Raw genomic sequence first — 144,179 nt, forward strand, 5'->3', positions numbered from 1 at the left:
AGACTACACCACGTGCAGTATCTCAAATCTCAAATCTCAAATCTCCCTTCCGGTTTATAGGGCTCAAATCTCAAATCTCATCAACCAAGGCATTTTGCGATTGGAGGAATGTATCTCGTACTTTACAAAACTACCCTAATTAAACTCATGCATTAATTACGTAGTTCTCTTGTTTTCCTCTCCGCCTTGGTCGCGGTGCACAATATTGAGCACTCCTATATGACTAGCCGCTCTATCTACATGCGGGACATCAAAGCATCCGGGCCCGCGTGCCATCCACCAAATCACAATGAGGTGCTACAATCGAAACTCACCGGTCACCCCAGTGTGGCCGTCATGACCCGTCATATCACAAAACCCACACCTTTACCAGCAGTGGTAAAGTGGCCTCGAAGTTGGACTGGACGAAGCAACCATCATTTCACTGGAACGCTGGTTGAAGCCCTTTCTCCCCTTTCTTGAAGAAAACCTCACTCCAGGCTACTCACTTCTGCCATTTTTCTTCTGTACCGAAGAAGGAAAGGTGGGCGAATCAGTGATGCTGCTATATTTTCATTCCAAGAATCTTCTTTTTGCGAAGCACCGACCGATTCTCACAACCTATTCTTTTCCCGTTTTCATTGCGATTGTGGTTTCCTTTCAATTGCTTTTTGTTTGTCAGTTCATTGATGGATCCTGGAGCACTAGGCAAAGAGTTGCCAGCGGACAACCCACTGGAGACAGCGATCTCCAGGAAGCGAGCACCGACCAACGAGTTGACCATGTTGGCGGGCCAACCCATGGAGACGAAGAACTCCATGAAACAAGCACTAGCCAAATAGTTGACGATGTTGGCGGACGAACTCCTCAAAGAAAGTTGGAAGAGCAGCAAGGGCCCCACCGTGCCTACCCCAGATACTCTGATGGCCACCTATGCGAGGCTCAAGGCCGAGTTTGAGGAGATAGTCGCCGTTGAGAAGCAGTATTCCCCTGGAAAGGTGATGGCCCCCATCGAGGACGAGGAGATGGCCCCCGGAGGGATGGGATCCCCCGATGAGCTGCACAAGGTAAAAAATAATGGCTCATTACCGAAAGTTGTGGTTTTTGTTTATTTGCAATGTGCTTGCCAATATGTTAGGGTTGTGCAGGTGCCGGTGGACGTCCTTGATGATTCCGATGTCGCAGCCCGTCCTGTGGACAACGCCCCAGAGATCGTTTTTGATGTCACGGTCCGTCCTGTTGGCGGCCGGGGGGGGGGGGGGGGAGCCGGCGATCTCCTTCGTCTTCTCCTGCGAGATTACATCCAAGAGAGCTTTGGAGCGCGCCCGGAGCAGAGCCACCGATGTCCTTCGTCTGCTCCTGCGACAGTACGTCCAAGAGAGCTTTGGAGTGCCCGGAGGCCATGGTTGGAGTGGTTCCAACAGAAGGAAGGGACCGGAGGAGAATGTGTGTGGGTCTTTGGCTATGGCTGGGAGCTGGGGCTCAAGTTAATATAGCGGGCGAATGGCAATGAGCCGCGGCAGAAGGATGGACGGCTGGCACCGGAGTAGGTTCGTCGGCAGCCGTGGTGTCATTAACGCGGAGCAGTCGCTTGCACCGGGATGCCGCGCGGGTGGTGCTCTCTCGGCCGTCGCGCTGCTGCAATGCCGGCACCAGTGAGAGGTCGCGTCAGGCGTGAATGCGGACGCTGCTTCAGTGACTTAACCGCAGGTGCGTTGTCTCACTAACATGTGGGCCCAACGGGCATCAGGCCCGCATGTCAGTGACACACCAACTGCACCTGCTATTAGATGGAAATAGTAAAGAAATAAAATAATAAAAATAAGAAAATAGAAAAGTCTTTAAAAAAAGGGAAGAAAAGTGAGAGAGGCCCCCTGCCGCTCCTGGGCCACGGCCACCGAACCGGCCCAGCCGGCGCTCCCTTATCCCCTCACCCCGACAGAAACCCTAGCCCCACTCGCCCACTCCCCCCCCCGCACGACGCCCACTCCCCTCGCTCCTCTCCTCCCCACTCGCCTGTTCTGGATTGACGAGAGGGACCCGATCCCGCGCTGCCTCGCGACCTCGACCCCGGCGCCCGTCGCCGGGGCCACCACGCCGCCGCTGCCTCAGCTTCCTCCTGCGCCTCCCCCACTTCCGCGGTCTGGATACGCCGCCGCCCGAGTACCTCGCCGGAGGCCACGACGCCTGAGCCACCATGCCGGCCTGCCTCCTCGCCTACTCATCTCTCTCCTCGATGGAGCGCCGTCCCCGTCTGCCTCCTTGCCTCAACGCCGTGGTGCCGGAGCCGTCGCCGGACGACCCCGACCTCGTCGCCGCCATCCGTCTACCTCAGGCCCTCCCCGAGCACGCGATTGCACAACGACAGGCTCGATGTGAGCCTCTTCCCGTCCCCTCTCGCGCCTTGGTCGCTCTCGCCGCGACCCACGTCCACCTACGCCCGCGCCATCGCCGCTCGCCTCGCCATGCTGCTTCTGCGCGCCCCCTAGCGATGAGTCCTCAGCCCCGACGCGCGGCCCCGACGCCCGGGTCCGACGCCCGTCCGCCACCGCTCCCCGCTGCCCCCGCGCCTGACAGAGCCCCTCTCCCGCCACTACCGCTGCCTCGGCTCGCCGCTGCCGGGCGCAGCTCCGGCAGGCCTCACCGCGGCCGGGCCGGGGTCAGCCTCGCCCGTTAGCCCACGCCCGCAATCGGCCTGAGCCACTGATGAACGGGACCCACACCCCTGTTAAAACGACAATTAGAAATAAAAATAAAAGATTATAAAAGTATATATATATAACCGTTAATTAATTAAGTTTGCTTAATTAACTTAAAATAACTGCTAATTGGCTAACTAAAACTGTTAATTAGTAAATCAGTGAATGACAGGGGCCCCCACCCCCTGTTGACCAGTCAAACGTTGACTGGTCAACTGGGACCCCCTGGACCCACTGTCAGCCCCTTACTGTATTTTTGTGTGCACTATGATGGGTGCACTTAGCTTTTTATCGATTTATTTTCGAATTAAATAAAATGCCGAAATTCTTTAAATATTTGGAAAATCATATAAATTAATTCGTAACTCGGATGAAAATACTTTGTACATGAAAGTTGCTCAGAACGACGAGACGAATCCGAATACGCGGCCCGTTCGTCCGCCACGCGTCCCTAGCATAGTGAACCTGCAACATTTCACCTCTGGTTCATCTGTCCAAAAACGTGAAACACCGGGGATACTTTCCCGGATGTTTCCCCTTTCGCCGGTATCACCTATCCCTACGTTAGGTCACCCCTAGCACAACGTATCGCCGCGTCTTACTTTGTGTTACATGTGATTGCTCTGTTATTTATTGTGTTCCCCCTCCGTTACTTCTCTCCGGTAGACTCCGAGACCGCTGCCGATGTTCGTGTGTTCGACTACGTCGAAGAAGACCCCTCCTACTTGCCAGAACAACCAGGCAAGCCAGATATCGCCTATTCCTTCTCTATACTGCTTGCATTAGAGTAGTGTAGCATGTTACTGCTTTCGGTTAATCCTATACTGATGCATAGCCTGTCATTGTTGCTACAGTTGTTACCCTTACCTGCTATCCTACTGCTTAGTATAGGATGCTAGTGTTCCATCAGTGGCCCTACACTCTTGTCCGTCTGCCATGCTATACTACTGGGCCGTGATCACTTCGGGAGGTGATCACGGTTATATGCTATATACTTTTTATACATGACACATGTGGTGACTAAAGTCGGGTCGGCTCGTTGAGTACTCGCAAGTGATTCTGATGAGGGGGCCGAAAGGACAGGTGGCTCCATCCCGGTAGAGGTGGGCCTGGGTTCCTAACGGCCCCCGACTGTTACTTTGTGGCGGAGCGACAGGGCAGGTTGAGACCACCTAGGAGAGAGGTGGGCCTGGCCCTGGTCGGCGTTCGCGGATACTTAACACGCTTAACGAGATCTTGGTATTTGATCTGAGTCTGGCCATTTGGTCTATACGCACTGACCAACTACGCGGGAACAGTTATGGGCACTCGACGTCGTGGTATCAGCCGAAGCCTTCGTGACGTCAGCGACTGAGTGGCGTGCGCCGGATTGGACTGGAACGCCTGCTAGGCTAGGTCAGCTTCCGGCCGCGTTCGCAACGTGCAGGTGTGCAATGGGCGATGGGCCCAGACCCCTGCGCCATAGGATTTAGACCGGCGTGCTGACCTCTCTGTTGTGCCTAGGTGGGGCTGCGACGTGTTGATCTTCCGAGGCCGGGCATGACCCAGAAAAGTGTGTCCGGCCAAATGGGATCGAGCATGTTGGGTTATGTGGTGCACCCCTGCAGGGAAGTTTATCTATTCGAAGAGCCGTGTCCCTCGGTAAAAGGACGACCCGGAGTTGTACCTTGACCTTATGACAACTAGAACCGGATACTTAATAAAACACACCCTTCCAAGTGCCAGATACAACCAAGTGATCGCTCTCTAACAGGGCGACGAGGAGGGGATCGCCGGGTAGGATTATGCTATGCGATGCTACTTGGAGGACTTCAATCTACTCTCTTCTACATGCTGCAAGATGGAGATGGCCAGAAGCATAGTCTTTGACAGGATTAGCTATCCCACTCTTATTCTGGCATTCTGCAGTTCAGTCCACTGATATGGCCCTTTACACATGTACCCATTCATATGTAGTGTAGCTCCTTGCTTGCAAGTACTTTGGATGAGTACTCACGGTTGCTTTCCTTCCTCTTTTCCCCCTTTCCTTTCTACCTGGTTGTCGCGACCAGATGCTGGAGCCCAGGAGCCAGACGCCACCGTCGACGACGACTCCTACTACACTGGAGGTGCCTACTACTACGTGCAGCCCGCTGACGACGACCAGGAGTAGTTAGGAGGATGCCAGGCAGGAGGCCTGCGCCTCTTTCGATCTGTATCCCAGTTTGTGCTAGCCTTCTTAAGGCAAACTTGTTTAACTTATGTCTGTACTCAGATATTGTTGCTTCCGCTGACTCGTCTATGATCGAGCACTTGTATTCGAGCCCTCGAGGCCCCTGGCTTGTATTATGATGCTTGTATGACTTATTTATGTTGTAGAGTTGTGTTGTGATATCTTCCCGTGAGTCCCTGATCTTGATCGTACACATTTGCGTGCATGATTAGTGTACAATTGAATCGGGGGCGTCACAAGTTGGTATCAGAGCCAACTGCCTGTAGGAATCCCCCTTTCCAACTCCTTGGCCGAAGTCGAGTCTAGTCATTGAAAAACTTTTACTAACATGGCTGTGTGGCTTACGGGCCCACGTCGCCATTGGGTGGTATTAGGATCTTTTACTCCTTGTCTATACTCCGGGACTCTGATCTCTCTTCTATTCGGGTTAAGTGAATTTTGCTAAATCTAACATTAGGATCTCGTTATCACTTTCACTCGGAGAGCCCCCTATTACTGATGATCGTCTGCTGCACGTGAAGACCCTGAAGACACTCCCCGCTGTTAACCCGAGAACTTGTGTTCATCGCGTTTGCAATTCCCCTTCCACCGTCAACCCTTATGGATAACTACATGCAGTTGTCGTTCTTACATTCATCCCTAGTTGGTCTTGTTATTACAAGATACCCCGAAATACTCGTCGTTGTTTCGAGAATCCTTTTTGCCTACTGCCTTGCTGTTCTTTGCCACATGAATACCACTATGGATAATTTCTAGCACTCACCGGATATTTGCTCATCCCCAGTTGATTCATGTATTTCACAAAAGTCTTCAAAATACTATTTGAACTTCCGAAAATCCTGAGTAGCCTATTGCTCTTGAAATTCTTACTTGCTTGCATTATGGTCATTATCATTGGCATCTCTTGTCATTATCATTTTGAGTCCGTTGATTCAATTTGTTGCGAGTGCTCGCAATCCTCAATCAGATCCTAGAATTCATCCTTCCGGCTCAGACGTCATTTTAAACGTGAGCTGGTTCTCGCGAATCAAATTGTCGTCGATTGTGCCCCTAAGTTTATTGAACTTATCCATCCTTGATCAGAGTGTCTGCTTCTGATCCTTCGCATTGTAAATCATAATTCCTTTGCAATTGAGCTCTAAGTTACTCAGTTGTTTCTATAATCGAATGTCTTTGCATTGATTCTTCCTCTGGTTGTGAGCCGATACTCACATCCGATCCTTTATGGACCATCAGAACTTTGTTGGATTTTATCCAACAACGTCTTTCATATTCAATCACTTTGGAAGTTCTTTCCCTGATACATAATGCCTTTGGTAAATCCTATTCCTTGATTTGGCCAACCATGCTCTGCCTTCGAGCTAGTGATATTTACTATTGAAGCTTGTGGTATATGTTTCCACGATGCCCCGATGGGTTGAACCTATGCCTTTCATAGTATGTGTGAACTCGAAAGTTTTCATGAGTCATACTCTTCTGGTATTTTGCTAGATAAAATTTTTCAACACTGCAACTTCATCAAACGCGAGAAGTGAATGAAAGGGTATGCATTGGACAAGTGGGAGTCGACCTTGAACTTTGTGTTCATGCCCATGGACACGATGTAGATCCTATCATAGAAGCTTCTTGTAATAATAACTATTTCCTTGATATGATATCGTCTAGTATCTGTGTATTGATCCTTTTGCAATCGTGGTTCCGACCATGTTCTCCTTTAAATACCATTTCTTGTGCAAGTTTAAGCACTTGTCCTCTGCAGAGCAATACCCCCCGTCCAACGTCTACTTTGGTTTGTCGTCGAGTATTACCCCCTGGTATCTCGAGAATGCCAAGGAACTACTTAACTTCTTATGAGTTCTTCATCAACTAATATTCTTGCCGATTCCATTTTTTTCCAACAGGTTCTGAGTTGTTAGAACCCCTCAAGCACACCGATAAGTGAATCAATTCCACACTCCGATTCAATAACTCTAAGTAATTTTCATTGCTTATGAGTTTAATAATCATTTAAGTCATTCCTAGCCTGATCGGCTATATCATTAGCGTGCTAAATTTTAACTATGCTACCTGGTCCTTAACCGTGGAGCACAACTTTCGATGATGAGCTAAGCTTATGTCGATCTTCCTCATCTTATCGTTTCACCTCCAACAACAAGCTTGGCTTGGAGTTTGTGTCATACCCTTGGTTCCAATAACTTTTCGCTTCACCATTCCTTTGACTTGATGTGATTGCCGATCGATTATATCTTCAAGAAACCTCTCGACAAGTGTGTCGTGATCATCGTCAACATTTTAACTTCTTCCGAGATATCAATTGAATTCATGATGAGAAATTCCATGCTTGTCCCTCGATGATCTGTGTTATCATCAACCACATCCATGCCTTCCTTTCAAACACAGACTTGGTCTTGTTTTGAATGAACTTTAAGTTCCTTGCTATCCAGCAATTGTTCTTCTTTACCTTGGAACATTAACATCTCTTTTGTCCTCAATGTTGTGAGAATTTCACCACTTCTTAAGAAATCTTGGTATGATGATACTTCTCACCATCACCATTCCTTCTTGGGTCCTCGTGTTGATTCCAACCGGGGTACCAATGAGTGAGCGGTGCTGTTTGGATCCTGCCCTTCTAGCAACCCTATTGCTTTGAAGTTAATGGTCGGCCGTTCAGTCTTAGACTATTGATTATTGAATCACCATTCCGACGTTGGTCGTGCAACCCAGCCCATATTTCGGGTGCACCTTTCAACCAATGTTTAATTGTGTATGTTTTCCTCGAGTATACATCATTATACCATTTGATCTGACAAATGTTATCTCCTTGTTCACATGATTATGGAAATCCATCTTTTTGGAAATCTCGAGGAATTGTCGCTGAGTCCATCAGCCACCCCTCATCCTCTCCTTGGTTTACTGATGAACTCTTGTTTTGGAACTCGCTTCCATAGTTCATTTCCCGAGAATCTTACAATGTCATCTCGTGAAATTGTGCCGCACCTTTTCTTCTCAGGCATCCTAAGTCTGAGGTATCGTGACACCAATCAGACCTGAATCTCGGTCAGATGTGATGGTTGGAACATATTTCCAAGAGTTATAATGTTGGTCTTTATATGACCCGGTAAGGTTATGTCATGCATAGCACACCTGGCCGGAGGCCCTATTGTTACAGATTCCTTTTCAGCAAGGTTATCCATTCTTCCATGAGGAAATTGTAAGACTTATTCTACAAGTTATTCTTGATGGATCCTTTGTGTTTCCAAAGTTTGATCTTCACCCGATGACCATGTCAATGCTATCTCAAAGCATGTCTATGGTACTCCGATTTTCAACAGGAACATTTGAAGCCCAATGCTAAATGTTCCTGCTCAATTATCCAAACACCGTTGTATGGGTAATGTCTTGAAAATTCTCTCCTGTACCTACAGGGTTTTCTACATTATATCTTGTCAACAGATATCATGCCTTGCTTGTCCTTGGGAAGGACATACCCCTGAAATATGTGTTCAAACACATTTTTCCTTTCCATTGTTCTGTTTAATTTGATAATCATATTTCCTTTCCATTGTCTTGTTTAACCTTTCTTGTTATCTGACTTAACTGAGCAGTGATAATTCCCTGCTTAGTAAACACCTCGTTGTACAACTCTGTCAGTAAGACCCTGTTACTATTGTTGATGACATTCCGGTAACCACCGATGGACGAGAACTTTACCTACTGGTCTGCCTCATTTCAACGAGCAGGAAAATGGTTCTCTTCGTCCCTCGCCCTTGGTACCAACGATGCTGCCCACATAACTGACCGGTTATTCTCTGTCGTGCCTTGCTTACATGATCGTGTAAGACGTCATCGCCTTCCTACTTTTAACCCACATGCTGGGCTCATAACCCACAGTTCCACAGGATCGAAACCCGACTCTCCTATACACCCTGTTGTCGAAGTTATTCCTCGAGCTTGACTTCGTATGTGATTCACGGGCCACCTGCCTAGTGATCTATTCTGGTACCAGACGCAATACTTTCCCATTTGCTCTGAACCCCTATCACATTTCGTTTCAGGCAACGAACGATTGCATGCCCGCTCGAAACTTCCCATGATACCTCCTTACTTTGCTCTCGATATTTTCTTAAGTTTTAGTTCGAGAGTTACTTCCCGCCACCATCCTCGATGTTATCGACCAGTTAGTCAACTTTCCAGAGGTCTGTTCTTCCGGAATAACCACCCTTATTCTTTCGTAAGTACGATGGAGTGCCCGAAGAAAGGATGCCGACTTCATCATGATGATCTGAAGCAGAGAAATAAGGACATCAACGAAGCGGGTCAACTACTTCAGGGAGAGCAAAAATGAATGAGAAGATCCATTAGGATGTCGTAACCAAATCTTTCCCCCTTGCTCTACCCCTTAAATCTCGGGACGAGATTTTTGTAGTGGAGGAGAATTGTAATGCCCGGATAACTAGGCTACAGTAAACCTCTGTTAAAGATGCCACGTCACCACGGTTACTGTTGATAAACTCGCGTTAATTCAAAACGATTCAAATTCAAATTTAAAATATAGGGAAACAGTAAATGTTTTCAAACATACAAACTAAAATGTTCTTATTATGGCAAATAATTCATAGGATATATTGGCGGAGAGACCAAACTTTGATAAAATGTTTTAGGTCTCTAAAGTAATTAAAACAGCAGCAAAAACAATTAAATTAATGCCTTTTATAAAGTTATAATAATATAACTAATTTAATAATGTGCCAAAATAATTGTGGCAGTGGACTAATTAGTAATACTAATTTAGGTGCTCATTTGGAATTTTATAAAACTAAAATAAAACTAAGTTTAGATGGAAACAGTAAAGAAATAAAATAATAAATATAAGAAAAGAGAAAAGTCTTTAGAAAAGGGAAGAAAAGTGAGAGAGGCCCCCTGCCGCTCCTGGGCCACGGCCACCGAACCGGCCCAGCCGGCGCTCCCTTATCCCCTCACACCGACAGAAACCCTAGCCCCACTCGCCCACTCCCCCCCCCCCGCACGACGCCCACTCCCCTCGCTCCTCTCCTCCCCACTCGCCTGTTCTGGATCGACGGGAGGGACCCGATCCCGCGCCGCCTCGCTACCTCGACCCCGGCGCCCATCGCCGGCGCCACCACGCCGCCGCTGCCTCATCTTCCTCCTGCGCCTCCCCTCTTCCGCGATCTGGATACGCCGCCGCCCGAGTACCTCGCCGGAGGCCACGACGCCGGCCTGCCTCCTCGCCTCCTCATCTCTCTCCTCGACGGAGTGCCGTCCCAGTCTGCCTCCTCGCCTTAACGACGTGGTGCCGAAGCCGTCGCCGGCGCTGCCTCGCCGGACGACCCCGCCCTAGTCGCCGCCGTCCGTCTACCTCAGGCCCTCCCCGAGCACGCGATTGCACAACGATAGGCTTGATGTGAGCCTCTTCCCGTCCCATATCGCGCCTTGGTCGCGCTCGCGCGACCCACGTCCACCTACGCCCGCGCCATCGCCGCTCGCCTCGCCATGCTGCTTCTGCGCGCCCCCCAGCGATGAGTGCTCAGCCTCGACGCGCGGCCCCGCCGCCCGGGTCCGACGCCCGTCCGCCACCGCTCCCCGCTGCCCCCGCGCCTGACAGAGCCCCTCTCCCGCCACTGCCGCTGCATCGGCTCGCCGCTGCCGGGCGCAGCTCCGGCAGGCCTCACCGCGGCCGGGCCCGGGTCAGCCTCGCCCGTTAGCCCACGCCCGCAACCGGCCTGAGCCACTGATGAACGGGACCCACACCCCTGTTAAAACGACAATTAGAAATAAAAATAAAAGATTATAAAAATACATATAACCATTAATTAATCAAGTTTGCTTAATTAACTTAAAATAACTACTAATTAGCTAACTAAAACTGTTAATTAGTAAATCAGTGAATGACAGGGGGCCCCACCCCCCTGTTGACCAGTCAAACGTTGACTGGTCAATTGGGACCCCTGGACCCACTGTCAACCCCTTAGTGTATTTTTGTGTGCACTATTCTGGGTGCACTTAGCTTTTTATCCATTTATTTTTTAATTAAATAAAATGGAGAAATTCTTTAAATATTTGTAAAATCATATAAATTAATTCGTAACTCGGATGAAAATACTTTGTACATGAAAGTTGCTCAGAACGACGAGACGAATCTGAATATGCAGCCCGTTCGTCCGCCACGCGTCCCTAGCATAGTGAACCTGCAACATTTCACCTTCGGTTCATTTGTCCGAAAACGTGAAACACCGGGGATACTTTCCCGGATGTTTCCCCTTTCGCCGGTATCACCTATCCCTACATTAGGTCACCCCTAGCACAACGTATCGCGGCGTCTTGCTTTGTGTTACATTTGATTGCTCTGTTATTTATTGTGTTCCCCCTCCGTTACTTCTTTCCGGTAGACTCCGAGACCGCTGCCGATGTTCGTGTGTTCGACTACATCGAAGACGACCCATCCTACTTGCCAGAACAACCAGGCAAGCCCCCCTTGATCACCAGAAATCGCCTATTCCTTCTCTATACTGCTTGCATTAGAGTAGTGTAGCATGTTACTGCTTTCGGTTAATCCTATACTGATGCATAGCCTGTCATTGTTGCTATAGTTGTTACCCTTACCTGCTATCATACTGCTTAGTATAGGATGCTAGTGTTCCATCAGTGGCCCTACACTCTTGTACATCAGCCATGCTATACTACTGGGCCGTGATCACTTTGGGAGGTGATCACGGGTATATGCTATATACTTTTTATACATGACACATGTGGTGACTTAAGTCGGGTTGGCTCGTTGAGTACCCGCAAGTGATTCTGATGAGGGTGCTGAAAGGACAGGTGGCTCCATCCCGGTAGAGGTGGGCCTGGGTTCCTAACGGCCCCCGACTGTTACTTTGTGGCAGAGCGACAGGGCAGGTTGAGACCACCTAGGAGAGAGGTGGGCCTGGCCCTGGTCGGCGTTCGCGGATACTTAACACGCTTAACGAGATCTTGGTATTTGATCTGAGTCTGGCCATTTGGTCTATACGCACTAACCAACTACGCGGGAACAGTTATGGGCACTCGACGTCGTGGTATCAGCCGAAGCCTTCGTGACGTCAGCGACTGAGTGGCGCGCGCCGGATTGGACTGGAACGCCTACTAGGCTAGGTCAGCTTCCGGCCGCGTTTGCAACGTGCAGGTGTGCAATGGGCGATAGGCCCAGACCCCTGCGCCATAGGATTTAGACCGGCGTGCTGACCTCTCTGTTGTGCCTAGGTGGGGCTGCGACGTGTTCATCTTCCGAGGCCGGGCATGACCCAGAAAAGTGTGTCCGGCCAAATGGGATCGAGCGTGTTGGGTTATGTGGTGCACCCCTGCAGGGAAGTTTATCTATTCGAATAGCCATGTCCCTCGGTAACAGGACGACCCGGAGTTGTACCTTGACCTTATGACAACTAGAACCGGATACTTAAGAAAACACACCCTTCCAAGTGCCAGATACAACCCGGTGATCGCTCTCTAACAGGGCGACGAGGAGGGGATCGCCAGGTAGGATTATGCTATGCGATGCTACTTGGAGGACTTCAATCTACTCTCTTCTACATGCTGCAAGATGGAGATGGCCAGAAGCATAGTCTTCGACAGGATTAGCTATCCCACTCTTATTCTGGCATTCTGCAGTTCAGTCCACTGATATGGCCCTTTACACATATACCCATGCATATCTAGTGTAGCTCCTTGCTTGCGAGTACTTTGGATAAGTACTCACGGTTGCTTTCCTTCCTCTTTTCCCCCTTTCCTTTCTACCTGGTTGTCGCAACCAGATGCTGGAGCCCAGGAGCCACACGCCACCGTCGACGACGACTCCTACTACACTGGAGGTGCCTACTACTACGTGCAGCCCGCTGACGACGACCAGGAGTAGTTAGGAGGATCCCAGGCAGGAGGCCTGCGCCTCTTTCGATCTGTATCCCAGTTTGTGCTAGCCTTCTTAAGGCAAACTTGTTTAACTTATGTCTGTACTCAGATATTGTTGCTTCCGCTGACTCGTCTATGATCGAGCACTTGTATTCGAGCCCTTGAGGCCCCTGGCTTGTATTATGATACTTGTATGACCTATTTATCTTGTAGAGTTGTGTTGTGATATCTTCCCGTGAGTCCCTGATCTTGATCGTACACATTTGCGTGCATGATTAGTGTACGATTGAATCGGGGGCGTCACAGTAGGCCAGGGCAGTCAGACGCTGGCGTGGTGGTAAAATGTGAACTCATGGATGACGAGCCTTTGAAACGTATGCGGCATGTATTGACAACCAGACATCCATGCAACCGCTCTTGTCGCCAGCTAGCATTCGACGACCACCATTAGACACCACACAACCATACATAAGTTACAAATAATGGACAAATCGATCAGACACACACTCGTGTGTGTAGTGGCACTATGATCGGTAGCTCATGATAGTACATACTCCGCACCATAGTACCCTCACTACTAGAAAAAGGGCTATAGATGGGATTGACACTAATGGCGCACCAGACAAGCGGTGCGCCATTAGTATATACTAATGGCGCACCACCTTCTGATACGCCATTAGAGTTGAAACTACTAATGGCGCACCTGGCCCAGGGTGCGCCATTAGTATCAATTTTTTTAACTAGTGCGCCTGTCCAAACATACTAATGGCGCATCCAGACATAGTGCGCCATTACTACTTGTAACTAGTAATCGCGCACCTGCCGGAAAGTGCGCCACTAATGTTGTTTTTTCTATTATATTTTTTATTCCCTGTTTTGCAAAACTACTAATGGCGCACTTTTCCACCGTGCGCCATTACTAGTTTAAACTAGTAATGGCGCACTGTGGAACAGTGCGCCATTAGTATGTTTTTTTTGCAAAACTACTAATGGCGCACCACCAGAAGGTGCGCCATTAGTAACCTGGATTACTAATGGCGCATTTAGAGTTGGTGCGCCATTAGTAAGTGGGCAGCAACAAGATATTTTGGACAGCCTCTCCTACCCACACTCACTTTCTCCCCACTTCATTCTCTCCACCTCCTCCTTGTCTCGGGTGCCTCCTCTTTTTCACCTCATTTCCACCATAGATTCATTCAATTTAAGTGGTTAAATTACCTTGTTTTGATCGGTAAGTAAGGGGGGAAGCTATATTTATGTTGTTCTCCCTACAACAATGTGCACATGCACTTTTTATGGCCTAGCTAGATCTATGTATGTTCGTGGTGTTGCATATGTTTGTGGTGTTGCATATGTGTTTGTGTTTGGAGGTGTACCGGTATTTCAAATGCGATAGTTGCCAATATTTTGCCGGAATGTTGATTCATTTCCGTTTCGGCGAGAATTTTGGCATTAAACATTCTTTTTGGTCCTATTTTTAGGGAAAGTCATGCCAAATTTTTTCTTGGTTCTAAAATATCGTTTTGCTCTACCCTGAAGGCGACCATGGTCCGCATGATGACCGAAGGCATCGTGAATAGGTTTTTGAGGTCCGCGAAGGCCGAGATGCTTCAAAAGAACGAGACGGAGATAAGATGTCCGTGTCGAAGATGCAAGCTGAAGAGCCTTATTGCGGACCCGGAATCCGGGCAGGTGCGGGACCAACTGCTCTTGCGTGGTTTCATGGATGGCTATCGGTGGCAAGGTGATGAAGATGACTACGAAGTCGTCCATGCGGGCCGGGCAAGAAATGAGGAAGGGCAGCAAGACAACCACCGCGGCTCGGGCGGGCGAGAAGACGAAGAATCCCCAGGAGATGATCACGACGGTGATGCTGTACATAGTCATCATGTAGAAGATGCAGGACATGATGATGAGGAAGATGCCGGAGCAGACGACGGGCATGATCATGAAGATGATGATGTCGGCGGAGCAGACGACGCTGGACCATCGATGGGCTGGGTGCAGGACCCTCATATTCAAGAGCTGCTTCTCAAGCAGACGGATAACGCAAGAGCTGCCGCCCGAGAGAAAGCCAAGATGGATCAACTTGAGTTAGACGCGGTTACTCCATTGTATGAAGGATGCAGGCCCGAGGATACCCGCCTGAAAGTAACGCTCATGGCTCTGGAGATGAAGGTAAAACACAAAATGACCGACGCATGCTTCGACGAGAACATGTCATTCTGGCACGAACGCCTTCCCAAGGGGAACAAGTGCCCGACCAGTTTGGAGGAGGCGAAGAAAATCGTGTGTCCTCTGGATTTACCGCACGTGAAATACCATGTGTGCATGAACAATTGCATCATTTATCGGGACGAGCACGCGGAGTCTACCATATGTCCGGTGTGCGGCGTCACTCGATACAAGAAGAGGAAGAAAGCTCCTCGAAAAGTGGTGTGGTACTTTCCGATCACTCCTCGTCTGCAGTGGTATTTCGCGGACCCTAAGGTAGCAAAGCTCCTGCGTTGGCACGCGGATAGGGAGGAGAAGAAGCGAGAAGATGACGCAAATGATCCGGAGATAGATAAAAAAGACAAGATGCTGAGTCACCCTAAGGATGCGAGCCAGTGGCAAGCGTTGAACTTCGAAGAGCTAGAATTTGGGAACGATCCAAGGAACATCGTGCTGGGCGCGAGCACCGATGGAGCCAATCCGTTTGGCAGCCAGAGAAGCACACATAGCACCTGGCCTGTGTTTGTGTGGATGTACAACCTTCCCCCCAGGTTGTGCATGAAGAGGAAGTACATTCACATGAGTATGCTAATTGAAGGACCGAAACAACCAGGGAACAACATCAATCTGTATCTGGGGCTGCTGAAAGAGGAGCTTGACACGCTGTGGAAAACGCCAGCCAATACGTGGGACGCCGCAGAGAAAGAATATTTCCCTATGAGAGCCGCGCTGCTCACGACGGTGCACGACTATCTCGGTTACAGATATGTCACGGGGCAGGTGGTCCACGGATTTTCTGGATGCGTCAGGTGCATGGATGACACAACGTATCGCCAGCTAGATAGAGATCCCGGGTCTTCGAAAACCGTGTTCATGGGACATCGAAGGTGGCTTCGCGACGATGACCCGTGGAGAAAACACAAGGATCTATCGATGGTGAAACTGAACCCCGAGGACGCCCGCGTACGAGGAGCAGTGAGGAAATAGACGAGCTGTTGAAAAATTGGAAAGACTGCCCACTGCCGGGAAAGAAGCAAAAGGCGCCAGAGCCGGGAAAGAAGCGAAAGGCGCCAGAGCCGCTGCTGAAGGTATGGAAAACGAGGTCTGTTTTCTGGGACTTGCCGTACTGGAAGATCCACCGTGCGCCTCACAGCCTTGATGTGATACATATCACGAAGAACGTGTGCGAGAGTCTGCTTGGTACCCTGCTCAACATGCCAGAGAGGACCAAAGATGGGCCGAAAGCAAGGGCAGACTTGAAATCAATGGGCATCAGGCAGGAGCTTCACGCTATATATGATGATGATGATGATGATGATCATGATGAGGCGAAGCAGGACACGGAAAGTCGTCGCAAAGGCAAAAAAGCCAAGAAGACCGGAAATGACTACCCTCCCGCGTGGTTCACTCTAAGTCCGGAGGAGATCGAGCAGTTTTTCACCTGCCTCGTAGGAGTAAAACTTCCTTACGGTTACGCGGGGAAGATAAGCAGATACCTAGACCTAGCGAAGCTGAAGTTCAGCGGGATGAAGTCTCACGACTGTCACGTGCTGATGACGCAGATACTTCCAGTTGCAATCCGTGGGATCATGGACGCGCACGTCCGTGAAACGCTATTTGTCCTGTGCAACTTTTTCGACGTCATCTCTCGGAAGTCTGTTGGCGTGAGGCAACTCAGAAGGCTACAGGAAGAGATCGTGGTGATACTATGCGAGCTTGAGATGTACTTCCCGCCCGCATTCTTCGACGTTATGGTGCATCTGCTGGTCCATATCGTGGACGATATCATCCAACTCGGGCCGACGTTCCTGCACAGCATGATGCCGTTCGAAAGGATGAATGGTGTCATCAAAGGATACGTTCGCAACATGTCACGTCCAGAGGGAAGCATAGCCAGGGGCTTTCTGACCGAAGAGTGCATCTCCTACTGCACGAATTATCTAGGCATCGAGAACCCCGTTGGTCTGCCTGTCAACAGGCACCTCGGCAGGCTCGCTGGATGGGGTCACCGTGAGGGTCGCCGCGAAATGCATGTCGACTTCGAGGGTCGACTCGCCGACTTTGAAAGAGCAAACCTAGTCGCGCAACAACACATAGACGTGGTCGATCCTTGGGTGGTAGAGCACAAAACCTTTATTAAGAAGACGTACAATGACCGAGGCCAACAGAGGACGGACGGAGATATACTCAAAGAGCACAACTCATGTTTCACGCGTTGGTTCAAGAAGAAGCTTCTGTCGTACCCTTTACATGAGGATTCTTCCGCGGAAGAACAACTCATATTCGCCTTGTCATAGGGCGCCGAGCACAACCTGATGACCTATGAGGCGTACGATATCAACGGCTACACATTCTACACCGAGGCCAAGGACATGAAGAGCGATGGTTATCAGAACTCCGGGGTAACGATGGAATCCTACACCGATAACGACAAGGACAGATACTACGGAAGGATCGAGGAGATCTGGGAGCTGAGCTACGCTGGAGAGAAGGTCCCGATGTTCCGTGTCAGATGAGCCAAGAGCGTCCTAAAAGAAGACCGGTATTTCACCACCATGGTTATACCCGAAGCCAAATCCAAGACCGCAGGCGCAAACGTCACCGCGAAAAATGAGCCATGGGTACTGGCTTCCCAAGTGGACCAATGCTTCTTCATTACCGACCCGTCAAAGCCCAGTCATGTTGTCGTGAGGAGAGGCAAAAGGAAGATCATCGGAATGGATGGAGTAGCCAATGAGCAAGACTTCGACAAGTACGGCGACCCGAGAATCGAACATGACGACGATGATGAAGTAGCAGCATACACCACAAGAAGAAGCAGGACCACCCTACCTAAAGGACGTCCGTTCCACAGAAGAACTCCATTTGCGAAAAAGAAGGGCAAGAAGATTGTGAACAGATAGCTAGCTAAGATCGATTGTATTTAAATCGTAGCCTTCATTTCTCGATTGTATTTCATGGGCACTTTTTGAACTATCATGAATATTTTTAAATTTCATGGACACTCGATCTCGATCCCCCTCCATCTCGATCGCTATCCCACCTCGCCAGATCCGGTCCCCCTCGCCGCCGAGCACCCCCCGGTCCACCGGCCCCCCGCAACCCGCGCACCCTCCCCCGCTCCACCGGCATTACTGTTTGATGATATTTTTAAAAAAATTATTACTGTCTTATAAAAAAATATTACTGTTATGATTTAAACAAGTTTGAACATATTTAAACACAAATAAATATCAAACAGCATTTTAAATGCATAAAAAAAATTGTGGAGCCTGGGAATCGAACCCAGGACCTCCTGGTGTGAGAACTGGCTGCTGACCAGTCGAGCTAGTAGAGGGAACTTGGTGTGGATCAGGTCAAGTGGAAGATAACCTGTTGGCTCGAGTAGAAATCAAAAAAAAATACTAATGGCGCACCAGGGTGAGGTGCGCCATTAGTATGGATGTACTTATGGCGCACCGAGGGGTGGTGCGCCATTAGTATTGTGCCCTCGCCCTCGATCCCCTTCCCCTCTCCTATCCCCGGCCCAAACCTATCCCCTCTCTCTCCCTCGCCCTCGCCCTCGATCCCCTTCCCCTCTCCTCTCCCGACGCCGCTGCCCCGCCGCCTCGACGCCGCCCCGTCGTCCTCTTTTCGGCCCGGCGCCCCAACGCCGCGACGCCGCCCTCTCCTCTCCCGACGCCGCCGCCCCGCCGCCCCGTCGTGCTCGTCTCCTCGGCGCCGCTCTCCTCGTCTCCTCGGAGCACCACCACCACCCGGACCTCGTCGCCTCCCGGACCTCGTCGCACCACCACCACCCGGACCTCGTCGCCCCACCTCGTCGCCCCGTCCACACCACCGCCCCCGTGAGCTCCACCACCACCCGGACTTGTCTATTGCTTCATGTTCATTATGACAATTGCTAATTCTTGTTTGATTTAGTAGCGTCTCATTTCTTGTGCTCATGCAATTATTTAAGGCTTTATCTTCTCTCTCTTTTTGCGAGATTTTATTAGTTCATTTTAACTTGGAAGGAATGATTAGATTCCAACAGCCTCTTTGTGCAAGACATGTAAAAAAAATATACCCCCTGTCAAGTCTTACATTATGTATGCACTCCAGTTTTACTTTTAATATGTTCGTGTATGTCAGTTCTTATTAGGTGTGTCATGTGTGTTATTTGCTCTCCCTGGGGCCTATGAGCTGACAAATTTGCAGTTGGCATGTGCCTTATATTTTTTTGGGGGTGGAACAAAAATGTGATTACACAAGGTTTTTGGATTCTTCCCACAAGACCTGCATCCTAAATTTACTTCCATTAAAAATTTACTGGTATACAGCAGCAGTGCTCATTCATTCATTGCCTGCCAAAATGGACAGTTTTTTCATGTCACCCACCCTTCCGCGTGTGTCGGTGTGCAACTGAAAAATCATCAGAAGGAAGTTCTATCTTGTGATTGGGTTGGGATATTCATGCATTTTATTCAGCGCCCCTATCGTTACAAGTGTGTGTGTGTTCTTGGTGGTTTGAGGTTCTTTCAATTGCTTTTTTTCTTCCCTTTTTGCGGAGATTTCGGTTGTTTACTAGCAACATCTTGCCCAGTTGCAATCAGAGGGGGTTTGCATCTTAAAGGCATTGCAACTGGCATCCCAAGCCCGTCTGCATCAGGAAGGGATAAAGCAGCAAATCCTGGCATGAAAAAAGAATTAGCAATTGTCGGTGCGCCCCTATCGTTTACCTTGGATTGTTTTACCTTGAGAAAATGCATTCCACTCAAAGACGGCCCATTTTGTACACTTTTTCGTTTGATAGATCTAAGGAGGCAGAAAAGTTCTCTTTTAGTCATCTTTATTGCAGTCAATGTCTCCACCACTCTGATATCCTCAGTATCATGGTTGTGCTCTGAATCTCCAAGCAAATCATATTGGTTGTGATGATTGACTGAAACATAAGAAGTTTTCAGGTGGTTGCATTGTTTCTTGCTACCAACACCCGTAGTTTCTTTCTTATATGCATTGGCCTGTACAGCAGGTTCACTTTTCCTATATGCATTGGCCTGTACAGCAGGTTCACTTTTCAAAACAAATTAGAGCAGACCTCATACACCCAAGAAAACCTGAAAAAAATGAAGTTCAACCCCTCACTTTTCCTATATGCATTGGCCTGTACAGTTGGATTTGTTTCTGATTTTAGTGTTTTCAGTCTATTTTTCTATTTCTGCTTTAACATAACGGAATAACTAATGGTGGCTGCCTAATGATGACAGACTAAGTTTCTGATTTATTTTGTTATAGAAGTGTAGATTCATTGGTAGCAATTGTTTTCAGTGTCTCATGTTGCTTGTAGTGTTTTGTCCAAAATGTTGAATGATACTGCTTGGAGATGCATATATTGTTTCACCTCTTCACATGCCAATGTATTTTCCATGTTGTGATGGAGGCCTTTTTTGCCTTGTCCACCCGAGAGGCCCTCGAGTTTGCCGGAATGTCGATTAACTTCCGTTCCGGCAAATTCGGGTACTCCATATGTCCTATTTTCAGCAAAGGTCATGCTGAAATTTTCCGTCAATTTTAGCATGACTTTGCTAAGAATAGGACATATGGGGTACTTGTGACTAATGCATGGGCCGGGGTATCTTAGTAGTTAATTAAGTAGGATCAAGTGCCCCGGCGTACTTGTGACTAATGCATGGCTTTTAGGGTGCCTCGGTGTCGATAAAAACCGAAATGATGAAAGCTTAGGCTTTTAGGGTGCCTCGGCGTCGAAAAACCCTCAATGATAAAAGCTTAGCTTTTAGGATGCCTCGGTGTCGACAAACCCTAAATGATGAGACCATGATCTTGTTCCTTGACAATAACCAACTTTTTGACCAAACTTTGTTCCTATTTAGAGAGAAACATGGCCAACAATGATGAGGCCGAGGGTTCGGGCGTCAAGGCATTCTGGAAGCTGTCCCAGGAGATGGAGGAACAACCTCACTTGTATGAGGACGCCGCCTTGCCCACCGATCCTGAGACCACTGATGGTACCGCCGAGGATGACCCCACTGATGCCACCACTGATGGTGCCGCCGAGGATGCCACCACTGATGATGGCGGCGCACGCACAGATGGCAGCCAACCGAAGAGGCAACGGAAGGACCGGCGCCCGACCGTGCTCCGCACCCTCAAGGAGGAAGTTACTGAAGTGGACTCCGAAGGGAATCCAACGGCGCCCGAACGAATAGTCAAGGGGTACTCACTTCAGCTCGGGTGCATTCTCCGGAGCACCGTCTCGATCAACACCGAGAACCTGAGGCATCCTGACCGAGGGAATTTGCGCAACCTCCTCTTCACGAAGCTGCACGAACGATACAAGTTCCCCGCTGAATTTGAAAACACAAGCCTCAAAGGGAATAAAGTGAACAATGCTGCCCTCACGAAGATGAGCAAGGCCCTGTCTACTTGGAAAAGCAATGTGAAGAGAATGATCGAGAAAGGTGAGAGTTATGAGAAGATCAAGGAGAAAAATCCTTCGATCACCGAAGATGACTACAACGACTTCAAGATCAATTGCTCGAGCACCGCAAACTCCGAATCAAGTAAGTGGGAGAAAGAAATGCGGGAGCTGAACTTAGGGGAACACACACTCGGTCCCGGCGGTTACAGAGTGGCGGAGCCTATATGGGACAAGGAGGAGGCGGACCGTGCCGAGCAAGGCCTACCGCCCCTCTTCGATAAATACGGTGACAAGCAGACCAGGAACTTTGTCAGGGCCCGGTAAAAGAAGGACCCGAAAACAAAGGAGCTTACCACGGATCCGAAGACCAGGGCGCTTGAGCTTGTTCTGGTAAGGAATACACCCCGCGTAATTAGCTCCATATGGTTGCATTCTAATTAATGAAGCCAAATTTCTAAATGGTTCACATTCCTTCCGCAGGCGACTGAAAGCAGTAGCGTGCGGTCGACTAAGAGCAACCCTTGGGACACCACTCTAAATAGGGCGTTGAATGTAATGAAGAACAAGGATAAGCTCAGTAAGCCGACGTCAGCTGGTCGTGTGGCCGGCAAAGGCTTGTCGACAAAATGGTCGTCATACTATAACACTGGTGGGCGAAAGGAGAAAAAGACCAGCTCGGAAAGCCAGGCGCGCGAGGTTCAAGAACTCAGGGCACAGGTGGCGCGGATTCCGGAGATTGTCCAAGAGCAAGTGCAACAACAACTCGGAGTGACGAGCACCGCCATTGTGCCTACCTTGATCCAGGGGATTAGTGCGTGGATTGCGGGCGGCCAACAGGGGCCGCCCCCGATTCCTAGCTTCACGGCCAGCAACTCGCAGAACGCGATGGCGGGGCCATTGGTGTCTCTGGCGGAGGCGGCATTGGTGTCTCCGACGCCGGCACGGGAGCTTAATGCACCCGGGTGTACGCCGGCCGGCACCTGTGCAGCAAGCGGCCCCTCCGTCAACTGCACGCCCGCCGTTTTCGGTGCCTCGACATTAGCCGAGCTCGACGCCATCATCACGGTAACTAATTAAGCCTCTCTCGACTGAGGACTTCATCTCCTTGCCTTTGACTGGGCATCCCTAACGCCATACATGTTTTCGCAGGGCGTCGTCGACGTTCCGTGCACTCTCCTGCACTTCGTGAACAACGAGTTGGTCGTTGTCGCCAAGGGCAAAATCGTTCAACCGGGCAACCCCTTGTTCCACGGTACCCAGATGCCACCCAACTTGTTTAGGGTTCAACTGGTTCGGGTGCTGCCAGGCTGCGACGAGTTGTTACCTCCGATTCGACCCATCGGGGCCGACGATGATGACGTGATGACCCTCAGCGCGTGCCTGAGCTGGCCCCTGCTTTGGCCGAAGAGCTAGATTCGTTTGGGGGCGGGGGACACCACCCCAAAGACAACACCGCCAGTCGTGCCGGCGCCAGGTCGGCCCCATGGCAAGACCGCCGCAACGGTGCCGGACATCCCTATGCCACTGGATCCAAACATGCATATGGCACAGGATCAGAACGACGACGACGACGATACATTAGCCAACGTCGATCAGTACTTTGCCGATAATGGGTACGGTGGCGACTTCATGGGGCCTCCTTCTCAAGAACCCAACTCAACAAAAGACGTGCGCGATCTAGCTGGTACCGCGGAGAAGCCATGTTGCAACAGGCGTCGTCTGCAGTTCAGCTCTCAGGAGACGCCTCCAGCTGCCGACTTCACCGAGCCTCAGATAGGCGAGGTGCGAAATATGATCAGCCCCAACACACTCAAGAAGGCGGTCTGTGAGCAGAACTCGGTCCCATTACAGGAGAAGAAGAAGGCACGCAAAAGAAAGACTAACAAGGGTGCGGGCCAGCCGGCACCGAGTACGATCCGTGCTCAGGACGGGCCACCTTCAACTGAGGATATCTCGAGGAGGGTGCATGTGGCGGGTAGGCCGATGCTACCGAGAAATATGCTCGATGCTGCAACTGGTGCTATGCGGAGTCTGCATGACAGTGTTCTTTCTTTGGAGAAGCGGCGTCTCGGAGAGAAGGATGTGGCATACCCAGTTTTCGCGGCCAAGGTGCCAGAGGGCAAGGGCTTTGTGGATAACTCCATCGGGGGTACGATCGTCCTGCGGTTTGATGACATCCACGCTATGTTGAACCTTCATCCGCTGCACTACACCTTCGTTTGGCTATTTTCGCTGAGTATGGAGATGCGGATCATTCGCGACAAGACCCCGGACATCGTGATAGTCGACCCCTTCTACATGCATGCCAAGATCTTGGGCAGCGCTGGGGACCGGCAAGTCACGAGTTCTTACCTCGAAGGCGTCATTCTGGCAAACCAAGATAAGGATAACTTCCTCGTGCCTTACTTTCCCGAGTAAGTCCTCCCCTCAACCGCCCCGTAACATATGAATTCTTAGATTTCGATCATTTTTCTTTTAACATTCCGTGTTTTCTGCAGTGACACACATTGCACGCTCATCCTCCTAAGCCCCAAATATTCCATGGCCACGTATTTCGACCCGGACCGTCAGTCGAACGTAGACTACACAAATGTCAAGAAGGTTCTTGATGATGTTCTCCCCGGCTACGTCAAATCTGGAGGCACCTTCACCAGGCCTATTCGTAAGTACGGCAAGCACGTGTTCTCCCACAATTCGACGTTCTGCTGCGTCAAGCAGCCGCCTGGCGGTCAGAAGGGTGCCTACTATGCCATCCATCACATGCGGGCGATCGTACGGGACCATCATCAACTTCTGCTACCGAGTAGACTCAAAGATTGGGCCGCGAGCGTGTCGGCAATCCAGGACGCGGACATCAGACAAGAATTCTTTCGCATCCAGTCGGAGTTTGCGGAAATCATCCATCAAGATGTCCTTCGTACCTCGGGGTAGTTCTACCTCAGAAATCAACCGTCCAACAGTGACATCGACACAATCCTACAAATGCAAGCTGACAACGCCCGTTGTTTCATGACTCCCACGATAGACGGCGGCTTCATCCACGCTCCGGTCCCTTGAGTCGAGTCGAAAGCAGTGATGCTGTGTCTAGTTCTGAAACATCGATTGGCTCATGTTGTAATTAAACTTTAATGAACTTGTAGTATGTCTCTTTGGTTTCGAGAGTCGTTCAACTTAGATGTAATCGATGCTATTAATGTCTTGCTTTTCTCTTCCGATCGTTCTGTTGCATACTTATATATTGCTTATGTATTGTCTGTGAATTGGTACTAACGTTTCGTTTGGCTACTACATAGCGATGCCGTGGTATGTCGTGTACAAGGGTAAGGTTCCCGGAGTGTACGACGACTGGGAGGAGTGTCGGAGACAGGTTCACCGATTCAGCGGTAACAGTTACAAAGTGTACGCCACTAGGGCCGAGGCCGAATCTAGATACGCCCGCTATCTAGCGGGAGAGGGGAGGGAGCGTTGGAGGAACCGGATGAAGAGGAGTTTCATCGTGATGACCGCAGCTCTCTTCTATGTGATGGTAGTTTAGATGATCGATATCGACTTGTAATGTGAAGACAAACTCGCGGTCTCGAGACTTGTAATATAATGTTCTATCTTTGTTCGGTCTTTTCAATTCGGAGACTAATATGATGAATTGTATTCGGAGACTAAAATGATGAATTGTATTCAGAGACTAATCTTCTATTGTATTCGATGAATCTGTTGTTGATGTGTGCTGTCTATATTTTGTCCAATTATACATTTTGTAACCTGTGCAAAAAACAGAAAATAAAAAAATAAAAAAACCTAATATTCATACTAATGGCGCATCACATCATAGTGCGCCATTAGTATGCCAAAGGATACTAATGGCGCATCACTAAACAGTGCGCCATTAGTATGCGAAGTTACTAATGGCGCATCATGTTGTTGTGCGCCATTAGTATGCCAAAGCACCTGGGTATAGATGGCCCCCTGGGAGGCATACTAATGGCGCACTGTTGTATATACTAATGGCGCATCTGGGGTGCGCCATTAGTATACCAGATACTAATGGCGCACCAGTGGTGCGCCATTAGTAAAATATACTAATGGCGTGGCACTAATGGCGCACCACTAATGCGCCATTAATGGCCAAATTAGGTGCGCCATTAGTAGGCCTTTTCCTAGTAGTGCCTCTCTAGCTAGGTTGTTTTACAGATTGTCGCTGTGATGGACAATATACAAGAGCAAGGCACCGAGTCACGAGTATGACCGTTGGTGTTGAGCCAGGTGAATACATGCTCGGTGTTCGCGGAGGCCTCCAGCAAACGTCTAAACAGTAATGTCACATACACATAATTTTGTTTTTTATTTCTTTCTCCACTGACAGGTAGGCCCGCATAGATAGATAGATAAAGAACACGAGCTGATGAGGCGCACGCGGACTGTTTGACTGGTCAACCAGACAAATACAGAGCTATACGCTGAGCCAGTGACCGTATAATCACCATACTCCCTCCTTTTCGGTTTATAGGGCTCAAATCTGAAATCTCATCTATCAAGGCAGATGATGAGTGGAGGACTATATCTTGTACTTTATAAAACTACCCAAATTAAACTAATGCATGAATGTGGATTAATTACACTGCATGCATGCTTGGCCACTAGATGAGTAGGAACATTGCATGCATTGGTGAGTTCCTTTTGAATTATTGCATGCAAAGATTTAATGCGCCTCGGAATCTCAATAGGAGTTGGAGATGAGCCCTTTAAATCGGGAAAATGAAAATTTTGAGATAAGCCTTATAACCGGAAAGGAGGGAGTATCAAGTATACAATGATCAAAGTGAGCTATCAAGACAAGTTCAATGACCGCCAATGCATTTTACTCGGTAATAAATGACCAAGATTGAAGGGGAATACAAATTTCTGTCGTCTTCTGTCCTTTAGCTCTTGACAAACCAATGCACTTTACGGTTGTCCGGCCACTCCACCCCAGAGCTGTCACCAAGTGTCGTTCATGCCACCGCGCCGCACACTAACCGGTAAGGAAGCGATGGCGTGCCGCCGCGCCGAGTTCTCTGTGACGCCCGGATAATCAAGCTACAGTAAACCTTTGCTAATGATGCCACGTCATCTCGATTACTGTTGCTAATCTCATGTTAGTTCGAAACCGATTATAATTCAAAATTCAAAATCAGGCAAACAATAAAAGTTTTCAAATATTAAAACTAAAATGTTCAATAAATAGTAGATAAATCAGAGGCTATGATAAAATTGTAAACAACATTATTGAAATTTGATAAGTGACTTAAACAACCTCAACCAGTGGATGAAAACATTATTTAATGACCTTTTTATTAATACAAAAGAAATATGAAATGATATTTACCCCAAACTAGTTTTTGGTGGTAGGATATATTGGGTTGTGATTTGTGGGCCAGCTCTCATATTTTACAAAACTCATTTGGTGCCCAAACAATTAGTCGAAACAGAAAAGAATAATAAAAAGGCGAAAAGAAAACAAAACAAAAGAAACCCCCGGCTCCCCATGGGCCTCGGCCAATCCCACCAAATCAGCCTACTTGGCCCAACCGGCCCCCCTCCCTGGCCTATACCTGGTCAACCCCGACCGTAACCCTAACCCCCACGCGCTCCACTCCCTCCCCCGATTCCCCTAGATCGGGATCGATTCCCCCCACTCTGTCTCGCCCCCCCCCCCCCCGCTCGATCTGGACGCTCGCGCCTAGGGGCCGGACCTCGCTGCCCCCCGACCCCGGCGCGCCGACGCCGCTCGTCGTCTCCGGCACCGCCCGCCACCTCGCCTAGAGTCGCCCCGCCGCCCGTCCACGACCACGCTATCGCGGCACCCCGCCCGGAGCTACCTCGCCCCCGCCTCCTCGACGCCGCCCCATCGCTGGACCTCGCCGGAGGCCACCTCGCCGGACACCATCACCGGTCTGCCTCCCTGTCGCCTGGTCTCCTCCGTCCTCCTCCTCGCCGCCCGTTGCCCTGGACCCTACGCGCCCCCCCGTGAGCACCTCTCCTCCTCCTCCTTCCCCTAGTTTCCCGCTCGCCGACCGCGGCCATAGCCGTCGTGCGCACGCGCGCTCGCACTCCCGCCAGGCGCCTCGCCTCACCTCCCCTCCCTGTGAGCCGCTCCGGCCAGCCCCGCCACTACCCCACCACCACGCCGCCCGCGGCCCTCCACTTCCTCTCCTGGCCGGCGTCGTGGGCCCCGGCGGCCTCGTCCATGGCCTCGCCCGAGCAGCCTCTAGGCTCCCCTCGCGCCAGGCGCCCCTGCACCCGTTAGCCCGCACGCCCGCAAGCCCGTGCGCCCGCTTAGGGCCCTGGGACCTATGACATATGGGCCCCGCCCACAGAACGTGAAAAAAACTAGAATTACAAGAATTAAAAAAATATTTATAATAAAAATAAATTTAATTAAGTTAGTTAATTAATTAGCTTAATTAATTAATTAATTAGCTAAATTAATTAAGTTAATTAATCCTATTTAATTAATCTAATTAACCTATTAGTTTAAATAAATAGTAATTAGTTTAACCTAAACCCTAATTAACCTAACAGTGTATGACAGGTGGGTCCCACTAGGCCCACACGTCAGTTTGACCAGTCAATACCTCTGTTGACTGTTGACGTCATGCTGACGTCATGATGACGTCAGCAAACACTGTTCTGGATAATGTTGAATTAAATTAATTAAATAAATCCTAAAATGATTTAAATCTTTTAAAATTAATATAAAATAAACCGTAGCTCGGATGAAAATACTTTCTACATGAATGTTGCTCATAACGACGAGACGAATCCGGATACGCAGCCCGTTCGTCCGCCACACATCCCTAACATATCGAACTCGCAATTTTTCCCCTTCGGTTCATCTATCCGAAAACGCGAAACACCGAGAATACTTTCCCGGATGTTTCCCTCCTTCGCCGGTACCACCTACTACCGCGTTTGGGCACACCTAGCTTCACGCTTTGTCATGTCCTGCATCGTTATGCATCTGTTTGCATTGTATTCATTGTTTCTTCCCCCTCTTCTCTCCGGTAGACTACGAGACCGACGCCGCTGCTGGTGCCCCGACCGACTACGCTGTTGACGACCCTTCCTTCTTGCCAGAGCAATCAGGCAAGCCCCCCCCCTTGATCACCAGATATCGCCTATTCTTCTCTATACTGCTTGCATTAGAGTAGTGTAGCATGTTACTGCTTTCGGTTAATCCTATTCTGATGCATAGCCTGTCATTGTTGCTACAGTTGTTACCCTTACCTGCTACCCTACTGCTTAGTATAGGATGCTAGTGTTCCATCAGTGGCCCTACACTCTTGTCCGTCTGCCATGCTATATTATCGGGCCGTGATCACTTCGGGAGGTGATCACGGGTATGTACTATATACTTTATATGCATGACACATGTGGTGACTAAAGTCGGGTCAGCTCGTTGAGTACCCACAAGTGATTCTGATGAGGGGGCTGAAAGGACAGGTGGCTCCATCCCGGTAGAGGTGGGCCTGGGTTCCTGACGGCCCCCGACTGTTACTTTGTGGCGGAGCGACAGGGCAGGTTGAGACCACCTAGGAGAGAGGTGGGCCTGGCCCTGGTCGGCGTTCGCGGATACTTAACACGCTTAACAAGATCTTGGTATTTGATCTGAGTCTGGCCATTTGGTCTATACGCACTAACCAACTACGCGGGAACAGTTATGGGCACTCGACGTCGTGGTATCAGCCGAAGCCTTCATGACGTCAGCGACGGAGCGGCATGCGCCAGATTGGACTGGAACGCCTGCTAGGCTAGGTCTGCTTCCGGCCGCGTACGCAATGTGCAGTTGTGCAATGGGCGATGGGCCCAGACCCCTGCGCGCATAGGATTTAGACCGGCGTGCTGACCTCTCTGTTGAGCCTAGGTGGGGCTGCGACGTGTTGATCTTCCGCGGCCGGGCATGACCCAGAAAAGTGTGTCCGGCCAAATGGGATCGAGCGTGTTGGGTTATGTGCTGCAACCCTGCAGGGAAATATATCTATTCGAATAGCCGTGTCCCTCGGTAAAAGGACGACCCGGAGTTGTACCTTGACCTTATGACAACTAGAACCGGATACTTAATAAAACACACCCTTCCAAGTGCCAGATATAACCCGGTGATCGCTCTCTAACAGGGCGACAAGGAGGGGATCGCCGGGTAGGATTATACCGATGCTACTTGGTGAACTTACCATCTACTCTCTTCTACATGCTGCAAGGTGGAGGTGGCCGGAAGCGTAGTCTTCGACAGGATTAGCTATCCCCCTCTTATTCTGGCATTCTGCAGATCAGTCCACCGATATGGCCCTTTACACATATACCCATGCATATGTACTGTAGCTCCTTGCTTGCAAGTACTTTGGATGAGTACTCACGGTTGCTTTTCTCCCTCTTTTCCCCCTTTCCTTTCTACCTGGTTGTCGCAACCAGATGCTGGAGCCCAGGAGCCAGACGACGACTCCTACTACACCGGAGGTGCCTACTACTATGTGCAGCCGCTGATGACGACCAGGAGTAGTTAGGAGGATCCCAGGCAGGAGGCCTGCACCTCTTTCGATCTGTATCCCAGTTTGTGATAGCCTTCTTAAGGCAACTTGTTTAACTTATGTCTGTACTCAGATATTGTTGCTTCCGCTGACTCATCTATGATCGAGCACTTGTATTCGAGCCCTCGAGGCCCCTGGCTTGTATTATGATGCTTGTATGACTTATTTATGTTTTAGAGTTGTGTTGTGATATCTTCCCGTGAGTCCCTGATCTTGATCGTACACGTTTGCGTGCATGATTAGTGTACGATTGAATCGGGGGCGTCACAAGTTGGTATCAGAGCCAACTGCGTGTAGGAATCCCCCTTCCACACTCCTTGGCCGAAGTCGAGTCTAGACATTGCAAAACATTTACTAACATGGCTGTGCGGCTTACGGGCCCACGTCGCCATTGGGTGGTATTAGGATCTTTTACTCCTCGATCTTTACTCTGGGACTCTGAGCTGTCTTCTATTCGGGTTAAATGATTTTGCTAAAAACAAAACTAACTTTAGGTTCTCGAAAGTACTTTCTCCTAGAGAGTCCATCACTTCAGATGATCGCCTGCTGCACTAGAAGATTCCGGAGATACCCTGTGATGTTCTCTCAAGCCTTTGTGCCCGTCGTTTTTGCAATTCCCTATCACCGAAATATCCCTATGGATAAATACATACATCTGTCATTCTTACTTTTGTTCCCAGTTGATCTTGTCATTAGAAGATACCCTGAAATTCCCTCTATTGATCCGTGAATACTTTGTGCCTACTGCCTTGCAGTTCTTGCCACATGAATACCCTCTACGGATAATTCCTCGCACTTACCGAGTATCCGCTCTTCCCCCGTTGTTTATATGATTTACAAGACACATTGAAATACTATCTGATCTTTTGATAATCCTCTGCCTGCTATTACTCGGCAAATACTTGTCTGCTTGCACTATGGTTGCGTTCCACATGACTAGCAATATTCATTAGTATCCTTTGTCATTATCATTAGAGTCCCTTGATTCAATATGTTGCGAATTCTCGCAGTCCTCAATCAGATCCTAGAATTCATCCTTCCGGCTCAGACGTCATATTAAACATGATTTGGATCTCAACCAATGAATTTGCCATCGATTGTACCCTTAAGCCTACTCAACCTATCCATCCTTGATCAGAGTGTTTGCTTCCGATCCCTTGATTTGGAGCTCATAATTCCTTTGCATTGGAGCTTTGAATTAGTCGGTTGTTTTGATAATCCGATCTCCTTGCTTTCTTTCTTCTGCTGGTTGAGTACCGATGCTCACATCAGGTCTCTTGTGGACCACCAGAACCTTTATGCGATTTTATCCAACGACGTCCTTCATATTCAATAACTTTGTGAGTCTTTTCTCGGATACATAATGCCTTTGGTAAATTGTATCCTTTGCTTTTTCAACCGTGCTCTACTTTTGAGCTGGTGATAATTACTCTCGAAGCTTGTGGCATATGTTTCTAAGTTGCCCTGATGGGTTGAACCTATGCCTTCCTTAATCTACATGAACCCGAAAGTTTTCCAAGGTTCATACTCCTCTGGTAATTCACCAGGTAGGTCTTCGCACTCAAATTATTTTTAATAGAGCAGTGAATGACAGGTTATGCATTGCAGAAGTGGGAGTCGACCTTGAACTTTGTGTTCATGCCCATGGACACGATGCAGATCTTATCATTAAAAGCTTCTCTTAAATTAATTATTCCCTTGGTATAAGTTCATCTTATATCTGGGATCTGGCCTTTTGCAATCGTGGTTCCGACCATGTTCTCCTTTAAATACCATTTCTCGTACAAGTTAAGCACTTGTCTTCTGCAGAGCAATACCCCAGTCCAACCTCTACTTTGGTTTGTCGTCGAGTATTACCCCCTGGTATCTCGAGATTATCACAGAACTGCATAACTTCTTATGAGTTCTTCATCAAGTACTACATTCTCACTGATTACAGTTTTTCATGGGCTTCGAGTTATTAAACACTCAAGGACATCGATAACTGAATCGAGTCCGCGTCGCGATTAAACAACTTTTAGTAATCTTCTTTACTTGCGAGTTTGTACTCGATCACGTCATTCCTAGCCTGATTGGCTATATCATTATCGTGCTAAATTTTAACTGTGCTACCGGGTCCTTCTTCCCGGAGCACAAATTGCGATGGTGAGCTAATCTTACAATCGATCTTCCTCGTCATATCACTTCTCCTTGAACAGCAAACTTGATTTCGAGTTTGTGTCCTAACCGTGGTTCCAATAACCTTTCGCTTTCATCATTCCTTTGACTTGATGTCATCGTCGATCAATTACATCTTCTTGAAAACCTCTCGCCAAATTTGTCATGATCATTGTCAACAATTTGACTTCTTCCAAGTTGTGTGTTGAAATTCAGGATGACAAATACCATCCTTGCCCCTCGATGAATTGTGTTATCATCGACAACATTCTTGCCTCCCCCCAACACAAACTTGTTCATATTTTGTGTTGTATCTTGATTTCCCTGCTCTCCAACTTATGTTATGTTCTACCGTGGAGTATTACCATCTTTGATGTCAAGAATGTCGTGAGCATTACTCCACCTCTTCAGAATTCTTGGTACAGTGATACTTCTCACCATCACCATTCTTTCTTGGTCCCCGTGTTGTTTCTAAACGAAATACCGACAAATGGTCTGTGATGTGTAAATTCTAAACTTCTAGCAACCCTATTGCTTTGAAGTTATTGGTCTATAATTTCATTCTACGTCTATGGCTTAATGAATCATCATTCGAACATTGATCGTGCTACCCAGCCCATATTTTGGGTGCACATTTCAACCAATGTTTAACTGTGTATGTTTTCCTCGAGCATACATCATTAAGTCATTCGATCTAGCTAATGTTATCTCCTTGTTCACATAGTTGTGGAAATCCATCTTTTGGAAATCTCAATGGATTGTCGCTGAGTCAATCAGTCACCTCCTCACCTCTCCTTGATTTAATGATGAACCCTTGTTCGGAACCCGCTTCCATAGTTCATCTCCCGAGAATCTTCGATGCCGTTTCGACAATTTGTGTTGCACCTTTCTTCTTAGGCATCCTGAGTCTGAGTTATCCTGACACCAATCAGATCTGAATCTCGGTCAGATATGATGGTTGGAACATATTTCCAAGAGTTATAACATTGGTCTATTTATGACCCGGTAAGGTGATGTCATGCCTAACACACCTGGCCGGAGGACCTATTGTTATAAGTTTTCCTTTTTAGCAAGGTTAGCTATTTTTCCATGAGGAAATTGTAAGACTTACTCTATAAGTTGTTCCTGATGGATCCTTTGTGTATCCATAGCCTGATCTTACCTAATGACCATGTCAATGCTATCTCGAAGCATGTCTGTGGTACTCCGATCATCAATAAAAACATTTGAAGCACAATGCTAAATTTTCGTTATCAATTATTCAAACACCGTTGTTTGGGTAATGTCATGAACGTCCTCTTCCCTAACCTAAATGGTTCTCTTATAACCATTGTCCTTGGGAAGGATATACCCCTGAAATATGTGTTTAAACACATTTTCCTTTCCATTGTTCTGTTTAATCTGATAATCATATTTTCCTTTCCATTGGTTGGTTTAACGTTTCTAGTGATCATTATGATCTAAGTAGTATTAATTCCCTGCTTGTGCAAACACCTCGGTGTACAACTCTGTCAGTAAGACCCTATTACTATTGTTGGTGACATTCCGATAACCACCGATGGACGAGAACTTTGCCTATTGGCCCGCCTCGTTTCAACGAGCAGGAAAATGGTTCTCTTCGTCCCTCGCCCTTGGTACCGACGATGTTGCTGACATATAACTGACAGGCTACCCTCTGACATGCCTTGCTATCATGATCGTGCAAGATATCACCGCCCTTTCTACTTTTAACCACATGGTGGGCCCAGAACCCACAGTTCCACAGGATCGAAACCTGACTCTCCTGTACACCCCCTGTTCCCAAGGTCGTTCCTCGCGCGTGGCCACACATGTAATTCACGAGCCACCTTCCGAGAGATCATCAATTCTGGTATAAGACACCATACTTATTCCCGTTGCTTTGAACCCCTTCCACGCCCTGTAACAGGAATCGAACGATTGCCTGCCCGCTCGAAACTTCCCATGATACCTCCTTACTTTACTCTCGATAATTTTTTAAGTTTCAATTCGAGAGATACTTTCTGCCACATTGCCTGAGTTGTCTAATAGATAGTCAACCTTGTAAAGTTCTTCCGAAGCTACCCCTTATCCTTTTCGTAAGTACGAAGGAAATTCCTGAAGAAAGGATGACGACCTCATCTAGATGACCTGAAGTAGGGAAATGGAGACATCAATGTAATGGATCAACCTCTTCGAGAAGAGCAACCAAAAACGAGAAGATCCGTTAGAATTTCGTAACCAGAACTTTCCCCCTACTCCACCTCTTAAATCTCGGGACGAGATTTCTTGTAGTGGAGGAGAATTGTGACGCCCGGATAATCAAGCTACAGTAAACCTTTGCTAATGATGCCACGTCATCTCGATTACTGTTGCTAATCTCGTGTTAGTTCGAAACCGATTATAATTCAAAATTCAAAATCAAGCAAACAATAAAAGTTTTCAAATATTAAAACTAAAATGTTCAATAAATAGTAGATAAATCAGAGGCTATGATAAAATTGTAAACAACATTATTGAAATTTGATAAGTGACTTAAACAACCTCAACCAGTGGATGAAAACATTATTTAATAACCTTTTTATTAATACAAAAGAAATATGAAATGATATTTACCCCAAACTAGTTTTTGGTGATATATTGGGCTGTGATTTGTGGGCCAGCTCTCATATTTTACAAAACTCATTTGGTGCCCAAACAATTAGTTGAAACAGAAAAGAATAATAAAAAAGTGAAAACAAAACAAAACAAAAGAACCCCCCGGCTCCCCATGGGCCTCGGCCAATCCCACCCAATCAGCCTACTTGGCCCAACCGGCCCCCCTCCCTCGCATATACCTGGTCAACCCCGACCGTAACCCTAACCCCCACGCGCTCCACTCCCTCCCCCGATTCCCCTGGATAGGGATCGATTCCCCCCACTCTCTCTCGCCCCCCGCTCGATCTGGACGCCCGCGCCTAGGGGCCAGACCTCGCTGCCCCCCCCAACCCCGGCGCGCCGACGCCGCTCGTCGTCTCTGGCACCGCCCGCCACCTCGCCCCGCCGCCCGTCCACAATTACGCTGTCGCGGGACCCCGCCCGGAGCTACCTCGCCCCCACCACCTCGACGCCGCCCCACCGCTAGACCTCGCTGGAGGCCACCTCGCCAGACGCCATCACCGTCTGCCTCCCCGTCGCCTGGTCTCCTCCGTCCTCCTCCTCGCCCCCCGTTGCCCTGGAACCTACGCGCCCCCCCGTGAGCACCACTCATCCTCCTTCCCCTGGTTTCCCGCTCGCCGACCGCGGCCATAGCCGTCGTGCGCACGCGCGCTCGCACTCCCGCCACGCCACGCGCCTCGCCTCACCTCCCCTCCCTATGAGCCGCTCCGGCCAGCCCCGCCACTACCTCCACCACCGCGCCACCCGCGGCCCTCCGCCGCCTCTCCTGGCCGGCGTCGTGGGCCCCGGCGGCCTCGTCCATGGCCTCGCCCGAGCAGCCTCCGGGCTCGCCTCGCGCCAGGCGCCCCTGCGCCCGTTAACCCGCATGCCGGGAAGCCCATGCGCCCGCTTAGGCCCCTGGGGCCTATGACATATGGGCCCCGCCCACAAAACGTGAAAAAAACTAGAATTAAAAGAATTAAAAAAATATTAATAATAAAAATAAATTTAGTTAATTAATTAATTAATTAACTAAATTAATTAAGTTAATTAATCCTATTTAATTAATCTAATTAACCTGTTAGTTTAAATAAACAGTAATTAGTTTAACCTAAATCCTAATTAACCTAACAGTGTATGACAGGTGGGTCCCACTGGGCCCACACGTCAGTTTGACCAGTCAACACCTCTGTTGACTGCTGATGTCATGCTGACGTCAGCAAACACTGTTCTGGATAATGTTGAATTAAAGTAATTAAATAAATCCTAAAATGATTTAAATCTTTTAAAAGTAATATAAAATAAACCGTAGCTCGGATGAAAATACTTTCTACATGAATGTTGCTCAGAACGACGAGACGAATCCGGATACGCAGCCCATTCGTCCACCACACATCCCTAACATATCGAACTCGCAATTTTTCCCCTCCAGTTCCGAAAACGCGAAACACCGAGAATACTTTCCCGGATGTTTCCCCCCTTCGCCGGTATCACCTACTACCGCATTTGGGCACACCTAGCATCACGCTTTGTCATGTCATACATCGGTATGCATCTGTTTGCATTGTATTTATTGTTTCTTCCACCTCTTCTCTTCGGTAGACTACGAGACAGACGCCGCTGCTGGTGCCTCGACCGACTACACTGTTGACGACCCCTCCTTCGTGCCAGAGCAATCAGGCAAGCCCCCCTCCCTTGATCACCAGATATCACCTATTCTTCTCTATGCTGCTTGCATTAGAGTAGTGCAGCATGTCACTGCTTTCGGTTAATCCTATTCTGATACATAGGCAGTCATTGTTGCTACAGTTGTTACCCTTACCTGGTATCCTACTGCTTAGTATAGCATGCTAGTGTTCCATCAATGGCCCTACACTCTTGTCCGTCTGCCATGCTATACTATCGGGCCGTGATCACTTCGGGAGGTGATCACGGGTATATACTGTATACTTTATATACATGACACATGTGGTGACTAAAGTCGGGTCAGCTCGTTGAGTACCCGCAAGTGATTCTGATGAGGGGGCTGAAAGGACAGGTGGCTCCATCCCGGTAGAGGTGGGCCTGGGTTCCTGACGGCCCCCGACTGTTACTTTGTGGCGGAGCGGCAGGGCAGGTTGAGACCACCTAGGAGAGAGGTGGGCCTGGCCCTGGTCGGCGTTCGCGGATACTTAACACGCTTAACGAGATCTTGGTATTTGATCTGAGTCTGGCCATTTGGTCTATACGCACTAACCAACTACGCGGGAACAGTTATGGGCACTCGACGTCGTGGTATCAGCCGAAGCCTTCGTGACTTCAGCGACGGAGCGGCGCGCGCCGGATTGGACTGGAACGCCTGCTAGGCTAGGTCTGCTTCCGGCCGCGTACGCAACATGCAGGTGTGCAATGGGCGATGGGCCCAGACCCCTGCACGCATAGGATTTAGACCGGTGTCCTAACCTCTCTGTTGAGCCTAGGTTGGTCTGCGATGTGTTGATCTTTCGCGGCCGGGCATGACCCAGAAAAGTGTGTCCGTCCAAATGGGATCGAGCGTGTTGGGTTATGTGGTGCACCACTGCAGGGAAGTTTATCTATTTGAATAGCCGTGTCCCTCGGTAAAAGGACGACCCGGAGTTGTACCTTGACCTTTTGATAACTAGAACCGGATACTTAATAAAACACACCCTTCCAAGTGCCAGATATAACCCGGTGATCGCTCTCTGACAGGGCGACGAGGAGGGGATCGCCGGGTAGGATTATACTACGCGATGCTACTTGGTGAACTTACCATCTACTCTCTTCTACATGCTGCAAGGTGGAGGTGGCCAGAAGCGTAGTCTTCGACAGGATTAGCTATCCCCCTCTTATTCTGGCATTCTGCAGTTCAGTCCACCGATATGGCCCTTTACACATATACCCATGCATATGTACTGTAGCTCCTTGCTTGCAAGTACTTTGGATGAGTACTCACGGTTGCTTTTCTCCCTCTTTTCCCCCTTTCCTTTCTACCTGGTTGTCGCAACCAGATGCTGGAGCCCAGGAGCCAGACGACGACTCCTACTACACCGAAGGTGCCTACTACTATGTGCAGCCGCTGATGACGACCAGGAGTAGTTAGGAGGATCCCAGGCAGGAGGCATGCGCCTCTTTCGATCTATATCCCAGTTTGTGCTAGCCTTCTTAAGGCAACTTGTTTAACTTATGTCTGTACTCAGATATTGTTGCTTCCGTTGACTCATCTATGATCGAGCACTTGTATTCGAGCCCTCGAGGCCCCTGGCTTGTATTATGATGCTTGTATGACTTATTTATGTTTTAGAGTTGTGTTGTGATATCTTCCCGTGAGTCCCTGATCTTGATCGTACACGTTTGCGTGCATGATTAGTGTACGATTGAATCGGGGGCGTCGCATCCTCGCCGCCCACGACCGCACACAGAATGGTAGGCAAGCGGTGGCATCCCGCCGTGCCGAGTTCATCGCCGCTCGCGACCTCACACCTATGTGGGCGGAATTTGAACTGCCAAGGCCGAATGGGCGGTAGAGCAAGAGGTGGCCAAAGCCGCACAGAGGGAGCAGAAAAGTCAGAAAGCACTCAAGAAAAGACAGGCCCGCCGCCGCAAGAAAGAAGAGGACGCATGCGCTGCTGTGGAGAGGTCGACGGAGATCCAAGCACGGTGGGTTGTCGCCGACAAAGCCGGGAAGGAGAACGATGGCGTCTGGCCAGCATGTGAGAAGTAGTAGTACTAGTAGTTAGTGTGTGTGTCTGTGTCGCCCGTACGTTTGTTTAATTAATTACGAGCATGTAACAGTACTACTAGTTACTATTGTAGTTTTTAGAGCAAATTACCAGTACATTAGCCTAGATTCAGTGGAAAAAATCCTATCCTATGCATCAAATGACATCTCTTTCTATATATGAATTGAGATGCATGTCATCTCACTTCCTATGATTTTCATATTCCTATAAAATTCCTATCCTATGAACCAAAGGAGGCCTCTACTGGAGTAACTACTCTAGCTAGCAGTACTGCTGGTACAGTACTTTTCTTCAAGAAGTGGAATTCAACAAAGTCATGATGGTTCCTTCGTCGGAGCAACTTCACAGTGGGTAAAAGGTTGGGCCTGTGATTTGACAGCTCATTAGTAATTAGTGCGGTGCGACGACCGGGGTGACTCTCCCTTGGAGTTCTGCGTGCATGGCAAGTGGACCAGGATGGTCGACGTCCCACATGTCGGCGAGCGCAAGTATTCTTTCCGATATCGAGGAGCAAGGAAACCGCATGGTATAGTATCACTGGTGATTTATATTTATTTTTTATTTCTAATGAATGCTAGCGTTTCAACTCTTACAACGAAGGAGTGCCAAACACACGGCACGTGCTGGATGTCGCACAAGTCAGCGAAAGGAGTGGGACACATGAACACCGTGGTAGAGCGTCTCCACTTCTGGGTCGGAGACCAGACGTAGTAGTACTACTGTACTAGTGGTATGAACGATACAAAGTGCAACCCGGAGAGAAAGACACGTCTAGTTGGAAGGTCTCGGGGCATACACGTAAACAAATATAAACCCTAATATGTGCCTCCAATTAATATAGTAGTAGTAGAGTACTTAGTCACGTACTCCATAACATCAGCGGGCATTGCACGTACAACATTTAGTGGTAGTAAGAGACAAATGCCTATATGCCACGCATGTTCATACTATTTGTGCCTTTCTACTTCACTTACTGCGCTACATTAATCAGGTTCGCACGCCCACTCCTGGGTACATGTTCGTCTTGTTGTTCCAGTCCCACGTGTTCTTCATATAGATGGAACGATCCTTGCATGACACGTGCACCTTGATGCTCGACGTGTCGCGTGTTGGCAAAAGGATGAACAAAGCTCACGTAAAAAAATAAAGTGGAAGAACATAGATTCCGGACGACCGAGAAGGAGCAAGGAACCTAGGGGTGGAGCGTCTGCGCTCATAATATTTTATATTATTCAGCGATATAAAATCAACCAATCATCTCCATAGTGGACTGGAAGAGTACGAAACACGACAGCCCAGTGTAGTTACATCATACTAGTACATGGCTAACCCACGCTATCACCATATTTCTTGGCTTCCGTGCGAGACCTATCTCTATTAATCCAGCAGCCCGTATCGCTTCTCCCTCCTCGTCTCTCTCAAAGTGCGGCGGGCTGGCGTTTTTGCCATCTATTGAGGTTGGTTAACTCATCACATGTTAGCGACATGCCAAGAGCATTCCAAAAAAAATTCCTTTCACATTCTGTTTTCAAAAAGAAAAAAAATCCTTTCACGTACGAATTTGACTGTATGCTTTGAGCAACTTGCATGTCCTATACTGCTCCTGTTTGGATACTCTAACTTAGCTAGAGGTTAGCCTAACTCATGACTAACCCTGAACTAACTGTAGCCAAAGAGGTGTTTGGGTGACAGGGTTAGATTGACCATAAATGCCTTGATGGAGAGAGAGAAGTGATTTTTTAGTGGTCCCAATGAGAACTATCTCCAGTTAGCACCTCTTGGGTGGGATAGTTTTTTTGGTGGGTTCAGTGCAACTTGCTCCAATTTAAACCCTCATGCTTGGATACTTTAGGGCTATTTGAGCTCCAACTAGCTCAAACTAACTCTAACCCATGGATCCAAACAGGGCCTATGGCCAGCCTCGACGCGGAGCAGTCGGAGCACCGGGAAGCGGCGCTCTCTCGGCCGTTGCGCCGCTTCAAAGCCGGCGCCAGCGAGAGGTCGACTCCGCTCTAGCTGGGCATTAATGCGGCACGGACGCTCTAGGGCGACGCTGACCGTTTCACGCGGGAAGCGCGCGCTGGCAAGGGAGTATAGGTTTTGAACCGTTTCAGGTGTAGTACTGGTAGTTTGCAAAACTACTCAACTATTGCACTCAGTTTCCTAAGATATTTTGGTAAAAAACGTTACTCCACAGCCCGCTTCCCTTCTCCTTCGTCTTCCACCACCCACGCACGTCCGCGGGAAGCGACCGGTCAACCCTTATATAGGAGTGCTAACACAAAAAGATGCATGCATGACCACTAAAATTTCCAGATTAAAGAGCCGCTCCGGCGGAAGTATGGCGTATGTTGTTACCTTCGGCCGGGCCATGGCTACCGGGTGGGACATGGATCCTCTGACGTGGCTAGCACTGCCTTACCCTGCCTTTCCTTCGCTGACTGGTGGGACCCACGCTTGGGGTCCCACATGTCAGTGATAGAATGGTAGGATTGTTCACGTCAGGGGATCCTCATCCTACCGGGCGACGGCGACCAGAGAAGAGGCAGCGGGAGGGGAATGAATGCAGCTACTGTTTGGGTTCGCCGTCCGGCTTAAATAAATGCGCAGCATCACGTGTACCCGCGGGTGCAAAAATTGTAACATACTTGTCTGCTTAAGTGGGTGTCACGTAAATGGTGTGTGTGAGAGAGAGATTTTGAGAGACAGAGTGCGTGTGTGCGACTCTACTCTTCGGACATGTACTCAACCTTTTGCATCAGGATATATGTATAATGGTATTTAGTTTAGCTAGTGATTTACATGGCCATGTTAACGTGGTTATGTAAAAAAATGGCACTTCCTGCTCGTGATTTGCGTTATATAATTACAAGCAAGATGCTCGTGCATTGCACGGAACATCAATATGCATTTTTTTACAAAACACCTGTTGTGATTTACCCACGCAGGAGTAATCCCATGTGTAAAAACTAATGATATTTCAAGAATTTTATCGGAAAACTGGTATCTCGAGAATGTCATCGAAAAAATGAAAGATGAGAGATAAGGTGAGGAGGAGTGGAGCGTGGTGGTGATTGGTGGATGGAATGGGCGGAAGCATGGGGATGGACGGCGCCGCTAGATTGTTCCAGAGACTTCCATTTTTAATTGCTCAGCAATGAGGTTTTGGGAGATAAGGATGTGGAGAGAGGTGCGGCTATCTTTTGTAAAATTATCATAGTTTGCTTTCTATTCGTCAGATATAGATCATACGGTCTATATTACAAGATGGCAGGCACACCATCATCGCCAACTCAGTTTTTTATAAGGGTACAGATGATAAGTTTGCTAACTACTAAAGTAAAGTGGAATTTGTCCATGTTATACAAGTAAATTAAGGTGATTGTTTATCATACGGATAAGGGTGGATGAAGGGTGGTAGGAACAAATGCTCCACCTAGAGCATGTGTGTGTGAGATGGAGTCTCAGTGTGTGTGTGTGTGGGTGTGTGTGTGTGTGTGTGAGAGAGAGAGATGGATTCTTAGTGTGTGTGTGTGTGTGCGTGTGTGTGTGATGGAGTCTTAGTGTGTGTGTGTGTTTGTGTGTGTGGGGGGTGGGTGGGTGGGTGTGTGCGTGTGTGTGTGTTTGTTTGTGTGTGTGTGTGTGTTTGTGTCACGGGGTCCTCGGTGGCGGATGTAATTTAAGTGTGCATGGCTTCATCATAGAGAGGTGATGTGTATGGCAGAGGCCACCAACGATGGGGTGCGAGAGAGAAAATGCCCGTAGAGAGGGAAGATCAGACGGTGTGCGCGCGTGAGTGTAGTCGACATCAAGAGAACGTGTTTGTTCGAGAGACACCGAGGAAGACTACTATATATCGATGGTGCATGTAGGCGGGAATTAAACGAAGGGATGGTCTTATTGGTTTCGAGGATATAGGGGAAGAGTGAGAGGGTGTAGCTAGAAGGAGATTGTTAAGTGTGATTGTGTGTTTTACCCATCCAGGCGGAAGTTATGTGCACACAAGAAGAGAACGATTCGATGTGGCATTGGGGTTGAGGGTAATTAACTACGTATGGAGACATAGAGACCTTCAACGTGCATGTCTGAGAGGTATACATGTATACGTGGGATGTGTGTGTGTGTGTGCGCGCGCATGATCGAGATAAAAGAAAGAAGACATAAGTCATAAGCTAAGATCAACGACATGGGAGAGACGGATCGGTATGACAATATGCATGCATGCGAGAATGCAGGGAAGAAGGCCCGACAATTGAGCATGTGTTTTTGTCTTTAAGAGATAGTGGCATGGGCTAGAGCATGCATCTATGGCGAGCAGAGGGAGTGAGGCACAACGATTGTGCAAAAGAGATCAACCTATAAATGAAAGAAGGTTGATGGAGAAACAGATAAATAGAAAGATAAAGATGCTAGCTAGTGTGCGTTAGAGATAGGAGTCGAGTGGATATGAAGGCTGAGTTATGGGTGTGGGTGTGAGAGAGATGAAGAAAGGGTGCATGTGACTCACATACAAACAAATATCAGAGAGAAATGAGATCCCGAGAGACGGAGTTTTGTGTCTGCGAGAGAGAAAGATATTTCAAAACGAGAGTGATAACTAGAGAAACATATGAGGGAACGCAAGATATCCCTAGGGAGAGAGAGTGTGTGTGAGCGACATACAAGAGAACAGTGGAGAAATATGAGACCCTGGGAGACAGAGTTTGTGTTTGTGTGTGAGAAAGAGATATTTAAGAGGAAGAGTCGTAGGTTCTCATACCTAAGGAGCGAAAGACATCTCTGTATGAGGGGTGTGCGAGTGGCACACAGGAGAATAGTAGAGAGAAATGAGACCCCGGGAGACAAAGTTTTGTGTTTGTGTGAGAGAAAGAGATTCCACATGGAGAATCATAGTTAGAGACACATAGCAGGGAGCGAGATATACTTAGAGAGAGATATAGTGATGAAGGCCAAGGGAGAGAGTACCGTCAGTGTGTTACGAAGAAAAAAGATCATTGTCGACATGTAGGTAGCACGAGAGATACCCGAGAGACGATGAACGCGTATAGGTCTAGAGAGATAGTCCTATATAAGCATGAGTGATAGTTATATGAGACGAATATCTGGATTAAATGGGATTCAAATATTTAAACTGGAGATCACGACATCGATAATATCATAATGCAAATTGGTGTATCAAACATGCATATTCATTTGAATTTGGGGACGCGTGTAATGTTATATAGTTTATCAATATTGGTGATCCATAGATTCTTTAATTAGAAACAATGCATGGTTTATATGCAATTAATGTCTAAACGGGATTACACTATATGTTGTGTGTGTGAAACACATTATACATGTTTGAGAAGTAAAAAACCCCGCATGAAACACACATTAATTGGAGACAGTTAGCGAGGAATGCATACATTGGATTTCAACATAAAGTGGTTTCAAATATTTGAAAATCCAAATTGATGCATACAACCTTATGAATCTGAGATCATGCCATTTGTAAACCATATTTATGTATAAAGGGTGTTGTACTTTTGATAGTATATATAAAAAAAATGATGTATATAGAATTTTATTCCAATCGAAAATGGCTCCCGCCCAAAAAAAATAGAATACAAACGGGATTCGAATTGAGTTGGCACGGTAAACGTGCACTCTGCAAAATTTGAACGAAGCGGGGAAAGTCGCAGTAACCGCCCGAAACCAAAATCTGCGAGATGGAAATTACTACTGCCTATCCCTGCCACGCAAAGCCTATCTGCTCGATTTCTATAGGTTTTGATAGGGGTAGGTTTGTAATTTCACTCAAACGTGACATAACCGCCTCTCACCCGGATTCATACACGGTGGGCGCCAAAACACAGTGTGTCCTCGGCCGAAATCGACTCCCTCCCCGATTCATACACGGCGAGCGCCAAAAACAAACTCTCGTCAGCAAATATTCAGTGTATGCGAGATTACCGTCCTATCCCCAACCGACTAATATTGTTGTGATGTAGGAAATTTGAGACGGGGGCTAAGTTTGTAAATTTCCTCGCATTTGAGACAAGCGCGCCCTGAAGACATGGTTCCCCCCTTCCTCTCCACCTCCATTTCCCCATTCATACTCCGTGGGCGCCAAAACACACTCTCCACCCCAGCCTCCTCCGTCCGCCACCCCATCCACCGCCGTCCTCCTCCACCATGCCTGAGCTGATACCCCGACGCCGCCGTCCATTACAAGAGATCAACCTCTCTCATCCACGGCTTCGGACAAGGATCCTTGGATCCCGTCCTCTCGCTTCATCCCCGCCGTCGTCCATCTTGCCGGCGCCGCTCCTACGACCGTCTTGTCCACCGCGCCCTGCCGCCACCGTCTACCCTCCTAGATCTGGTTCCACGCCGCCGATAGCCATCGCTACCGCAGCACCATCAAATTCTCAGCATATGCATACACGGCGCCGCACTAGAGGCGTTACTCTTTTGTATCTGCTCAACTTATTTATCGCAGCAAGAAAATAGATCGCCACTGCTTTACTCTGATTTCTTGTCCATCACTTACTTGCTAGTTGAAAGCAAACATTGGTTGCGAAGTTGCCTTTGTCCGGTTTGCACCTTCAGATCCGCCATGGCACGCTCAACACTATACTCCCAATGCTTATGGTTTTTGCCTTTTATATTCCATACTAATTAAATCACAGTAGACTAAATTTCAAAATTGGGTTAGTCGATTTTTCAAAGCTCGCCGGAGTTCGCTGGTGCGAACGAAGGGGCTCGGGTGGGGACTTTGGTTGTGGGGGGCGGTGGTGGGGCCTCGCCGAACGAAGAAAACTCGACGCGGGTGGGGGCGGGGGTGGGGGGTGGGGGTGGCGGTGGGGGCCGGTGGTCCGGCCGTCGGCCCGTGCAGTGTTCTGTATGGGAAGAATCAGAGACGAGGAAGAAGAAGGGTTAGGAGACGTAGGATCTTCATCCAACCGCCTGAAATGGTTGACTGACCCAAATGACAAAAGTCATGCGACTTGCATGCAGACATGCCCTTATATTCAGTACCATCATCGTACCTGCTTAGCACTGCTCCTGAATCCATCAAGCTGAACAACGTGCCACTCATAATTCCAAACTTGTTGCTCAAGTACGAATCTGATATGATGCTGATATTACTAAAACAGATAACATTTAATTCGTCAACTAATGTTCCTACTTTACTTTCGAAAAAGCACGTGCACCACATCTAGAGACAGCAGGGAGTTGCTTTCTTAATGCGCTCCAGTTCATCATGTGTGGGCACTGCGCAACGAACATTTTATTATCCAAAATCTGCTTGCTCTTCTTAGCATGTTCCTCTTCGGTTCTTTTTTAATAAGTACTCTCTCCGTTCCTAAATACAAGTCTTTGTATAGATTCCACCATGGACTACATATGGAGCAAAATGAGTGAATCTACACTCTAAAATGTATCTGGATACATCTGTATGTGATCCATAGTGGAAATCTCTACCAAGACTTATATTTTGGAACGGAGGGAGTATGATACTAGTACAGTATGTTCCTTGTAGTGAAGATGAGTAGGGACATTTGTAGTGTAGAGGTCTATACGGTCAGTTGGTATGGACACTTTGAACTCTTCGGGCCTCTTTGATTCGTAGGATTTTGTAAACATGGGAATAGGATTTGTAGTGGCCTGCCCACTTGAATCCTATAAGAATAGCAAGGAATGCGCGGAGCTGTGTCGCCTTTGAGAGTTACACTGATATTAACAGTACCGCACCTTCAGTTGAAGAGAGCTGGTATCCGAAGCCTTTCTAGCCATACGGGCAATACTAGCACATATATTCCAGCAAGTTCCACTTTGCTGATTTTACTCTGATGCTTACGGTTTTCCCGTCATATCTACACTATGATATGTGTAGCTGCTTTGTGTCGCACTAGCAGTAGTCCACTCTTGAAGCTAAGCACCGCAAATACTTACAAAATTGGCACCAAGGCATTGAGTGCCATTCTGGATGCAATGGAACTCATACGCTTCCCGCCTGTTGATTCTTGTTCAGAATATGATCCTAATGACTATTCTAACCTCGAGGAGTCAAAGGAAGATGGCCTGTCCTGTTCACCCATCAAGGTGCCTGTTCTAATTTGGAAAGGTTTTATTGATTGCGCGTATCTTGCATATGTTGTCTTGCATTTCTTCTACTTTGTTGCACCGCCATCTGCTTAGTTTACTCATCATATATGTCGAGATGCCATGCCCATCCATTATCAATACATATTCCATCTGTCATCATACCATATTTTTTCACTCAAATGCTGTTCTTGTGCATCAGACATCAAAAAGGAAGAGGGTGATTGCCGAACCTGAAGGAGCACCAGCAAAGTCCTTGAAAAACGTGGTTGTGCCGGAGAAATCAGACAACACCCCACTTATATTGGCTGTACAACCAGTGACACAAAACGTAGGACCGACTCCAGCAGACTGTACCCATACTTCACTGGCCACACCACTAGCCGCACCACACAGGACCTGCACTCCAGCAAAAGGTATGCCGATTTCAGTTGCCATAGCACCAGCCGTACCATAGGAAAATCCCACTCCAGCAAAAAGTACAGCAAGTCCACCGGCCGAAGACCTATCCCAACTGCAGAGACGGCCAATTCTTGCAGATTGGAACCCCATTCCAGTTATTCCCAGTTTAAAAGACAATGATTTCAACATTGTTAGGGACTACGTGCATATATTCCCATCATGGGAAGATTATAGTGAAGACAAACACCATTTTCACATCTTCCTGTCCCACTTACGTGTAAGTGCTATTATTCATGGTGATTATTTTCCTGTTTTCTGCTGATTGAACACATCAATGATTTACATTACATTGTTGTAAGTAGGCGAGGGTCAATCTGGATAGTCATGACGAGCAAAGCTTGCTTGCGCTTTTCAAGGAAGCATTGCAGCAGTATTGGTGTTACCTGAGGAAATCACACTTTGATGGCAAGTCTATAAACGAATTTCTGGTGAAGTCTCCTGTGCTAAGTTTAGAAGACATTGAATGGCAAAACCTTGTTATGCACTAGTCTCGTTCCAAGGATGAGGTATTGTCTATGATATCGCATGACAATTTGAACTTCTACTTTTCCGCATGTGCCTTATGGATCTTTTTTGCAGGAAATCTGCTCAAAAAAGAATTCCGGTTTGAAAAGAACGACATGATATCGCAAATATGCTGCCCGCTGCTTTGCTCTTGTTAGTACCTATTGTCCTGTATCACTGTACTTGCATACATACCTGGTTCATTATGTGACAGCAGTATGCATGATAGCTTGCTTATCAATTGTTCGCTCCAAATTATCTGATATGTATGAATGGTTACATTAGTGTAGAATATATCCAATGCCAATGAATTTTTTTAGCTCTGCATTGTTCTTGTAAGTACCTGCTGTCCTTTATCAGTGTACTTATATTGACAGGTAGTTGTTCATGTACCATCACCCTGCATCTTATTTTCCTTTGCCCTCCATTTTCTACACATAAGATCTATATTTACTCTTACCATAAGGTTGGATAACACCGATGGTACCGAAGAAGTTTAGCTCTGCATTGCTCTTGGCTGTACCTTTTGCCTGTATCGCTGTACTTACATTTATAGCTACTTGGTTATGTAGCATCACTCTTCATCTTATCTTAAATATTCTCCATTTTTTCTTATATTGTCACATCTATATTTACTCTTAACAAAATGTAGAATAAAGGCAATGCTTATGAAGAAGATTCTGTGGTAAAGTTCTCGAATTTCCCCCCCATCAGCATGGACAAGGGCTTTATAGAGCATGCCTTCACCTAATGTAAGTTTGTCCTTCTCAAGGCTTCAAACTTTGTTGTGTATATTTGGTTAGGCATGACTGCAACAGCTGTTTATTTTTGGTGTTTGCATCAAATTGCATGTTTAAAGTTTATTATGTACTCCCTCCGTCCCATAATATAAGAACGTTTTAGACATTAGTGTAGTGTAAAAAACGTTCTTATATTATGGGACGGAGGGAGTAGTTCATAAACAGAAGTTTGTCCTTCTCAATTTAAGTTTTCAGTTGTACAACCAAGTTCCTTCATACCATGTAAATTAAACTATACAGAGCAAGTGATCTTATTTTGCCAATCTAAATTGGGTTAAAAGACAGCACACTAACCATTGATACTTATGAGTTCTTGATCTGTAATCCAGTGGTGTCGTGAAGCTGCCAACTCCTTCACAATGTCATTTCCTGCCATGTCTTGACCTGAACAATACCATATTGTGTTAATGCTGTTTTAAACCGTGTCACTTTATTTGTCCGTAAGAAATGTGATGAATTGTCGGCACTGATACTTAAATGTGCAAAACCTGTCATCTGTCTGCTTGTTTATCTTTCAGAGTGAGGAGGATATAAGTGTCAAACAAGTGCAGTCTCACCAGCTTGCTCAGCTGCTTGCGCTGCAACCCCCGAGCAGGGCTAACCTTTCTTGGACTCTATTGAAGTGCTGTCGGTTTTGTATATTATTTTGTAGGCGTTTTTAATTGCACTGGTGGTGATCTTTGATGCCCAGTGTATGTAATCTGCTGTCTGCTTGTGCTTTATTATCATAGTGGCGAACTTTGATGCCTAGTGGATGTAATATGCCGTAATTTCTTTATTGTATAGTCTAGGTTTTTTTTCTTATTCACGATGCTGCAGTTATTTTTCTTATCCACCATGAGCTCTCCCATGTCATTGGAGTGACGATTAAGCCGCCCTAGCTTTTGTTTAAGGGGGATGAACCAACAATTTTTCTCCAAAATTAGGACAGCAGAACCAGCATTGATGCTATCCGATGAGTGGATAACAGCCGAGACGCGGCGGACCCAGTGGTTGGTTGACTCATCCTCGCGCTGGACACAAGCGTCTAGGTCGATAATAGACAGAGGCTGCTTAGACGTGTCTTTAAAATTCTGAATAAAACATGCCTTCAATTCAGAGCATGAATTGATAGAGTTGGGGGGCTATCCCTTCAACCAGGTGCGAGCAGGCCCATCCAGCATCATGGTGAAGTACTTGGCGCACACATCGTCGTTAACATCCAACATCTCCATAGCCAGCTCATAGCTCTCAATCCAGCCCTCCGGCGGAAGATCCGCTGTGTAGTCAGGCACCTTGCGAGGGCCCTTAAAATCTTTGGGGAGGCGCTCATTCCGTAGAGTCGGCGCTAAACATAGCACACCCACCGTCCTAGAGGTCATCCTAGCTTCTACAGACGCCGAAGGGTTCAACTGAAGCCGTTGATGAGTCGCTAACTGAGTAGCCAGCTCCGCCTCTTGACGTGCCCTAGCTTGATCCTTCAGAGTCTAAGCATTGTTATCATGACGCGGTGGGTCATGCCCATGGGGTGGGTTACGGTGCTGCTAGCTGCTGGAAACCGCCGGCGATTCAACATGTCGGCTGTAACATCGGCTTGGGTGTGGAGTTGAATGAATCCGCTCGTGGCTATATGACTAAGCCGCCTGCTGAGCTACCACCGCCTGAAGAAGCTCACAACCTTCCGTGCCTCGACCGCCGCAGGAGACTCGCCTTCTACTGGAAGAGCCACCAGTTGTGAAGCTGCGGCAATCATATTATCTAGAGGGTTGGAATAATGTCCCGGCGGTGTTAATAACTGTTGGGGCAAGGTTAAGTCTAGATGGGGCGGGTCGACCGCATGAGGCTGAGAAGTCGCCCTGGCCATGGGCGCCGCAGCAGCCCGGGTCACACTGGGCGGGTTACTTGGTCCTGCCCCAGTTGTATTAAAAAGATTCCTTGCCTCGAACTGCGGAGGTAGACGGCTCTGGTGCCTCCTCCGAAGAACATCATTTGACGCATTTTGATCCAAGTTTAACCGAAAAGTTTCTTCTTGAATTCGTTGTGACTCGGCCTCCAACGCGGCTCGCTCTGTTGCCATCCTAGCATTCTCATCGTTTAGCTCCTCCTTAGCCTGAGCTACCTCTCAGCTTCGTGACCTCCACATTATACTATGCTTGAGTCCCCGGGGTTACCTCTACAGCTAACAAAGTTGCCAAAGCATCCAAGAGCTCGGATAACACCTGAGTCGGCGAGCGCACAGGCCCGCTCACCCCGGCTGTCGCAGCAGCTGTTGAACTAGAGGTCATAGCCGCAGCAGTTGATGAATTCAACATCTGTTGTGTACCGGCCATGAAGGTAGCAGCCATGCTCGGCGGCTCATAGGGGTCTGGAATACTATCGCCATCGGAACAGGCCCCAAGCCCGCCATCTTGCAATTGATAGATTGATTCGGTTTCGCCGGTTGAGGACTCATCACCTGAGTAGATGGCTGTCTCTCCACCTGACATTGAACCTTCCTCGATATCCGCCCCATGAATAAAGCCAACAAAAGCAATCTACTGGCTGGGCTGGACCTTGGCGGCATTCTTGCTCTCCGAGCCGTCTCAATGGTGTCGGTGCAGACATCCGGCTCAGGCCCAGACTCGCCAATCTTGCCGATAAAAAGGTGGATTCCGCCGAAGGGGACCAGGTACCCGTATTCGATCGAATCGGCCTCCGGACCCCATCCAGCATCGTTGATGTAGATCTTGCCGCGGCGACACTTGGTCATCCGACCCATGGTGTATCCCTTGATCCCTGAGAAGCTGCCCTTCAAGAACTCGAAACCACCGTGCTCTGGCCCCACGGTGGGCACCAACTGTCGTGGATTTTGTCACAGCAGATGCCCTAGTGAAAGGACTTAGGTGTGGAGCCATCGCAACTAGGTTAGCTTGAAGGGTTGAATGGGAGAAAAGGACACAGAGAGTTTGCCCAGGTTCGGCCCCTCACAACGAGGTAAAAGCTTACGTCCTGCTTCTAGTTGTATTACTTGAGTTACGATTACAAGGGAGCGAATACGCTTGACCTAGTTCTCGGTTGCTTCTTTCTTGAGTTAACCCGCCGCCGGGTCTCACCTTTATATACATAGGTAGAGACCAGGAGGCTTACAGAGTCCCGGCCGTCTCAAACAACGTGACCGGTTTGGTTTCTAATTTAACATGCCTTATAGAGCAAGTCTTTCTTCGGCGGTTCATAGGCTCCGGTCTTGGGCCTTCACCTGGCCTGCCTCCATGAGCCACCATTGAGGGAGTCCTGGATTATGGGGTCCTCGGGTGTCCGAGCTGTGTGATATCGGCCAGACTGATGGGCCGTCAAGATACAAGGTAGGAGGCCTTCTCCCGTGTCCGGATAGGACTCTCCTTTACGTGGATGGCAAGTTTGGCATCCGGATGTATAGTTTCCTTCCTCTGTAAACCGACTCTGTACAACCCTAGGCCCCTCCGGTGTCTATATAAACCGGAGGGTTTAGTCCGTAGAGGCTATCAGAATTCATATAGGCTAGACATATCGAGGTAGATCAACTCTTGTAACCCCTATACTCATTAAAGTCAATCACGCGGGAAGTAGGGTTTCACCTCCATTAAGAGGGCCCGAACCTGGGTAAACATCGTGTCCCATTTGTCTCCTGTTACCTTCGATCCTCAGATGCACAATTTGGGACCCCTACCCGAGATCGGCCGGTTTTGACACCAACATTGGTGCTTTCATGGAGAGTTCCACTATGTCGTCGGCAGAAGATTTGATGGATCGTTCGATCATCAACAACGATGCCGTTTCCGGGGAAACCTTCCTCCCCGGTCAACTTTTTGTGTTCGGCGGCTTCGCTCTTTTTGCCAATTCAATTGGTCACCTTGAACAGATCGACAGCTACACCCCTGGTCATCAGATCAGATTCGGGAGCCTGAATTAGGTTGCCGACATCCGAGGAGATTTGGTCTTCGAAGGGTTCACGACCTCGACCACTATTCCTCATCTCCAAGAAGGAAACCCATCGGATCCGTCATCAGGTACCACTCAAAGACCAACTATCAGCCCTGCCCTAGCCGTATATCTAGAGCAGACTACCTCATCCGAAGATGGGAGTTTAAAACCCACCGGACTCTCTCCTACCACGGAGTTCTTTGCCGAAGACCCAGAGGCAACTATGTCTTCGGCGAGCCTGGAATCAAGCAGGACTCTCCCTGTCATCGGAGAGCCAAACTCGCCTCTGGATACTAACTCCGAACTCTCAAGGTCTGCGTTCATTGAGCACGGTCTGGTAGAAGCTACCATGCCCAGCCCCACAGGTCCCCAATTCCTCGTCCGGCCTTTGCTCCTAAACGAGGCCCTGGACTTAATGCGATCTCTCGCCCAATACGGAAGTGTCACCTCCGAACTACGCCCGGCCCGGACTAGGGGCTGAGAGCGGGGAATTTTACATCCCACCCACCACCCACTTAATCGCCACTGTCGAGGACTTGACCGACATGCTAGACTACGCCTCCGAAGACATGGATGGCATGGACGACGATGCCAGAGACGAACCGGGCTAGAATCCGCCCATCACGGGGCGTTGGACGGCCACCTCCACATACGATGTGTATATGGTGGATACACCTAAAAAGGACGACGACGGCGACGGTGGCAAGGACCCAATTGAGGACAAGCCTGCCGAGGCACCACCAAAACGTCGGCGTCAGCGGCGCCGCTCAAAGTCATGTCGCGGAAAGGAAATTAACAACGGCACCGGAGACAATGACACTTTGGAGAATCCCGAAGACTCTGACCACCCCATCGAGCCCGACATAGAACAGGACGATTGGGAAGATGGACAAGTTAATCCAGACGAACTTGTCGAGAATGAGGATTCATATGATAGTAACTATCTGCCGGCCTTCGAGGAAGAAGTTAGCCTTGGTAACGAAGATTTCATCGTGCCAGAGGAACCCCTTGAGCAAGAATGCTTCAAGCAACAGCTCATCGCAACTACGAGGAGCCTAAAAAAGAAACAGGAACAGCTGCAGGACGAACAGGATACGCTCAATGACAGATGGACCCAGGTCCTAGCCGCCGAGGAATGTGGCCTCGAGCACCCAACAAAGAGTTATCCGAAGCGTCGGCTACTGCCACAATTCAACAACGAGGCCCTTGAGCCAATATCGTCAAGATATGATCGCGCTGATGAACCAGACAGACTACCACGTGGGCGAGACAAAGCGGCAACTTATGCCGAACACCAACCCGCACCACCTCGCCGTAGAGGCAAAGAGGTAGCGGCTCCCGAATACACCTACGACTTACGCCAAGACCTGGACAATAGAGCCGGTCACGCTAGATCAATCTATCGATCAAGGGGGCGTGGCCCAACGCGAGATGACGACCATCAAGCTTGGCGCGATAGGCATAACCTCACCCAGGCCGAAAACCAAACACGGATGTCATCCGAACTCCGTCGTGACGTCACCCGATATAGAGGCGCTGCACACCCCTTATGCTTTACCGATGAGGTAATGTAGCACCAGTTTCAAGAAGGGTTTGAACCCGTAAACATTGAAGCATACGATGGAACGACGGATCCCATGGTATGGGTCGATGATTTCCTTCTCCATATACACATGGCTTGCGGTGACGATCTCCACACCATCAAATACCTCCCCCTAAAACTGAAAGGACCAGCACGGCACTGGTTAAACTGCCTCCTAGAGAACTCCATTGGTAGCTGGGAAGATTTGGAGGACACCTTTCGAGACAGCTTCCAAGGTACCTATGTCCGGCCTCCGGATCCTGATGACCTTAGTCATATAGTCGAGCAACCCGGAGAGTCAGTCCGCAAACTCTGGACTAGGTTCTTAATTAAAAAGAACCAAATCGTCGACTATTCGGACGCCAAAGCCCTCGCGGCCTTTAAACATAGCGTCCGCGATGAGTGGCTCGCCCGACACCTCAGACAGGAATAGCCGAAGTCTATGGCAGCCCTTACCACACTCATGACCCGCTTCGGCGCGCGAGAAGACAGCTGGTTGGCTCGTAGAAGCAACAGTACCAGCGACCATGGCACCTCCGAACCAAGGGATGGCAACGGCAGGCCATGACGCAACAAACATAAGCGTCGAAACAACGATGAAGAAACTGAAGACACGGCGGTTAATGCCGAATTCAGCGGCTCTAAGTCCGGTCAGCGGAAGAAGCCATTCAAAGGAAATAAAGATGGTCCATCTAATTTGGACAAAATAATCGATCGGCCTTGCCTGATCCATGGCACCCCCGACAAGCCTGCCAATCATTCCAACAGAAAATGTTGGGTTTTCAAACAGGTGGGTAAGTTAAATACCGAACATAAGGGGAAAGGTCCGCCAAACGAAGACGATGACGAGCCCCACCCAACAAACACAGGGGGACAGAAGAAATTTCCCCCTGAGGTGAAAACAGTGAACATGATATATGTCACGCATATCCCCAAGAGGGAGCGGAAACGCGCACTAAGGGACGTCTACGCCGTAGAGCCTGTCGCCCCTAAATTCAACCCGTGGTCGGCTTGTCCGATCACCTTCAATCGCAGGGACCACTCAATACTACAAAAGAAAGACACATCCGTGACATTTTGGGCCGAATAAATTTTTTTCTGTCATACTTATGACACTTCTATGACGATAATTGTGACAAAACCCGGTATCATCATAGATGTGGTGGGGTCCAACTTCTATAACAAAAAATCATGACAGAAAATGGGCTTTTCGTCCTGGGCGGGCCGGAGACGCAGCAACATGACATTCTTTGGGCCATCCATGACGGAAAAAACCATGGTAGAAGCGAGGGCGAGGAAAATATCGGGGAGTTCCCGGTTATGGTGGGTGGTCAGGGGTCGAGCGATGCGCGTTCCTCTCGTATGTACGCGCGCGTGCGCGAGGCATTGCGCTCTAACTAAACCCGAGCGAGGAGTTGGGCTCTAACTGAACCCGAGCGATTGCACTGCAGGCTACACGTTACTGAACCCAAGCGATCGATCGATCCCTTGCCGTTAACTGAACCCGAGTGATTCCTTCGCTACTGCTGCCTACTGAAGCCGATCGATGCTGCCTCTGGATGAACAGTGAGTGTTGTTGGGGGGTTTGGATGAATAGTTCCTGGTGGGGGGTTGGATGAACATGACCCCATGGTAGTAGAGGTCGTTGCCGCTGGATGAACAGTACCCCGATCGATCGAGCCGGTGGATGAACAGGACCCTGTGGAGAGCTGGATGAACAGGACCCCGTGGAGGGCTGGTTGAACAGTAGCCGGTGGAGGGCTGGATGAACAGTAGCCCATGGAGGGGTGGTTGAACAGGACCCATGGAGAAGGCAGGTTCAACAGTAGCTGGTGGAGGAGCGTGCGGTGGAGGCTGGATGAATAGGAGCCCGTGGATGAACAGTCGCAGGTGGAGGCTGGAGGAGCTTGACGGTGGATGAACAGTAGCCCATGGAGGCAGTCGATGGTGGAGATGAACAGTATCCCGTGGAGTCCCGTTTTGCGGTACGCCACACCCCTCCCGATGAACAGGAACCCCGTTTCGACCGTAGCGCTCCAACACAAGTCCGTTTCCTCCGTTTTGCGGTACGCCACACCCCTCCCGATCAACAGGACCCCGTTTCGACCGTGGCTGGTCGAACACAAGGCGGTTTCCTCCATTCTGCGGTATGCTAGGCCTTGTTTCCATTGGTTGTTCCGTCCAAGCCGGTTGGCTCCCGATGAACACGACGTATTCCGACCCAGTCGGTTGCCTCCCGGTGAACACGATGCTGTTTCTCCATTCCCGACCCAGCCGGTTCGTTGCCCAATGAACAGGACGCCGTTGCTGCCGTCCGTTGCCTCTCCATGTACACAAGCCCTGGCCGTCCGTATATATATGCGCGAGTAGGGTTCGAGACCCCGCCCGTATGTACGTACGTGGCCGTATTTACTTTCTTGCACCCTGGCCACTGTACGTACGTGTACATGCTATGTGCGCGCCTCTACTACGACACGTGCACGCCTCTACTATGGCACGTGTGCGCCTCTACATCGACCAGTATGTACGTACACGTTCGCGACCAGAATGACAACGCTACGTACGCTTCGACCAAGTGGGTCCCGACTGTTAGGCACTTCCTTGCGTGTGAAGATGAAGCTGGTGGGTGCCAGCAGTTAGGGGGTGAATCAATTTTTTGCCCATAATATGGACGCACTTCCTTGCGTGCGAAGATGTTGCTGCTGGGTCCCAGCAGTCAGGCGGGAAATGTTTTTTCGCGAAATACGGTGGCCCGTCCGGTGGGTCCCTACTGTCAGGTGGAGGAATCATTATTTTTTGCGTAATAAGGAGGCACTTCCTTGCTGCGGCCGTGGACCCAGCTGTCAGGCTCTCCACGTATAGTACTCTTCCGATGGAAGTCGGTCGTTGACCACTTTGACCACGCCGCGCCGAGAGCACCAAGATGGTGGACGACGGCGAGGCCTAGGAAGGGGACGATGCGGAGCCGGGGTAGACGCGGCAGTGAATGCCCACGCGGAGAGGAGTACGAGGGTTCACTGGTTCGGCTGCGGTGTGAGGCTGTCCCACCGCTGGGCCTGGCCAGCGGTGGGAGTAGTAGGGGCGGTGAGGCCTCCGCGGCAGCACAGCCGGCCACGGGAGGCAGGAGCAGGCGACACGACCGGCGCTGCTTTGGGCGGCTGGAGCAAGAAGACCAGACGTTGAAGAAGCACTACGGCCGTTGGATGGACATTGTACGGTCATTGGAGTTAGAATCATTAATATTGACTAAGTTGACAAAGCCCTCCGTCCCCGTCAACTTAGTAGGCCCACAAGTCAGCCTCCCACTATGCTGGGTCCCAGCTAGAAGGGGGAGTATTCATTTTTGTGTGCGTAAAAAGGAGGCATTTCCTTGCGTGCGAAGATATAGCTGGTGGGTCCGACCTGTCAGCAGGGGGAATTTTTTTTCATGAAATACAGAGGCCCTTCCGGTGGGTCCCAGATGTCAGGTGGAGGAATCATTGTTTTGTCGTAATAAGGAGGCATTTCCTTGTGTGCGGCCGTGGACCCAGCTGTCAGCCTCTCCAGGTACAGTCCACATCCGATGGATGTCGTTCGTTGACCACGTTGACCACGCCGTGCCAAGAGCACCAGGGCGATGGACGATGCCGAGGCCTAGGAAGGGGGTGACGCGGAGCTGGGGAAGACGCGACAGTGGATGCCCATGTAGAGAGGAGTACAAGGGTTCACTGGTTCGGCTGCGGTATGAGGCTGCGCTGAAGAATAACAGGGGGTGTGGGTGAGTAGAGGGATCGCCTGGCCAGCGGTGGGAGTAGTAGGGGGCGATAAGGCCTCCGCGGCACCATAGCCGGCCACGGGAGGCAGGAGCACGCGGCACGACCGGCGCTGGTATGGGCAGCTGGAGCAAGAAGACCAGAGGTTGAAGAAGCACTACGGCCGTTGGATGGACATCTGCTGCCTCTTGAGCATGTGTTGGTTTTCCCTTGAAGAGGAAAGGGTGATGCAGCAAAGTAGTGTAAGTATTTCCCTTAGTTTTTGAGAACCAAGGTATCAATCCAGTAGGAGGCCACTCGCAAGTCCCTCCTACCTACACAAACAAATAAGAACCTTGCAACAAACGCGATAAAGGGGTTGTCAATCCCTTCACGGCCACTTGCAAAAGTGAGATCTGATAGAGATGATAAGATAATATTTTTAGTATTTTTATGATAAAGATTAAAAGTAAAGATTGCAAAATAAATGGCGACGGAAATAGCACGTTGGCGGGAGATTAATATGATTGAAGATAGACCCGGGGGCCATAGGTTTTACTAGTGGCTTCTCTCAACATAGCATAAGTATTACGGTGGGTGAACAAATTATTGTCGAGCAATTGATAGGATAGTGCATAGTTATGAGAATATCCAGGCATGATCATGTGACACCCAAGTTTTTATTTGGATTTTTCAAAAAGATTTCTATTTGACTTGAGGGGAGTGATTTAAATTTTTCCCTTTAAAAGAACTCTCCCTCACATATAATTTTTCCTTATGGCAAAAGTTTTGTTTGGATTCACCCAAGATCTGCCATTGGTCTTGGAAGTTTTTACTTTTCATTTGACTCAAGACAAAATGTTTTTCATTTGGGAAAATAACTTCTGAAAATATTTTTGAATTTGCACTATGACTTTTGGAAAGTCCTTTGCCACTTTCAACTATTCCTTCTTGCCATGGCATTAGTGCAAATCTTCTCCCCAAATCCTTCCTTCACCTTTGGATCATGTTTTACACCTAATCCAGCAAGTTGAACCTCCCCATGTGATTATCTCCATTCAAATTTCATTCAAACAAATTTTCTGCCTTCTATTCTACCACTTGGGGATTTACAAAGGAACTCCTTTTCTGTTTTGACTTTTACCACCAAACTTCTTTCCCCTCCTAGTCCTTTGAGCCCTCAACCTAGAACCATGAAGATCCACTGGTCTTCAGTTCAAAAATTTCAAACTACACCTGCTGCAAGTTTGGACCAGATTTGGCAAATTTGGTGAAATTCATTCAAAACCTTCTCCAAAAATTTCAAGTAAATTCAGGCAGCCCCTGGGTGCTTTGAGTGATCATCTCACCAAGTTACAGCTCCAGAAAAATTTATCTCATGGCCAAAACCTCCTGTCGAACACCTGCAGTGCATGGTCATTGTCAAGTTCAGAGTTTCAGAGATTCAGTCAAGTGGCTGATGTCGTTTTCTTCAGAAGCGGACATCGATCTCGCCAGTGCCACCGCGTCGCCTTGCTCCTCGTCCTCGCCCTCTTGTTCCTACACCGCACGAGTGCCTGGCACCTTGCGGGCGTCGGCGACGAGTAGCAGAAGGTGCGCCGCCCCGTGACCGACGCCGGCGGCGGCTTTGCGGGCGCCAGCGGGAGACACGGCGCCGACGACGCCACCCAGCGCCGCCCAAACCACCGGAGCTCGCCGCGTGGCCTTCCACTCCCCCGAACGCGCTGCCGCTCTCGTCGTGAACCGCAGGGCGCGGAGCGCGCTCTCTGCCGCCGTTGAGCCCGTGCGGTCACCTCACCGTGGACCGACGCCATTACGCCAAGACCGACCCCGTTTAGCTGCAAAACGAGTCCAGTAACATCCACTGATGCTGCCCGACCGCTCAAACCCTCTGCCAACCCACTGCTCCACCGTAATCGCTCGCCGGAGATTCACCGTTCACGGCCACCCCATCGATCTGCCTATAAATAGGGGCCCCGAGCTTCAACTCGAGCACCCACCATCCCTGCACTCCCCCTAGAGCACGCCTAGCCTCTGGAAGAGCCCCGAGGAGTCTCCTTCCTCGGCTCCGGCCACCGCGACCCGCCACGGGATCCAGCCCGATTCGCCCCCATGTGTGCTCCTCCGCCTCCATTCTCTTGCCAGTAGCTTCACCATGCATCCCTCTTTCTAACCCGCACTTCAATTTGAAGCTTGCAGCCCTCCACCGGAGTTTCCCATCCTCACCCGAGCCGCTGTCCGCCGGAGAAAGTGTCGCCGTCAACGTGGTGCTCCCCGTTGGACGAGTCCACCACCCACTGACGCGGAAGAGGACGCTGAAGCTCTTGGTACCCTCCGTTCCTCCTAACTCGCCGTGGTTCGACGCCGGCGTCCACCGCAGTCTTCGGGCGCCGGCGAGCTTTTCAAACCTGACATGTGGACCCCGCATGTCAGCCTCTGTTCTTTTATTCGCGAACCGTTTTCTGTTGGCGCCTTCGGGCAAAATACGTCTCCTCCTTTGCGCTTGCGCATTCCCAGCCGAAGCGTTTTCTGTTTTCTCAGTTAAAACCCTGGAACTTTTCTGTTTCAGTACAGATAAGTCCCTGGACAGAAACCTTTATAACTTTTTAATAAAAGGGTATTTTTGAGTGATTCTTTTTCTGACAATCTTCAAATTTCGTCTAGTTTTTTATGGGATTTATTTGAAAAATATTTGGAAAAGTTTCTGTGTATGTGTTGATTTTCACGATAGTACCCGTTTCGTGATTTGCCGTAGGTTCCGGGAGGGGTGACGGAGCCGCGAACTTCGCCGAGCTAGACTCCGACTTCTCCGAACCAGGCAAGCTTGTTTGAACATTTGATATGGCAGATGTTTTGCATGTTCACGTGAGAGTTTGTGTGTGGCATATGAGTGTTGGTAAAAAAACCTCGTTGCTTGTACGGCAACGACCCGGTTGTCCCAAAGTTGCGATGACCTCTGTTGAGAGGTGGCCTAATCATGTGGTGACATGAAGGGCAGCAAGGTGGTACTGTTGTAGCATGCCAGCCTTGCGACATCCGACTTCCTTCGACGTTAACGTGGTTGGAGCCACGTTATCGACCTTTTCCCGCATGTTCCAAAGTTGCGATGATCTCTGATGAGAGATGGCCTAATCATGTGGTGACATGAAGGGCAGCAAGGTGGTACTGTCGTAGCATGCCAACCTTGCGTCATCCGCCTTTTTCCGACGTTAACATGGTTGGAGCCGTGTTACCGTCCCTTCCCCTTTCCGTGCTACCACATGCCTCATTGCCAGGATGCGGTTTAGTAAGTTGGTAACCTCTTTCCGTGTACACACCAAACAGAGAGGCCGGGATGATGGTACCTTGGCCCAGGATTAAAGCCAGTCATCCGGTCAAGGGGCATGGGTGTTTCCGGTTGGGACCGAGAGGGGGGGCACCCCCTTAGAGCGCGCGTATATAAATTTGATCCCATGCTACGCGAGGTTGTAGCCTCCCCGTCTCAAGGTTTTTCTTGAACATCGCCGAGGGTGATCCCTGGCTTCGGATGGTTGAATTGGGTGTGTACTGGTTAGACGTGTTTCTTCCAAAACAACGTAGACGGAACTAGTCCCCGTGACTACTGAAATCCGTTGGCTGTGGTTAAGTACAAACTCTGCAGAGTCAATTCTTTCCAAATCATCGTATCCATGATCAGTAGTGTAAACATTATATCCATATCTATCCGTGTGAAAAACTTGTCCCCGGTGAACAAGCTCAAGTGGTAAAATTTCAGATTTATTGTTATTCCAGTGGATGGACTAACTTTATTTTGTGTCTCATGCTTGTGATAATTTATGCCTCCGAACCGTTGTAATAATGAGATGTGATATAAGCCCTTTAGGTGACGTCGCGCAGACGTCCGACTGTGGCGTGTACTCGTTTCTCACTTTCGATATAAGCCCTTTATGTGATGTCGCTCAGACGTCCGACTGCGACATGCACTGTCTTTACTTTCGATATAAGCCCTTTATGTGATGTCGCTCAGACGTCCGACTGCGGCATGTACAGTTTTTATTTTCTGTTATAAGCCCTTTATGTGGTGTCGCCCCGACGCCCGATTGTGGCATTATTATTCTGCATTTACCTCTCGAGGAGTCTTTCAGACACTCGCTTGGCACCCGCATTATTATTTCGCATTTTCCGCTCGAGGAGTCTTTCAGACACTCGTTTGGCACCCGCAGTATTATTTCGCATTTTCCGCTCGAGGAGTCTTTCAGACACTCGTTTGGCACCAGTATTACTATTCTGCAGTTTCCGCTCGAGGCGTCATTCAGACCCTCGCTTGGCACCCAGTATTTAATTTCTCTATGTCTGATCGCACTGGTTAACTTGTTCATATGTTTCATGTTTGCATTTGTTATATCTTATGTCCAAACTATCTTGCGAGTACTTTCATAGTACTCACCTGGCTTGTTGATTTGGCCAGATGTTGACGAGGGCGATCTCTTGGATGAAGAGTTTGATAGCGCGTCCGATGCCTAGAGGAGTCCCAGTCAGTCCTGCGCGATCCCGGATATTGGTCACTTATGTTGTTTACGCTTCCGCCACCCGCAATAAGTCTTCTCGAGCCTCACTCCGACGCTCGATGAGTTGTAGTGTTCTGGAATTATATCACTTGCTTTGCGATGATATTTCCACCACCATTATTATCGTGAGTTAGAAGTTTGCCATCCTATCTGCCGTAATGTTTTATCGGCGTGCCTGTAATAAATTGTTGGGCAGTCTCTGCTCAACCTTGTATTATATTTAGTACTCCTGGTATTTTTCTTCTGTGACCAAGATTATTGTCTACCAGTGAGAAGGAATTCTTCTTCGCTGGTCCGTAAAAGGGATTGGTCTCTCAATAATTATTTTATTGAAAAACCGGTCATGACAAGCTTGGTATCAGAGCCAGGCTGACTGTAGGAAGCCACTAGGTGCGATCGCTAATCGGTTATTAGCGTCTTTTGTGCTTTTTCAGCATTTTGCAATTGTAGCTATTTTCTGTTGGTCATCATAAAATTTATGACATGACTACTCAGAACTTTTGCCTACTTTTGTAGATGGCTGGCAGCAGCTGTGAGAATCGAGTGTTCACCAACATGCCCGAGGGGTTTGTCAAGCTCCTCGTCTCCATCACCAAGCTCGCGATCGGGCCAGCAGCTCGCCCGGAGTTCACAGTCTATCAGCACAAGCTCAGTGACGACGTGTCTATGCACCAGGCCGTGGTGCAGTTCAAGGGAGGACGTTCTGCTGCTTGTCACTTCCGTTTTACGGGAAGAGCCATGCCTACGGAGAGGCATGCCATGCAGATGGCTGCCCGTGAGGCGATAGCTCGCCTTCGGGACATCCTTCCTACGATGAAGACTCGTCGCTACCGCTACCTCCCATGCCATGTGCCTTACACCAGCCACTATGCGTTCGCCTGCCATCGGGGAGAGCGAGATGAAGCAATCGAGATGGTTGTGGAGTATCTCAAGGCGCTGGAGGAGTCTTTCGACAACCTCGTAGATGATCTTGTGGCTGCCCGCATGGACTTAGTCCGGGGCAGTCCTGCCAACAGGAAGGAGCTTCTCCACACGGCGCCGCCTTTGACATTCGTCTCGTCTTCAGCCTCGTATGCACCGGCCGTTTTTGCCACTGCTCGCCGTCTGCCTACCACTGAGGAGTTCGACCGAGTCATCGCTCCTACTCCAGTCAGGGCCGCTCCGCCTGCCGCACGCGCTCTACCACCAGTCGCCCCCGCACCATCACCGCCGCGCAGCATCACACGCCAGGAGCCAGCTAGAGAGGAGGAGGTTGATTCTCCTGGACCGCTGAGTCTTGCCATCGGCAAGGGGAAGGAGATCTTCACCATCTCCGACTGAGAGCACCAAGTAGCCGCGTGTTATGCCTGCTTGTATGATGTGTTGTTTTTATCTGTACGCTAGTTTGTGTAGGTGTGTTTACTGCCTTCCGGAGTAGTACGCTAGTTTTAAATAACATGTCAGGATTGTGTACGCACAACCTGAGTGTTGTATCTTGTGTTTGCTTTCGCAAGTAAGATTTGTGTTAAGCACTTCTTCTCCGTGAAAAATCATTTGTGTTTCTTTGAAGACCTAGAAACCTTTTGATTATTACCTTTGCAAGAGTTTTCCTGCGCTACACAGTTTTTCTCATGGGTGTTGCAAATGATACCCCAGACTGGAAAAATGTCTCGCCCATGGACTCGCTCTATGCCCAATCAGCCAGAAGAGGTTTACGGAACGCAGACCAGCAACAATTTCACTCAGGGTCAGTCCAGCCAACAGGACAGCGAAGCGGCACTATCTCAAGTATGCCGTCTCTTCGAGCAAAGCCAGCAACAGCACCAAGAGATGATGAACCATATCATCAACATGGGAAACCACCGTGAACCCTATCAACCACATTCCAAGTTATCTGAGTTACAGAAGACTCGCCCCTCAACTTTTGCTCACACCGACAGGCCACTGGAAGCCGACGATTGGCTTCGTGAGATTGAAAGGAAACTGATTATCGCTCAGTGCTCAGATCATGAGAAGGTGCTTTATGCACCACACTACCTTACTGGGGCAGCCGCAGCATGGTGGGAAAACTTCCTACACATGCATCCCAGGGAACACAACATCACCTGGGAAGAATTCAAGGAAGGCTTCCGTGGGGCACACATTCCCAGGAGCATCCTAAAGATCAAGAAGAGAGAGTTTGATGACCTGAAGCAAAGAGGCATGTCCGTCACAGAATACAACGGCCAGTTTACCCAACTGTCTCGTTATGCCTACGACGAGCACATGACAGAAAACAAGAAGATGGAAAAATTCCTGGACGGCCTGGCACCAGCATTAAGATGCCAACTGATTGTACACACTTTTCCGGATTTTAAGACGCTGGTGGACAAGGCCATCACCCTGGAGAATGAGCGCCGTAGTCTGGAAGATATCCGCAAGCGGAAGAGGGACAAGACGACTCTTGCCCGCAGCAACCGAGGCAAGACTGAGGTCCCAAGGACAGACACAAGAAGATCCACGACTACTGAGCCAAGACCCGTCGGACAATTTCATGCCAGAGACAAGGAGTTCACATACCGTCCAGGGGTCACCTGCTATGCTTGTGGTCAACAAGGGCATTATGCTAAACAGTGCCCGAAGCCAAGAGACACGGCACCCAAGCCGAACAATGGTGGGAACAATCCAGCCCCCAAGCGCAACAACTTCAACCCCAGCAACAACCACAGGAAGGGTCACCTGAACCACGTGACCAGGGAAGAAGCGCAGAATGCCCCAGACATCATGCTCGGTACGTTCCCTGTCAACACAGTACCTGCCACGGTTTTGTTTGATTCTGGAGCTTCCCATTCGTTTGTTTCGAAGAGTTTTGTTTCACAACACGGTTTTCCGATACTTCCCTTGGAAAAATCTATGATCATCAAGTCCCCCGGAAATAAGCAAATTGCTCAGGGTTACTGCCAAGGAGTGGTCATTGAGTTCGAAGGACTGCAATTCCCCGCGAATCTCATCGTGTTGGAAAGTAAAGGACTGGATGTCATTTTAGGGATGGACTGGTTGACCACCAACAAAGGATTCATCGACTGTTTCAATCGGACAGTGATTCTCACTCACCATCACGGCAAGACAATAAGAGTTTCCGCTCAAGAAAGGCCGCGATCGCAGAAACCAAAACTGAACAAAATGGACCTTGCAGAACTGAGAAAAGTTCCAGTGGTATGCGAGTTTCCTGATGTGTTCCCAGAAGAACTACCAGGCATGCCACCAGACTGAGAGATCGAATTCAGCATCGAACTAGCACCTGGCACCGCTCCCATTTATAAGAAGCCGTATAGAATGGCACCCTCAGAATTGGTGGAGTTGAAGAAGCAGATAAAGGAATTGTGAGACAAAGGATTTATTCGAGCCAGCTCCTCACCTTGGGGTTCGCCAGTGTTATTCGCCAAGAAGAAGGATGGGACTTTAAGGCTGTGCATAGACTATCGAGCCCTCAATATGGTCACCATCAAAAACAAATATTCGATGCCACGAATAAATGATTTGTTTGACCAGCTCGCACAGGCCAAGGTATTCTCAAAAATTGATTTGAGATCGGGATATCACCAACTGAAGGTACGGACGGAAGATATCCCCAAGACAGCTTTCACTTCCAGATATGGGTTATACGAGTTTACAGTAATGCCTTTTGGACTAACGAACGCCCCCGCATATTTCTTCCACCTCATGAACAAGGTGTTCATGAAATTCATGGATAAATTTGTGGTAGTATTCATTGACGACATTCTGGTTTACTCAAGGACACCAGAAGAACGTGCGGAGCACCTCAGAATTGTTTTGGGAGAATTGAGGAAACATCAGTTGTACGCCAAATTTAGCAAATGCGAATTTTGGCTAAGGCAGGTTGGTTTCTTGGGCCATATATTGAACCAAGAAGGCGTGGCCGTAGACCCAGAAAAAGTCAAGGCCATACTAGACTGGAAGCCACCCGCGAATGTTACAGATGTGCGGAGTTTCCTAGGAATGGCCGGATATTACAGGAGATTTATTGAAGGATTCTCCACTGTGGCAAAACCTATAACACAGTTACTCAAGAAGGACAAGAAATTTGTATGGACAGAAGCATGCGAGCAGAGCTTCCAAGAACTCAAGAAGAAGCTAACAACCGCACCAGTCTTAACTGTGCCAGACATACACAAGAGCTTTGAGGTGTATTGTGACGCGTCCCGAAAAGGTCTCGGATGTGTACTAATGCAGGATGGCAAAGTTGTCGCATATGCCTCCAGGAAACTGCGAAAACATGAGGAAAATTACCCAACACATGACCTGGAGCTAGCAGCAGTTATACATGCACTCAAGGAGTGGAGGCACTTTCTGTTGGGAAATCGCTGTGAAATATATACGGACCATAAGAGCCTCAAATATATTTTCACACAGCCAGAGCTGAATTTACGCCAACGACGCTGGTTGGAACTGGTCAAGGACTATGACGTCGGTATTCACTACCACCCAGGGAAAGCAAATGTAGTGGCCGATGCCCTTAGTCGAAACCCCAGCCCAGACAGTGACGGTCAGCAAAGTTTGAAGCCTGAGTTTCAGCGAGAGTTCACTCGGCTCAACATGATGTTAGTCTCTGAGGGCACCATATCGAACCTGGAGATACAACCCACCCTAGTGGAACAAATCAAGAAGGCTCAACAGGGACATCCCAGTATCGAAGGCATAAAGAAGAAAATGAACCTTAGTAAGACTTCAGAATTTGTCACGGACAGTGAAGGAACATTATGGTACCGAGACAGACTTTGCGTACCTAACATTGAGGGACTCAAGCAACAGATATTGACGGAAAGCCACACCGCCCCATACTCGATCCATCCTAGAGGAACCAAAATGTACAAGGACATCCAGGAAAGATTTTGGTGGCACGGTATGAAAAGAGATATAGCCACATTCATCGCTTGTTGCGATTCATGTCAGCGCATCAAGGCCGAGCACCAAAAGCCAGCAGGGCTAATTCAACCTAACAGGATACCGGAGTGGAAATGGGATGAAATCGGAATGGACTTCATTGTCGGACTACCCCGATCACAGCGTGGAAATGACGCCATCTGGGTCATCACAGACCGACTAACCAAGGTTGCTCACTTCATTCCCGTGAAGACTACCTACTCCACACAAAGACTAGCAAAACTCTATCTCTCCCGCATAGTTTGCTTGCACGGCGTCCCAAAGACTATAATATCAGACCGAGGCACCCAATTCGTCTCCAAATTTTGGGATCACCTACAACAAGCGCTGGCCACACAACTAGCTTTCAGTACAGCATACCACCCTCAGACTGATGGACAGACGGAACGTGTGAACCAGATCCTAGAGGATATGCTAAGAGCCTGTGTGCTCACCTATGGATCCAGTTGGGAAGAGAGTTTGCCATATGCCGAATTTGCTTACAACAACAGCTACAAGCCAGTTTGCAAATGGCACCCTTTGAAGCGTTGTACAGACGAAGGTGTCGTACCCCATTGAATTGGTCAGAAACAGGTGACAGCCGTATCTTCGTCCCAGACATGCTCAAAGAGGCCGAGGAGAAAGTTAAACAAATCAGGGACAGACTCAAGACAGCACAGAGCCGCCAAAAGAGCTACTATGATCAGAAGCACCGTGAGGTCAGCTTTGAACCTGGTGATTCCGTATACCTCCGAGTATCTCCTATGAGGGGTCTGCAACGGTTCAAAATAAAGGGGAAGTTAGCCCCAAGGTTTATTGGACCATTTTGTGTAAAGGCACGAAGAGGCACGGTGGCCTACCAACTAGACCTCCCCAAGGAGCTGTCAGACGTCCATGACGTGTTGCACGTCTCACAGTTGAGAAAATGTGTGAGCAATCCAGAAAAACATGTACCTCATGAGGACATTGATATGCAACCAGATCTCACCTACAGAGAAAGGCCAGTAAAGATTTTAGAAGAGTCCGAACGGAGGACCCGTCAGAAAACGACAAAGTTTTTCAAGGTGCAGTGGAGCAACCACACTGGGGATGAAGCCACATGGGAAAGGGAAGATTTCCTCCGAGCAGAGTACCCATATCTATTTGAGGATCAGCAGAAATCTCGAGGACGAGATTTTTCCTAAGGGGGTAGGTGTTGTGACACCCAAGTTTTTATTTGGATTTTTCAAAAAGATTTCTATTTGACTTGAGGGGAGTGATTTAAATTTTTCCCTTTAAAAGAACTCTCCCTCACATATAATTTTTCCTTATGGCAAAAGTTTTGTTTGGATTCACCCAAGATCTGCCATTGGTCTTGGAAGTTTTTACTTTTCATTTGACTCAAGACAAAATGTTTTTCATGTGGGAAAATAACTTCTGAAAATCTTTTTGAATTTGCACTATGACTTTTGGAAAGTCCTTTGCCACTTTCAACTATTCCTTCTTGCCATGGCATTAGTGCAAATCTTCTCCCCAAATCCTTCCTTCACCTTTGGATCATGTTTTACACCTAATCCAGCAAGTTGAACCTCCCCATGTGATTATCTCCATTCAAATTTCATTCAAACAAATTTTCTGCCTTCTATTCTACCACTTGGGGTTTTACAAAGGAACTCCTTTTTCTGTTTTGACTTTTACCACCAAACTTCTTTCCCCTCCTAGTCCTTTGAACCCTCAACCTAGAACCATGAAGATCCACTGGTCTTCAGTTCAAAAATTTCAAACTACACCTGCTGCAAGTTTGGACCAGATTTGGCAAATTTGGTGAAATTCATTCAAAACCTTCTCCAAAAATTTCAAGTAAATTCAGGCAGCCCCTGGGTGCTTTGAGTGATCATCTCACCAAGTTACAGCTCCAGAAAAATTTATCTCCTGGCCAAAACCTCCTGTCGAACACCTGCAGTGCATGGTCATTGTCAAGTTCAGAGTTTCAGAGATTCAGTCAAGTGGCTGCTGTCGTTTTCTTCAGAAGCGGACATCGATCTCGCCAGTGCCACCGCGTCGCCTTGCTCCTCGTCCTCGCCCTCTTGTTCCTGCACCGCACGAGTGCCTGGCACCTTGCGGGCGTCGGCGACGAGCAGCAGAAGGTGCGCCGCCCCGTGACCGACGCCGGCGGCGGCTTTGCGGGCGCCAGCGGGAGACACGGCGCCGACGACGCCACCCAGCGCCGCCCAAACCACCGGAGCTCGCCGCGTGGCCTTCCACTCCCCCGAACGCGCTGCCGCTCTCGTCGTGAACCGCAGGGCGCGGAGCGTGCTCTCTGCCGCCGTTGAGCCCGTGCGGTCACCTCACCGTGGACCGACGCCATTACGCCAAGACCGACCTCGTTTAGCTGCAAAACGAGTCCAGTAACATCCACTGATGCTGCCCGACCGCTCAAACCCTCTGCCAACCCACTGCTCCGCCGTAATCGCTCGCCGGAGATTCACCGTTCACGGCCACCCCGTCGATCTGCCTATAAATAGGGGCCCCGAGCTTCAACTCGAGCACCCACCATCCCTGCACTCCCCCTAGAGCACGCCTAGCCTCTGGAAGAGCCCCGAGGAGGTCTCCTTCCTCGGCTCCGGCCGCCGCGACCCGCCACGGGATCCAGCCCGATTCGCCCCCGTGTGTGCTCCTCCGCCTCCATTCTCTTGCCAGTAGCTTCACCATGCATCCCTCTTTCTAACCCGCACTTCAATTTGAAGCTTGCAGCCCTCCACCGGAGTTCCCCATCCTCACCCGAGCCGCCGTCCGCCGGAGAAAGTGTCGCCGTCGACGTGGTGCTCCCCGTTGGACGAGTCCGCCATCCACCGACGCGGAAGAGGACGCTGAAGCTCTTGGTACCCTCCGTTCCTACTAACTCGCCGTGGTTCGACGCCGGCGTCCACCGCAGTCTTCGGGCGCCGGCGAGCTTTTCAAACCTGACATGTGGACCCCGCATGTCAGCCTGTGTTCTTTTATTCGCGAACCGTTTTCTGTTGGCGCCTTCGGGCAAAATACGTCTCCTCCTTTGCGCTTGCGCATTCCCAGACGAAGCGTTTTCTGTTTTCTCAGTTAAAACCCTGGAACTTTTCTGTTTCATTACAGATAAGTCCCTGGACAGAAACCTTTATAACTTTTTAATAAAAGGGTATTTTTGAGTGATTCTTTTTCTGACAATCTTCAAATTCTGTCTAGTTTTTTATGGGATTTATTTGAAAAATAGTTGGAAAAGTTTCTGTGTATGTGTTGATTTTCACGATAGTACCCGTTTCGTGATTTGCCGTAGGTTCCGGGAGGGGTGACGGAGCCACGAACTTCGCCGAGCTAGACTCCGACTTCTCCGAACCAGGCAAGCTTGTTTGAACATTTGATATGGCAGATGTTTTGCATGTTCACGTGAGAGTTTGTGTGTGGCATATGAGTGTTGGTAAAAAAACCTCGTTGCTTGTACGGCAACGACCCGGTTGTCCCAATGTTGCGATGACCTCTATTGAGAGGTGGCCTAATCATGTGGTGACATGAACGGCAGCAAGGTGGTACTATTGTAGCATGCCAGCCTTGCGACATCCGACTTCCTTCGACGTTAACGTGGTTGGAGCCACGTTATCGACCTTTTCCCGCATGTTCCAAAGTTGCGATGATCTCTGATGAGAGATGGCCTAATCATGTAGTGACATGAAGGGCAGCAAGGTGGTACTGTTGTAGCATGCCAGCCTTGCGACATCCGACTTCCTTCGACGTTAACGTGGTTGGAGCGACGTTATCGACCTTTTCCCGCATGTTCCAAAGTTGCGATGATCTCTGATGAGAGATGGCCTAATCATGTGGTGACATGAAGGGCAGCAAGGTGGTACTGTCGTAGCATGCCAACCTTGCGTCATCCGCCTTTTTCCGACGTTAACATGGTTGGAGCCGTGTTACCGTCCCTTCCCCTTTCCGTGCTACCACATGCCTCATTGCCAGGATGCGGTTTAGTAAGTTGGTATCCTCTTTCCGTGTACACACCAAACAAAGAGGCCGGGATGATGGTACCTTGGCCCAGGATTAAAGCCAGTCATCCGGTCAGGGGGCATGGGTGTTTCCGGTTGGGACCGAGAGGGGGGGCACCCCCTTAGAGCGCGCGTATATAAATTTGATCCCATGCTACGCGAGGTTGTAGCCTCCCCGTCTCAAGGTTTTTCTTGAACGTCGCCGAGGGTGATCCCTGGCTTCGGATGGTTGAATTGGGTGTGTACTGGTTAGACGTGTTTCTTCCAAAACACCGTAGACGGAACTAGTCCCCGTGACTACTGAAATCCGTTGGCTGTGGTTAAGTACAAACTCTGCAGAGTCAATTCTTTCCAAATCATCGTATCCATGATCAGTAGTGTAAACATTATATCCATATCTATCCGTGTGAAAAACTTGTCCCCGGTGAACAAGCTCAAGTGGTAAAATTTCAGATTTATTGTTATTCCAGTGGATGGACTAACTTTATTTTGTGTCTCATGCTTGTGATAATTTATGCCTCCGAACCGTTGTAATAATGAGATGTGATATAAGCCCTTTAGGTGACGTCGCGCAGACGTCCGACTGTGGCGTGTACTCGTTTCTCACTTTCGATATAAGCCCTTTATGTGATGTCGCTCAGACGTCCGACTGCGGCATGCACTGTCTTTACTTTCGATATAAGCCCTTTATGTGATGTCGCTCAGACGTCCGACTGCGGCATGTACAATTTTTATTTTCTGTTATAAGCCCTTTATGTGGTGTCGCCCCGACGCCCGACTGTGGCATTATTATTCTGCATTTACCTCTCGAGGAGTCTTTCAGACACTCGCTTGGCACCCGCATTATTATTTCGCATTTTCCGCTCGAGGAGGCTTTCAGACACTCGTTTGGGACCCGCATTATTATTTCGCATTTTCCGCTCGAGGAGTCTTTCAGACACTTGTTTGGCACCAGTATTACTATTCTGCAGTTTCCGCTCGAGGCATCATTCAGACCCTCGCTTGGCACCCAGTATTTAATTTCTCTATGTCTGATCGCACTGGTTAACTTGTTCATATGTTTCATGTTTGCATTTGTTATATCTTATGTCCGAACTGTCTTGTGAGTACTTTCATAGTACTCACCTGGCTTGTTGATTTGGCCAGATGTTGACGAGGGCGATCTCTTGGATGAATAGTTTGATAGCGCGTCCGATGCCTAGAGGAGTCCCAGTCAGTCCTGCGCGATCCCGGATATTGGTCACTTATGTTGTTTATGCTTCCGCCACCCGCAATAAGTCTTCTCGAGCCTCACTCCGACGCTCGATGAGTTGTAGTGTTCTGGAATTATATCACTTGCTTTGCGATGATATTTCCACCACCATTATTATCGTGAGTTAGAAGTTTGCCACCCTATCCGCCGTAATGTTTTATCGGCGTGCCTGTAATAAATTGTTGGGCAGTCTCTGCTCAACCTTGTATTATATTTAGTACTCCTGGTATTTTTCTTCTGTGACCAAGATTATTGTCTACCAGTGAGAAGGAATTCTTCTTCGCTGGTCCGTAAAAGGGATTGGTCTCTCAATAATTATTTTATTGAAAAACCGGTCGTGACAGATCATGTATATAGGCATCACGTCCGCAACAAGTAGACCGACTCCTGCCTGCATCTACTACTATTATTCCACACATCGACGGCTATTCAGCATGCATCTAGGGTATTAAGTTCATAAGAATAGAGTAACTCATTAGGCAAGATGACATGATGTAGAGGGATAAACTCAAGCAATATGATATAAACCCCATCTTCTTATCCTCGATGGAACCAATACAATACGTGTCATTTCCCCTTCTGTCACTGGGATCGAGCAATGCAAGATTGAACCCAAAGCTAAGCACTTCTCCCATTGCAAGGAAGATCGATCTAGTAGGCCAAACCAACCTGATAATTCGAAGAGAGTTGCAAAGATAACTGATCATACATAAAAGAATTCGGAGAAGATTCAAATATTGTTCAAAGATAATCTTGATCATAAACCCACAATTCATCGGATCTCGACAAACACACCGCAAAAAGAGTTACATCGAATAGATCTCCAAGAAGATCGAGGAGAACTTTGTATTGAGATCCAAAGAGAGAGAAGAAGCCATCTAGCTAATAACTATGGACCCGAAGGTCTGTGGTAAACTACTCACACATCATCGGAGAGGCTATGGTGTTGATGTAGAAGCCCTCCGTGATTGATTCCCCCTCCGGGGAGTGGCGAAAAAGGACCCAAGATGGGATCTCACGGGTACAGAAGGTTGCGGCGGTGGAAATAGGGTTTCGTGGTGCTCCTGGATGGTTTCGGGGTACGTTGGTATATATAGGAGGAAGAAGTAGGTCAGTGGTGCTACGAGAGGCTCACGAGGGTGGGGGCACGCCCAGGGGGCAGGCGCGCCTCCCTGCCTCGTGGCCCTCATTCGTTTCTTGACGTCCACTCCAAGTCCTCTGGATCACGTTTGTTCCAAAAATCACGCTCCCGAATGTTTCATTCCGTTTGGACTCCGTTTGATATTCCTTTTCTACGAAACACTGAAATAGGCAAAAAGCAGCAATTTGCACTAGGCCTTGGGTTAATAGGTTAGTCCCAAAAATAATATAAAAGTGTATAATAAAGCCCATTAAACATCCAAAACAGAATATATAATAGCATGGAACAATAAAAAATTATAGATACGTCGGAGACGTGTCAAGCATCCCCAAGCTTAATTCCTGCTCGTCCTTGAGTAGGTAAATGATAAAAACAGAATTTTGGATGTGGAATGCTTCCTAACATATTTCTCAATGTAATTTTCTTTATTGTGGCATGAATCACTACTGGAATCCACTTCTTTGCCGTCTGCCACTTCTTTACCGTCAGCTAGCTGATGGCAAAGAGCTTCTTTGCCGTCAGTTTCTCCAAAGCAGACGACAAAGAAATAGCTGATGGCACAGGTTATTTTGCCATCAGCCAGTTCTTTGCCGTCAGCTCGCGGACGGCAAAGAGTTCTTTGCCGTCAGCTGGCCGACGGCAAAGAACCTTGTGGGCCCATAGACGCAAGGCTGTGGCTAGTCAGCTTTTTGCCGTCAGCCATTTCTTTGCCGTCCGCTGGCTGACAGCACACAATTCTTTGTCGTCCGCTAGGCTGACGGCAAAGAGGGTAGGGGGCCCACCCGGGCACGGCGTTGAATCGCTAACCTCCCCCCGCCGTGAACGCAGGCGCTCTCTCTTTCTCTCACCCACCAGCCTGCCGCCGCCGCCCCGTCCCCTGTGCCCGTCGCCGCCCCTCCCCGCCATCCTGCCGCCCCGTCGCCGCCCCCTCCCGCCGTCCTCCGCCCCGTCGCCGTCCCTCCCCGCCGTCCTGCCGCCCTGTCGCTGCCTGTCGCCGTCCCCCTCCCGCCCGTCGCCGCCCCTCCCCGTCGTCCTGCCGCCCCGTCACCGCCCATCGCCGGCCCCTCCCGTCCGTCACCGCCGCCCTCCCGCCCCATCGCCGCCCCTCCCTATCGTCGGCCAACCTCTTCCACCTCCCCACGGTGAGCCCCCTCTTCCACTTCCACACCCCTTTTCTTTTTTTCTTCTTTCTTTTCTGTTTTAGATATTAGATATAGTTCTAGATAATAAATAGTTTTAGATAATAAATAGTTTTAGATAGTTTACATATTAGAAAAGAAGAAGGAAAAAAAGGAAAAAGAAAAAAGGAAAAGAAGAAAAAATAAGAACAAGAATAAGAAAAAGAAGAAGAGGAGGAGGAGAAGAAAAAAGAAGAAGAAGAAGAAGAAAAGAGGAGAGGGGAGAAGAAGAAGAAGAAGAAGAGGGAAAGGGAAAGGAAGAAGAAGAGGAGGAGAAAAATAAGAAGAAGAAGAAGAAGAACAACAACAACAACAACAACAACAACAACAACAACAACAACAACAACAACAACAACAACAACAACAACAACAACAACAACAACAACAACAACAACAACAACAACAACAACAAGAAGAAGAAGAAGAAGAGAAAGAAGAAGAAAAGGAAAAAGAGGAAAAAAGAAGAAGAGGGGAAGATGAAGAAAAATACATGTTTTTATACTTTCTTATTTAGGGTTCAGCCACGTTTGCAGTTTCTTTCTTTTCTTTAGTTGAATGTTTTTATACTGCTAGCTAGTTGCCTAGTTTGCTGACCGAAAGAAGTTAAAATAGTTATTATATGAAATTCAACTAAAGTCAACATTTTTTAGGACTAGTGCTACTAATAAATTCAACTAGAGCCATCATATATGTCCACAAGTGCATTGTTTTTTGAATGAGAAATGATAACTTGGTGTAGTTGATTATCTTCTGCTCAAAATTTCTTATGTTATAATGTTGTAAGGGTACTAATTGGTCTCTTCTGCTGCTTATCAGAGATGGGGGGAAGCCGCCACCGCAGACTCCGCTCTGCCACACCAGAGTACCAGTTGGATGCTTTCAAGTTCTTCAGTATCATCCACGAGGCAGGTATATAAAAGGAGAGAACTCTCCTTCACCCATCTCATTATGATAACTCTGTTGTTTGCTACATCAATCATTGTCCCAAACTGCAGAGGCTGCCTGACCTGCGGCCACATGTACCTGTGTCGTGGCTGGGAGAAGTTCTACCGTGCCTATGACCTGCGGCAGGGGTACCTCCTTCTCTTCAGGTACGACGACGACGTCACCATGCTCATCGTGAAGGTGTGCAACACAACTATGTGTCGCATGCGCTACGCTGACGACGATGATGCCAGTACGTTCTGCCTCTACTTATTCCTCTACATTTGGCTTTGTCTCGCATCGATTGTTAACGGTCATTGTTGCATTTGGACAGGCAATGGGAGCAGCAGCAGCGACACTGGCTACAGCCAAAGCAGCAGTGATTCTGGCTGTAGCAAAAGAAACAGCGATTCTGGCTGTAGCAAAAGCAGCAGTGATTCTGGCTGCAGCAAAGACAGCAAGGAGGATGATCCGGACTGGAGTGGGGAAGAAGAGGAGTAGAGTGGGCATCAGGCTGAGGATGACCTAGCGATGGTGGTGGCTGACCAAGGGCAAGAGATGGTGGTGGCTGACCATGGGCAAGAGATGGTGGTGGCTGAGGATGACCTAGCGATGGTCGTGCCTGTCCTGCCTGAAGATGGCCTCGCCATGGTGGTGGTGCCTGACAATGACCTCGCGCCGGTGGTGGCGCCGGCGATCCCACAGCTGGGCGACATGACCACGCCAATTGTGGTAGAAGACTACATCCCACTGCCTCCACCGCCTCGCCGCTCTTGGCGCATCAGGCTGAGGAAGGAGAAGGATAAGAACAATGAGAACTGAACTATGTCAGGTATGTCAGATCTCAAAAATGATCTATATATACTTAGCTTTGTTTCCTCCGAAATGACATAAGTTAGCTCTAAGTTAGCTCTAATATGCTTAGTTACCTATGTTAGCTCTAATATGCTAAGTTATCTCTACTATGCTTAGTTTCCTATAGGTTAGCTCCAAAATTACTTATGTTAGCACAAAATGACCAAGTTTACATAATAAGCTTATAGTCTTATTCTTCTTCTTCTTCTTCTCCAAAATGACATAAGTTAGCTCTAAGTTAGCTCTAATATGCTTAGTTCACTCAAAGATGGCATAATTAGCTAGGTTGGCTCCATTTTACCTAAGTTGGCTCTAATATGCTAAGTTATCTCTAATATGCTTAGTTTCCTATAGGTTAGCTCCAAAGTTACTTATGTTAGCACAAAATGACCTAGTTTACATAATAAGCTTATAGTCTTCTTCTTCTTCTTCTTATTCTTATTCTTCTTCTTCTTCTCCAAAATGACATAAGTTAGCTCTAATATGCTTAGTTTCCTATAGGTTTACTCCAAAATTACTTATGTTAGCACAAAATGACCAAGTTTACATAATAAGCTTATAGTCTTCTTCTTCTTCTTATTCTTATTCTTCTAGTCTTCTTCGAGTATTCTTCTAGTCTTCTTCTTCATTTTCTTCTAGGTTAGCTCCATTTTACTTAAGTTTTCTTACTTCTTATAGTCTTCTTCTTCTTCTTCATTTCCTTCTTCTTCTTCTAACATCTTGTTTATCATTTTGCAGATTTGATTTAATTCACGGAATCTTGCATGGATGGATTGCTCCATTTGTGCTTTTATTTTGTATCAATGAACTTGCATGGTTGGAACTATTATATGGATGGATGGATAACGGTGTTGGATGAACAATGTGAAACTTTTGTAATATGTAAGGATGGAACTATATATGTGTTGGTTATGTATGTATATATGATGAAACTTGTGTGTTGGATATGCTTGTTGTGTATATATGCATATCTGTGTGTATCTGTGAATTGCTGTCAAATTGAATGAACTAAATTAAAAACAGGGCTGTATAGGCTCTTTGCCGTCAGCTAGCTGACGACAAACATGCCACGTGGCAGCTACCTGTGATTCCTGGGTGTCGGTGTCAAAACCGGCGGATCTCGGGTAGGGGGTCCCGAATTGTGCGTCTAGGATCAATGGTAACAGGAGACGGGGACACGAAGTTTACCCAGGTTCGGGCCCTCTCTATGGAGGTAATACCCTACTTCCTGCTTGATTGATCTTGATGAATATGAGTATTACAAGAGTGGATCTACCACGAGATCGTAATGGCTAAACCCTAGAAGTCTAGCCTGTATGACTATTGTAATGTATATGTATGGATGGATGTCCCCTTTCCGGACTAACCCCTCTAGTTTATATAGACACCGAGGGGGTCTAGGGTTTATATGGAGTCGGTTACATAAGAAGGAATCTTCATAGTAGGTCGCCAAGCTTGCCTTCCACGCCAAGGAGAGTCCAATCTGAACACGAGTACGGTCTTCGATCTTCATGTCTTCACAGCCCATCAGTCTGGCCCATGGATAACAGGCCGGACGCCCGAGGACCCCTTAATCCGGGACTCCCTCAGTAGCCCCTGAACCTGGCTTTCAATGATGAGGAGTCCAGCGCGTAGATTGTCTTCGGCACTGTAAGGCGGGTTCCCCTTTTTCCGAACTCCAAGATAGTCTTCGGATGCGATGATTTTATCTGGATCTGTTACACACACCATACACAATCGCAAAGAGAATATAATATTTGCACGAATCTAATCTGTTGACAGCTTCTTTTCAACACGACATCGCGTATGTCCGGTCATAATTTCGAACCGTTTTTCTTCTGCCATCCCACGTTTCGAGATGCGGTTGCTATTGGCACGTCTTGTCGAAACAAAGATTGTGTCCCCTTATAGAGGGATTCTCATCAATGCGGGCATGGGTAACTCAACCGTGCCGTCTATACAGCCCTTGGGAACAGGCGAATGCTAAGGTGAGTGAGGAGGCGTTTAATATTTGCTGCCTTTATAAGGGGATAAGGATTCCCTCTTCCTCTCCTCGCGCTCTCTCTCTGTCTCCGCCTTTCCGATCTCAAGCTCCAGCGCCCAAGTTCTCATCTCCTTACCACTCAAGCAACCATGTCCGGATCCGGTAGTCAGGGCAAGTGGATGGTCTCCTCCGTCAAGGAGGAGGACATTACTGAGCTTCGGGCGGCCGGATATTTGGCGAAGGAGATCGCCCATCGTCTGTCGGCCGAGGGACAAGTCGTCCCCATGCCGGAGCCCACAGAGAGGGTGGTATTCATCCCCCATTTCTTCCGCGGGCTAGGGTTTCCCCTCCACCCCTTCCTCCGCGGGCTAATGTATTATTACGGGGTAGATTTCCATGATCTGTCCCCGAATTCTTTCCTCAACATCTTGGCGTTTATCGTCGTGTGCGAGGCCTTCCTCCGCATCCATCCCCACTTCGGGCTATGGCTCAAAGTTCTCAACGTGAAGCCAAAGGTGGTGGACGGCTAGCACGTGGAGGGCGGAGGAGCCATGGTGAGCAAGCTGCCCACTGTCTCCTGGCCGAAAGGTATTTTTGTGGAGACAGTGAAGGAGTGGCAGAGACAATGGTTCTACATCACAGAACCCCGCGGCACCACCTGGGCCGCGGCTGCCGAATTCCGCTCCGGTGCTCCCATGCGGCTCACCTCTTGGGTCGAGAAGTGTCCGGACTGGTGTTCGTCTGATGAGCTAATAGCGTTGCAGACGCGCGTTCAGAGCATGATAGCCAAGGACGTCAAGCTCGTCGATGTGATCCAGGTGATGCTAGTTCGCCGGATTCTTCCATGCCAGCACAGAGGACAGCCTCTGTGGGATTTCAACTCGAAGAAGCATCGGACCCTAGTGAGGCTCTTCGAGACCACCCACAAGATGCCTGGAGGTTGCTCTTTAAGGGCAATGAGAAGCCGCCGGCCACGGATTCAGACCATGGTCACAACTGTAAACACCCCGCCAGCGAGGTATGTTACTTTTGACATATCCCCAACTTAAATGTTTCGAGGATGATGTCTGAGATTTTAGTATTGCTCCCTCAGGACTGGGTGGAGAGGGCGAAGCGGATCCAGTGTTCGGCTCCGCTGCCCGAAGAACCGGTCATCCCACGCCTGGCGAAGATGCTGGTGCCGGCGCCGGAGAAGAAGGCCAAGGGGGCCAAGAGTAGCACCCGTCGCAAGGGCACTTCGGACGCGACGTCTGAAGACGACGAGGCCCATTCCTCTGTCCCTGAGGACAATGACAAGGAAGAGGAGGAGGAGGAGGAGGAAAGCCCTCCTCCCGAGGAGAAGAAGAAGAAGAGGGCGGCCTCGACACATCCGGAGGCGAAAGCGACCAAAAAGGGGAAGGGCGCCCCAACGATCAATACCGCGTGGGACGTTGACAGTAGTCCGGAACGACGCCCCCGCACTAAGCCCCAGGTCGCATCGTAAGTGACATGGATTATTTGTGCGCACGTCCAGCCCTTTTTCTTTTATTATTTAAACATGGTTAACTACACTATTGCAGTCCGACCCGTGACCTTATCCAGCGATCCTCATCTGGAGGTTCGTTGGCTCCATCGGACATGGCGAGCATGTCGCCACCGCCTGCTTACTCCCCGGGGGCCAGGGACGACACCGAAGTGCTGTCCCGGAGGACCGCTCCGAAGGGAGGAGAGCGGAGCCCAGGACGTTGTCCGGGAGGCGCCACAAGGCGAGACCTCCACTGCCGGACACATGGGGGAGCCAATCCCCATGGAGACTGGCGAAGAGGGCCGTATCCAGTTCGGCCCTCAGTCGAATATGATTCCGGAGACCCATATGGCTCCGGAGTCGGGCAAGCAGCCCCCTTTAAAGGAGGGGGTGCGCCGCCTCCTCCAGTGGCTCCCGTACATCCAGGAGCGTCGGATGACTTGATGGGGGCACTACGAAGCGCCTCCGTCGTGGACGAGCATCGTGTCCTTATGGGTGCGGTGATCGAGAAGGTTCAGTCCGCCCAGAGCGGACTGAATGAAGCCTGCAGCTGCCTTTTAACAGGTTTCGAGGTAAGAAGAGAAAAAACCCGTGTAGTCCGTAGCCCCTGAGACGATGTCTGGTGTTCGGCGAGAAGAACCGGACAGAGGATCAATCCTTCATTATAATAGGCTGATTGAATATGTATTGATAAGCATGCGTCCCTGTTGACCGCGATATCGCATGCTGCCGAGGTCTCCGAACTAAAGCGGAGGCTGGAGCGGACCGAGAACGAGCTCGGCGAGGTTAGAATTCGGCTCCAGGAGAAGCAAGGTGAGGAACGACCTGCTATATGTTCGGGAAAGAATAAGCGATGTATATTGACAGCGGTATTGTGATACGTGCAGAAGCCGCGACCGAGGTCGAGGCCCTGAGAAAGGCCCTGGGCGAGGCCGAGGAGAAGGCTGTCCAGCAGCAAGCCGCCGGTAAGAAGCTAAAGGCCCGGGTCAAAGAAGTCCAGCAGGAGCTCCAGGATGCGGTTAGCAAATGTGAGACCTTTGAGAATGATGCGTTGGCTCATTGGGTCGAGCTCACCAAGGCTCATCAGAGCGCGGAGACCGTGCTGAATGAGGCCCAGGCCGCCCTTCAGGAGATCCATGAGGCCAAGAAGATCACGGCGGGTAAGGCTTTTAAGATGCAACACAAGTATGCGGAGAAGCAGTACCTTTTACTAACCCTGGTTCGGAGTTCCCCAGGAGCTTTTGCTGATCTACCATGCAGTGTATCAGACGCCGTGGAGTTCTATCAAGCCGAAGGAGGGGGTTCCACGGAGAAGCTCTTCTGGTCGCAATATGCGGTGTTAGAGCCTCCCGTGTCCTTCACCGATCAGCTGAAACAGCTGGTGGAGCTGCACAAGGTGGCCGAATTAGCCATGAAGGATTTGACAATCCGGCTATGGCCAGCCGAAGCTATGCCTGGCAGCTACTTCAGACTCGTGAGGCGGATGGTGAACGCCTGTCCTTGGCTGGACGTCATCAAGCGCTCTGCCTGTATTGAAGGTGCCCGTATGGCCTTCGCTCGCTACAAGATGTGGTGGGGGAAGATGAACGCTGTTGAAGTTGCCAGCGGGCCACCGGAGGGCAAGGAGCACCGCACACCCGAGCTATATTTCGCAGATGTCGTAGAGGGGTCTCGACTTGTAGCGGCACAATGTTCGCAGGACATTGTATTTGAATAGATGTATTCATGTTGCCCTTGCCTTGGTTTTTGTAAAGTAATTTTATTATGCTTTGAATTGTTTCCTCCTGTGCGGCCATGTTGCATGTATTCTGAGGGTTGGCCAGTCGTCGGCTTCTGCCCTCACGTAGGTGGTACGGAGGTGTTCGGGATGGAATCTAAACAATCTTGATCCAATTACATGGTCCTTGAAGGAGTTGTTTAGCGCAACAAACAAGGCAATCAGACTTTACGGCTTGAACACCCTCACTTAGCCATAGGAGTTTTATAATAAAGCATGGGCGCAGCCCCTGGTTTAAACCAGAGTACTGTCAGCATCTGATCGGGAAGTGTCGATCTCTCGCATAACGCGGAAAAAATCTCCAACGATTTGTAACCCTCGAGTAGCTGACCGGCTCTCGCCATATCATGACAGTCAGTTTTCTGCTTTCTCTACTGAGGTGCTCATCTGGTCAAAGCCCGGGCACAATCGCAGTAGTTCTCCCTTTACTACCCTACCTGATAGAGCGGAACGTAGGGTAGCAAGCACAGGAGCCGGGCAACCCAACTATTGACCAAAGACATGATTCGGAGCCAATGCATATAATGCTAAATTCGGGGTGCCGAACTTATGTATAAGAAGTGTTCGGACTATGCTGCCGTATTGTGGGGCGACAGGTAGCCCCTGGTGAATATGAAACGTAAAAGAGTGTCAATGCAGCAAATAAGCAGATCGAAATAAAACGAAGTAAGAAGCGAAAACCACAGAAACTGGGCCACGAACCATTTTCATTATAACTGGATGGATACGTCAAGGCATATCTTGTACAGATGGTGGGAGAAGTATCCGGCTATTTAACATGCCGGAATCAATAGGGCGCAGTGTGCGGGTCCTGAGAAATAAGTATGAATACCGTCAAGAAGAACGTATAAAGGTTACCCTACACACCTGTGCTGCTTACCTCCGTTGTATGCCAATCCTTCTAAAGGACTTGCGATTATGCCCGCTGAGAAAGGTGCCTGAAACAAGAAAAAGAAGTAAAAGTATATGTGTGCGGGATCGGTCTGGCCGAACTGTAGACCCCGGGTTATCTTGTGCCTCCGTCGATGTCCATGGAATTTTGAGTGCGTAATTGTGTACGCGTGGTACGAATGCCACTACGTCATTGGGACTGGGACGGAGGCCGAATTGCTAGTCGAGCTCTTGACGAGCCGCACTGTCCTGTTGCCATGTAGTCTGGAACCTCTTAATGATGTCCGAGGGCTCGACAGCCGTACTATGGTGCTGCTTGAGAAGGCCGTTCTGTACTTCTACTGCTAGGGCGGCGGTGTGCTCCTCTGTTCGGAGGGAGCGTTCCATATTGCCATTGACTGTTATGACGCTGCGTGGACCGGGCATCTTGAGCTTGAGATAAGCATAGTGTGGCACTGCGTTGAATCTAGCAAACGCAGTTCGTCCGAGCAATGCATGGTATCCACTGCGGAAGGGGACGATATCGAAGATTAACTCTTTGCTTCGGAAGTTGTCCGGAGAACCGAAGACCACCTCCAGCGTGATTGAGCCCGTATAGCGGGCCTCTACGCCTGGTATGACTCCTTTAAAGGTAGTTTTTGTTGGTTTGATTCGTGAGGGATTAATGCCCATCTTTCGTACTGTATCCTGGTATAGCAGGTTGAGGCTGCTCCCACCATCCATCAGGACTCGTGTTAGGTGGAAACCATCGATGATTGGGTCAAGGACCAGTGTGGCCGAACCGCCATGGCGGATACTAGTCGGATGATCTCGACGATCGAAGGTGATCGGAAATGACGACCACAGATTGAACTTTGGGGCGACTGGCTCTACCGCGTAGACGTCCCTGAGTGCCCGTTTACGCTCCTTTCTAGGGATGTGCGTGGCTTATATCATGTTCACCGTTTTGACTTGGGGGGGGGATTTCTTCTACCCCCCGGTGTTTGGCTGCCGGGGCTCTTCGTCCTTGTCCTCACTTTGTGATCCCTTTTCTTTGTTTTCGGCATTTAACTTGCCAGCCTGCTTGAAGACCCAACAATCCCTGTTGGTATGATTAGCTTGCTTATCCGTGGTACCGTGAATTTGGCACGGACGGTCGAGTATGCGGTCTAGGCTAGAAGGTCCTTCGTTGTTTCTTTTGTAGGGCTTCTTCCATTGGCCGGACTTGGAGCCACTGAATCCGGTGTTGACTATGGTGTCATCGGTGTTGTCGCCATTGTTTCGGCGTTTGTGTCTATTGCGCCGGAGCTTGCCGGTGCTGTTCTTGGCCTCAGTAGGGCCTGCCTCGCTGGCTGTATTTTTGCTACGAGCCAGCCAGCTGTCCTCAGCCGCGCAAAAGCGGGTCATGAGTGCCGTAAGGGCTGCCATGAGGTGGCGTGCTAGCCATTCGTCACGGATGCTGTGTTTGAAGGCTGCTAGGGCCTCGGCGTCTGGACAGTCAATGATCTGTTTTTTTGGTTAGGAACCTAGTCCAGAATTTTCTGGCTGATTCTCCGGGTTGTTGAACTATGTGGCTTAGGTCATCAGCATCTAGTGGCCGGACATAAGTTCCTTGGAAGTTATCAAGGAAAGCCTCTTCCAAGTCCTCCCAGCTGCCGATGGAATTCTCAGGCAGGCTGTTTAACCAGTGTCGAGCTGGTCCTTTGAGCTTTAATGGGAGGTATTTGATGGCGTGGAGGTCATCTCCTCGGGCCATGTGGATGTGGAGAATAAAATCTTCGATCCACACTGCTGGATCGGTTGTGCCGTCGTATGATTCGATATTCACAGGCTTGAACCCCTCGGGGAATTCGTGATCCAGTACTTCATCTGTGAAGCAGAGAGGGTGTGCGGCACCTCTGTATCGGGCCACATCGCGGCGTAGCTCTGATGGAGTCCGTCTGCGGCATTCGGCCTGGGCGTAGTTAGGTTTGTCACGTCCGAATAGGTAGCCGTCATCGTGCCTCGAGGCACGTCCTCGCGATCCGTAGATCGATCTTGTATGTCCTGCTCTAATGTCCAGGGTTTGCCAGAGGTCGTACGTGTGACCCGAACTCTTCCGTCTCTGTTTTTTCGGGGCGGTGGGGCCGGCTGCTGTTCGGCCTGAGTTGCCGCTTTATCCCGACCGCGGGGTGGCCAGTCGGCCGCACTGTCTCGATCACGTGGTAGTCGTTCCGCGTTACGCGAGGGAGATATGTGTTCTGGTGCCCCCTCATCGAATTGAGGTAGCAGTCTGTGTTTCGGATAGCTCTTGGATGGGCGCTTGAGGCCGTATTCTTCGGTTGTTAGGACATCGGTCTATCTGTCGACGAGCAGATCTTGTTCAGCTTGAAGTTGCTGTTGTTTCTTTTTCAGGCTCCTTGAAGTGGCTATGAGCTGAAGCTTAAAGCGCTCCTGATCTAGAAGATCCTCAGGCACAATGAAGTCTTCGTTGCCGAGGCTTGTCTCCTCCTCGGAGGGTGGACGGTAACTATCGTCCTCCGAGTCATCTTCTATGGCCTGTTCATCAGGGTTGTCTTGCCTGTTCTCGTGTTCCTCCTGTTCGGACGCAGCTCCGGCAGGGTCTTCATTGTTTTCGGCGTCGCCTGGAGTACTCTTTCTCCGGTGCCAGTGTTGCCGTCCTTTGAGTGGCGAGGCTTAGAAAGGTGCTTGGGGCGTCGGCGCTTGGACTGCGTCTCAGAGGTTTTATTCGCATCTGGCCCTTCGTTGTCGTCGCCAGATCCTTTGGGTGTATCAACCATGTACACGTCGTACGAAGAGGTAGCCGTCCAACGTCCGGTGAATGGCGGGTCTTGGCCTTGCTCCATATCAGCATCATCGTTCATACCGTCGATGTCTTCGAAGCCATAGTCAAGCACGTCGGTTAAGTCATCGACAGTGGCTATGAAGTGGCTGGCGGGTAGGAAGCAAAATTCCTCGCCATCCGTCTCTAGCTCGAACCGGACATAGTTCGGTTGTGAGTCCTTCTCCAAGGACAAATTCTTTAAAGATTTTAGCACGTCACCCAAAGGCGAGTGCTGGAAAACGTCAGCGGCGCTGAACTCGAAGATCGATAACCGATCTAGCTCGGTGTTCGCAGGCGAACATAGTCCGGAACTTATAGCCGGAGACAAGTCCGGAGTTCTGTTAAAGCGAATATTGTAGGGCCTTGAGTCCATGTGCGGCTCCAACGTCGCGGACTCTGCGGCCTCGGATGGCCCGGTCTGCTTTGGCTCTAAGGCCGTTGCAGCCGCAGGAACCATCTCCTGCGTGTGATATGATGATAGATTTAAGTCATGTTCATCAGGGTGAGGGGGAGCGATCGCCGCGGGCTCAAATCCCTTGAAGATCAAGTCTCCACGGATATCCGCGGCGTAGTTCAAGCTTCCGAATCTGACCTGATGGCCAGGGCGTAGCTGTCGATCTGCTCCAGATGTCCAAGCGAGTTGGCCCGCAGTACGAAGCCACCGAATACGAAGATCTGTCCGGGGAGGAAGGTTTCTCCCTGGACAACATTATTACTGACGATCAAAGGGGCCATCGAGCCCTTTGCCGACGGCACAGTGGAACTCTCAATGAAAGCACCAATGTCGGTGTCAAAACCGGCGGATCTCGGGTAGGGGGTCCTGAACTGTGCGTCTAGGATCGATGGTAACAGGAGACGGGGGACACGATGTTTACCCAGGTTCGGGCCCTCTCTATGGAGGTAATACCCTACTTCCTGCTTGATTGATCTTGATGAATATGAGTATTACAAGAGTGGATCTACCACGAGATCATAATGGCTAAACCCTAGAAGTCTACCCTGTATGACTATGGTAATGTATATGTATGGATGGATGTCCCCTTTCCGGACTAACCCCTCCGGTTTATATACACACCGGGGGGATCTAGGGTTTACATGGAGTCGGTTACATAAGAAGGGATCTGTAGCATCCCAAATTTTCAATTTGGAATGTTATACATTAGATCATCATTGCATATCATATTTTATTTGTATTTTGGTTTGATCCTAGAAATTCTACGCAACTCAACGACCCACGGAGAGAGTTGGGATTTTCGTTATTTTCATATTCGAGTTTTTCTCGAATTTTGAAAGGAGGATCGTTTGATTTTAATTATTTTTCTTTGAATATTTCTTTTATAAAAATAAAAGAGAGAGGATAAAATGACTTCCTCAAAATAAAGAAATATTGGAGATTTAATATTAAAATCAAATAAGATTTTTATTCGGAATTTTATCGCTATTTTATTTGAATTAGGAAAATATGCGTTTTTCAAAATTGCAGTTTAGGCCCAAATAAAGGTTCACCTTGTGCGGCCTGTTTTTAGAAGATGGGGAAAATTTATTTCGGGATTTTTGGAGTCCGTTTACTATTTCTTTTATTTCTTTTTCTGCACGTGAGGATTTATTTAAAAAAGTCAAACCGACTCCGGGCCGTACCCGAGCGGGACTCCGCCCGTGGGGCCTTTATAAGCCGCCACCCCCGAGCCGCCGCAGCCCACCCGCGCCGCGCCCCAAACCCTAACCCTAATCGCACCGCCGCTGCCGCCGCCGTGCCTCGCCACCGCCCCGCCTCGCCACCGCCCCACCGCCCGAAACCGCCGCCCCGCACCGCCACCCGCCGCCCCGTGCTGCCTCGCCGGAGCCGCCCGCCGCCGCCGCCGTCTCACCGGACTTTCGCCGGAGGTAGCCGCCGCCGCCTTGGTTTTCGCAAGAAAACCAGATAGGCTTTTTTGAAACCCTGGATGTGTTTTTTTTGTTTTTTAAGATTGGTTTTTTGGTTTAGTTATTTAGCGAATGCCCGTTCGTTAGTTCGTTTTAACGAACGGTTTTCACTGTTTAGCCGCAGGCAGCGAACGTTCGATCGTTAGCACGTTCGTCAGTTTTTCTTTTTCTCGGATTTTCCGTGATTATTTTCGATCGCGATTTCTGATCCGATTTTCGTTCTAGTATAACTTTTCGCTTGTTTATCGGAATCAGGCGATTCAAGCGCCTAGAGTTTCGTCTCGAAACCCTTTTTCTGTTTAACCAACTTAAACAAGATTTTGCTACTGTAAATCTTGGCTTTAGTCCAGATTAGTAATCAAAGCTTGTTTCTTTCGCCATTTGAGTTTTGTTGCTTCGTTTGATTTGATTCTTTTTGCAAACTGGAGTTCTTAAGTTGAACTTTCTAGTTAGATATCTTATTTGAGTTTTACCCGTGCCCTTGCTTGATTTCTTATTATATGCTTGTTTGTTTGCGATAGAGTACCCGGAGTGCGAAGCGTGCTACTACGAGTCTCTAGGTTTCACGGATCATCAGCAAGGCAAGTAACACTTTGATCATACCTCTTTCATACCCAGTTTTATTGCATTAGATCAATCCTCAAACAATTGCATGGTTAGGATCTGATTAAATTGTGGGTATGGGAAGTAGTTGAGGTAGTACCTATTCACCTGCTTATTATCAAACCTTTGGGAGTTACTTCTACGTTGCTTATATTGCTATGCTATGCTCGTAGACGTGGATTGGGTTTGAGAGTATTCATGACAGATGTCAGTATTGTTAATTAATGGTTAACTTAAGGTGGCAACTTTAATACAGATCTAGGTGGATTGAGGCACCTGGAGAAACCAGTGATTGCCTGCATTTTTTGGAAATCCTGGGGTACCGTGTGATTCTCCTATGGACTGCCACCTAGGCTCAAAGGGATCATGAGATTATTCATGCTAGAAACTTCCTTGTGCAGCCACAAGCTATTATGGGCTCTAGCATAGTTGATTAAGTCGCGTGAACTCTTACAGTGGTAGACTAGCAGATGTAGGGAATGTAGGTGGTACTGTCTACCCATCATAAGGTGCTAACGCTTCTGAAAGACTGTGTCTCGGTCATCTGTTTCTCAAACATCATGTAGTGCGAGAAATTCAACGGAGGATATCGAGTCTTGTGGGGAAAAGTGCGCAAACCTCTGCAGAGTGTACAAACTAATCATGGTTAGCCGTGTCCCCGGTTATGGACATCTTGAGTATCTGGTTCTTGGATTATCATGTTGATCTCATCACTCTTAACTAGCGGTGTGACCCGCACATTTGCGCGGCTAGATTTTTTATCTTTTCTTCCATTTTATCTTCATTTGTACTAATATTAGACTTGATATACTGATTTTACAGTATGTACCTTACATAAAATTTATATTTCTAATTTAGTCACATGTATTACCGGAGTAAGATTTTTTATTACTTTATGGTTTGCCATTAAGATATATTTTTCTCTTTTCAAAAACCTTATCGTAAGACATTAGTTAATAACTTGTTAATTAAGATTAGTGAACGAACAATATCTATTGGATTTTTTTTTCAAATAACTACATGATCAACCATTTAGGTATTATGAATATGAAATTTACCCATTTGTGATGCAAAACTCATGTATGGTTCCAGGCATTGAGCTTTTATTCTAGTTCCGATGAATGCACCGTGTTATACCTATTAAGATTTTCAAATTCTACTGCTTATTGTTTTTAAAAAGTTCAATATTAGTTTTTCAATATTAAAGTTCAATATTGATTGACAATAAATTGTTACATTTTGGTCATTTTCCCCTTTGCATCAACTTTACTTGCGGGTGTGGCAGCTTTTTTGTTTCACTATATGTTTTGGAAAGTACACCAGGCTCGACTGTAATATTTTATACTCTCTTGAATGACAAATCTTCTATTGCGTAGGTTGAGTAGCTAACCGCGAGGTCAGCCATTCTCACTCCCTTGCTGTCTTAACATTTAGAATTTATGGTTTCCATCTAACAATATTTTTTCGCGTTATTACTACATTATGCTATGTCACAACAATAATATTTTGAAATTGATCCACCATTTTTTCCTACAGAATGCCATGTGTCGGGTGGTAGGTGCGACATATGCCAATGGGTGGCTTATCATTGTGGGAGCCAGTAAGACATCGCCGGTGCCTGGAAACGGGATAAGGCGAAGACATGCACGCCGGCGAATCTTACCCAGATTCGGGGCTCTCCGTGGAGATAACACCCCTAGTCCTGCTCTGCGGGGTCTCCGCATGAGCACTAGATCAACACAAGTGGCTACAAGTGGCTCCTTGAGCTGTTCGGCTAGAGGAAGAAGAAGGGCAAGGCTAGCTCTCCTCTTCTCTCCATGTGGTGTCTAAAACTCTAAGAGATCAACCCTTTGCATGGGTGTCCTGGGGGTTTATATAGGCCTACCCCCAGAGGTACAATGGTAATCCGGCTGGATGCGGGTCCAGGCCGTCAGTGTCTGTATCCGCCGGCTTCTCCACCGGCCGCTGGGGGCCCGCCAACTGGTGGGTCCCGCTGGCTGCCGGCCTCTTGCCGACAGGCCGGCCCCACCGCCTGGGGGTCTTGCCGACGGCTAGTTACTGCAGCCTCGCCCCTGATGACGAGGGCTTTGCTGAGGTAAGCATGGCTAGAGTGCCGCCGTCTAGCGGGCTCTCACTATAGTCTTACCTCATCTTGTCTTCTTAATGATGCACATACTTCGAGGGAGTGAGGTAGCCGGCTATTGGGAGCCGGCTACACGCCAGGCCGACTAGGGGGGCTTGGCCGCCTTCGAGCGTCTCTCTGTCTGAAGGGGCCCGCCGCGCGCGGGCCGTACTTACGGCCTGTCGTGGGTGGTGTCATGGTCAACATGGCAACAGTGCCGCGCCGGACGGGGGATGGCCGACCCTTATGGCGCACTGTGGCCATGCGTACTCCGGGATTCGGGGGTGGCAGGCTTTACTGTAGCCACGACCCGTCTCGTCACCGTTATGTGGGTGCAGTCCTTGAGGGTGCAATCTTGGCCGCTTGCCAGGAGCCAGCCCTCTGGTGGTAGGCATCGTGCAGTCGGTCTTCTTTTGGCCAGCTTCTTGGAGTCCGCCTTCTTGTGGCTTTCTTCGAGAGGGTTTTAGGGCCGGGCCGCCTTCCAGTAGTTGGCCTGTGAGATAGCCGGCTAGGGGAAGGCGGCCCTGTGCTTTGGGTGCTTGAAGGCTCGATCGGCCCGATAATTTTTTGAAGAGCCAGGGGGAGTCGGTTAGGCTGCCCGTGGTCATTTACTCTGACAGTAGTCCCCGAAGCTGGTTGGGCTTCGCGGCTGAAAGGAGGATGAGAAGTTTAATCAGCTTCCTATCTTGAGGAGCCAGCAGCTAGGAGCCGGCTTTGATCAGGTGCGCCGTCTTGGTGAGGCTTTGAAATCTGAAGGCAGGAACCAGCTGGCGCGCACGCCAGGTTGCGGGCTGGCCACTTGCCGCCCGCGCGTCATGTGGCGCCCTCCGGCTAGGAGAGCCTGCCAGCCCACGCGCACGATGGTACGCCGCCGCAGGCCGGGGCCCGCCACTTCCACGCCTCGGCCTAGGTGTGGATCTCCTGTGGCCCAAAACGGGCCATTCGCCTTCCAACGGCAGTTTCCGCACGCCGTTAGGGCGCAATAATCGCGGGACGTGGGGGAGTGGGCGCAGTTAATCCCACGCCCCCCTACGCCTCGCCTCCTCGGCTTCGCCGCACAAGGCTATAAATAGGGGGAGGAGGATGAGCAGCAGACGCTCGCATGCTCGCCCTCGCTCCGCCATCTTCTTCTTCTTCCTCTCCATCGCTGTAGCCCCTCGCTGCCGCGCCGTCCCTCCAATCATCGCACTACCCCGCAGCTTCGCCACCGCGGGGCCGTGCTTTCGCCGTCGCCGCGCCTTTTTCATCGGCTTCTTGCCCTCATGTCACGCGGCGGAGACTGGGATAGCTCCAACGTCCACGAGGACCACATCGACTTCCTCCGCAAGGCACGGCGGTTGCCCGACAAGGATCATGTGTGGGTCCGTCTTGCGCTGGAGAGGGAGATCTCGCCGGCGCCGGAGGAGGGCGAGCGGGTAATCTTCCGCTCGCACTGCCTGCGCGGCCTCGTCCTGCCTGCGAGCGGCTTCTTCCGCTCCTTCCTCGAGTTCTACCAGCTCCAGCCGCACCACCTCACTCCAAACACGGTGGTGCTGTTGTCTGCCTTCGTCACTTTGTGCGAGGGCTTCCTCGGCGTCCTTCCCACCCTCGAGCTCTGGGGGGAATTCTTCCAGTCCAAGCTCGGTACCGCCATGAGGGGCGTGCCGGCTCAGAGCGGTGCCTTCATCGCGATGCGGAGGCCGGTAGCCGACAACCCTTTTCCTCCCATCATGTTGATCCAGTCGGTGAAGCTCAGGCAGCAATCCTACTTTTATGTGAAGAACGTCGCTCCGCAAGGCGACTTTGTCAACTTGCCGGCTTATGTAGCCGGCCCGCTGGTTGGGAGGCGACCCAATGGTCCTATCGGGCCAGAACACTGTCGCCTGCTGGAGCCGCCGTCGTCGCGCGACTCTGGGTATTTGTCTAGTCGGAGGGCCTGACCGGGCCCGACCTGCTGGCCGCCTTCATGGCGCGCCGGGTGCTCCCGCTCCAAGGCCTCCCTCATATGATTTGTCAAATGAGCGGCCGACTCGATCCGAGTCGACTGTGTACCAAGGAGATGCCTCATGCAGAGGCAGCTCACATGGTGAACTACCTTGCGAACTGCAAGCTCGTTGACGAGTGGCAGTTTGGCAAGGAGCCGTACTCCCGTGCCAATCCCCCACCTATGGTAAGCTTTCTTTTTCTTCTCTTCTTTACTTTTGTCACCAAGTTTCTCTTGGTCGACTCTGACTAGTCGGTTTGTCTTGATAGAGCCCCCTCCTTCGACCGGCAGCCAGGGCAGCGGGGGTGGATCGCCAATATCTCCCCGACCGGACGACGCACGACTTGGACGACCCCGACTTGGGGGCAGCCGCTCTATACGACAACATCGTGGGGGGAGGCAGCGAGGCAGGCGGCTCCGGGCTTGGAGCCAGCTTCGACGACTGGCCGGATGATGACGAGGCAGAGGTCGTCCCGCACCGCCAGCCGGTGTCCGGTCATCATGGCTCGGGTTCATCTGCCGCGCCGGCTTTCCGAGGCAGCACGCAGAAGCGCCGGGCCGTGCCGAGCCTATTCGGCAGTCGGCCGAAGAAGCCCAAGAGCGTGGCGGCGGCGACCAAGCGGGACGAGGCGGCCGCGAAGGCTGCCCACTTCCGCAAGGTGGTGAAGCAGCCACAAATGGTTTCGGCGTAAGTGTCAATTCTCTCACGTATTCCTTCTTCTTTTTTGGTGATATTCTTCTGAGTCCTTGTCTTGACATAAAAAAAGCAGGGCTCCGCTTTCTCTTGAGGGGACCGCTGCCGCCTCCGTGGTTGGAGCGGCGGGAGGATCTGGAGCGCCCGCCGCGTGGACCCCCGTGCCGAGCTTCAAGCGGCGACGGAGCGGAATGCGCGGGAAGCGCGGGAGGAGCGGGAGGCGGAGGAGCTGAAGGCGGCCGCTGCCACGGCGGCGCAGGAGACGACGGAGAGGTCGGCGGAGGCACAAGCCGACGCAGCGGCCAAGGCTCAGGCAGAGGCTGCAGCCGCAGAGAGGGCGGCGGAAACCCTGCGTAACCAGCATCCGCAGCTTGTCGTTCCCCTTCGCGCTGTGGCGCCAGAGATCCCGGTGCCCCGCCGGAGGAAGCCAGTGGCGACCAGCTGGCAGTGGAGAGGGAGGAGGGCGACGTCGTCGTCTCGGAGAGGTAGGCGGCACCGCCATTGCCGACTGGGGCGGACCAAGGCAGCCGGCCTAGCGCGCCGCCCGTGCAATCGGTTGGAGGCGAGCCGGCTGCGACGGCAGACCTTGTGGGCCGGTCGCCATCGCACCAGCGCGTAGGGAAGGCGACTTCGGCGCCGGACCCGCAGAAGGCCGCGAGCTCTAGCTCATCGGCCCAGGATCTGGAGACGGCCAGCGCCAGCTCGCCGGGGTGGACGCCGGGTGGTGGGACGGCCGTGTTGAACGTGGCGGCGCAAGAAGTCCGGAACCGGCTTCAATCCCAAGCCACCGTGCTGAAGCAGTGTACTCAAGAGTTCCTCGCGACGCGGACGGCCATTCGGGTGAGTCTTCCCGCTTTTTTGTTTCTTGTTCTTGATTTCTTCCATGGGGGCGCGTCAGCGCACCTACTGGGTGTAGTCCCCGAGTTCCGAGTCGGCTGCTGAGTAGGCGGCTTGGAACTTCTTAGTAGACTTCGATTGCTATCTTGTTCTTATTCGCTCCTCTGTCCTATTTGCAGGACTATCACAACCTCCGCGCGGCTACCTTCAACTCCCAGGCCCGGGAGCTGAATCAGAAGACCATTGATCTGACCGAGAGCCGGATTAAGTGCTTCATCTTTTATCTCACATGGGGGCGCGTCAGCGCACCCACTGGGTGTAGTCCCCGAGATTCGGGCCGACAACTAAGCAGTCGGGCTGGATCTTTCCTGGCGACTTCTTTCTTATTGCTTTTTTTTCTTTACCGTATCTGCAGAGGCCAATGCCGACCTGAGGGAGCAGTTGGGAGGGGCCCAGACCGCCCTTCGCGCCAAGGAACCAAGTGCAACGCCTTGCCTCAGGAGCGTGACCGCTTGGTCAAGAAGCTGGCCGACCAGGAGGAGAGCCATAAGGCGGCCCTGAATGCGGCGCAGGACAGCGAGGCCGCCCTCCATGCCGAATACGAGACCGAGGCGGCGAGCTGGGCTGAGGCAAGGCAAGCGCTGAGTGACGGCTACGGTCAGATCGAAGATTTGGTTGATGGTAGGCCGCCTTCTTCTTCGTCCCTTTGCTTGCCGCCTGCCATTTGGTCCATTTTCTGACTTTGTGTTGTTGTTTTTTTACTTGCGCAGAGTACTTCCCTGGTTACTCCGTTGCCGCCAACCAAGTCATCGAGGCCCACCGCGACGCGCAAAGGCAGGCTGGGGCTGAGATCGCGCCGGATGCTCGCCGGTCGCTTGAGGAGCAGCTTCTGGTGATCCGAGCCCGCCTCCAGCCGGCTCACCGCATGCTCCGCTGTCTTCAGTGCGTTGGGGCGCAAGTGCTGGCCGCCCTCTGGCCCGGCGAGGTGGTTCCCCATACCCCCAGTCGGACTACCGGCTGGCTGGAGGTAGCGGTTGGCCGCTTCGAGGCCTGGAAGGCTTCTGAAGCTCGGTCAGGCGCCAGGCGGGCGCTGGAGTATGTCCGAGCTTGGTATCCTAGGCTGGATTTGGCCCAGCAGACCACCTGGCGGCAGGAGGCCAACGAGGAGCTGGAGGCGGTGCAGCCGGCTATCATCCAGCGCACCTCGGCGATCGCCGACTACACCGACACTAGTGCCTTTACCCCTGAGGTGAATGATGACGGTGTTGCTCAGCCGGAGGAGTGGTTTGGGCTGAACCCAGCAGATGGTGAAGACTCGGCGGAGGAGATCGACTCCAGTGACAAGGGCGAAGAGGAGGAGGGAGAGGATGGTGAAGACGCCGTGCCAGACGGTGGAGCAACCGGCCAGCCTCAGCTTGATCGTGCCTCCAGCAACGAGGCGCGTGCGAGCGCGCTGCCTGCAGCCGGTGATGATCAAGCCGAGACTCACCAGCCGGCCACTCCTCCAGCCAGCACTGCCGTCTCCATTGACCTTCCTGGCTCGCCTGTTGCACCTTTGGCATGATCTGCCACCTTTGCTTTCCTGTTTATTACTCTTTGAACAATATTTGTTAAGTTTGCGCAGTTCCACCCACTGGGGGTGTATTCAAACTGTGTTGAACGCCGGCTTTCCAAGGCCCTTTGTGTAAATATAATCATGCATGTGCTTGGCTTCCGATTGTATTTGCTTTTCATCCTTTTGGTTGTTTCCTTTGCCGCCCTCCCTTGGTCACCGCCTTCCTAGCCGGACAGCTGCTCTGCAGTCTGTTTCTGGGGAAGGGCTTGGCCGTTTGGGAGGCAAGTACTCTAGCTTTCTTAGATTGTAGCAAGGTGAATCGGAAGCCGGCCAGCCGGCTGTTCTGACAGCCGGTTGGCGGGGTGGGAGGCCAGCTTGTGTTATATAAGTTCGTTAGTCCTTAGCCGTTTTTCGTGTGGGCATCCTTTCCTGCCTTTGACTCTTGCCAGTCGGACAGTTGCTTCTTCGAGCTGCGACTTTCAACAAGAGAGGGCTTGGGTGCCGGCACACTACTTTTATGACTGCAGGTAGAACTTTGATATAACTCAAGGCGGCAAGTCCCCGGGCCGACTGATCGAACCTGGTGCCGGACAGGAAAACAAATGTAGTAATACATTAATAGGTTTGACACTCATCGTACGTAGATAAAAGAGGGTACTCCCCGAGTGCTCTTCGGGGGGGCCGTTGTCTTGTACTTAATACAAAAGGTAGCGTGGTACATACTGCATTTAGCTGTAAAATCTTCGGAGGAAATTGGCGTTCCATGGTCGTTCCGACTCCTTGCCGGAATCATCTCTCTTGCGTGCCTTCGGCTTCTGTGCGTCGATCAGGTAGTAGGAGTCGTTGCCTAGGGCCTTGCTGATGACGAAGGGGCCTTCCCAAGGGGCCGAGAGCTTGTGTTGGCCGGCTGTTCGCTGGATCAGCCGGAGCACAAGATCGCCTTCTTGGAAGGATCTTGGCTTGACCTTCCGGTTGTGGTAATGGCGCAAACCCTGCTAGTAGATGGCGGACCGGCTGAGTGCTAACAGCCGGCCCTCTTCCAGCAGGTCAACGCCATCTTCTCGCACTTCCTTGGCCTCCGCCTCCGTGTACATGGTGACCCGAGGTGAGTCGAACTCAATGTCAGTTGGGATGATAGCCTCGGCACCATATACAAGGAAGAAAGGGGTGAAGCCGGTTGACTTGTTCTGGGTAGTACGCAGACTCCAAAGGACGGCCGGCAGCTCGTCGAGCCAGCAGCCGGCCGAACGCTCCAGTGGTACGACCAGTCGGGGCTTGATGCAGGAGAGGATGAGGTCCTTTGCTCGCTCGACTTGGCCGTTTGACTGCGGGTGGGCTACGGACGCTAAGTCCAGTCGGATGCTCTGTGTCGCACAGAAACGTGCCAGTGCTCCTTTGGCAAAATTTGTGCCGTTGTCGGTGATGATCATGTGTGGTACGCCATACCGGGTGGTGATATCTGCGATGAATGTCACGGCAGTCGGCCCGTTCAGCTTCTTGATTGGCTTCGCTTCAATCCACTTGGTCAATTTGTCCACGGCGACAAGCAGATGTGTCATGCCGCCACGCGCCGTCTTGAATGGGCCCACCATGTCCAGTCCCCAGACGGCAAAGGGCCAGGTGAGGGGGATGGTCTTGAGTGCAGAAACCGGCAGGTGTTGCTTGGAGCTGAAGGCTTGTCACCCTTTACAGTATTTGACTAATTCCTTGGCGTCTTCCAAAGCAGTCGGCCAGAAGAACCCATGGCGGAAAGCTTTGGCGACAAGTGATCTTGAGGCCGCGTGGTGGCCGCATTCGCCTTGGTGGATGTCCTTGAGGATTTCTATGCCCTTCTCTGGCTCGACGCAGCACTGGAAGACTCCAGTGACGTTGCACCTAACGAGTTATTTGTTTACTATTGTGTATGCTCCAGCTCGGCGTTGAACTTGTCTTGCCGAGATCTCGTCAGTCGGCAGCTCTCTGTTTACCAGGAAGTTGAGGATGGGTTGGGCCCATGATGGAGCTGTGACTTCTTCTATTGCCAATACGGCTACTGCGACCAGGGTGGGTGGGTTGGGTGGTGAAGAGTTGGAGTCGGCCACCGCCTGTTGTGTCGTTGCAGTCTCGGGCCGACTGCTGCAGTCCCCGGGCCGGGTTCTGAAGTCCCCGAGCCGTGTGCGACTACGGCAGTCCCTGAGCCGTCTGTCGAAGTCCCCGAGTCGCCTGCTGGGTTCCCCAAGTCGGATCCGACTGCATCAGGGTCAGGCGGTACGAAGATGGAGTCTGATTCTGGAGACGGCTTGACAGACGGTTTGAGGAGGCGTTGGAGAGAGACGCCGGTTGGGATAGCTTGTCGGGTGGAACCGATTCGTGCCAGGGCATCTGCTTGCTCGTTGTCGGCCCGTGGCACGTGGAGGAACTCGCATCCTTCAAAGTATCCGCTGATTTGCTGAACGAGGAATCGGTAGCTCGCCATGTTTGCATCCTTGGCGTCCCATTCGCCAGATGATTGCTGGACTACCAAATCCGAGTCGCCATAGCACAGGATCCGGCGGATGCCGAGCTCTTTGGCTAGCCGGAGCCCATGTATGAGCGCCTCATACTCGGCCACGTTGTTGGAGGCGGCAAAATGAATTTGCAATGTGTATCTGAGTTTTTCGCCCTTGGGAGAGGTGAGGACGATGCCGGCTTCCAAGCTGGTGCGCATCTTGGATCCATCGAAGTGCATCCGGCAATGAGTGGAGTCGGGAGCCGGCGGTAGGTACTGGGTCTCGGCCCAGTCGACAAGGAAGTCGGCCAATGCTTGGGACTTGATGGCGGTGCGAGGCTGGTAGAAGATCTTGTAAGGAGCCAGCGCAATGGCCCACTTGGCCACCCGGCCGAATGCATCCCGGCTGCCTATGATCTCGGCAAGTGGGGCGGTACATACGACCGTGATGGGGTGCTCTTGAAAGTAGGGCTTCAGCTTCTTGGTGGCGGAGTATACTCCATAGCACATCTTCTGGTAGTGCGGGTAGTTTTGCTTCGAGGTGGACAGTACTTCGCTCAAATAATACACCGGCCTCTGGACTAACTGAGCCCGGCCTTCTTCTGGGCGTTGGACCACAATAACTGTGCTGACCACTCGGCTAGTCGCGGCAATGTAAAGGAGCATGGGCTCTTTCTTAGTTGGCGCCGCCAAGACAGGTGGCATGGTCAGCATCTTCTTCAACTCGTGAAAAGCTTGGTCTGCTTGGTCGTTCCACTCGAAGTGGGTGGACTTTTTCATGAGTCAGTACAGGGGGAGAGCCTTCTCTCCTAGCTGGCTAATGAAGCGGTTCAGGGAGGCCAGGCACCCGGTAAACTTTTGGACGTCTCGCAGCTTGGTGGGAATCTCCATTCTCTCTATAGCCTTGATCTTCACTGGGTTGCACTTGATGCCGCGTTCGGAGACCAAGAAGCCTAGAAGCTGGCCGGCTGGTACTCCGAACACGCATTTCTCATGGTTGAGCTTGATCTGAAACCGGCGCAAGTTGTCGAATGTTTCTCTGAGGTCTTCCAGCAGGGTGCCGTGCTTCTCCGTCTTCACCACAATATCGTCTACATAGACGTGGGCATTTCTGCCAAGTTGCTTGAGGAGGCATTTCTGCATGCAACGCTGAAAAGTGGCACCGGCATTTCTCAAGCCGAATTTCATAGTCAGGTAGCAGAAAGCTCCGAATGGTGTGATGAAGGCGGTCTTAAGGCGGTCGGCTGGATCCAACTTGATCTGATGGTAGCTTGAGTAAGCATCCAAGAAACTCAACAGCTCGCATCCGGCTGTGGAGTCTATCACTTGATCGATTCGAGGTAAAGCAAACGGATCTTTGGGGCAGGCTTTGTTGAGGCTGGTATAATCTATACACATGCGACATTTATTTTTTTTCTTCAATACAAGGACCGGGTTGGCAAGCCATTCTGGAAAAAACACCTCCATAATGAAGGCGGCTGCCAGAAGCCGGGCTATCTCTTCTGCTACAATCCTTCTCTTTTCCTCCGACAGTCGGCGGAGAGGTTGTTTGACTGGTTTTGCGTCTGCTCGGACATGTAGCTTGTGCTCGGCGAAATCTTTCGGAACACCCGGCATGTCCTTTGGGGACCATGCAAAGATGTCCCGATTCTCACGGAGGAAATAGACGAGCTCGCCTTCCTATTTGCTGTCCAGGTTTGCTCCAATGACAGCAAACCTCTCTGGGTTCTCTGGGTCTAGAGGTGTCTTCTTTGTTTCCTTGGCCGGCTGGAAGGAGCCTTGAGCATCATATTCCTTGGGGTCAGGGGATAGGGCCGGCTGCTTGCCGGCCATGGCCACGACTCGGTCCAGCACCTTTTTTTCTTCGGCAATCACGAGGGACTCGGCCAGCCGGCTGCTGGCTGCAGCACACTCAGAGGATTTCTTGTAGTCTCCGGCTATGGTGATGATCCCCTTTGAACTAGGCATCTTCATCTTGAGGTAGGCATAGTGGGGCACAGCCATGAACTTGGCCAGGGCAGGTCGGCCTAGCAACGCGTGGTAAGGGCTCTCTAGATCCAGCACTTCAAACCAGACAGCTTCTCGGCGGAAGTGATCCGTGTCTCCGAAGAGAACATCTATCTTGATCTTGCCGATTGGTGAGCAGGACAGGCCGGGTACGATGCCATGGAACACAGTCCGGCTTGGCATGAGTTGCTTCGTCTTGATGTTCAGCTTCTCCATGGTGTCACGGTACAGTATGTTGATGCTGCTCCCACCGTCAATCAGTACTCGGGAGAAACAGGCAGCTCGCCTTTCCGTCACGAGGGTGGCGTCCAACACCAATGCATAAGAGCCGGGAGACGGCATCACCTCTGGGTGATCAGCCCGGCTCCAGCTGATAGGCTTCTCAGACCAATGCATAAACTCTGGGTTGTTAGAGGCGACCGCGTTGACTTCTTGCTGTTGTCGGCGACGACTGCGTCTGTCTTCAGTTTGGCTTGTAAAGACGACGTAGGCAGCATGCTTGTCCGGGAACTCGTCTTGAATGGCTCCGACTGCTGGTCGAGCAACCGGCTGCTGAGGGGCTGGAGGTGGCTGGCCAGCAGATGGAGGCGGCACCAGCCCTTCGCCTTTGGAGATTCGCGTGAGCAAATGACACTTCCGAGTCGTGTGGTTGGACGGCTTCGCGCCGCTGTGGAACTTGCAGGGGGCATCAAGGGTTTGCTCGTAGGAGAAAGGCGGCTGCCAAGCCGGCCTGCCGCCCTTCTGCTTCTTGGGCATGGGCCGCCCTTCAGGTTGTTCGTCTTCGACTGTGGCTACTTGCCGACTGGTGGAAGGCGGCATAGGGGCCTTGCACTTGTTGTCGCTTGGGTACGGGCGTCGATTGGAGTCACCGGCCGGCGTCTTGGGAGCCGGAGCGAGCACCTTTCCAGAGGCATCCACTCGAAGCTCAGTCTTCATTGAAGAGTCGGGCGTGGCGTACTTGTCTGCTATGATCAGCAGCTTGTCGAGGGTAGTCGGCTCGTCGTAGAGGAGCCGGTGCTTGAGGAGGGTGCCCTCTTGGCACCCGGCGGTGAAGTACTCTATGGCTTGAACCTCGTACACCCCTTCGCAGGAGTTGCGGAGCTCGGCCCAACGCGTGAGGTAGTCGCGAGTTGATTCGCTGGGCCCTTGGACGCACAAGGAAAGCTGGCGGGGCTTGGGAGGCCGCTTGTATGTGCTGGTGAAATTGCGGATGAAGACTTCCATGAAGTCTAGCCAGCTGTTGACGCTGTAGGGCTTGAGGCTATTCAACCAGGTGCATGCCGTGCCTTGAAGCATGAGTAGGACGTACTTCACGGCAACGCGCCTGTTGCCGTTTGCTATGCTGACTGCGGTGGAGTAATCGATAAACCAGTCTTCCGGCTTCACGGAGACGTTGTATTTTGGCGTGTCTCTTGGGAGTAAGAACCCTTTGGGGAAGGGCTCGTCGCGGATGCGGGGGCCAAAGCAGGCGGGCCGACATCATCTTCTTCTTCTAGCGCCAGGGGTCGCGCTAGGCGGTCGATCCGGTGGCGGGCGTCATTCTCGCCGACTCCTTCGCGGTGGCCTAGTCGGTCGCCGAGAGTCGGATGCGTAACAGGCGGCGGGATACGATATCTCTCCCCACGAGGCGGGGGAGGAGGCGGATTGCCTCGTCGTTCCACAGCTCGGGGACGGCCTTCTGCGTTGCGCTCGATGGTGAGTCGAGTCCGACTGCGGCTAGCAGCCGGCTCCTTGTCTTTTCTCGCGCGGGCGCCGTTTGCAGTCGGCGTCCGTGATGTCGCGCCGTGCTCTCGGCATGGGGGAGGACTTGTAGTGCGGGCGCCGGCTTTATGCCGCTCTGCGGCCGCGTCGATCAGCTGCTGGATGCGTCTAGTCATGTAGGGGAGCTCGTCGGCCCCCAGCCCGTTCAGCTCATCTACGGCCGCCTGAGCGGCACGCAGGTTCTCGAGTGGTGTGGCATAGACTGGGCGGTCTGCTCCCAGCATGCTGGCGATGGCCGCTCCGCGCTTCTTGACGATGCCGGCTCGGCTCGGCCCGCCAGGAGGCGGCGTACCAAAGGCGGCGCGGTCAACTTTGCGCTGGTGAGCCTCAGTGAGGCGTCTCATGGATGCTATCTTCTGGCCCTCCGCGATGAGGGCGAGGCGGCGTGCCTCCAGTGTCTCGGCGCCGGCGTCGACCGGGAAGGGGGCGGACAGGTCGTATAACGCCGCTTGTAGGGCGTTGTGGGCGTTCTCGCCTGAGGCGGCGCCATGGCTGATGACCAGCACCTCAGTGACAGTGCTGCCGCCACTGTCGGCTCGAGGAAGAGGGTCGTCGATGATCACCACGTTGGTGGGGAAGGCATCAAGCGATGCCGTGTCGGAGTCGACAAGCATCGGGTCGGTGGAGCCGACCGACTCCAAATCCACAGCAGGCTCGCTGGAGACGTGAAGCTGATCGAGGAGGCTGACGAGGCGGCTCTCGGGGCAATCTGTGCCGCGTCGGACACAGGCTCGTCGAAGATGCGAGCCTCGCCAAGAAGATCGGCGAGGCAGCTCGCCGCGCAGGCGTCGTCGACGCCTTGCAGCGTGTCGGGGCAAGCGCCATCGGGTGTGCCAGGCTGGCTACGCTCGCTGGGAAGGAAATGGGTTCCCGTCCAGAATAGGTCTCCGGACGACGGTGCACCTGGCCCCACGGTGGGCGCCAAATGTCGGGTGGTAGGTGCGACATATGCCAACGGGTGGCTTATCATTGTGGTAGCCAGTAAGACATCGCCGGTGCCTGCAACCGGGATAAGGCGAAGACATGCACGCCGGCGAATCTTACCCAGGTTCGGGGCTCTCCGTGGAGATAACACCCCTAGTCCTGCTCTGCGGGGTCTCCGCATGATCACTAGATCAACACAAGTGGCTACAAGTGGCTCCTTGAGCTGTTCGACTAGAGGAAGAAGAAGGGCAAGGCTAGCTCTCCTCTTCTGTCTATGTGGTGTCTAAAACTCTAAGAGATCAACCCTTTGCAAGGTTGTCCTGGGGGTTTATATAGGCCTACCCCAGGGGTACAATGGTAATCTGGCTGGATGCGGGTCCAGGCCGTCAGTGTCTGTATCCGCCGGCTTCTCCGCCGGCCGCTGGGGCCCGCCGGCTGCCGGCCTCTTGCCGACAGGCCGGCCCCACCGCCTGGCGGTCTTGCCGGCGGCTAGTTACTGTAGCCTCGCCCCTGATGACGAGGGCTTTGCCGAGGTAAGCATGGCTACAGTGCCGCCGTCTGGCGGGCTCTCACTGTAGTCTTACCTCGTCTTGTCTCCTTAATGATGCACATACTTCGTGGGAGTGAGGTAGCCGGCTATTGGGAGCCAGCTACACCCCAGGCCGACTGGGGGGGGGGGGGGGCTTGGCCTCCTTCGAGCGTCTCTCTGGCTGAAGGGGCCCGCCGCCCGCGGGCCATGCTGACGGCCTGTCGTGGGTGGCGCCATGGTCAACATGGCAACAGTGTCGCGCCGGACGGGGGATGGCCGACCCGTACGGCGCACTGTGGCCATGCGTGCTCCGGGATTCGGGGGTGGCAGGCTTTACTGTAGCCACGCCCCGTCTCGTCACCGTTATGTGGGTGCAGTCGAGGGTGCAATCTTGGCCGCTTGCCGGGAGCCGGCCCTCTTGTGGCCGGCATCGTGGAGTCGGTCTTTTTGTGGCCGTCTTCTTGGAGGCGGCCTTCTTGTGGCTTTCTTCGGGAGGGTTTTAGGGCCGGGCCGCCTTCCAGTAGTCGGCCTATGAGATAGCCGGCTAGGGAAAGGCGGCCCTGTGCTTTGGGTGCTTGAAGGCTCGATTGGCCCTATAATTTTTGAAGAGCCAGGGGGAGTCGGTTAGACTACCCGTGGTCATTTACTCCGACATCATTACCATGCATGTCGTATATCCAATGCTTATGAATGTATATACTCTATGGTTCTCCCTAGATATTGTGAAATCTATATCTCATCACTGTTATTTTCATTAGAGAGGTTGATCAGTAATTCTGCATAACTTCGCTCATCTTTCTCATGCTAGGATTTTCTCTCACCTTGTCTTCTCATGAACCGTCGCACATGCCTTCAACCTTGTCCTCATATGTATACAATTTTTTATTCACAATAAGGTGCCTCTTTTTCGTGCTATAAGGCAATATGAACTGTGTGGCCGCTATTTGTTTTTTGAAGACGGAGTCTGACCGGAATTTTGTTCTGAAATTTGAAAATACATTTTTTGATTATCAGAAACTTCTGAAAGCATATACCAAATATGTAGAACTATCCGACATATCTTTTAATTTTGTCATAAGCATATACCAAATATAGTTGAAATCACATTTGAAAAATTGGTAATACAATTTATATATTTTTAAAATCATTGTTGGAGCCCGAACGCCAAATTTATGCATGACTTGGCTTGTATTTCTCCTACTCTAATTTTTAAGTTTTTCAACGTACAGTCTAGTCGAAATTGTCTTTTGTAGCTCGGGCTCTGGTAGTTTTCTAAAAAATAGTTGGAAATAAATTCTCTGACTGGCAAAAATTCTTGAAAGCAATTCACATGTATATATGGGTATATTCCACTTATGTTCTAAAAACGTTGAAAATATATTTTTTGACTGGCAAAACTTCCTAAAAGCATTTTCGCATGTATATATGAGTATATGTATATATTCGACGTATGTGTAAATTGTTCGTTCAGAGATACTAAAGTACAATTTATTTATTCTTATTTTTTCATTTTAAATATGTTTGACTCATTGTACATCTAGCTCTAAATTTATGCATGACTCGACTACGACTAACACCGTGGCTCTATACAATCGTTTGCCACCAGCTAAAACAGAAGGTACTTTCATCTTGTGTGGCTGGGCATGGACGCCTTGAACGCCTTATTTTCTCTTTTAAAAGAAGAGAGACATCTTGACTCCTTGTCTGGCTGTGCTTTGGTTTTTTTTAGGTGGTACGTGGTAAAAAAAATTGAGGGAGGTCCGTGGTCAGTTTTGTTTTTCTAGGGTGCTCCGTGGTCAGTTTTCATATGTGGTTGACCTTGTTTTTTAGTTGACTAGTGTTTAGTTTTGATACGCTGCCAAAATAAGTTGCCGCAGTCCGATTGAAGTACAACTTAGAAAAAGAGTCTGATTGTAGCACACCCCTTTTTGTCGGCAGGTGCATGTCCCCTCCTCGTTTTGGTGCATGCACACGGAGTTGTAGTATCTCTTCTTGAATGAAGTCCCGTAATGGAGCATGCCTCTATGTTTGGACCTATTTCTTTTTTAATAGGAATTGTTTCCAACTTGTACACATGATTTGATGTACGTGTCAGATATGGAAGTAATACTTTAGTCTACTATTAATCTTTTTTTGATTCCAGTCATCGTTGCCTTATATTGGTACATATCCACGTGACAGTTCAATATTGGCACATACGTGGCACATACGTGTTAAACATGTGTAACGTAAATTCTTTTAAATCTCAGCCATTATTATTTTGATCAAACGGTGTAAATAATATTAGCATATGTGGACAAACATGATGGCTTATTTGACTCTTGTTTTAATTATATAATAGATAGATTATAAAATTTGATTGAGTTCTTAATTACTTTTAATTGAGATTGAGATGGGGTTTACCATTCTCAATGTTTTCAACCAACTTTATAGTTAAATAAAATATATTCCTTTATTGTAGGAAAAAATTGGCTTTTCGCAAAACATATTAACCATACAGCCTCCACCAGCCAAATATGCATGTAGTGATAGTTTTATTTTGTTTACTACTCTCTTGTGTTACATTGCCAGCATATTTCATGTGCTGACCTGTCTTTCGGGCTGCAACGTATCATGTTGCAGACTTTTCAGACGACGAGTAAGGAGCCTTAGGTCGTGGTCTTTCACTCAGTGATGCCGTTGGAGTTGATGGACTCACTTTATCTTCCAAGCCTTCCGCTGTTATCGTATTAGATGGCCTTAAGCCATATTTATTGTAATAAGTTCTCTTTCCAGACATTCGATGTAATAAGTGTGTGATTGCTACTATGTTATAAATCCTTCAAGTACTGTGCGCGTCCGCATTACCGATCCAGGGATGACACTGATGCACAGAGATCAGACTGTTTGAGGTCTGGTCGCTACAAGATGGTATCGGAGCACACACTGACTGTAGGACACGACCACTAAGCTAAAGTCCTAGATCACTACTCTCTTCTCATTTCTGACCCCTCTCCATTTTCTACTCTTTAGGATGGCGGATGCAAGGATCAAGTTCACGCAACCGGATGAAGACACCCCTTTTGGACGCCACTTGAAGGAAGTTACTAGGTACCTGAATATTGGAATACCAAGCTTCACAGGGACTTACAATGCCACTTTACCGGAAGAGGAGCGCTGGATGATTCAAGTTCAAGTTCCAGGAAGGACATTCACGCTAGTCACTGAGCCCATAGAGTTTTCTTTTGATGCACCGACCTGGAGTCTAGGAAAGAGTATGGCAGCTCACATCACCATGGGATGCATTGGAGAAGTTTACCACAATGATCTCAAGGACACATCTACCAGATTTGTGGGCGCGGAGATGAGCAATGGGAGATGATCAGCACCAGGAAGGATAGATCGATTGCAGCTTTCATCCAGGAGTTAAACCAGCACATTCGACGCCAGGAGAACCAGATGTGCGCCGGCATGACAGATTTGAAGAAGGCGATGACAAGGATCACGGAGCTGGAGGAAGAACTCAAGGCTACACGCGAAGATTATGAGGAGGAAATTGTTGTACTAGTGGAGAAGAATGACGACCTGACAAGGAAGCTAGGAGTTTTCATGGGAGACCCCGCGCCATGAGGAGAAGATGACGATTCCACTTGCCCGGAGAACTACATCATCATCGACGACACCGACTCAGACCCTAACGATAGCGATGATGACTATGTTGATGAAGCTGGAGCTGATATCATGGAGTCTTCGACCGATCAATTTTCTAGTCGACCACCATATCAGTAGTAGAATTCCACCATGTATATAGTATAGTCCGAGCACTTTTGTAACGATAGTTCTAGACCGATTGTATGCCCTTTGTTTGATTTGATTGAGTGATATGTTTGTGTTTGTCTCATGTGCATATGGGTAGTGTTCCCCCCCTAGACCTTATTCTACTCTGTTTTCTCATCTTTTATAAACCCAGCAGATGCCTCCGTGACGCGACAATGGATTTGCTTTCCCATCGGAGCTCACTCAGTTGATCCAGTAGCAGAATGCATTGATGCAGATACTAGTCCAGAATCAGAACCAGTGGAACAACAACAACAACAACCCACCACCACCACCACCAGTTGATCACATAGCCCGTTTTCTTAGGCTGAATCCGCCGGTGTTCTCCAATAGCACCGAGCCGATTATTGCAGATGATTGGCTCCGCAAGATTGAAAGGGAGTTGACCACTGCAGGATGCACAAATGCGGAGATAGTGCGTTTTGCCGCACATCAGCTTGATGGACCCGCAACATCATGGTGGGAGAATTTCATAGTCACTTACCCTATTGACACTGTGACATGGGACCAGTTCCAGCAAGCTTTTCGCACTGCCCATGTTTCAGCAGGAGATATGGCCATGAAGAAGTGTGAGTTTCGCAACTTACGCCAAGGAAGGCACACTGTTGGCCAGTATGTGGATGAATTTAGTAAGCTAGCACGTTATGCCCCGGATGACGTCGCTACAGATGCAGCTAAGAAGGAGAAGTTTCTGGAAGGACTGAATGATGAGCTGAGCATGCAGATGATGGTGGCAAATTTCAGTAACTAACAGGAGTTGGTGGATAGAGCTCTCATGCTTGAAGGGAAGCAGCAGCAGATTGACAGCCGCAAGAGGAAGTATGGACAAGGGAAGTATAATTCTGGAGCTCATTAGAGACCTCGTTTCACCCCGAACTCGGGAGGACTTGTTCATAACCATGGAGGCCACACTCATAATGGAGGAAGTTCACACAACCATAGTGGCCCCAAGAATGGGAATGGTAATGGAGGAAGCAGCGGACAAAACCGTTCCAACCCGGCAACACCCGCCAAGAAAGATCTAAGCCACGTTACTTGCTACAAGTGCCAGAAGACAGGACATTACGCAAATGAATGTCCTGAAGGTAAGAATGGAAACGGAAATGAAAGCTCTGGGAAGAAGCCCAACCCTTTCACCAGGGGACAAGTGGACCACGTTAACATGGAGGAGGTTGAAGCCCAACCCGATGCAGTAATAGATAAGTTTTGGTTAAGTCATTTACTGCAGTCGTACTTTTTGATACTGGTGCATCACATTCATACATTTCAAGGGGATTTGTGGATAAGTTTAAACTACCAACCCAAGCCCTTAGGTCACCCATGTTAGTAACCTCGCCAGGAGCTGAGTATATGGCTAGCCTATGGTGTGATCGGTTACCATTAAGGATTGGTAACTACCTGTTCCCCTCAGACCTAATAGTATTGGAGTCACAAGGATTAGATGTGATATTAGGCATGGATTGGTTATCAAAGTATGGAGGGAACATTGACTGCGCCAGTAAGTCAATTTTTCTCACCACCCCAGAAGGAAGAAGGATCAAGTATGTATCCCGGCATGTGCTGAATAGGACTCAAGTAAATTCCTTATCAGGAGTCGTATAGGAGGAAGTACCAGTGGTGAAGGATTTTCCGAATGTATTTCCAGAAGAGTTGCCAGGCATGCCACCGGATAGAGACATTGAGTTTTTAATTGAGCTTTTGCTAGGCACAGGGCTAATATCTAGGAGACCGTACAGAATGCCCGCAAAGGATTTGGAGGAAATTAAGAAGCAGATTAAGGAGTTACTGGATAAAGGTTATATTCGCCCAAGTTCTTCACCTTGGGGATCACCAGTACTTCTAGTGGAGAAGAAGGATGGATCGTTAAGGATGGTTGTTGATTATCGAGGACTGAATGAGGTAACAATCAAGAACAAGTACCCACTACCAATGATTAATGATTTGTTTGACCAGCTGCAAGGAGCTAAGGTGTTTTCCAAGATCGATCTGCAATCAGGGTATCACCAGCTGAAGATTCGAGAGCAGGATATACCTAAGACAACGTTTACCACAAGGTACGGGCTATGTGAGTATACCGTTATGTCATTTGGCCTGACTAATGCACCTGCCTATTTTATGAACATGATGAACAAGGTGTTTATGGAGTTTTTGGATAATTTCATCGTGGTGTTCATTGATGATATTTTGGTCTACTCACAGAACGAAGAGGAACATAAAGAGCACTTGCGTTTGGTACTTGGGAAGCTTAGAGAACATCATTTATACGCCAAGTTCAGCAAGTGTGAGTTTTGGCTGAAGGAAGTTGGATTTCTTGGACATGTTATATCCGGAGAAGGAATAGCAGTAGACCCTACCAAAGTTGTCACTGTGACAAATTGGGAGTCACCCACGTCAGTTGGAGAGATCCGGAGTTTTCTTGGACTCGCAGGATACTACCGGAGGTTCATTGAGAATTTCTCAAAGATTGCGAAGCCCATGACAGAGTTGTTGAAGAAGGACACCAAGTTCAAATGGACTGAGGAATGTGAGGCCAGTTTTCAGGAGTTGAAGAAACGCTTGGTTACATCACCAGTGTTGATTCTGCCAGATGAACGCAAGGATTATGAAGTGTATTGTGACGCTTCTCGTCGAGGACTTGGAGCCGTACTTATGCAGGAGGGAAGAGTTGTTTCATATGCCTCGCGACAGCTTAAACCCCATGAGTTAAGTTATGCTATGCATGATTTGGAGTTAGCAGCCGTAGTGCATGCGTTGAAGATATGCAGACATTTTCTCGTCGGAAACCATTGTGAGGTATACACGGATCACAAGAGCTTGAAGTGTATCTTCTAGCAGAAGGAGTTGAATCTCAGGCAGAGGAGATGGTTGGAGCTCATTAAGGATTATGATATGAGATTGCATTATCATCCCGGAAAGGCTAACGTAGTAGCTCATGCGTTGAGCCGCAAAAGTCATGTTAATACACTCATGACCGGAGAGTTGCCCAAGGAGTTAGCGAAAGAACTTCGTGATCTATGTTTGGAGATAGTTCCGAGAGGCTATGTAGCAGCTTTGGAGATTCAATCTACTTTGATGGATAAGATCAGAGAAGCTCAGAAGACGGACAAGGAGATAGCCGAAATAAAGGAAAAATGAGTAAAGGAAAGGCTAAAGGATTTCGTGAGGATGAGCACGATATCTTATGGTTTGAGGACCACGTATATGTGCCAAATGATCAGGAGATCAGGAAGTTGATTCTGCAAGAGGCCCATGATTCACCATATTCGATTCACCCAGGAAATACCAAGATGTACCTGGATCTGAAGGATAGTTTCTGGTGGACCGGAATGAAGAAAGATATTGCGGAGTATGTAGCAGTTTGTGATATATGTCAGAGAGTGAAGGCAGAGCATCAGAAGCCAGCAGGATTGCTACAACCATTGTCGATACCCGAATGGAAGTGGGATAAACTAGGCATGGAATTTATCACGGGATTACCCAGGACTCGCTCAGGCTATGACTCGATATGGGTTGTAATCGGCCGTTTGACGAAAGCAGCTCATTTCATCCCAGTGAAGACCACTTACACCAGTGCTAAGTTGGCAAAGATATACATGACCAGGATCGTATGTCTGCATGGAGTTCTGAGGACCATTGTATCAGATAGAGGAACCCAGTTTAGTTCAAAGTTTTGGAATCAGTTGCATGAAACTTTGGGAACCAGGCTAGAGTTCAGTACAGCTTTTCATCCACAGACAGATGGACAGACTGAGAGGGTCAATCAGATTCTGGAGGACATGTTGAGAGCTTGTGCACTAGATTATGGATCTAGTTGGGACGATAATTTGCCGTATGCAGAGTTCTCTTACAACAACAGCTATCAAGCCAGTTTGATGATGGCCCCTTTCGAAGCACTGTACGGAAGGAGGTGCAGAACACCGTTGTTGTGGGACGAAGTTGGAGACCGACAGTTGTTTGGACCAGATTTGATTAAAGAGTCTGAAGAGAAGGTTAAGTTGATTCGCGATAGACTCAAGGTAGCCCAATCCAGGCAAAAGAGTTATGTGGATTCTAAATGCAAGGAGACAGTTTATGAAGTCGAAGACAGAGTGTATCTTCGTGTATCCCCACTTCGAGGAGTGAAGCGTTTTGGAGTTAAGGGAAAATTAGCGCCACGTTTTGTGGGACCATACAAAGTTTTGGAACGTATGGGAGAAGTTGCTTACAAGTTGGAGTTGCCTGAAGGATTGCCAGGAGTTCATGACGTGTTCCATGTTTCTCTGTTGAAGAAGTGCCACACAGAGATGGCTAATATTCCTCTGAGAGATACAGTGCCGCTAGAAGCGATACAGTTGGATAGCGATTTGACCTACGATGAGAAGCCAGTTAAGATTCTTGAGTTTGCCAGCCGAGTTACATGTAGCAAAGTAATCAAGTTCTGTAAAGTTCAGTGGAGCCACCATACCGAAGATGAAGCCACCTGGGAACGAGAGGAAGACCTACGGAAAGATCACCCACACCTATTTTCTAGCCAACCCGAATGTCGAGGGCGAGATTCATCTTAAGGGGGGTAGGTTTGTAACATCCCAAATTTTCAATTTGGAATGTTATACATTAGATCATCATTGCATATCATATTTTATTTGCATTTTGGTTTGATCCTAGAAATTCTACGCAACTCGAGGACCCACGGAGAGAGTTGGGATTTTCGTTATTTTCATATTCAAGTTTTTCTCGAATTTTGAAAAGAGAATCGTTTGATTTTAATTATTTTTCTTCAAATATTTCTTTTATAAAAATAAAAGAGAGAGGATAAAATGACTTCCTCGAAATAAAGAAATATTGGAGATTTAACATTAAAATCAAATAAGATTTTTATTCGGAGTTTTATCGCTATTTTATTTGAATTAGGAAAAATATGCGTTTTTCAAAATTGCATTTTAGGTCCAAATAAATGTTCACCTTGTCCGGCTTATTTTTAGAGGACGGGAAATATTTATTTTGAGATTTTTGGAGTCTGTTTAGTATTTCTTTTATTTCTTTTTCTGCACGTCAGGATTAACTTAAGAAACAAGTCAAACCGACACCGGGGCGTACCCGAGCGGGACTCCGCCCGGGGATCCTTTATAAGCCGCCACCCCCGAGCCGCTGCAGCCCACCCGCGCCCCGCCCCAAACCCTAACCCTAACCGTGCCGCCGCCGCGCCTCGCCACCGCCCGGAGCCGCCGCCCCGCGTCGCCGCCCGGACCCGCCGTCCCGCGCGGCCTTGCCGGAGCCGCCCGCCGCCGCCGCCGTCTCGCCGGACTTTCGACGAAGGTAGCCTCCGCCGCCTCGGTTTTCGCGAGAAAACCGATCGGTTTTTTTGAAACCCTAGATGCATTTTGTTTTTGTTTTTTTAGATCGGTTTTTTTCGGTTCAGTTATTTAGCGAACGCCCGTTCATTAGTTCGTTTTAACGAACGGGTTTTACCGTTTACCCGCAGACAGCGAACATTCGTTCGTTAGCCTGTTCGTCAGTTTTTCTTTTTCTCGGATTTTCCGCGATTATTTTCGATCGCGATTTCTGATCTGATTTTCGTTCTAGTATAACTTTTCGCTCGTTTATCGGAATCATGCGATTCAAGCGCCTAGAGTTTCGTCTCGAAACCCTCTTTCCGTTTAACCAACTGAAACAAGATGTTGCTACTGTAAAACTTGACTTTAGTCCAGATTAGTAAACGAAGCTTGTTTCTTTCGCCATTTGAGTTTTGTTGCTTCGTTTGATTTGATTCTTTTTGCAAACCGGAGTTCTTAAGTTGAATTTTATGGTTAGATCTCTTATTTGAGTTTTACCCGTGCCCTTGCTTGATTGCTTATTATATGCTTGTTTTTTTTGCGATAGAGTACCCGGAGTGCGAAACATGCTACTACGAGTCTCTAGGTTTCGCGGATCATCAGCAAGGCAAGTAACACTTTGATCATACCTCTTTCATACCCAGTTTTATTGCATTAGATCAATCCTCAAACAATTGCATGGTTAGGATCTGATTAAATTGTGGGTATGGGAAGTAGTTGAGGTAGTACCTATTCACCTGCTTATTATCAAACCTTTGGGAGTTACTTCTACATTGCTTATATTGCTATGCTATGCTCGTAGACGTGGATTGGGTTTGAGAGTATTCATGACAGATGTGAGTATTGTTAATTAATGGTTAACTTAAGGTGGCAACTTTAGTACACATCTGGGTGGATTGAGGCACCTGGAGAAACCAGTGATTGCCTGCATTTTTTGGAAATCCTGGGGTACCGTGTGATTCTCCTATGGACTGCCACCCAGGCTCAAAGGGATCATGAGATTATTCATGCTAGAAACTTCCGTGTGCAGCCACAAGCTATTATGGGCTCTAGCATAGTTGATTAAGTCGCGTGAAGTCTTACAGTGGTAGACTAGCAGATGTAGGGGAAGTAGGTGATACTGTCTACCCATTGTAAGGTGCTAACGCTTCTGAAAGACTGTGTCTCGGTCATCCGTTTCTCAAACATCATGTAGTGCGAGAAATTCAACGGAGGAGATCGAGTCTTGTGGGGAAAAGTGCGCAAACCTCTGCAGAGTGTACAAACTAATCATGGTTAGCCGTGTCCCCGGTTATGGACATCTTGAGTATCTGGTTCTTGGATTATCATGTTGATCTCATCACTCTTAATTATAAAATTTGATTGGGTTCTTAATTACTTTTAATTGGGATTGAGATGGGGTTTACCATTCCCAATGTTTTCAACCAACTTTGTAGTTAAATAAAATATATTCCTTTGTTGTAGGGAAAAAATGGCTTTTCGCAAAACATATTAACCATACAGCCTCCACCAGCAAAATATGCATGTAGTGATAGTTTTATTCTGTTTACTACTCTCTTGTGTTACATTGCCAGCATATTCCATGTGCTGACCCATTTTTCGGGCTGCAATGTATCATGTTGCAGACTTTTCAGACGACGAGTAAGGAGCCTTAGGTCGTGGTCTTTCACTCAGTGATGCCGTTGGAGTTGATGGACTCACTTTATCTTCCAAGCCTTCCGCTGTTATCATATTAGATGGCCTTAAGCCATATTTATTGTAATAAGATCTCTTTTGAGACATTCAATGTAATAAGTGTGTGATTGCTACTCCGTTATAAATCCTTCAAGTACTGTGCGTGTCAGCATTACCGATCCAGGAATGACACTGATGCACAGAGATCAGACTGTTTGAGGTCTGGTCGCTACATTCATAGTAGGTCGCCAAGCTTGCCTTCCACGCGAAGGAGAGTCCAATCCGGACACGAGTACGGTCTTCGATCTTCATGTCTTCACAGCCCATCAGTCCGGCCCATGGATAACAGGCCGGACGCCCGAGGACCCCTTAATCCAGGACTCCCTCACTGGGACTGGCATGTTTGAGCACTTTGCCGTCTGCCAGCGGACGGCAAAGACCTTAGCCTCCTTGTTGTCCGCTGGCTGACGGCAAAGCACGCCGTTAACCCCTAACGGCTCTCACCCCACCTCACTGTCGTCCACGATCTTTGCCGTCTGCTGGCCACCAACAGCGGACAGCACAATCCTTTGCCGTCCGTTTCCAGGAAGCAGACGGCAAAGAAGGCCTTTGTTGGCACATGTTCAGACGGACAGTTTGTCGTCTGCTGGCGGACGACAAACAAGTTTGCCGTCCGTGATCCATGCCTTTGCCGTCCGCCATGGCGGACGACAAAAAAGCTGATTCCAGTAGTGAATATTCAGATCCGAAAGATTCAAGATAAAAGTTTAATATTGACATAAAAATAATAATACTTCAAGCATACTAACCAAGCAATTATGTCTTGTCAAAATAACATGGCCAAAGAAAGCTCATCCCTACAAAAATCATATAGTTTGGCCATGCTTCATTTTCGTCACACAAGATGCTCTCATCTTGCACAACCCCGATGACAAGCCAAGCAATTGTTTCATACTTTAGCAATCTCAAACGTTTTCAACTTTCACGCAATACATGAGCGTGAGCTATGGATATAGCACTATGGGTGGAATAGAATATGATGATGTGGGTTGCATGGAGAAGACAAAAAAGGAGAAAGTCTCACATTGACGCGGCTAATCAACGGGCTAGGGAGATGCCCATCAATTGATGTCAATGCAAGGAGTAGGGATTGCCATGCAACAGATGCACTAGAGCTAGAAATGTATGAAAGCTCAACAAAATAAACTAAGTGGGTGTGATCCAACTTGCTTGCTCACGAAGACCTAGGGCATTTGAGGAAGCCCATTGTTGGAATATACAAGCCAAGTTCTATAATGAAAACTTCCCACTAGTATATGAAAGTGACAAAACAAGAGACTCTCTATCATAAAGATCATAGCGCTACTTTGAAGCACAAGTGTGGAAAAAGGATAGTCGCATTGTCCCTTTTTATTTCTCTTCTTTTTTCTTTCTTTTTTTGGCCTTTCTCTTTTTTTGGGACAATGCTCTATTAATGATAATCATCACACTTCTATTTATTTACAACTCGATGATTACAACTCGTTACTAGAAAAATATATGTCTCTATATGAATGCCTCCGGCGGTGTACCGGGATGGGCAATGAATCAAGAGTGACATGTATGAAATAATATGCATGGTGGCTTTGCCACAAATACGATGTCAACTACATGATCATGCAAGGCAATATGACAATGATGAAGCGTGTCATAATAAACGGAACGGTGGAAAGTTGCATGGCAATATATCTCGGAATGGCTATGGAAATGCCATAATAGGTAGGTATGGTGGTTGTTTTGAGGAAGATATAAGGAGGTTTATGTGTGATAGAGCGTATCGTATCACGGGGTTTGGATGCACCGGCGAAGTTTGCACCAACTCTCAAGGTGAGAAAGGGCAATGCACGGTACCGAAGAGGCTAGCAATGATGGAAGGTTGAGAGTGCGTATAATCCATGGACTCAACATTAGCAGTCATAAAGAACTCACATAGTTATTGCAAAAATCTACAAGTAATCAAAAACCAAGCACTACGCGCATGCTCCTAGGGGGATAGATTGGTAGGAAAAGACCATTGCTCGTGCCCGACTGCCACTCATAAGGATGACAATCAAAGAACACCTCATGTTTCAAATTTGTTACACAACGTTTACCATACGTGCATGCTACGGGACTTGCAACCTTCAACACAAGTATTTCTCAAATTCACAACTACTCAACTAGCACAACTTTAATATCACTATCTCCATATCTCAAAACAATCATCAAGTATCAAACTTTTCCTAGTATTCAATGTACTTATATGAAAGTTTTTATTATATCCAACTTGGATGCCTATCATATTAGGACTAATTTTATAGCGAAAGCAAATTACCATGCTGCTCTAAAGGACTCTCAAAAGAATATAAGTGAAGCATGAGAGATCAGTAATTTCTATAAAATAAAACCACCACCATGCTCTAAAAGATATAAGTGAAGCACTAGAGCAAAATTGTTTAGCTCAAAAGATATAAGTGAAGCACATAGAGTATTCTAATAAATTACGATTAATGTGTGTCTTTCCCAAAAGGTGTGTACAGCAAGGATGATTGTGGTGAACTAAAAAGCAAAGACTCAAATCATACAAGACGCTCCAAGCAAAACACATATCATGTGGTGAATAAAAATATAGCTCCAAGTAAAGTTACCGATGGACGAAGACAAAAGAGGGGATGCCTTCCGGGGCATCCCCAAGCTTAGGCCTTTTGGTTGTCCTTGTATTTTACCTTGGGGTGCCTTGGGCATCCCCAAGCTTAGGCTTTTGCCACTCCTTGTTCCATAATCCATCAAATCTTTACCCAAAACTTGAAAACTTCACAACACAAAACTTAACAGAAAATCTCGTGAGCTCTGTTAGCGAAAGAAAACAAAACACCACTTCAAGGTAATGTAATGAACTATTATTTATTTATATTGGTGTTAAATCTACTGTATTCCAACTTCTCTATGGTTCATAACCTCAGATACTAGCCATAGATTCATTAAAGTAAGCAAACAACACACGAAAAACAGAATCTGTCAAAAACAGAACAGTCTGTAGTAATCTGTATCTAACGCAAACTTCTGTAACTTAGAAAAATCTACCAAAATAGGAAGACCTAGATAATTTCTTTATTGATCTACTTCAATTGGAATCAGTATTTTATCATGTTCTGGTGATTTTAACAATTGTTTTCGTGAGCAGAAAGTTTCTGACTTTTTCAGCAAGATCAAATAACTATCATCCAAGAAGATCCTATAGGTTTTACTTGGCACAAACACTAATTAAAACATAAAACCACATCTAACCAGAGGCTATATCAAAGATTTATTACTAAGCAGAACCAAAAAGCAAGAAACAAAAATAAAACTGGGTTGCCTCCCAACAAGCGCTATCGTTTAACGCCCCTAGCTAGGCATAAAGGCAAGGATAGATCTAGGTATTGCCATCATAATGGTAAGGTAAATCACGAAAAATCATCTCATATTCCCTACGTTCAGCAGCAAGTTTTCTTTGTGGAAAGCAAAAGTAATCAAAAGGGCTAAATTTAATGGGACAAAAGTCCCCAAGATCAAGCTCGGGAGGTATGGGTTCCTCCTTTGACCCCTTATATTGCACAACCAATTCATCATTATAAGCATTCTTTTGGCAATAAGTCATGAGCCTTTGTTCAAGAGAAAAACCTAACCCGTTGTTCTAAATAGCAAAGTCATCATTGAGTTCAGAAATTCTATCAACTAGAACATTGGTAGGAACCTTTTTTCTAAGGTTTTCATTGTAAGCAACATGATCTAAAGATCGTAAACGCATTAAGTCTTCTTGATTAAAAAGGATAGCTTCTATGGGAGGACGACCAGCGTCCACCCTATAATGCGCAAAAATTTCATTGGCCTCTTTCATTATAAATCTGAACTCATGTGCCAAAAAGATAGTAGCCGCTCGCTTAACAGAAGAATGCTCGATATTGGAAAACTCTAGAAAAATCCTTTGTATGCAAGGATGCAGATGGATAAATTATCTTTCAAGTTCGACTACGAGCAAGGATATAGCATCCGCAAGACTACTAGTTCTATGAAGAATAGACCCACCCATAGAGGGCAGGGCACCGGCACAAGTAAAGAAATCTTGAATAACACCTTTCCCAATAATATTACCGCTACCAATCCGAAACTTTTTAGTGTGTAAAATAGTAGGATCTTCAAGAGGATCATCAAAAACATCAAAGTTTTCCATATTATTATCCTTGTCAACGATAACCTCCCGAGTTTCAGACTTGACGGTAGCACAGAGAACGAACACACAGGAAGCAAGCGAAAAAGACGCGAAAGGAAAGAGACGGCGAATAAAACGGCAAGGGTGAAGTGGGGGAGAGGAAAACGAGAGGCAAATGGCAATTAATGTAATGCGAGGGATAAGAGTTTGTGATGGGTAGGTATGTCTTGACTTGTGCGTAGACTCCCCGGCAACGGCGCCAAAAATCCTTCTTGCTACCTCTTGAGCATGCGTTGGTTTTCCCTTGAAGAGGAAAGGGTGATGCAGCAAAGTAGCGTAAGTATTTCCCTCAGGTTTTGAGAACCAAGGTATCAATCCAGTAGGAGGCCACACGCAAGTCCCTCATACCTACACAAACAAATAAGAACCTTGCAACCAATGCGATAAAGGGGTTGTCAATCCCTTCACGGCCACTTGCAAAAGTGAGATCTGATAGAGATGATAAGATAATATTTTTAGTATTTTTATGATAAAGATTAAAAGTAAAGATTGCAAAATAAATGGCGACAGAAATAGCACGTTGGCGGGAGATTAATATGATGGAAGATAGACCCGGGGGCCATAGGTTTCACTAGTGGCTTCTCTCAAGATAGCATAAGTATTACGGTGGGTGAACAAGTTACTATCGAGCAATTGATAGAATAGTGCATAGTTATGAGAATATCTAGGCATGATCATGTATATAGGCATCACGCCCGCAACAAGTAGACCGACTCCTGCCTGCATTTACTACTATTACTCCACACATCGACCGCTATCCATCATGCATCTAGAGTATTAAGTTCATAAGAACAGAGTAACGCATTAGGCAAGATGACATGATGTAGAGGCATAAACTCAAGCAATATGATATAAACCCCATCTTTTTATCCTCGATGGCAACAATACAATACGTGTCGTTTCCCCTTCTGTCACTGGGATCGAGCAACGCAAGATTGAACCCAAAGCTAAGCAGTTCTCCCATTGCAAGAAAGATCAATCTAGTAGGCCAAACCAAACTGATAATTCGAAGATACTTGCAAAGATAACCAATCATACATAAAAGAATTCAGAGAAGATTCAAATATTGTTAATAGATAATCTTGATCATAAACCCACAATTCATCGGATCTCGACAAACACACCACAAAAAGAGTTACATCGAATAGATCTCCAAGAAGATCGAGGAGAACTATGTATTGAGATCCAAAGAGAGAGAAGAAGCCATCTAGCTAATAACTATGGACCCGAAGGTCTGTGGTAAACTAGTCACACATCATCGGAGAGGCTACGGTGTTGACGTAGAAGCCCTCCGTGATCGATTCCCCCTCAGGCGGAGCGCCGGAAAAGGCCCCAAGATGGGATCTCATGGGTAAAGAAGGTTGCGGCGGTGGAAATATGGTTTCGTGGTGCTCCTGGATGTTTTCGGGGTACGTAGGTATATATAGGAGGAAGAAGTAGGTCGGTGGTGCTATGAGGGGCCCACGAGGGTGGGGGCACGCCCAGGGGGGCAGGCGCGCCTCCCTGCCTCGTGGCCACCTCGTTCGTTTCTTGACGTCCACTCCAAGTCCTCTGGATCACGTTTGCTCCAAAAATCACGCCCCCGAAGGTTTCATTCCGTTTGGACTCCGTTTGATATTCCTTTTTTGCGAAACACTGAAATAGACAAAAAAAACAGCAATTTGCACTGGGCCTTGGGTTAATAGGTTAGTCCCAAAAATAATATAAAAGTGTATAATAAAGGCCATTAAACATCCAAAACAGAATATATAATAGCATGGAACAATCAAAAATTATAGATACGTTGGAGACGTATCAACATCGTACGGTCACAGGAGCTAGAATCGGTCATATTGACTAAGTTGACAAAGCCCTCCGTCCGCGTCAACTTAGTAGGCCCACAAGTCAGCCTCCCATATGGTGGGCCCCAGCTAGCAGGGGGAGTATTCATTTTTTTGTGTGTAATAAGGAAGCACTTCCTTGCGTGCGAAGATATAGCTGGTGGGTCCGAGCTGTCAGCGGCGGGAACGTTTTTTTCGCAAAATACGGAGGCCCTTTCGGTTGGTCCCAGATGTCAGGTGGAGGAATAATTATTTTGCACGTAATAAGGAGGCATTTCCTTGTGTGCGGCCGTGGAACCAGCTGTCAGCCTCTCCACGTACAATCCACTTCCGATGGATGTCATTCGTTGACCATGTTGACCACGCCGCGCCGAGAGCACCAGGGCAGTGGACGACGGAGAGGCCTACGACGGGAACGACACGGAGCCGGGGAAGACACGACAGTGTTTGCCCAGGCGGTGGGGAGTACGAGGGTTGACTGGTTCGGCTGCCGTCGCCGGAAAATAACAGGAGGTGTGGGTGAGTAGAGGGATAGCCAGGCCAGGGATGCGAGTATGGTGGGGCCGTGAGGCCTGCCCGGCAGCACAGCCGGCCATGGGACGCGGGAGCAGGCGGTTCCGTCGGCGCTGGTTTGGGCGGCTAGAGCAGGAAGATCAGAGACTGAAGAAGCACAATTGCCGTTAGATTGGCATCTAACGGTCTAACACTGGTAGAGTCGATTGTTGACTAAGTTTCTTTTTTGAGAAACCTTGTGTATGCATGTATGCATGAACTTAGTAGGCCCACAAATCAGCCTCCAAATCTGTGGTAGACAACATAGAGCCCATTTGCTATTTTTTTAATAATTTGCAGCCCATTTGCTAATTCTTAAGTAATTTATTACAGCCCATTTTCTGCCTAGGACCACGGTCAAAAAGTTCAACCTTATTTTGCATATTTCGGTGCAGTCCGAACTGTTGTAATCCCGGAATGATAAAAAATTTATGTAAGAACTTATTGATTTGCGAAAACAATCATTTTGTTTTTGTAAGCAAACATGACGTGGGACAATTGAGTTGGTTTAAGGGAAAACCAGTGGTAAAAAAATCAGCGCTGGGAGGGAAAAAATAAGGATGTAAATATGAAAAGGAAACTTTATGTATTTTCAATATAATGATACATGTATATGAACTAGTGAAACTATAGGTAGAGATTAGAAAACGGAAGTAGGACATGGCGTTTCAAGAGGAAAACAGAACTGGGCTGTGTGTTTGATTCAGTAAGAAACACTGCCTGCGGATGTTGTAAGACAAAATTAAGTAACGCTGGCAGGCTAGAGGCCAGTAGATACCCGCCGGATCTTTGTGCCCCGTTGTCGTCATGGGCTAGGCCTGTTAAAAACAAAACCAAGCCTGGGCAGTCTACAGCCCAGTTGAAACTTTCTCGACCTGAAAAAACAATATACCTGCTCAATAAACGAGAGAATTCTGCAAGTACAGACTGATAAGTGGGATGCAGCAGGTATATTATTTTTTCATCGTGATAATAAGTGCATGCACTTGTTTCGAAAAAATGAGAGAACTAGGAATTCGAACGACAGGTGCTTATGCTACCCATCAAATAAAAATCAGGTGCCTGAAAATTCGTTTCGAAACAAATGATTTAGCTTTATATCCACGTTGACCCTCGGCATGATGGTTGGAAGCAAATGCCAAATTCATACCGAAAGATCGTTAACAGCAAGACCAACTTGCGGATGACAAGGTAGTACAAGTACCAAGACCAAACTAACTTATAATCTTTTTAGTCCTGGCACTAGTATTCGTTTGGTAGAAAATCTTGCAAAGGACCAGCTACCGCTCCTTCTCTTGCTCCAGGTCCCCGAGGTGGTACTGGTGCATCACTCAGTTGGTCCTCTGCTGGTCAAAGTTCTCTTTTTTATTTTTTTGTCGGCGTTCTGGGAACGGGAGTCCCTAGACTTGCCTTCCTGCGGCCCACGGCGTGGCTCCACCAGCGGCCCCGTACGGCCCGTCTTCACCAGCAAACACTCAAGACCCTCGCGGGGAGCCGAGCCTTGCGAGGCGGACGATGCAAGACCTCCTCGGGGGTAGCCTCACCAGGTTGGCTCGCGAGGGGCGGAGAGATCAAGGCAAGGGGCACCTCGCGAGGTTCCTGTGACGCAAGCCGTGACGACCATGGCCAGGCGGGCGCCAGTGCGCGCAGTGTCCTCGTTTCCTCTTTGGTGCTAAAGAGGCAAGCGCAGGCGAGGAGTCCCGAGGCATCAGGCAAAGGTTTCCATATCAGTGCAACAAGACCAAGACCAGCAGGATGGCAGGACGGAGGTCACCATGGAGCCCAAGACGGCGTCACCACCAAGGCCTTTGGCAGGCGAAGACTACTTTTGTCAGGATAACTTGTACTAGCTGTCCCCCTTCAAACTTGGCCGTTGTGGGATCCCTTCCCGCTCAATATTTGGGAAGAGGACCAAGGCCTCTATAAATAGGACTAGCCACCATCATAGAGAGGATAGATCTAGACCGGCTGGAGAGATGCCACACCAGCTCACCAAGCACAAGAGCACCTCTCCTCAGGAGGCTGTTCTTCCCTTGTAACTGTTCATCCTCAGCCCAAGAGGCAATCCACCACACCACACTGGAGTAGGGTATTACACCACATCGGTGGCCCGAACCAGTATAAACCTTGTGTCCCTTTGTTCTTTGGGTTCGTCGAGCTAGGCCGTGAGATCATGGTGCGTGTGAGCTAGGGGGAGGAGAGATCTTCGTGCGCACCCCAGTGTTCGAACCTCAAGGGTTTTGCCGGAACCCGTGATCTGACATTTGGCGCGCCAGGTAGGGGTGCTCCGAAGCTTCGCCCCCCTGAGAGCTTCGCCTCTCCGACCGGCTCTCATGGGCGGCGCCGCTTCTCCGACTGAATTGACGGGCGCCCTCAGCAGCGCCATGGGGATCCGGGCCTTCACCCCTGCCTTGCGGCGGGTGCGGTGGCCGCACAAGTTCAAGTCGGAGATGCCGCCCTGCTATGATGGTTCGGCGGATCCGGCGGCCTTCCTGCCGGCATACGAGGAGGCCATTCTGGAGGCCGGGGGCGACGATAATGTCATGGCCAACTGGCTCCCCATGGCCCTCGCTAGCGTGCCATGCGCTTGGCTCCTACATCTGCCGGGATCTTCTGTGGCCTCCTGGGGGGAGCTGCGCGACCTCTTCATCGCGCGCTTCGGGGACCAGCACCCCTAGCCGTCGCGGCTCTCCTCGGCGGCTCGCAGGCGTCGCCCTCGGACCGTCACACCAAGCCATTCTTTCGCCAGATCGGCGCCGCCTCCACGCGGCAGGGGGCTCCCCTGGGTTGGGCGGCGCCCAAGGCCGACCTGACCTTCGACTCAGGGGATCACCCAGTCACCACTGTCGCCTCGGGCGTGCTCCCAATGCTTTGCACGCCCACCATCTGCAGCGTAGCCGTCACCAAGACCCTTATCGACGGCGGCGCCGGCCTCAACGTGCTCTCTGTGGAGGCTTTTAGCCTCCTTCCCGTACCGCTTGAGCGGCTCCGCCCCAGCAAGCCCTTCTCCGCGGTCGGCAGCGGCTCCTCCAACCCCCTGGGGCAGATCCGTCTTCCCGTGACCTTCGGCACACGCGACAACTACCGCACCGAGCTAATCGACTTCGACATCACTTGCATCGACCTACCGTACAACGCCATCCTTGGGTACCCAGCGCTGGCCCAATTCATGGCAGCTACTCATCCTGCCTACAACCTCATGAAGATGCCAGGGAGCAAGGGCGTCCTCACCGTGGCCGGAGACACCAAGGAAGCCTTGGCAGCCCTCAAACTCGCTTTCAGGGCCACGACGGCAACTTGCCCGGCTGACAAGGCCGTACCCAGGACCAAGGGGGCTGTGCCGACCAAGAAGAAGCAGCTATTCACTCAAGGTCAAGCCAAGACAAAGCAAATACCGGTCGACGAGGACGGGGCCTCAGGCGCCACCTTTACTATAGGTGCCGACCTCGCCCCAGATCAAGAAAGGGAGTTGGTGGACTTCCTGCGGGCGAACAAGGAAGTGTTCGCCTGGGAGGCCAAGCAGCTAGTTCGGGTCCCGAGAGGAGTGATTGAGCATCATCTGAAGGTATGCCCCAACGTGCGCCCTGTGAAGCAGAGGGCGAGGCGACAGTCCATGGAGAAGCAGTCTTTCATCGTCTAGGAAACCCGCAAGTTGGAGGCAGTAGGTGTCATTCGCGAGGTCCGGTACCTAGGGTGGCTGGTGAACCCGGTCGTCGTGCCGAAGAAAGGAGGGAAGGAGTGCATGTGTGTCGACTTCACCAACCTCAACAAGGCCTACCCTCAAGACCTATTCCCGCTACCGCGCATCGACGAGATTGTCGACTCCACCACCGAGTGCGACCTGCTATGTTTCCTGGATGCGTTCTCGGGCTACCACCAGATCAAGATGGCGGTGGAAGATGTGCAAAACGGCTTTCTTGACCCTGTGCGGGGTATACTGCTACACTTGCATGCCATTCGGACTGCACATCGCCTTGGGACGGCAGCTCGGGAGAAACGCTGAGGCCTACGTCGACGACATTGTGGTGAAGTCTCGGGAGGCGAGAACTTTGATTCAGGACCTGGAGGAGACCTTCACGAGCCTGCGCCAGGTGGACTTGCGGCTCAACCCGGAGAAGTGCGTGTTTGGTGTCCCTTTCGGCAAGCTGCTGGGCTTCCTCGTGTCCCACAGGGGGATCGAGGCCAACCCGGAGAAGGTCAAGGCAATCGAAGACATGAGCCCACCACAAACCCTCAAGGAGATGTAGATGCTTGCAGGCTGCGTGACTTCGCTGGAGCGATTCATCTCCAGGCTGGGAGAGCGCGCCTTGCCGTTCTTCAAGCTGATGAAGAAGAAGGGTTCGTTCGAGTGGACCCCTGAGGCCGACCTGGCATTTCAAGACCTCAAGAGATACTTGACCAGCCCGCCGGTGATGGTGGCACCTCGTCCTCTCGAGCCCTTGGTACTCTACCTATCTCCCACACCCCACTCCGCCAGCGGGAGCTGGTGGCCCTCAGAGAGGAGCGCCAGGTCAAGGGCCCGCCAAGTGGAGCCGCCAAGCTGGACGAGCTAGCACAACACCAAGGCGATGCTCCTGAGACAGCGGCTGCCCCGGCAAGTCATCAAGCCCCTGAAGCTGGAGATCCACAGGAAACACTTCAGCCCCTCGGAGCCAAAGACTCCGTCGGCTCTCCCGCCCTCGTCGAGCACCCGGTGTACTTCATCAGCACAGTGCTACGAGATGCGAGAGCACGATTCCCCATTCCTCAGAAGCTCTTGCTCGCGCTCCTGGTGGCCTCGCGTAAGCTGCGCCACTACTTCCAGGGTCACCCCATCAAGGTCGTCTCAGCTTACCTGCTGGAGAGAGTGCTCAGGAGCCCCAATGATGTGGGGAGGGTTGCCAAATGGAACATTGAGCTGCAAGTGTTTGACTTGGAGTTTAGCACAACCAGGGTCATAAAGGGGGCTGCGCTCGCCGACATTGTGGCAGAATGGACTGACACCCCGGAACTCGAAGCATGCGAGAACTTATCCCTCTCGCCAGGGAGTGAAGCGCCGGATGGCTGGGTCATGTACTTCGATGGCGCGTTCGCATGCAAGGGCGCGGGGGCTGGAGCTGTGCTCATCTCGCCCACTCAGGACAATCTTTACTACGCCGTGCAGCTCTGCTTCCAGCGGGGCAAGAAGGTCTCCAACAACATCGCAGAGTACGAGGGCCTCATCGCCGGCCTCAAGGCTGCGGTGGCCCTGGGGGTGAAACGCCTCACCATCGATTGAGACTCGCAGCTCCTCGTCAACTTCTCCAACAAGGTGTACGAGCGAAAGGATGAGTACATGGAGGCATACCTCGCGGAGGTGCGCAAAATGGAGAAGCAGTTCCTGGGCCTGGAGCTACTGCATGTGCCTCGTGGCACCAACAAGGAGGCTAACGACATCGCCAAGAGAGCATCCAAGTGGCTACCCCAAGAGCCTGGCATCTTCGAGGAGCGGCTCTTCAAGCCTTTGGCAGCACTTCCACCTGCGGAACCGGCACCACCTCAGGAGGAACTCCCCCCGCCACCAGCCTCGGGAGCCCCCGCCTGCGGCCCGACCTCAGGAGCGCGCCTGCTCTTAGCGCTCGAGCCTCCGGAGGGGTGCTGGATCGAGGAGTTCAAGGCATACCTGACGCAAGGCACATTGCCGGAGAAGGAAGAGGACACGGAGCGTGTGGCCCGGCAGGCTACGGCGTACTGCATTTAGGACGGTGAGCTATACAGGAAGCGGCCAAATGATGTTTCTCTATGATGCATCTCCAGGGAACAGGGGAATGAGTTGCTGGCTGACAGACACGGCGGAGACTGCGGGCACCACTCGTCGTCGAGCACCCTAGTCGGCAAGGCTTTCCGCAGCGGGTTCTACTGGCCCACGGCACTCAACGACGCGGCCGAGCTGGTGAAATCCTGCGAGGCCTGCCAATTCCACGCCAAGCAGATCCACCAGCCAGCTCAGGGCCTCCAGACCATCCCGCTCTCATGGCTGTTCATGGTCTGGGGGCTGGATATCCTAGGCCCATTCCCTCGAGCGTCTGGAGGTTACCGCTACCTATACGTCGCCATAGATAAATTCACCAAATGGGCGGAAGTGGAAGCTGTCCGCACCATCCCAGCCGAGTCAGCAGTTAAGTTCATCAAGGGCCTCGTAAGCCGCTTCGGGGTCCCTAACCGCATCATCACCGACAATGGCTCACAGTTCACTAGCAATCTCTTCAAAACGTTTTGTGCTAACCTTGGAACGCAGATCTGCTACGCTTCCGTGGTGCACCCCAGGAGCAATGGCCAAGCCGAACAAGCCAACGCGGAAGTCCTGAGGGGCCTCAAGACCAGGACCTTCAAGAAGAAGCTCGAGGCCTGCGACAGGGGCAGGCACGACGAGCTCCAGTCCGTGCTGTGGTCCATCCGCACCACCGCCACCAAGCTGACAGGCGAGACCCCGTTCTTCCTCGTCTACGGAGCAGAAGCGGTTCTCCCACACGAGGTCAGGCATAGCTCCGCGGGTCCTGGCGTTTGATGAAACATAGGAGGACGCCATGCGGGGGATGGACCTCGTGCTAGGGGAGGAACGCCGCCGTGAAGCCTCGCTCCGAGCCGCAAGGTACCAGCAGGCGCTACGGCGGTACCACTGCCGCAGCGTCCGCTCCAGGACGCTCGAGGTGGGTGATCTCGTCCTGAGGCGGGTGCTGTCCAGGGAAGGGCTGCACAAGCTCTCACCCATGTGGGAGGGCCCGTTTCGGGTCGCCCACGTCTCTAGGCCTGGCGCCGCGGGCCTGGAGACGCAGGACGGGATCCCCATCCAGAACGCCTAGAACATCCAGCACCTCCGGAAGTTCTACAAATGAAGCAAGGCTCGGCGTTTGTGAAGCAAGGCCCAATGCCTGTGAAGGTCTCCGCTCGTGACACTCTCACGTAATAATGAGTGGGGCTGTCCACGCCCCGGAGTCTTAGGAGTGCCGCCCTCGGGCCTCGGGGGCTCCCTCCCACGTCCTAGTGGCAGCACTTAGCTCCGCGCTGGTGAGAAGACAAGAAGACTAGACTAGGTGCTGGACGCGGCTTTTCATTTGCTTTCCGCAGTTGGCTTGCCCCTCTTTAATGAAAATTTTCTTTCTGGTGTTCCTTGCTGGCTTGGTTCCATCGCCTTTTGCCTCCTTTTTCAGCCCTCGGTTCCTCGTTTTAGCCCGTACTCTCCCTCGCATGCCTCGCGAGGGGGCTGGACAGGTGCCCTCGTGAGCGTTTTTCCTGTTCTTCGCGAGGCACCCTCGCTCGAGCTCGCAAACTGGCGCACCTCTCTCAATCCGTGCCCCTCGGGTACCGCGATGTGTAGCGCTGGGTCATGGCCGGCCGCGCCTGCGACCAGGGCTCGGAAAGGTTTGGAGAATAAGAGTTTCCTAATGAATTTTTGCAGTCCCCAGACGCCTCCCAAGTCAAGGAGGCCTTGCCAGGTACTAGGAAACGCAAGCCTCACGTGGTGGGAACTGCTTCAAGCGCATCAAGCTAAGTTATTTCTACGCGCTTACATAAAACATTGATGCTGCAGCATGACATAGGAATGATAAACATAGCATAGCAACTTGGAAATCATGGTTCATAGCACACCCCTGCAGGGCCCCATACTTGTCTCTCTCTTAATTTAGGAAGAAAAGGAAGAACGAAACAAAAGTGGCGCGTGCTCCCGCGGCAGTTCACGAGGATGGGCCCATGGTGCTCTCCTAGGATCCATGGCGCTCTCATGGGCTCAGCCATACCCCTCCTCGCGCTTCACTGGGGCGCGGCGACGAGACGACCCACTGCCACCCTCGAAGCGGGCGCGACAGCTGGTCATAGCCGCCGCCACTGGAGCTGTCACCGGAGGAGGAATCGCCGTAGCTGGACGAGCAGCGGCCAGCGCCGAGGGCAAGACCATCCTCACGCTCGTCATGACCGTCGCCAAGGCCGAGCACCTCGCCGGCTTCGTTGTCCTCGGGGCAGCACCCGACGCGGCGGCCGTCTTCTCCGAATACCCTCACGTAGAGGGTCGCATTGCCGTCGTACTTGAAGTGGAGGGTGCACCGCCTGCCCAGGCTGCGCGCGTGGGCAAACGTCTACCAGCCGCGAGCCAGGGCTGTGTTGCCTGCGATGGAGACCTCCACCGCAACCCAAGAAGCCTTGCTGCATCAGCTGTCAGCCTGCAGCCAAAGCCGGCCTGGACTCGTGGCCAGCAGCTCATCGGCGAAGAAGCGCGGGAGCTGAAGCCAGGTGTCGGCCGTGTTCTCTAACCACACGACGAACTCCGGTAGCACCTCCTCCGAGTGGAAGCACGGCCGGGGAGGCTGCACGACCAAGGCACGCCTCCCTTCATCGACGGAGCTGCCACGACCTGGGCGACTCCCACCCCGTGAAGAGGCGCCGCCGTGGCCCCTCGTGCTTGCTGGGGCGGTCGTGCCCCCTCTTGGGCAGCGGTGAGCCGGGCCCCTCCTGGCGGGCCTTCCCCTTCTCTACGGCCGAGAACCTCTTCGTGGGCGCCATGGGCGTCGCTACTAGCAATGAAGCAAGGAAGAAGAAGCGAGCGGAACGGGAAGAGATGAGCGATGGGGGCTCCGCCCTCCCCTCATTTATAGCCAGAGGAAGGCCAACCGCCGGCCTCCACGATCACAGGTAATGACGATTTTTCTCTGCATGCAGCAGGGACTCGTCAAGTCGTGCAATTGCTGAGGTAGCATGGGGAAGCGGAGACGCCCACGTCCAATCAATCGCCACGCGTCGACCAAGCCCGTAGGCTGTTGCGGCCCGCGGCACTCTGCACTTGCCCTTTGGCTTCGCCTCGAAGCCAAGTCCGAGCGCGCCTTGGGCCCGGGGGCTACTGTCGGCGTTCTGGGAACAGGCGTCCCAGACTTGCCTGCATGTGGCCCACGGCGTGGCTCCACCAGCAGCCCCGTACGGTCCGTCTTCACCAGCAAACACTCAAGACACTCGCGAGGGGGCGAGCCTCGCAAGGCGGACGACTCAAGACCTCCTCGGGGGCAGCCTCACGAGGCTGGCTCGCGAGGGGCGGAAAGATCAAGGCAAGGGGCACCTTGCGAGGTTCCTGTGACGCAAGCCGTGACGACCATGGCCAGGCGGGCGCCAGTGTGCGCAGTGTCCTCGTTTCCTCTTTGGTGCTAAAGAGGCAAGCGCATGCGAGGAGTCCCGAGGCATGAGGCAATGGTTTCCATATCAGTGCAACAAGACGAAGACCTGCAGGACGGCAGGACGGAGGTCACCATGGAGCCCAATACGGCATCACCACCAGAGCCTTTGGCAGGCGAAGACTACTTTTGTGAGGATAACTTGTACTAGTTGTCCCCCTTCAAACTTGGCTGTTGTGGGATCCCTTCCTGCTCAATATTTGGGAAGAGGACCAAGGCCTCTATAAATAGGATTAGCCACCACCATAGAGAGGACAGATCTAGACCGGCTGGAGAGACGCCACACCAGCTCACCAAGCACAAGAGCACCTCTCCTCAGGAGGTTGTTCTTCCCTTGTAACTGTTCATCCTCAGCCCAAGAGGCAATCCACCACACCACACTGGAGTAGGGTATTACACCACAACGGTGGCCCGAACCAGTACAAACCTTGTGTCCCTTTGTTCTTTGGGTTCGTCGAGCTAGGCCGTGAGATCGTGGTGCGTGTTAGCTAGGGGGAGGAGAGATCTTCGTGCGCACCCCAGTGTTCGAACCTCTAGGGTTTTGCCGGAACCAGTGATCCGAAATTTTTTGCGGGAATGCTCGAAGCTCTTGTTGGTGTGCAGCACCAGAACCTTTTTGCCGCCCGTCTGCCGGCCATTGACCATCACTGGCAAGGTATTGCCGGTCTTGTGCCACATTACGTGCATGCCGCACTCCGACTGTATATTGCGACGCGTCCACGTGCCCCTTTTGAACATCCTGGAATTGTGCTGGAAGAAATGCTTGCTTAGGCCACTCAATGTGATTCCTGCAGTATTGTCGAATACAGGTTTTAGTGTAGGTAGTTGGCATTTTCATAACATCTTTGTCATGTTGCAGTCACTTGTTTCACTTTTTATTGACTGTCAAATTGTAATTGCTTCACTAGGTCTGCGTCTAAAAAGAAAAAATAGAGCTATAAACAAAGGAATATGTTTGTGCAAGTAGATGGCTGATCGGTGTCTTACCTGGAAGTTTCTCAGGATGGGTGTAGCATATGCCGTGCTCGCTGTCGATGGTTGGTAAGAACCAATCGATGAGAGGGTGAGATCTCGTGCTATCAGCGCTCACTTTGTCCTCAAGGTGCTCGATCAGCTCCTGATCCGTGGGATCGAACTTGATGCCAGCCGGCAGCACCGGCCAATCCTTCTTGGAGTTGCATCGGTTAATTCCAGTTATATGGTACTCAATGTATGATTAATCGACTGTTTTAAGTGAATGATGAAAGATTTCGAGAGATAAGTGGTAGTACTCCACATCTGAAGTCCACAATACCCGAACACACCGTCGGGATTCTTGTGTCACCTCACGCGCAGCGTGTTGTCACGTCAATTCAATGTGAGGACATGATGAATAATTTGACCGACGTATAGTAGTACTGCTACTGTACTACATACTAGTCGTATTTAGTTTTTAACTAACAAAATGTCAATGCATGTCACCGAAAATTATTCCATTGGAAACTATGTTCAAATACGAATAAAACGATATAATTTTTTGTGACATGCATTAACATTTAGTTAGTGAAATTTATGGTCAAAATTTGACACAAATTACGAAGGGGACCAGTAAACCAGGAGGGAGGTAGTAGTACGAGTAGCGCAATATACGGTATAGAGGACTAGTACAAATTTAGAAATGGGGTAAGAAGTTACAAGGCTGTGCGACATACTTTGTAGGCTACATGAGTAATACAAAATATAATTCCCATTGGACAAGTCTTTCACCAACAAGTACACACTTGAAGCCTAATTGATACATAGGATGCACTTGATCCCAAAAAGGTATCTATCCTTCAAACCAGAGGAGTGCTTCAAACTAACAACAGTACACAATATCCAACAAAAGAGGGTCATGCTACAGCAACAGGATACATGGCTTAGTCTAGATATCAGTACGAATCAAGTTGTGCATATTTGCTGTTGGCATGAACCACATCGCCGCATGTCGGGTTTGCAAAAGCCATCCATCGCATGGAAGCCTGATGCCTTTCACACACTAAAGATTATCTGGCAACAAGCTGTTTCGACGAATCTCTGGATATGGTGATTCATGAAACCCATGGTATGATGTGTAAACACAGTTCCCGCTAGCGAATGGAAGTTGCATAGCACGGTAATCATCGCTAGTGATATGATCGATAATTGGTTGGATGATCGGATAATTGAGCCCGAGGAACATGGAGTGGTTGCCGAGGCTGTAAACCCGCCTCCAGTTGAATACGGCTGGCCCAACGGAGCTGGGATCTTTCTCGAACATGAAGCAGCCATAGCCATCAATGTCACTAACGCCCCAGGCATTGTACTGCATGTGGTTTGATGAAATGGTTTGGTCAATTTGGTACGTGCAAATGAGCATCAAATGACCGCCGTCAGCTGAACGAGCGATAAACCACCACCCATTGGCTGGTATGATTCCAGGTCCTGGAATCATGAAGGCCAGCGCATTTGCGTCTGCTGCAACAATTCAAATTGGAGATCAAAAGGACAAAAATAAAGAATCATGTTAAAAGTATGTGTGGAATTAAGATTATTATAACATTGACACATATCATGGACAGAGAATTGCAATGCCGTGGTCATAATCATACGCCAAGTTAAAAAAATAGGCCAATGGCTTTCATATTCTAGCAATATATCATGGTTCAAACATCATGTAACAATGAGAGGAAAACAGATATGTCAGGGCCTACTCATATTCTACCATAGCACTTACTACAGTTATCATATCAACTCTAAGCAATAACATGCATTGTTACAAAAATCCTGGAAATGAGAGTAACATCTAGCAATCATGAGGTTATACTCATAATATATATTCTAACAATCATTAGATGCCTATTGTTCTCATAGAAACTCTAACAATAACATGTGTGGTCATAAAAATCTAGGAAATGAGAGGAACATATAGCAATGATGTGGTTATAGACATACTATATATTCTAAATTTGCAACAATGAACAGGCAGTCGTATTCTTAAGGTAAAGATGAGATGAGATAGAACAATTACACGATGATAGATTCCACCAGTATAGGCAGCCAATCTGTGTGTCGACCGCATAAAGGATACCATCGTGCACTATAGCATCAGACAAAAATGTTGTCTGAAGAGGATTGACGATGAGCCATAACCATGTATGCCGACCGGATTCCAGATAGACTAATCCCATGTTAAACACGGCAATGATCTTGTAATCCATGTAGTCTTCTGATGGTGTGGGCACTTCGCAGATTACAACCTTCAGCAAACAGAGGTTGAGCCAAAAGCTCGACGCGTCTCGTGCGTAGTAGGTAGGAGTGTCCGGCGGGCTGCGAGGCTCGATGGCAGCGATATCCAATGATGGAAGGGTGATCTCTCACTGGATGTAGATATCCACGAGACACCACGGACTACCAGATTGGTGGATGAGGACGATCCAGTTGGCCTTCATGCCCGCCCAGTAGTGGCCGCGCATGAAGGACAGGTGGACATGTAGTGGTAGCATGTCGAGGGGCACCACGGCAACCTCCGTAGGATCGTCAAGTCGGTGTTTGGGCCACCTGCGAGGATCAGGCATCAGCAAGCAGGGTGTCTTGAAAAGAGCCGGCCGGTTGCAGACGAGTAGACGGTTCAAAGACACCGAGCATGCGGCCAGACGGACGGTGCTGAGCAGGTCCATACGATTACAGATCTTCTCCAAGAGAACATCGGGCAGGGAATTCCAATCGCGGCTCTGCGTGTCAGTCGGTTCTGCCATAGGTTTTTTTAGGGCGCTGAGTGACTGGGTTTTCGGTGCCTGTGAGCCAGCGGGGAAGTGGATTCGGGCGGGCGAGCGAAGAAGATGGCGTGTGTGGACGAGCAGTGAGCGGGGGGATATGGTACGCGCGAGCTACCAAGGAAGATGGCGCGGGCGGGCGAGCAGTGAGCAGGGGGACATGGTGTGCAGCCGACGATGGGGAAGAGAGGAGAAGAAGAAGAAGAGAGGAGGCAGAAGAGTGAAAGACGGGGAAGAAAGTGCATTAAATCTCAATTTTACTAGTACTACTACCAGGATATACCGTCCTTCGGAGTGTAAATAGTTACGCCGATGACATGTGGGTCTACCTCAAGAGGGCCCATATGTCAGTTAATGGAGGAGAGAGGTGCGTAGTCGTATTTGCGGAAGCATGCTCCACTGGCAAACATGATGGCAGTAGTGGGTAAGGCTGATTTAGTAACACCAACACGCTGGTTCAGCTTATTAATCAAGTGTCCCATCTGCTGCTGCGTGCATTGGCAATTCACTGTGAAGACTAGTTGAATAGTTCTCTCTGACCGAGATGGGGAATAATGGATCGCGAAGTCTTCCTATCTACAGTATCCCTATGCCTGTATGCTCAGGCTCCTCCCACTGCTCCGCCTTGTACAGGTGCTAAGACTGCCATGTAGGAAAAAAGTCTGATGTGGCAAGGTAATTAAGAGGAGAGATATGTGTGGTGACCCCAGTACTAAGCGCGAGCACCTAGACAAAAGACTTAAATGGAAGAATCCCAACAATGCATGAAGAACTTTAGTTACAAAATCATTAAATAAAGGATGCTTAGCACCAACAAGTTAAGCACCTGTACATGTAAGCATTGGGAGCTTTAGTTGCTAAAGTTTTTAATGTGCTTATCACCGCATGTAAGCACTGATGCATTGGAAGTAGCCTCATCCTCTCCAACAAGATGAAACATTGGCCAAGGCACCCGACACCAATAATGTAGGAGTACTAGTACTACCGCCTTTCCGGTTTATAGGGCTCAATTCAAAAATCTCATCAACCAAGGTAGATGATGAGTGCTGGAATAATTTTTGTAGTTTGCAAAAACACTCAATTAATGCACTCGTTTTCCTCAAAAAATTATGTTTACCAATGCATTAATTTTGTGTCAAACTTTGACCATCTACTCCCCCCCATCTAGGTGAATAAGTCATCTTTGGTTGTGCACCATGACCAAGGAGGGAAAAACAAGAGAACTTAATGTTTATTTGCTACTCCCTCCGTTCCTAAATATTGTCTTTATAGACATTCAAATGGAATACAACATACGGATGTATGTAGACATATTTTAGAGTGTAGATTTACTCATTTTGCTTCGTACGTAGTCACTTGTTGAAATCTCTAGAAGGACAAATACTCCGTGGGAACAGAGGGAGGCTTTTACTCCGTATTTGGGAACAGAGGGAGTATCACCATATGGAGGGAATAGAGGAAGCTTGAAATATGAACATGTCAATGGGAGGGAGTAAAAGCCTCATGCATGCATGCAACATGCAACACTCACACATACACATGGACGCACGCAACACTCACGCACCCATGCGGCACACAGCACACAACGCAACACACACGCTCACGCTCAAGTGCTCAACCTACTCCCTACGTCCGTGAAAGACTGTACATTTAGATATTTACACATTGACTAGGGCATAATTAACGCCCAAAAGTAGCAGATTTATGTGTGCATGCGACCATTGAGAGTAGAAGATTAAATGAAGGTTGTTGCATGCTTTTATTAAGGATAGACATGTAGCCTATAGCTAGAGTACAAGTTGGTGCATTAGTCAATCAATATCGATTTTAGATTAAAGGCTAAATGCATTGGAAGTGTAGATGTACACTCTTTGTTTTTTAGCCGATGTACACTCTCTGTTGGAAGACCGAGGGAGTACACGTGCATGCACTCACATACACAGCCAGGGTGGTTTGCGCGCAAGGGTTAGACTCCTGTCGCGCCTGCGTAAAGTTTTGTTTAACTGAATTCTTTGCTCTGCCAACTGATAGGTGGGACCGAGAAACCAGGTGACAATTTAACCAGTCAACAAAGTGCCACGTCGACTATGTGGCCGGTCAGTAGGGTGCAATACGGTGCTCTACGATGAGCTAGTGATTGTATAATCACCGCAAAACTATATATAGCGACCGTAAAGAGCGTATTGTTACATACGTTGACCGCCAGTGTATTTTTCTTCATTCAAATTAAGCCATATTAACCGGAAAGGACTAGTACTAGTACTGCTTTGATGTGTCCTGTCAACTCGCCGAACAAGGAGAAGCTTGCTTACTACGCCTCTCCCTCGCCCACGCGCGCGGTGGCTCGCAGGACAAGGAGAGGGTTTTGACTACAGCGCCCTCTCCCTCTCCCTCTCGCTCGCCCTCGCCCTCACGGTGGACGTGCAGTTGTTCAATTGGTGTCAGATTGCCAGAAGCATATTGTACTGTAGTATCATCATTGTTGGACCTTCCGAAGAGGCGAAGAGCCAAGTGCAAGGTTCACACGAGTACGAATTGCTGAACCTCCCGAAGAGGCAAAGAGCCAAGCGCAAGGTTTTATAGGAGTTGTCGTCCTAGTAGGAGTATACTACAACTACAGCGAATGATGCTACTGTATGTTGCCGCCACGTCACCTATATCCAAAGCTGCGCCACCTTTTTTTTCTCAAAGAGCGTGTTGGAGCCCGTGCAACAACCACACAAGTTGCGCGTACACATAACACATTTACTAGTAATAAATTGTAAAGGACAAATGCCAGTATGCCACACAAGTTCATCTCTAATTCATGTGATAAATTTGTGCACGACTAGTCTACATATATTCACAGCGCTACCGTTCACAATTTACCATACCCCACTTACACGTTATAGATGGGCTACATGTCCTCCTCCAGGTTCCAGTCCCAGGTGTTCTTCATGGATGGCACGATCCATAGCGGTGGGCAACGGGAATCATTGTCGCAGCTTTCTAGTCCGGTTCCACACGATGGAGACTCATCCAAGCTGAAGTGGCATAAATTAGGGATAGTGTGTCCTAGCATGTCGTTCATCCGGCGGTGTGCACTAAAGACACAACCATGCTTCATGAACGGCAGGCCTTCGGTGTCGTGCACGGAAGGTGGCATCCGCTTCACAATGGGGTAGCCGTCCCCAATGAAAAGCGAGTACTCTCCAAAAGTGTTCCTCGGCACCAACGTAGCATCACGGGGGTCGAACTCGGCGCCGTTCATCTGGTACATGCGGCATCTCAGATCTGGACACATGGTGACGTACACAGTCAAGGTCCATGCATAATAATGTTGTGCTCAAATATGGCGGTCAGTAATACTATGCAGCAAATAGTACTACTCCGGTATAGAGGAAGTAAAATAACCGGCTTATTATATATAGCCACTCTTGGCTACATGGATGAGATAGTAAGACATGGAAAAACAAAAATGGTGGCAGCTAGTGGGTTCAAGTCTTCATGGGCCTAGCTAGCTATACGCGTCCTCCAAGGTAAAAAGTACTCCTACTAGTACTAGTAAGTAGTACAACAACGAAAGAGAAGGCGAGAGGGTTAAAAAATATAATACTAATGGAATACCTGGGTAGATGGTGACGGTCCGATCGTGGTAGATTGTGTGACCATGTTGCACATCAGTGGTACCATGGGCAACGACTGCTAAGATAGTTGATCCCAATATGCCAAAGTCAGCTACAAGGTTCTAGGTTAGACTTCGCGGAAGCAAATGCACATCCAAGATCGGCGATCTTATTTTGATCGGGGGATGACTGGTCCCTGCAAAATAATGGAGTACCGTTAGGGATGCAAATGATGGTTTGTGCATTCCGTTTGTAATCTCCCGTACCGTAGGATGGAAACCAGATGAAACAAGTCCCCTGGCTTGTCACCGTGAAGATGCGGCCTAGATGGAACACGGAGTCTTCGAACGTGTAGGGGTACAAATCTGCCGCGGCCAACATGCGCCAGCCTCTGCCGTTACTGCCTCTTGCATTGATGGTAATCCTTTTGTCGAACACCGCGATGAGACAGTAATCATCGTAGCCGCGTCGCTTTGTCGGCGGGTCCGAAATTGCTATCTTCTTCAATCTCATGTAGGCATCATCATACGTATTCAAGCCCAACCAGTCCATAAGGCCGATCCCAATGGTTGAGAAGGGGTCTACAGGAATGGCCGCCCTGCTGTGGATGTTGTGAAAAATGATGGTGGTATCCGGCTGGAGGTATGCAAGCCAATCTTCGCTGGCACCGAGCCAGACCTATATATAAGACGGTGGGCAGCGGAGAAATTACGGGATGGAAATGGAATAACTAAGTACTACATGATCAAACTCCATGACTGACCTGCTCATCGGACAAAATCCGACTACCTCTCAACGTCGGCAACTCTAACGGAGGCAACGTGCAACCATGGCCAGAGAGCGGTGGACTGTTTGAAGGATTGTCCCATAGAAGAACCTTCTCCTCGAGGACGCATGGAAGACCAACAAGCATGGCCTTTTCCCAAGCCTGTTGAAGCACCGTCTTGAAAAATTTGGTACAGGAAGAACCGAGTCTTGTGGCAGTGAGGACGTCGGAGCGGCATGCGATTTCTCCCAGAGGATCGTCATCCAAGGTCTCCCAGCCCCGACGAGGAGGAGAACCGCCTGGCGAATCCATGGGAGCAGCGACGAACTGCCTTCTCTTCGGGGGGAGGGGAACTGGCGAGGAGGAGATAAGAGCGTAGTAACCGCAGGGCCTCGTCCACTCCAATTGTACCTCCTCGATTGTTCCTTAGCGAAGGGGTGAGGCTATTATTTACTACGTACTCGTACTGGAGCAGTACTAGTACTACTTTATCAACTAGTAGTCGATGTAGTACTGTACTTCTAGTATAGTGCACCCGTTTTGAACTCTTGAATCTTAGGGCCAAGGAGCTACAGTTGGAAGTGGAGGGTAGTACTGTTCTCTAGAACCATCGCTGTACTATCAATGTAGGGAAAGTACACCTGCGTAGTGGGTACTCTCGGTGCTCTACGTAGCTGGCCTACTCAGCTGCTCCTCTCACGCACACACTAGCAGCCTGTTTATCAACGATGGTTACTGCGGGGGTAGAACATTTGAGTTATTTGATACAGCGAGACTAGGCTTTTCGCTTCCATTTGTGGAGGTGTAATGGATCTCGTCGAACTTTGTTAGTAGTTCCTTCTTTATGAATGAGATGAGGCAAAGCTTTTCCCTCCGTTTCAAAACAAAAAAATCACGTCAAGAGGAATTTCTTTTATAGAGCCGATAATGGAGTGAAGTCCATGCGTGCAACACAACAAGCTACAAAGTAATAGAGTACTAGCACTTTACTACGTACAGAGCCATATTGCATAGTTCCCAAAGCCGCGCCAGGCTTTTCCGGCTCCTCGGGCTTAATTGGGAGGCGCTAGTTTAAATATGCTACTAGCTGATGAGGAAGCTGCAAGCGAGGTGCGGCTAGGGCGAGCACGCGAGCCACGAGATGATGGGAAGGAAAACCCGTTCACGTGGTTGGGCTATCCAGTGCACCTAGATTGTGGTGCCACACGTCTGTTCGACTTCAAAACTCAAACTACCCATGTACAATATTGGCTCGCAGCAAAGTTACTATTTAAAAAAAGGCCGCCGTGCGTTTGGCCGGGATCGAACCCATAAAACGAGGTATACACTCCCGCGACCACTAGTACTCGTTGGAGTACAACGCAACCTAGAATCGCCTTTTGTCGCTAGTAGTACATTGTTCCTTACAAGAAACCACTAATAATCCCAAGAAACCGCTAATAATACCAAGAAACTACTACCACTTGCATACGTGGCAGACTTAACATAAGACTACCTTATCAACCATTGTTCATGCCCTTACCAACCATCCCTACCAAGAAACGACTACTCTGCAAAGTGCCGTTATAGGCACGTTTCAACCCATGTCGCCCTTAAGTCAACGCCTTCTATTCGACCGGCAAGTTAGGCGTTATGACTTGTGGGACCTACATGTCAGTCTGCACAAAAATCTCCGAGTGACCTCCTACCTCCGGCCCGTCCACCTAGTCATCCTCGGCCATGGGATGCAGCTACCGCCGCCGGCAGAAGGCGAGGTCAAAATCGTCGGCGGTGTGGAGCCCATCTTGTGGCAGCCCGGATGCCAGCTCCGTCCGGCGCTCGCAGCCGCTAGCTCGCCAAGATAGCTCCGTCCAGCTGCTTGTCTGCAAGGTTTGCCAGCTATATTGGCACGGAGGCGCACTCGCGTGCGCCGCGCTATGGCCAGCCATCTGGCTCGAGCAAAGGCCGGCGCGGCGGCTTGCTCGTGTGTGAGTCACGCCCGGGCCAGCCTGCCAACTCGTGCGGAGGCCAGCGCGGCGTCCGGCCCGTCCGGCGGAGCGGTAGCCAACTCCCTCATCACCGGCGCCACCGACGAACACGCATCAGTACTGTTCAAAGTAATGTTCATGAAAAATAATGATTTGAGGGGGAATATAACAGGATAGAAGGTCAGATGTGGGTCCCTCGTGTCAATGGTCAAACAAGATGTATTGGTTTAAGCTGCCTCGTCAGCACGTACATGTGGGCCAACCCTGTCATAAACGGGTTTAAACGAGCCTAATCGGCACTAGGTAGTAGTTTTTGGCATGGATTAAGAAATTTTGGGTATGTTTTTGCTATTTTTGTACAATAATTTCTTCCTAGGGCTGGTTGAAAGTGTTAAATACTCTACATATTGTAAGTAGGAGTGAAAGTTAAGCTTGGGAAGCCAATAAGCAAGGCTAGTTACATAGTGCCTATGTGTACGTGATTGATAGTAAATATCAACCATGAGTGACTAATATCTTGATGGAAAGCTCGAAACTATGGAAATACTAGCATTTTTTGGAATGGTTGGAAATACTAGCAATGTTCACGTGCGTTGCAACAGATCATAATTAGAATAGTACTTATTCATAAACTTGATACAAAACACTCTAATTTTGACATACATATATCACAAGAGATATTATGTTTCAATCAGAAAATATTCCTTGGGCTGTTTTGGTGAGGTCAGGGAGGGGTGTGGTTGGTTTTAAGATACTAATTGTGGGTTTTTCTACAAATTGGTAGAGAAGTGGGATGTTGGTGAGAAAAGGCAACAACTTACCTCACAGTCGTTAGATGTAGATCTAATGGTCAGAAATGACAGATGGCAGACACACCATCATCACCAACTTAGTCTTCTGTAGGAGTACTAGCAAGATGTCCGTGCATTGTATGGAACATCAAGATGCATTTTTTTATAAAACACTTGTTGTGATTGACCCATGCGGGAGTAATCCCATGTGTAAAAACTAATGATATCTCGAGAAAGAGGAGATAAGGTGAAGAGGAGTGGGGCGTGGTGGTGATTGGTGGTCGGACTGAGCAGAGGCAAGGGGATGGACGACACCGGCCGGCAGCGGCCACTAGGCCAGTTTGTTCCAGTGGCTTCCTTTTTTAGTTGCTCAACAATGAGGTTGTTGGAGATAAGGATGAACGAGGGAAGGCCTTGTTGTCTGCAAATGTGGAGAGAGGTGCGGGTATCTTTTAGTTTAATTTCCATCTGTCAGATATAGATCGGACGATCTATTGCAAGATGGCACGCATACCATCATCACCAACTCGGTTTTTTATAAGTGAAGAAATATAAGTATGGAGATACAAACGTATTATCGAAACTTGTTTCCGTAAACTAGGATCTACATTGTATTCAACGGCCTAGCATGTGGGGCCTTAGCACAATGACTTCTCGATTGTGTAAAACAAAGGTTTTCCCGTCGCCGATAAGGAGGGGGTGATGGCAGCGCGCTTTCGGCTTGCTCTAGTCCTAGTAGTCATACTAGGTGGTCTACGCACATGTAGATTTATTCTTTTTCACGTCTCGTGTTCGCCGTACTGCCACGACTGTTGATGAATAGGCGGTAAGTTATTCAAGGGGAAACCCTTGTTGAGCGTGTTTGCCGGAGAGAGAGAGAGAGAGAGAGAGAGAGAGAGATATGTCTAGAGACCGAGGCAATGATAAGAGATTCTTTGTGTCTATGTGTGTGGAGGATAGAGAGAGACATGTACATGGGGCTTTGTGTTGTGTAACGTGGAGACACATAGACATAATCAGAGAGTGAGTGTGTGAGATACACATGCGGCCATGGGGAGAGATGTGTGAGTTAGAGAGATGGAGAATTTTGGTGTGCATCTGAGCTAGAGAGGGGGGATATATACATATCTAGAGCTGTAGAGAATATGCAAGGGTGTGTGTCTTAAAAGAAGGATCCAGATAGCTAGAGGGGTGTTTGTGCGTGTCTGTGTGTGTTTGTGGGTGCGTTTGTGTGTGAGAGGGAGTGTGTGTATGTGGAGTAGAGAGACCACTAATGATGTAAACCTAGTATAAGGGAAGGGGAATGGTGTGACATGTGTGTCAAAGAGAGACAAAGGCATGTGTAGTAGCGGGATAGCATGGGTGCGGGCGGGGAGCAGACTATTTGGAAGAGACATCGAGTGTGTGTGGGAGAGGTGTGTGAGAGCGAGCGACAGAGAGAGAGAGAGAGCTAGAAACGGAGAGAAAGAGAGGAAAATAGGGGGGAGAGGGGTCGTTTGTGTCCATGAGTGGTGCATAGATAGGGAGACAATGTTGATGTTGTTCGAAATTGGCCTATGTACGAAGATGCAAGGGAAGCGAGTCATCGTGCGTGTGATAGGGACTTCATGAGAGATCTAGAATAGATGGTGTAGGGAACAACGTGCGAGATTGAGAACGATGATACAATAGGGAGCCATGGAAAGAGCCACGGCATATATGTATACAGGGAAGGAGCTGGGGCGAGTCCGCATGTGGGAGAGATAGAAAGAGGAGAGTGGTGCACAAGGAGAAAAAGTGTGCTTGTTTGCAGTGGGGCTGGTGTGTGAGGTGAGTGTGCGAGAACCACATAACTAGGGAGATAGATGTTTGGGGGCGACATTTTGTGTGTATGGGAAAGATACACTCTACGTACATAGTGCGTGTGCTTGGGAAAGAGAGATGTCGGGAGACCTGGAGAGTGGGGGAAGAGATGTGTGCATGCCCGAGAGACAAAGTGATAAGAGACCTATATTGGGGTCCGGACTTTAGAAGAGAGGGGGTGTTAATGTGCTCGTGTGTTCGTGTTTGTGGGAGAGAACGGCGTGTGTGTGTGGGAGGGGGCTGGGGTGGGGGGGGGGGTTGGCTTCAGATAATGAGTTAGGTGTCTATATTTGAGGGACTTTCGCGTAATTGAGATATATATGGTCAATAGTGTGTGCACTGATGGTTGATCAATTTGTTTCACAGTTTGGACTATGAGATAACGATACTTTTGAACATGCGTGATATACCTCGATGTACCAGATTACAAACCTAAGATTGAAATTTTGGAATTCGACTCCATCATTAGCTTTTGTAATTCATTTAAATGGAGGTACATTTTTTAAGCCGGGATTTCGTGATTTCAAATTCATATATCAAACCTAGTGATATACACATACGGGCATGTTCAAAGTTTATAATCATCCACTTTATTCATACACATAAACATTTTTTGCTTTTGTCATCATATGTAGGATAAACACATTTGGAATTTCATTTGAATTGAACCGTATGATGGTATTTGCTTGTACTAACTCAATGATCCATATTTGAATTGAATGGACAATCTAAGTTTCGAGTTGGAGACATTGATTTTCAAAACTTGCACTTTTTTTCGTGCAAAACAAATAAATTCTCGGCCATGATATCATAGTCGGCCGTACAAGAGCAAAACACTTATAATTTCAGGCGCCAAAAGCTTTCAAACTTCCCGCTCACATCGAAATATCTCGCGCCCGAAAGTTTAGCCCTGCGATATTCCTGTTTTACCCCTGCCACATGAATGGAAAAGGGCTGCTTTGGTAACTCCATTGTTTTCCCCTCTTTGCCCCCAACATTCTTCCCTAGAGCCCCTCCCCTTCCCCTCCCCGACCCCCCAACCTCCCCCAACCACGGCAAGCCGCCGAATCTAGTCCTCCGCCGTAGCGGTGGACCTCACACCCCGCCGGATCTACCTTTCGCACCTTGGAACCCCCAACTGCCAACTCACCACTTCACCGACTGGCTTGTCCACCGCTCCAGATCTCCTTGACCGCCATCATGGTCCACCGCACCGGCTCTGCTTAACCGGTGCCCTCGTCCACCATAGTGTAGGCCCTTCACTGACTCCCTCGTCCGCCCCATCGCTGGCCCTTCACTGACTCCCTCGTCCGCCCCATCGCTGGCCCTTCATACAAGCCCTCGTCCGCCGCAACAGATCCGCCTCACTGAAAGCACTGTACACCGCGCCCGCCGACGCCTTCGTCCACTGCACCGGACCCGCTCCACGGACGCCATATTCAACTCCACCGGCCCTGCTTTACTGACGCCGCAGCCTCATCAGGTTATTTCGATTTGTACTCCTTTGCTTTTTCTCTTCTTTATCATGCAACTGTTCACTTACTGATACCTCTCCAACGTATCTATAATTTATGAAGTATTCATGCTATTATATTATACATCTAGGATGTTTAATGGGCTGTACTCTGCACTTTTATATTATTTTTTGGACTAACCTATTAACCCAGAGCCCAGTGCCAATTTCTGTTTTTCCCTTGTTTCAGTGTTTGGCAGAAAAGGAATATCAAACGGAGTCCAAACGGAATGAAACCTTCGGGAGCGTGATTTTTTGGAACGAACGTGATCCAGGAGACTTGGAGTTGAAGTCAGGGAAGCTTCGAGGTGGCCACGAGGCAGGGAGGCGCGCCTGCCCCCTGGGCGCGTCCCCCACCCTCGTGGGCCCCTCGTGGCTCCCCTGACCGACTTCTTTCGCCTATATATATATATCCATATACCCTAAAAACATGGGGGAACAGAATAGATCGGGAGTTCCGCCGCCGCAAGCCTCTATAGCCACGAAAAACCAATCGGGACCCTATTCCGGCACCCTGCCGGAGGGGGGATCCCTCGCCGGTGGCCATCTTCATCATCCCAGTGATC

The sequence above is a fragment of the Aegilops tauschii genome, chromosome 3 (assembly GCF_002575655.3).
Source record: "Aegilops tauschii subsp. strangulata cultivar AL8/78 chromosome 3, Aet v6.0, whole genome shotgun sequence".
NCBI lineage: Eukaryota > Viridiplantae > Streptophyta > Magnoliopsida > Poales > Poaceae > Aegilops > Aegilops tauschii.